General features: G+C 52.4%; 8 protein-coding genes and 2 pseudogenes across 8 annotated transcripts; 5 read left to right on the top strand and 5 right to left on the bottom strand.

The window, feature by feature from the left end:
• Nucleotides 1-27,139: 27,139 nt before the first annotated feature.
• Nucleotides 27,140-27,492, bottom strand: LOC141047960 (histone H4-like; annotated as a pseudogene).
• A 3,019-nt stretch (nucleotides 27,493-30,511) lies between these two features.
• LOC141047932 (histone H1.5-like) lies at nucleotides 30,512-31,223 on the top strand. Its single transcript, XM_073543263.1, has one exon. It carries the CDS (start codon nucleotides 30,539-30,541, stop codon nucleotides 31,172-31,174), a length of 636 nt encoding a protein of 211 aa, XP_073399364.1. The 5' UTR covers nucleotides 30,512-30,538; the 3' UTR covers nucleotides 31,175-31,223.
• A 2,798-nt stretch (nucleotides 31,224-34,021) lies between these two features.
• LOC141047934 (histone H3) lies at nucleotides 34,022-34,501 on the top strand. Its single transcript, XM_073543265.1, has one exon. It carries the CDS (start codon nucleotides 34,040-34,042, stop codon nucleotides 34,448-34,450), a length of 411 nt encoding a protein of 136 aa, XP_073399366.1. The 5' UTR covers nucleotides 34,022-34,039; the 3' UTR covers nucleotides 34,451-34,501.
• Nucleotides 34,502-35,614: 1,113 nt separating this feature from the next.
• LOC141047933 (histone H2B 1.1) lies at nucleotides 35,615-36,086 on the bottom strand. Its single transcript, XM_073543264.1, has one exon. The coding sequence runs from the start codon at nucleotides 36,036-36,038 to the stop codon at nucleotides 35,658-35,660; it is 381 nt and encodes a 126-aa protein (XP_073399365.1). The 5' UTR covers nucleotides 36,039-36,086; the 3' UTR covers nucleotides 35,615-35,657.
• Nucleotides 36,087-36,310: 224 nt separating this feature from the next.
• On the top strand, nucleotides 36,311-36,816 carry LOC141047959 (histone H2A type 1-like). Its single transcript, XM_073543335.1, has one exon. It carries the CDS (start codon nucleotides 36,371-36,373, stop codon nucleotides 36,761-36,763), a length of 393 nt encoding a protein of 130 aa, XP_073399436.1. The 5' UTR covers nucleotides 36,311-36,370; the 3' UTR covers nucleotides 36,764-36,816.
• A 25,593-nt stretch (nucleotides 36,817-62,409) lies between these two features.
• LOC141047958 (histone H4-like) lies at nucleotides 62,410-62,771 on the bottom strand (annotated as a pseudogene).
• Nucleotides 62,772-69,232: 6,461 nt separating this feature from the next.
• Nucleotides 69,233-69,724, top strand: LOC141047957 (histone H3). Its single transcript, XM_073543334.1, has one exon. It carries the CDS (start codon nucleotides 69,263-69,265, stop codon nucleotides 69,671-69,673), a length of 411 nt encoding a protein of 136 aa, XP_073399435.1. The 5' UTR covers nucleotides 69,233-69,262; the 3' UTR covers nucleotides 69,674-69,724.
• A 1,519-nt stretch (nucleotides 69,725-71,243) lies between these two features.
• Nucleotides 71,244-71,613, bottom strand: LOC141047956 (histone H4-like). The gene has a single exon (XM_073543333.1). The coding sequence runs from the start codon at nucleotides 71,607-71,609 to the stop codon at nucleotides 71,295-71,297; it is 315 nt and encodes a 104-aa protein (XP_073399434.1). The 5' UTR covers nucleotides 71,610-71,613; the 3' UTR covers nucleotides 71,244-71,294.
• A 14,064-nt stretch (nucleotides 71,614-85,677) lies between these two features.
• LOC141047955 (histone H4) lies at nucleotides 85,678-86,317 on the bottom strand. The gene has a single exon (XM_073543331.1). The coding sequence runs from the start codon at nucleotides 86,305-86,307 to the stop codon at nucleotides 85,996-85,998; it is 312 nt and encodes a 103-aa protein (XP_073399432.1). The 5' UTR covers nucleotides 86,308-86,317; the 3' UTR covers nucleotides 85,678-85,995.
• A 2,169-nt stretch (nucleotides 86,318-88,486) lies between these two features.
• LOC141047931 (histone H1-like) lies at nucleotides 88,487-89,280 on the top strand. Its single transcript, XM_073543262.1, has one exon. The coding sequence runs from the start codon at nucleotides 88,596-88,598 to the stop codon at nucleotides 89,229-89,231; it is 636 nt and encodes a 211-aa protein (XP_073399363.1). The 5' UTR covers nucleotides 88,487-88,595; the 3' UTR covers nucleotides 89,232-89,280.
• The last annotated feature ends 53,975 nt before the right edge of the window (nucleotides 89,281-143,255 follow it).

The raw sequence follows: 143,255 nt of genomic DNA, 5'->3' as shown, positions 1-143,255 counted from the left end.
CCGAGTGAAGGGGTTTCATAATGCGTCAGTCACCAGTTCACACATCCGTCACCATACACACACAGCATAATATGCTACACTAGCGCACTGCCGAGCCGCCTTGCGGGCTTTTTATAGAGATGCGCTTCCAGGACCTTCCATTAGCTTGGGAAGGACCAATCAGATCCGACGTAGGACCTGAGCATGTGACCCCTGCTCTCCAGTGAGAGGTAAGTTGCGGGCATGCCCAGTAGCACGGCATGAAAGTTAGGCGTCGGATTCCTGGCACTGCACAGCACAGCAGGAATCCAGAGCCAGACATCCTGCGGTCTCCCATTCTCCTCCGACCGCTCGGACTCCTGCTCAGCAATCTCGGCGAACCAGGCATTCCCCGCAGACTCGTTCTGTGAGCCTGGATGTTGCTACCACCTCTGGTGCAGCAATGATAACGCAACCTGCTTTGCAGGGAACTGCTCTAGAGGCTAAGTCCTCGCGCCGTGCGACTGGGCATGCCCGCAACTTGTCCTCTCAGTGGAGAGCAGGGGTCACATGTGAAGGTCCTATGTCGGATCTGATTGGTCCTTCCTATAGTACTGGAAGGTCCCGGAAGCGCATGGCTATAAAAAGCCTGCATGGCGGCTCGGCCATGCGCTAGTGTAGCATATTATGCTGTGTGTGTGTATGGTGATGGATGCATGGACTGGTGTCTGACTTATTATGAAACCCCTTCACTCGGATATTACGAATGGTGACAGTATGTTGGGTTAGTCAGCTCCAGATTGTGGCAGGCTACACGCCACTGAGCCTTCCTCACCTACACTAGCGTCCGTCGGTGCCCGGCTCCTCCGGCATCGTCGCTTAGCGGCTTCAGTTACGGCCGCGCTGCAGTAGTAGCAGCTTTTGGTGTTCGCAGCTGCGACGCCACACGCCGGCTGACCTGTGCAGCTAACAGGTTCAGCCTTTACGTCTAGTTCATACTTTGGCGTCTCTGTGACTAAACAGAGTCCGCTCTCAGGCTCTCGGGTGACGTTAACCCGAGCGCTGTTTCGCACTTCTAGCGTATCTGCCATTGTCCAGCAGCGGTCTTGTCATCTACCGCACGGTGGACCCCGGGCGGCGAACGCGCCTTCCATTATTTATATCTGGTGCGTTCCGCCGACCCTAACATTACACTAGCGCCAGGGTCTGGCTGGCAATGGCAGACGTGCAGCAGCTGCAGCGCTACATTCGGCAGCTGGAGAGCAGGTTGGCGGCTATTGAGAGCACCAACTCAGCTGCGAATGCTGCGCTAGCTGCTGCTCAGACAGTCGCTGAGGCTGTCTCACGTGCGCCCACACTTTTGCCCCTGCCGACAATGTCTCGCCTCCCGCTCCCCGATAAGTTTTCGGGTGATAGTGCCTCCTGTAGGGGATTCGTTAGTCAGTGCTCCATCCAGCTGGAGTTGCTGGCTGCACGGTTCCCTACGGAGCGTGCTAAGGTGGGATTTATTGTCTCTCTGTTGTCTGGCCGGGCATTACAGTGGGCCACGCCATTGTGGGTGATCCCGTGGTACAGGGGGCTGCTCAGTTCCTCGCGGCTCTGAAGCAAGTCTTCTTGGGACCACGGGTCACCCACGATACGGCTCTCCAACTGTTATCTTTAACACAAGGGTCACTTTCGGTTAGCCATCATGCTGTCCAGTTTCGGACACTGGCTTCCGAGTTAGAGTGGCCGGACAAAGTGTTGGTCCCGGTGTTTTGGAGAGGCCTGGCTGAGCACGTAAAAGATGCTCTAGCTACTAGGGAGATTCCCACCAGTTTGGAGGAGTTGATCGCCGTTTCCACCCGCATTGATCTCCGCTACACGGAGCGCGGGTTGGAACGAGCGCAATCCAAACGTAGGGTTAATTTGGCTCCCACCTTTTCTGAGCCGCTGAAATTTCCCGCACAGGAGCACCTCTCCTCTGAGCCTATGGAGGTGTCTCGCACCGGCACTAAGTTGCGTCCGATGCGAACCTCTGTGCGCTGTTATCAGTGCCGACAGTTGGGCCACTCGGCTGGCACATGCCCTCAGCGGCCGAAAAGACGACCACGTTCAGTGGCCGTAGGTGGTGGTCAATCCAAGGTGGGACCCTTTTCACCCAAACCGGTGTTCCGGGGTACATTAGATAGTGGGTCCTCCTCCTGGGAGGCAGAGGTCACCCTGGATTCCGGGGCCGAGGGGAACTTTATGTCCTCGACTTTTGCCCAGAGACACGCTATCCCTCTGGTGATACTCCCCCAACCTCTGACCATCAGGGTGGTAAATGGGGCACCGTTACCATCTCAGGTGACCCATCAGACAGCCCCACTCGGACTCTCTATTTCACCCTCACATCGGGAGACTCTGTCCCTGCTAATTATGCCCAATGGCATCGATCAGGTGCTCCTCGGAGTTCCCTGGCTTCGTTGCCACTCCCCGCATATTGACTGGGCTTCAGGGAGGATACTGGGCTGGGGCAAGGACTGTGAGGGAAGGTGCCTGAGGGGCAGCGTTCAGGTGGCTTCCACAGAAGTGCCTGCGGATCTCTCCTCGCTCCCCAAACCCTACCACCATTACGCGGACGTCTTCTCTAAGAAGTCTGCGGAGACGCTCCCACCGCACCGTTCCTATGATTGCCCGATTGATCTCCTGCCAGGCACAGAGCCTCCCCGAGGCTGTGTTTACCCTTTATCACTCCCTGAGACGGAGGCTATGTCCCAGTATATCCGGGAGAACCTGGCTAGGGGTTTCATCAGAAAATCGGTGTCACCGGCTGGTGCCGGGTTCTTCTTCGTACAGAAGAAGAACGGAGAGCTACGCCCCTGCATCGACTACCGAGGTCTCAATGCTATCACAGTTAAAAACAAATACACCCTACCGTTGATCTCGGAGTTATTTGACAGGTTGCGGGGGGCCCGGATCTTTACTAAACTAGATCTGCAGGGTGCATACAACCTGATCCGCATTCGCGAAGGAGACGAATGGAAGACAGCTTTTAATACCAGGGATGGCCATTACGAATACCTGGTTATGCCCTTTGGCCTTTGTAATGCCCCAGCTGTCTTCCAAGATTTTGTCAACGACGTCTTCCGCGACATGCTCTCTACCTCGGTGGTGGTCTATCTGGATGACATACTCATCTTTTCGCCAGATTTTACCACCCACCGGATAGACGTCTGCAGGGTCTTTGACCGTCTGCGGGCGAACTCGTTATTTGCCAAGCTGGAGAAGTGCCAGTTTGAGCAGGAGTCCTTGCCGTTCCTGGGCTATATCATCTCAGCCCAGGGGCTGGCCATGGATCCGGCCAAACTACAAGCGGTTATGGACTGGCAGGAACCCCATTCCCTCAAAGCGGTGCAGCGCTTTTTGGGGTTCGTGAATTACTACCGCCAGTTCATACCACACTTTTCCACACTGGTGGCTCCTTTGGTTGCTCTCACCAAGAAAGGAGCTAACCCCAATGCTTGGTCAGAACATGTCTCCAAGGCCTTCTCGGCTATAAAATCACATTTTGCTGGCGCTCCCATATTACATCGTCCCGATGTGGATAAGCCGTTTATCCTTGAGGTAGACGCTTCTTCCGTCGGTGCAGGAGCAGTCCTTTATCAAAAGGATGCTCAAGGTCAGAAGCACCCCTGCTTCTTCTATTCCAAGACCTTCTCACCGGCGGAGAAAAATTACTCCATCGGCGACAGGGAGCTGCTAGCCATGAAGTTGGCTTTTTCTGAATGGAGACATCTCCTGGAGGGAGCCCGGTTTCCCTTTCTGGTATATACGGACCATAAAAACCTGGTCTATCTATAGACGGCCCAACGCCTGAATTCCCATCAGGCCAGGTGGTCGCTCTTCTTCTCACGATTCCGCTTCACCCTCCACTACCTCTCTGGAGAGAAGAACGTCCGTGCGGATGCTCTCTCACGTTCAGTGGTCTCAGCGGAGGAAGGAGAAGCTGAGCCTCGGTTAATTCTCCCGCCGGAGAGTTTTACGACCGTGGCTCCAGTTGCGCTCGAGTCGGTACCACCGAGCAAGACCTTGGTGCCTCCTCAGCTACGGCCGGAGGTCCTCGCCTGGGCACATGCCTCCAGAGTGGGTGGCCATTTTGGTAAAAAACGGACCGCCGAACTCCTGGCAAGGTCATATTGGTGGCCACATATGGCTCGAGATGTCAAGGAGTACGTGCAGGCATGTGTTTCGTGTGCTCGGAACAGACCCTCTAGACAGAGGCCGGCGGGGCTGTTGTTTCCCCTGCCAGTAGCGGATAGACCATGGGAGATGGTTGGCATGGACTTCATAGTTGGCCTGCCCAAGTCTGGTGGCAGTACGGTCATCTGGGTGGTCACCGACCATTTTTCCAAAATGGTGCATCTGGTGCCACTCGCACGCCTGCCTTCCGCTCGAGGTCTGGCCACCTTGTTCATTAAACACGTATTCCGTCTACATGGCATGCCGGACAAAATCGTGAGTGACCGTGGTCCCCAGTTTGCGTCTCGGTTTTGGAGGGAGCTCTGCAGTTTACTCAGCATCGAGCTAAATCTATCCTCCGCTTACCATCCCGAGACGAATGGCTTGGTCGAGAGAGCCAATCAGACCTTGGTCACCTATTTACGACATTTTGTCTCTGCCAGGCAGGATGACTGGGCATCCTTGCTACCTTGGGCAGAATTTGCCCTAAACAATGCGGTGGCTGATTCCACTGGTCAGACGCCCTTTCTCCTAAACTATGGCCAACATCCACGTGTCCCTGTCCCGATGCCAGTGTCCTCCACTGACTCCAGGGTGGCAGACTGGGCAGTGGAGGCCCGGGACATTTGGGATCGCACTCAGGATGCTATCCGGGCATCTAAAGAAAGGATGAGGGCGTCCGCCGACATGCATCGGCGGCCTGCGCCAAGCTTCTCCCCTGGCGACATGGTATGGCTCTCCACCCGAAACATTAAACTGCGGGTTGAGTCTCCCAAGTTCGCACCGCGATACATTGGACCATTCAAGGTCCTCGAGCGACTTAGCTCGGTGGTCTACCGCCTGGCTCTACCTCCACATTTGGCCATTTCGGACGTGTTCCATGTGTCCCTCCTCAAACCAGTTCACATGGTCCGGTTTTCTGAGTCATCTGCTGGGTCATCAGACTTATCGTCTGATGAGTTTGAGGTTAATGCCATCGTGGGGCGCAGGTTTGTCCGTGGCAAAAAATTTTATTTGGTGGACTGGAAGGGTCATGGGCCCGAGGCTCGGACCTGGGAGCCGGTGGAAAATATTCACGCACCGCTCCTGATCGCGGCCTTCGAGCGCAGTGAGGCTCAGCAGGGGGGGGCCCTGGGAGGTGGGGGTAATGTTAGGCGTCGGATTCCTGGCACTGCACAGCAGGAATCCAGAGCCAGACATCCTGCGGTCTCCCATTCTCCTCCGACCGCTCGGACTCCTGCTCAGCAATCTCGGCGAACCAGGCATTCCCCGCAGACTCGTTCTGTGAGCCTGGATGTTGCTGCCACCTCTGGTGCAGCAATGATAACGCAACCTGCTTTGCAGGGAACTGCTCTAGAGGCTAAGTCCTCGCGCCGTGCGACTGGGCATGCCCGCAACTTGTCCTCTCAGTGGAGAGCAGGGGTCACATGTGAAGGTCCTATGTCGGATCTGATTGGTCCTTCCTATAGTACTGGAAGGTCCCGGAAGCGCATGGCTATAAAAAGCCTGCATGGCGGCTCGGCCATGCGCTAGTGTAGCATATTATGCTGTGTATGTATGGTGATGGATGCATGGACTGGTGTCTGACTTATTATGAAACCCCTTCCCTCGGATATTACGAATGGTGACAGTATGTTGGGTTAGTCAGCTCCAGATTGTGGCAGGCTACACGCCACTGAGCCTTCCTCACCTACACTAGCGTCCGTCGGTGCCCGGCTCCTCCGGCATCGTCGCTTAGCGGCTTCCGTTACGGCCGCGCTGCAGTAGTAGCAGCTTTTGGTGTTCGCAGCTGCGACGCCACACGCCGGCTGACCTGTGCAGCTAACAGGTTCAGCCTTTACGTCTAGTTCATACTTTGGCGTCTCTGTGACTAAACAGAGTCCGCTCTCAGGCTCTCGGGTGACGTTAACCCGAGCGCTGTTTCGCACTTCTAGCGTATCTGCCATTGTCCAGCAGCGGTCTTGTCATCTACCGCACGGTGGACCCCGGGCGGCGAACGCGCCTTCCATTATTTATATCTGGTGCGTTCCGCCGACCCTAATACTAGGGCCCCCTCCTCTCTGAGCCTCGCTCCGCTCAAACTCTGCAATGAGAAGAGGAGCGTGGATATTCTCCACCGGCTCCCAGGTCCGGGCCTCTGGACCATGACCCTTCCAATCCACCAAGTAAAACTTTTTGCCCCGCATCACCTTGCATCCCACGATGGCATTGACCTCAAACTCGTCAGACGACAGATCTGATGTTCTGGTAGCTGGCTCAGAAAACCGGGACATGTGAACTGGCTTGAGGAGAGACACATGAAACGTGTCCGAGATAGCCAAGTGTGGTGGAAGGGCTAGATGGTAGACCACAGGATTAATCTGCTCGAGGACCTTGAAAGGACCGATGTAGCGTGGTGTGAACTTAGCGGATTCCACCCGCAGCCTGATGTTACGGGCAGAGAGCCACACTAAGTCGCCAGGGGCAAAGGTCAGAGCAGGGCGCCGGCGGGTATCAGCGGAGGACCTCATTCTCTCCTTGGAGGCCCGGATAGCATCCTGCGTGCGGTCCCAAATGTCACGTGCCTCCACCGCCCAGTCTGCCACCCTAGAGTCGGTGGATGACACGGGCATGGGCACGGGGACGCGCAGATGCTGACCGTAATTTAAGAGAAATGGGGTCTGACCGGTGGAATCGGCTACCGCGTTGTTCAAGGCGAACTCCGCCCACGGCAGTAAGGACGCCCAATCATCCTGCCTAGCCGAGACAAAATGTCTCAGATATGTCACCAGGGTCTGGTTGGCTCTCTCCACCAACCCATTCGTCTCGGGATGATAGGCCGAAGAGAGATTTAGCTCAATGCTGAGCAGAGAACAGAGCTCTCTCCAGAACCGAGAAGCAAACTGGGGACCCCGGTCGCTGACAATCTTATCCGGCATGCCGTGTAGGCGGAAAACATATTTAATGAACAATGCCGCTAGGCCTCGTGCCGACGGTAGCCGAGAGAGTGGTACTAGGTGCACCATCTTGGAGAAATGATCGGTGATCACCCAGAAGACGGTGCTGCCACTGGACTTGGGCAGACCCACCACAAAGGCCATACCAACCATCTCCCAGGGCCTGTCCGCAACCGCCTGAATATAGTCCTTGACGTCACGGGCCATATGCGGCCACCAGTACGTCCTCGCCAGTAGTTCAGTGGTCCGTTTGATCCCGAAATGACCTCCCACTCTGGACGAATGAGCCCACGAGAGAACCTCCGGTCGCAGATGGACAGCGGCAAAAGTCTTGCCCGGAGGTACAGACTCAAGAGCAACCGGAGCCACGGTCCTCAGGCTCTCCGATGGGACTATCAGTCGAGGCTCCTCCTCCTCCTCTGATGACACCACAGAGCGAGAAAGAGCATCGGCTCGGACGTTCTTCTCCCCGGAGAGAAAATGTAGTGTGAAATGGAACCGGGAGAAGAACAAGGACCATCTGGCCTGACGAGAATTCAGCCGCTGAGCCGTCTGCAAATAGACCAAATTTTTGTGATCGGTGAACACCTGGAAAGGATGGCAAGCCCCCTCCAGGAGATGTCTCCATTCTGAGAAGGCCAGCTTCATTGCTAGCAACTTTCTGTCCCCGATGGAATAATTCCTCTCCGCCGGTGTGAAGGTCTTGGAGAAGAAGAAGCATGGGTGCTTCCAACCTTGCGAGTCCTTCTGGAAAAGGACCGCCCCAGCACCGACGGAGGAGGCATCCACTTCTAGAATGAATGGCTTATCTACATCAGGGCGATGTAGAATGGGAGCGCTAGCAAAATGGGACTTAATGGAGGCGAAAGCCTTGGAGACAGTCTCCGACCACAGTTTGGGGTTCGCACACTTCTTGGTGAGGGCTACCACGGGTGCAACCAAAGTTGAGAAATGGGGAATGAATTGGCGATAGTAATTTATGAACCCCATAAAGCGCTGCACCGCTTTGAGAGAATGGGGTTCCTGCCAATCCATCACCGCCTGTAGCTTGGCAGGATCCATGGCCAAACCCTGGGCTGAGATGATGTAACCCAGGAAAGGCAAGGACTCCTGCTCAAACACACATTTCTCCAATTTGGCATAGAGGGAGTTGGCCCGCAGGAGATCGAAAACTTTGCGAACATCTCTCCGGTGGGAGTCAATATCTGGAGAAAAAATAAGAATATCATCCAGATAGACTACTACCGAGGTGGCAAGCATATCCCGGAAGATATCGTTCACTAAATCTTGGAAGACGGCTGGGGCGTTACATAGCCCGAAGGGCATCACCAGATATTCATAGTGCCCATCTCTGGTGTTAAATGCCGTCTTCCATTCGTCCCCATCACGGATGCGAATCAGGTTATAGGCTCCCCGCAGATCAAGCTTAGTAAACACTCTCGCTCCCCGTAGCCTATCAAATAGTTCCGATATCAGGGGCAGAGGATACTTGTTCTTAACGGTTATGGCGTTAAGTCCCCTGTAATCGATGCACGGACGTAATTCCCCATTCTTCTTTTGGACAAAGAAGAATTCCGCTCCCGCCGGGGACACCGACTTCCTAATGAATCCCCTTGCCAGATTCTCCCTGATATACTGCGACATGGCCTCTGTCTCTGGGAGAGATAGGGGGTATACTCGACCCCGAGGAGGCTCAGCGCCGGGCAAGAGGTCAATAGGACAGTCGTAAGGGCGGTGCGGCGGATGGATCTCCGCCGCCTTCTTGGAGAAAACGTCTGCATACTGCCGATATGGCTTGGGAAGCGAGGAGAGATCTGCAGGAACCTCAGAAGTAGCGACCTGAATGCAGTCCCTCAGACACCTACCCTCGCAGGACTTACTCCAAGCGAGGATTTTCCCCGAGGACCAGTCTATGTGGGGAGAGTGGGCCCGTAACCAGGGAAGCCCTAGGAGGACCTGGTCGATACCTTCTGGCATCACAAGGAGAGACAGCATCTCCTGATGAGACGGAGACAGTGAGAGTCTCAGTGGAGCCGTTTGGTGGGTGATTAGGGACGGGAGTGTCGCCCCATTCACCACCCTAATGGTGACTGGCTGAGGTAGCAAGACCAGAGGGACTGCGTGTTGTTGAGCGAAGGCAGATGACATAAAGTTGCCCTCCGCTCCAGAGTCCACGCAAACCTCCACCATCAGAGTGGAAGACTCAAACTCTAACGCCCCTTTAAACAGGAGCTTGGAGGAGAAATTAGCTGTGTCTAGTAGACCCCCTCCGATAACCACTAGACGGGGGCGTTTCCCGGCCGCTGTGGGCACAGGTTAGCGTGGTGCCCAGTCTGCCGACAACGGAAGCAGACTGGGGGTACCCGCACGGACCAGACCCTGGACCCAGAGCGGGACACCTCCATGGCCTCTGGAGGCTCAGGCGGTGGGCCGAGGGGTTCCAGCGGTCTGGCAAAATTTGGAGCCAACTTATAGCGTTGGCGGGACCTGGAGCGCTCCAACCCTCGCTCAGTGAAGCGAACGTCAATCCGGGTGGAGACTGTAATGAGCTCCTCTAGGGTGGTAGGCACCTCCCTGGTGGCCAGGGCGTCCTTGACATGATCAGCCAGGCCTCTCCAGAATATGGGTATGAGCACCTTATCTGGCCACTCCAGCTCAGAGACCAGAGTTCTGAAGAGGATGGCATACTGGCTGACCAAAGACGAACCCTGGGTTAGCGCCAGTAACTGGAGTGCCGTGTCATGTGTGACCTGAGGTCCCAGGAACACCTGTTTCAGAGCGACCAAGAAGTGGGTGCCACTCTGTACCAGGGGATCCCCATGCTCCCACAGTGGAGTGGCCCATTCCAAGGCCCTGCCCGACAGGAGGGAGATGATAAATCCCACCTTGGCCCGCTCAGAGGGAAATCGTGTAGCCAGCAGCTCTAGGTGAATGGAGCACTGACTCACGAAACCCCTACACGAAGCACTATCCCCTGAGAACTTCTCGGGAGGCGGGACAAGGTCGGGGCAGGACTGGCCGTGGAGACATGAGCGACAGCCTCTGTAGCTGCCTGAACGGCGACCGAGGTAACATCCGCAGCTGAGGTGGAACGCTCTAGCGCTGCCAACCTACCCTCCAGCTGCTGGATGTACCTATGCAGTCGTTGTTCATGCGCCATTATCGGCCAGACCCTGGCGCTAAGATAATGTTAAGGGCTGGCGGAACACACCAAATAATAAGATGGTGTTTAGGTGCGTTCGCAGCCCTAGGTCCACCGTGCAGAGGTGTTAACTGCTGCTCGGTAATGGCGGACGCGATATGGCGGTGCAATAACGGCACACACGGGATTAACCTCACCCAAGGTGTACCGAGGCGAACTCTTATGACTTAGAGCCGCACCACCGCAAATAATAGACGCCGTAGCCTGTTTTCGCTCACAGAGCTCGGCAGAGTAAGTGCTAGCGTAACGTCACAGGACTCAGCCCTTAGACAGCAGGACTGAAGTCCCTCTAGACCGCTAGCGCCCGGCACCGCGACTGCGATACCAACAGGGATCAAATAAATGGCGTGTGCAAGTGTGCAGACGGCCGGTATGCACTGTGGCCTACAGGCTAGCCACTAGCAGGCGCTGACTCAGACTCTAAACCCTAATAACAGACGTATCAAAGGGTAGGGGTTTCATAATGAGTCAGACACCAGATACATGCATCCATCATCATACACACCAAACTATTTGAGTCTATCTTAGCACATGGCCGAGCGGCCATGCGAACCTTTTATAGCCGCAGGCGTCCGTGATCCTCCTTGCTTCTCGGATGGGCCAATCCGAACACGAGCAGGACCTGAGCACATGACCTTTGATCTCCAATGGGAGATCACTCCACAGGCATGCTCAGTGGCCCGACATGAGGACTTAGTCCCTGGAGGATCTTGCTGCTGAGCAGCATGCATTGCCAAAGCTGAACCATGGGTGGCAGCAGCAAGCAAACCCACGGAGCTGGTCTGGACAGGGTGCCGGGACCGATGAGTTTGCTGAGCAAGCTCCTCTGCGGCTGGGGAGGAATGGGAGACCGTCAGAGGCAAGGCTCGGGATTCCCGCTGTGCAGCGCCAGAAATCCGACGCCTAACAGAAACAGCCTCTGGAGACCAATTCAGCACATCAGCACCCTTCTTAGTCAAATCAGTCAATGGTTTGGCAATACCAGAAAAATTAGCTATGAATTTAAGATAAAAATTAGCAAAACCCAAAAACTTCTGGAGGGCCTTCAAAGAAGTGGGCTGAACCCAATCATAAATGGCCTGTACCTTGGCCGGGTCCATTTCAATAGTTGACAGAGACAAAATAAATCCCAAAAATGAAATCCTCTGTACTCCAAAAAGGCATTTTGATCCCTTAACATACAGGGAATTCTCCCTCAAAATCTGGAACATAGTCTGAACATGTTCCACATGAGAATCCCAATCCCTGGAAAAGATCAAAATATCATCCAGATAGATGATCAAAAATTTATCCACAAAGTCTCGGAATATATCGTTCATGAAGCACTGGAAGACAGAAGGGGCATTAGTGAGCCCAAAAGGCATCACCAGGTACTCAAAATGTCCCTCTGGAGTATTAAACGCCGTCTTCCATTCATCCCCCTGCTTAATGCGAATAAGATTATACGCCCCCTGAGGTCAAGCTTGGTAAACCAGCAAGCACCTTTAACTTTGGAGAATAGATCAGAAATCAGGGGTAACGGATACTGATATTTAATAGTAATTTTGTTGAGGGAACGATAATCAATACAAGGCCTTATTGAACCATCTTTCTTGACCACGAAAAAAAACCCAGCACCCAAGGGGGAAGAGAATGGTCTAATATGACCCTTCTCCAATGCCTCCTTAATATAAGATCGCATAGCCTCGTGCTCGGGTACGGATAAAATGAAAAGCCGACCCGTGGGAAATTTACACCCAGGGCTCAGCTCAATTGCACATTGTCATAACTCCTATGAGGAGGCAAAGACGCAGACTCATTCTCACTAAATACATCATAATAATCAGCCAAATAGTCAGGAACATCATGCAACTGGGGAGAGGTGGAGAAAACAGGAGCGTCACCAAGAGCACACCGACAACCCCAACTCACCACAGACACAGATTTCCAATCCAAAACTGGATTACGGATTTGCAACCAGGGAAATCCCAGAACAATGGTATCATGCAAATTATGCAACACCAAAAATCTGCAATTTTCTTGATGGTCTGGGGCGACCCGCATTACCACCTGGGTCCAAAACTGAGGTTTATTCTTCGCCAAAGGAGTAGCATCAATCCCCCTCAAAGGGATAGGCGTCCGCAGAGGTGTCATAGGAAACCCACAACGTTTAGCAAAATCCAAGTCCATCAGGTTCAGAGCCGCTCCTGAATCCACAAAAGCCTTAGCGGAAAATGTGGACAGGGAGCAGATCTGAGTAATTGCCAGAAGAAATTTAAGTTGTACACCACCCACAGCAAATGTGTTAAGCGTCGGATTCCTGGCACTGCACAGCAGGAATCCAGAGCCTGATATCCTGCGGTCTCCCATTCTTCCTCAACCGCTCCAGGTGTTGCTCAGCAAACACAGCGAGCCAGGCCTGCTGCTCAGACTCGCTCTGGCAGCCTGGATGTTGCTGCCACCTCTGGTGCAGCAATGGCAGCACAACCTGCTTTGCAGGGAACCGCTCCTGAGGCTAAGTCCTCATGCCGTGCTACTGGGCATGCCCGCAACTTGACCTCTCACTGGAGAGCAGGGGTCACATGCTCAGGTCCTGCGTCGGATCTGATTGGTCCTTCCCAAGCTAATGGAAGGTTCTGGAAGCGCATCGCTATAAAAAGCCCGCAGGGCGGCTCGGCGATGCGCTAGTGTAGACTTATCTTGCTATGTGTGTGAATGGTGACGGATGCATGGACTGTTGGCTGACTCATTATGAAACCCCTTCCCTCGGATAATACGATTGGTGACAGAGAGTGTTCTTAGGTCAGCACCAGGTAGAGGCAAGCTACGCCACAGTGCTCCTTCGCCTACATTAGCGTCCGTCGGTGCCCGGTCCTCGGCGCCGACGCTTGCGGCTATAGTTGCCGCTGCGCTGCATTAACAGCAGCTATTGGTGTTCGCGGCTGCGACGCCACACGCTGACTCCTGTGACGATAACAGGGCCAGCACCTTTGTATTTATTTCTGGCAAGCGACTCTGTGTCTGAACAGAGCCGCTCCTAGCGTTCGGGTGACATTAACCCGTGCGCACTACTTCACCTTCTGGTGCATCTGCCATTGCCCAGCAGCGGTCTTACCAACTACCGCACGGTGGACCCCGGGCGGCGAACGCACCTCTTATTATTTTATATCTGGTGCGTTCCGCCGACCATAACATTACACTAGCGCCAGGGTCTGGCTGGCAATGGCAGACGTGCAGCAGCTGCAGCGCTACATTCGGCAGCTGGAGAGCAGGTTGGCGGCTATCGAGAGCACCAACTCAGCTGCGAATGCTGCGCTAGCTGCCGCCCAGACGGTCGCTGAGGCCGTCTCACGTGTACCCACACTCTTGCCCTCGCCGACAATCTCTTCCCTCCCGCTCCCCGATAAGTTTTCGGGTGAAAGCGCCACCTGTAGGGGATTCGTCAGTCAGTGCTCCATTCACCTGGAGTTGCTGGCTGCACGGTTTCCTACAGAGCGGGCTAAGGTGGGCTTCATTGTCTCCTTATTGTCTGGCCGGGCATTGCAGTGGGCCACGCCATTGTGGGAACGTGATGATCCTGTGGTTCAGGGGCCTGCTCAGTTCCTCGCGGCTCTGAAGCAGGTCTTCTTAGGACCACGGGTCACGCACGATACGGCTCTCGACCTGTTGTCCTTAACACAAGGGTCACTCTCGGTTAGCCATTATGCTGTCCGGTTTCGGACATTGGCTTCCGAACTGGAGTGGCCGGACAACGTATTAGTCCCAGTGTTCTGGAGAAGCCTAGCTGAGCACGTCAAGGATGCTCTAGCTACCCGAGATATTCCCACAACTCTGGAGGAATTGATCGCCGTCTCCACCCGTATTGATCTCCGGTTCACGGAGCGCGGGTTGGAGAGGACTCAATCCCGACGTAAAATTAACCTGGCTCCCACCTTTACCGAACCGCTGAGCCATTCCGCACAGGAGTCTCCCTCCACCGAGCCCATGGAGGTATCTCGCACCGGCACTAAGCCACGTCAGGTGCGGGGCTCCGTGCGCTGTTACCACTGCCAACACTTTGGCCACACAGCTGGCACATGTCCTCAGCGGCCGAAGGGACGACCCCGTTCCATGGTTGTAGGTGGTGGCCAGTCCCAGATGGAGTCCTTTTCGCCTAAGCCGGTATTCCGGGGTACCCTAGATAATGGTTCCTCCACCTGGGAGGCAGAGGTCACTCTGGATTCTGGGGCCGAGGGGAACTTTATGTCCTCGAGTTTTGCCCAGAGTCACACTATCCCTCTGGTATAACTCCCACAACCTCTGACCATCAGGGTGGTGGATGGGGCACCATTGCCGTCTCGAGTGACCCATCAGACGGTCCCACTCGGTCTCGCCATGTCCCCCTCACATCCGGAGACCCTGTCCTTGCTTATTATGCCTCATGGCATCGATCAGGTACTCCTTGGGGTTCCCTGGCTTCGATGTCACTCCCCTCACATTGATTGGGCTTCGGGGAGAATATTGGGCTGGAGCAAGGACTGCGAGGGTAGGTGTCTCAGGGACAGTGTTCAGGTAGCATCTACGGAGCTGCCTACAAACCTCTCCACGCTCCCTGAACCTTACCATCAATATGCGGACGTCTTCTCTAAGAAGTCCGCGGAGACACTCCCGCCGCACCGTCCCTATGACTGCCCGATTGACCTCCTGCCAGGCACAGAACCTCCTCGAGGTTGTGTTTACCCATTATCTCTCCCGGAGACGGAAGCAATGTCCCAATACATCTGGGAGAACCTGGCACGGAGCTTTATCAGGAAGTCGGTGTCACCGGCCGGGGCAGGCTTCTTCTTCGTTCAGAAGAAGAGCAGAGAGTTACGCCCTTGCATCGACTACCGGGGTCTCAATGCCATCACGGTAAAGAATAAGTACCCTCTCCCGTTGATCTCCGAGTTGTTCGACAGGTTGCGTGGGGCGCGACTCTTTACTAAGCTAGATCTACGAGGGGCATACAACCTGATCCGTATTTGTGAGGGAGACGAGTGGAAGACAGCTTTTAATACTTGGGATGGCCATTATGAATATCTGGTCATGCCCTTCGGCCTTTGTAATGCGCCCACTGTCTTCCAGGATTTCGTCAACGACGTCTTCCGTGACATGCTTTCTACCTCGGTGGTGGTCTGTCTGGATGACATCCTCATCTTTTCGCCAGATTTGCCCACCCACCGGAAAGATGTCTGCAGGGTATTTGACCGCCTACGGGCGAATTTCCTGTTCGCCAAGCTGGAGAAGTGTCAGTTCGAGCAGGAGTCCTTGCCATTTCTGGGCTACGTCATCTCGGCCCAGGGGTTGACTATGGATCCGGCCAAACTGCAAGTGGTTATGGACTGGCAGGAACCCCATTCTCTTAAAGCGGTGCAGCGCTTTTTAGGGTTCGTTAACTATTATCGCCAGTTTATACCCCACTTTTCCACCCTGTTAGCTCCTTAGGTTGCTCTCACGAAAAAAGGAGCTAATCCTAAGGCGTGGACCGAACAGGTTTCTAAGGCCTTTTCCTCCGTAAAGTCCCACTTTGCAGGCGCTCCCATTTTACACCGTCCCGATGTGGATAAGCCGTTTATCCTTGAGGTAGACGCTTCTTCCGTCTGTGCAGGAGCAGTCCTTTACCAAAAGGATGCTCAAGGTCGGAAGCATCCCTGCTTCTTCTAAGACCTTCTCACCGGCGGAGAAAAATTACTCCATCGGCGACAGGGAGCTGCTGGCCATGAAATTGGCTTTTTCCGAGTGGAGACATCTCCTGGAGGGAGCCCGGTTCCCCTTTCAGGTCTTCACGGACCATAAAAACCTGGTCTATCTTCAGACGGCCCAACGCCTGAATTCCCGTCAGGCCAGGTGGTCGCTCTTCTTTTCTCGCTTCCGCTTTACCCTACACTACCTCGCCGGGGAGAAGAACGTCCGAGCAGATGCCCTCTCACGCTCGGTGGTCTCAGCGGAGGAGGGAGAAGCGTAGCCTCGGTTAATTCTCCCTCCAGAGAGTTTTATGACCGTGGCTCCTATCGCTCTCGAGTCGGTACCGCCAGGCAAAACCTTAGTGCCCCCTCGGCTACGGCCAGAGGTTCTTGCCTGGGCACATGCCTCCAGGCTAGGTGGCCATTTTGGTAAAAAACGGACCACCGAACTCCTGGCAAGGTCATATTGGTGGCCGCATATGGCTCGAGACGTCAAGGCATACGTGAAAGCATGCGTCTCGTGTGCCCGGAACAGGCCCTCTAGACCAGGGGTACCCAACCGCCGGTCCGCGGCCCAGCACCGGGCCGTTGCAGTGCTCTTGCCGGTCCGCGGACACAAGGGGAGCCGGGGGGGCGGTGCAGCAGCTGATACTCACCCTGCATCCCGCGGCGGCTTCATCCAGCGGCGGCTTCATCCAGCGCTGAGCGGTCACGTGCTACCGCTCATATAAGGTCATGAATATGGACGCCACTCATCTCCCATAGGCGTGGCGTCCATATTCATGGACCTTAATGAGCGGTAGCACGTGACCGCTCCGCACAGGAAGAAGCTGAAGAGCCGCGAGATGCAGGGACGTGCAGCGACGGGAAGGAAGTTCAGCGACTTGAGGGTAAGTATGATGGGGAGGATGGGGGAGCCAAGCGGAGCCATAAATATAAGGGAGAGAGAGTGGGAGCGGAGCCATATACACAGGGGAGGGAGAGTGGGAGCGGAGCCATATACACAGGGGAGGGAGAGTGGGAGCGGAGCCATATACACAGGGGAGGGAGAATGGGAGCGGAGCCATATACACAGGGGAGGGAGACTTGGAGCGGAGCCATATACACAGGGGAGGGAGACTGGGAGCGGAGCCATATACACAGGGGAGGGAGAGTGGGAGCGGAGCCATATATACAAGGGAGGGAGGGTGGGAGCGGAGCCATATACACAGGAGGGAGAATGGGAGCGGAGCCATATACACAGGGGAGGGAGACTGGGAGCGGAGCCATATATACAAGAGAGGGAGACTGGGAGCGGAGCGATATACACAGGGGAGGGAGACTGGGAGCGGAGCCATATATACAAGGGAGGGAGAATGGGAGCGGAGCCATATACACAGGGGAGGGAGACTGGGAGCGGAGCCATATATACAAGGGAGGGAGAATGGGAGCGGAGCCATATACAACAGGAGGGAGAATGGGAGCGGAGCCATATATACAAGGGAGGGAGACTGGGAGCAGAGCCATATACACAGGGCAGGGAGACTGGGAGCGGAGCCATATATACAAGGGAGGGAGAATGGGAGCGGAGCCATATACACAGGTGAGGGAGAGTGGGAGTGGAGCCATATACACAGGAGGGAGAATGGGAGCGGAGCCATATACACAGGGGAGGGAGAATGGGAGCGGAGCCATATACACAGGAGGGAGAATGGGAGCGGAGCCATACATACAAGGGAGGGAGACTGGGAGCGGAGCCATATACACAGGGGAGGGAGACTGGGAGCGGAGCCATATATACAAGGGAGGGAGAATGGGAGCGGAGCCATATACACAGGGGAGGGAGAATGGGAGCGGAGCCATATACACAGGGGAGGGAGAATGGGAGCGGAGCCATATACACAGGGGAGGGAGAGTGGGAGCGGAGCCATATACACAGGGGAGGGAGAATGGGAGCGGAGCCATATACACAGGAAGGAGAATGGGAGCGGAGCCATATACACAGGAGGGAGAATGGGAGCGGAGCAATATACACAGGGGAGGGAGAATGGGAGCGGAGCCATATACACAGGGGAGGGAGAATGGGAGCGGAGCCATATATACAAGGGAGGGAGAATGGGAGCGGAGCCATATACACAGGGGAGGGAGAGTGGGAGCGGAGCCATATACACAGGAGGGAGAATGGGAGCGTAGCCATATACACAGGGGAGGGAGAATGGGAGCGGAGCCATATACACAGGGGAGGGAGAATGAGAGCGGAGCCATATACACAGGGGAGAGAGAATGAGAGCGGAGCCATATACACAGGGGAGAGAGAATGGGAGCGGAGCCATATACACAGGGGAGGGAGAATGGGAGCGGAGCCATATACACAGGGGAGGGAGAATGGGAGCGGAGCCATATATACAAGGGAGGGAGAGTGGGAGCGGAGCCATATATACAATGGAGGGAGAGTGGGAGCGGAGCCATATATACAAGGGAGGCCGGGAGAGTGGGAGCGGAGCCATATATACAAGGGAGTGAGAGTGGGAGCGGAGCCATGCATACAGGATGGGACAGGGGAGCCATGTATACAGGATAGAAGAGTGGGAGCAGAGCCATGTATACAGGATGGGAGAGTGGGAGCAGAGCCATGTATACAGGATGGGAGGATGGGAGCGGAGCCATGTATACAGGATGGGAGAGTGGGAGCAGAGCCATTTATACAGGATGGGAGGATGGGAGCGGAGCCATGTATACAGGATGGGAGAGTGGGAGCAGAGCCATGTATACAGGATGGGACAGGGGAGCCACACAGAGCTGGACGGGGGGGACCACACATACATTTTCTGATGATTAGAAAATAATCAGCATGTACAGTACTCCAGTACAATTGTTCTTAAGTGCTCAATGCTCCATTTCCTTGTAGGTTCCAATCATCATTAGCAGTGACGGTCATCAGTAGAAGTAGCCCAGTGCTCCCACTGAAACAGAAACAAGTCAGGTGCTCCCACTCATTCAAAACCTATGGTGAGTTGAGTCACATTAAAAATGTTATAATTAAATGATAAATATGCACTGCTAAACTACAACCGCGTCCATAGCCCCGCCCCCTTATGACCAAAGCCCCGCCCCTGTCACACCTCCATCCCCGCCCTGCCGGGCCATGGAAGAATGGTCTTGGTTCAAGCCGGTCCCTGGTGCAAAAAAGGTTGGGGACCACTGCTCTAGACAGAGGCCGGCGGGGCTCTTGTTTCCCCTGCCAGTAGCGGATAGACCATGGGAAATGGTGGGCATTGACTTTATAGTTGGCCTGCCCAAGTCCAGTGGCAGTACGGTCATCTGGGTGGTTACCGACCATTTTTCCAAAATGGCACATCTGGTGCCACTCGCACGCCTACCCTCCGCCCGAGGTCTGGCCGTCCTGTTCATTAAGCATGTATTCCGTTTACATGGTATGCCGGACAAAATCGTAAGTTACCGAGGTCCGCAGTTTGCGTCTTGGTTTTGGAGGGAGCTCTGCAGCTTACTCAGCATCGAGCTAAATCTGTCTTCCGCCTACCATCCCGAGACGAATGGCTTTGTCGAAAGGGCCAATCAGACCTTGGTCACCTATCTACGACATTTTGTCTCTGCCAGGCAGGATGACTGGGCATCCTTGGGCTGAGTTTGCCCTAAACAATGCGGTGGCCGATTCCACTGGTCAGACGCCTTTTTTCCTAAGTTATGGTCAACACCCACGCATTCCTGTCCCAATGCCGGTGTCCTCCACTGACTCCAGGGTGGCAGACTGGGCAGTGGAGGCCCGGGACATTTGGGATCACACGCAGGATGCTATCCGGGCATCTAAAGAAAGGATGAGGGCGTCCGCCGACACGCAGCGGCGACCCGCGCCAAGCTTCTCCCCTGGCGACATGGTGTGGCTCTCCACCCGGAACATTAAATTGCGGGTCGAGTCTCCCAAATTCGCACCACGATACATTGGACCGTTCAAAGTCCTCGAGCGACTCAGCTCAGTGGTCTACCGCCTGGCTCTTCCTCCACATTTGGCCATATCGGACGTGTTTCATGTGTCCCTCCTCAAACCAGTTCACATGGTCCGGTTTTCTGAGCCATCCACCGGTTCATCAGACTTATCGTCTGACGAGTATGAGGTTAACGCCATAGTGGGGCGTAGGTTTGTCCGTGGCAAAAAGATGTATATGGTGGACTGGAAGGGTAATGGTCCCAAGGCTCAGACCTGGGAGCCGGTGGAGAACATTCATGCACCGCTCCCGGTCGTGGCTTTTGAGCGCAGTGAGGCAACCCTGGGGGGGGGGGGTAATGTTAGGCGTCAGATTCCTGGCACTGCACAGCGGGAGTCCAGGGCCAGACATCCTGTGGTCTCCCATTCTTCCCCAACCGCTCCAGGTGTTGCTCAGCAAACACGGAGAGCCAGACTTGCTGCTCAGACTCGCTCTGACAGCCTGGATGTTGCTGCCACCACTGGTGCAGTAATAGCAGCGCAACCTGCTCTGCAGTGAACTGCTCCTGAGGCTAAGTCCTCATGCCGTGCTACTGGGCATGCCCGAGACTTGACCTCTCACTGGAGAGCAGGGGTCACATGCTCAGGTCCTACGTCGGATCTGATTGGTCCTTCCCAAGCTAATGGAAGGTCCTGGAAGCGCATCGCTATAAAAAGCCCGCATAGCGGCTCGGCGATGCGCTAGTGTAGCATATTATGCTGTGTGTGTATGGTGATGGATGTGTGGACTGGTGACTGACGCATTATGAAACCACTTCCCTCGGATATTACGAATGGTGACAGAGAGTTGGATAGTCAGTCTCAGCCTGTGTCAAGCTACACGCCACGTGATCCTCGCCTACAATAGCGTCCGTCGGCGCTTATATCTCAGCGCCGACGTCTGCGGCTTTACCTGCCACTGCGCCGCACTAACCGCAGCTACTCTTGGTCGCTGTCGCGACGCCACACGCAGGCCTCTGTGACATTAACAGAGCCGCGTCTTGGCATCACATTGTTCCTTGCGACTCTGTGCCAGAACAGAACCGTCCTTAGCGTTCGGGTTACGTTAACCCGAGCGCAGTACCTCATAGATTAGGTGCATCTGCCATTGTTCAGCAGCGGTCTTGTCACCTACCGCACGGTGGACTCCGGGCGTCGAACGCACCTCCTGTTATTTTATATTTGGTGCGTTCCGCCGTCCTAACAGTTTGCGCCTGATGCAGCTGGTACTCCATGACTGCTGCCTGCTGCTCACACAACCGCTCCAACATATGTAACGTTGAATTCCACCTGGTGGGGAGGTCACATATGATGCGATGTTCCGGAAGGCGTAATCGGCACTGCAGAGCAGCAAGGCGCGATCTTGCCATGCTGGAACGCTGAAAGTGAGCGCACTCTATGCGGACCTTGTGCAGCAGTGCATCAAGATCCGGATAGTCCCTCAGAAAGCTCTGCACGACCAAGTTGAGCACATGTGCCAGACATGGGATGTGAGTGAGGTTGTCTAGGCCCAGAGCTGCCACCAGATTTCGGCCATTGTCACAAACTACCAAACCTGGCTGGAGATTCGCTGGCAGTAACCACACGTCGCTCTCCTGCTTGATGGCATTCCAGAGCTCCTGCCCTGTGCGGCTTCGATTCCCCAAAGAAATTAATTTCAGTACGGCGTGTTGACGTTTGGCCACGGCTGTTCTCATATCGGTCGTAACAGGCTCCTGCTGCGCTGTTTCAGAGGAACTGGAGTAGGAGGAGGAGTCAATGTGTACAGACTGGATTCCTGCAATCCGTGGAGTTGGCAGAACACGTACAGAGCCACTCTCCAGATCTGTCCCAGGCTCCACAACATTGACCCAATGGGCAGTGAGGGAAAGGTATCGTCCCTGTCCATGGTTATTGGTCCACGCATCAGTGGTCAGGTGGACCTTGCTACTGACGGCGTTTAGTAGCGCATGTTTTATTTTTCCCTCCACATGTTTTTGCAGGGCAGGGACGGCTCGCCTGCTGAAATAAAAGCGGCTGGGCACAGTGTATTGTGGGACTGCCAATGCCATGAAGTTCCGGAAGGTGTCAGTCTCCACCAGCCTGAATGAGAGCATTTCAAGGGCCAGTAGTTTGGCAATGCCGGCATTCAGAGCCTGTGCTCGGGGATGGTTTGCCGAGTATGGCCGCCTTTTCTCCCATGCCTGTGCGACCGATGGCTGTAGAGTGGCCTGGGAGTGTGAGGATGACAGGGAACGTGGTGCTGTGGGTGGAATGTCACAGGGTCTCCGGACAACAGTGCCAGAGGTTCTTCCATGGCGATCCTGTGAGGAAGCCGAACCAGCTGTGTGTGAGCTGGAGGAAGAGGCCCCAACAAAAGCTTAACAAATTATTAAACAACATGTATGTCAGTACCTGGATAAGAATGAAGTGATTAAACAGAGTCAGCATGGGTTTGTAACTAATAAGTCATGTCAGACTAACTTAATTTCCTTTTATGACGGTATCACTGATTGGGTGGATCAAGGAAATGCTGTAGATATAGTATATCTTGACTTCAGCAAAGCTTTTGACAAAGTCTCTCATACAATCCTTATTGAAAAAATGACTAAGTATGGAATGGACAAGGCAACTGTTAGGTGGATTCATAACTGGCTTAGTGATCGGACCCAAAGAGTGGTCGTAAATGGCTGCACATCCAGTTGGAAGAATGTCTCAAGTGGGGTACCACAGGGCTCTGTCCTGGGCCCTGTATTGTTCAACATCTTTATCAATGATTTAGATGAAGGAATTGAGGGTAAACTGATTAAATTTGCTGATGACACAAAGCTAGGAGGGATAGCTAATACTAGAGAAGAGAGAGAGAGGATTCAAAAAGATTTAAATAAACTGGAGAAGTGGGCAGCAACTAACAGAATGGTTTTTAACAGGGAGAAATGCAAAGTACTACATCTGGGCAATAAAAATGAAAAAAGCATATATAGAATGGGAGGAATAGGCCTAAGCAACAGCACATGTGAAAAAGATTTGGGTATACTAATAGATCACAGACTGAATATGAGTCAACAGTGTGATGCAGCAGCAAAAAAGGCAAATGCAATTCTAGGATGTATTAACAGAAGCATACAGTCTAGATCACGTGAAGTAATTATTTCCCTCTACTCCTCTTTGGTCAGACCTCATCTGGAATATTGTGTCCAGTTTTGGGCACCACATTTTAAAAAAGACATCAACAAACTGGAGCAAGTTCAGAAAAGAGCGACCAGAATGGTGACCTATCTGCAAACCCTGTCTTATGAGGAAAGGTTGCAGGATTTGGGAATGTTTAGTTTGCAAAAGAGAAGACTGAGAGGAGACTTAATAGCTGTCTACAAATATCTAAAGGGCTGTCACATTGTAGAAGGATCAACTTTATTCTCATTTGCACAAGGAAAGACTAGAAGCAATGGGATGAAACTGAATGGGAGAAGACACAGATTAGATATTAGAAAAAACTTTTTGAAAGTTAGAGTGATCAATGAGTGGAACAGGCTGCCACGAGAAGTGGTGAGTTCTCCTTCAATGGAATTCTTCAAACAGAGGATGGACAGGCATCTGACTGGGATGATTTAGCGAATCCTGCTTTGAGCAGGGGGTTGGACCAGATGGCCCAGGAGGTCCCTTCCAACTCTACGATTCTATGATTCTAAGCTGAAGAGGTGGTAGGTGGTGCTGTACGTTGGCCTACGTCTTCAGTGTGTCTGTGTAACTCCACCTCGTGCTTGGTCCGCATATGTTTCCACATATTAGTGGTATTGAGGTTGCTGACACTTTTCCCTCTTTTGACTTTCTGATGACACAGCTTGCATTTGACAAAGCAAATGTCATCTGCAACTGTGTCAAAAAAGGACCACGCACTGCAAGTCCTGGGAGCGCCCGTTTTGGGTTTTGGAAGAGGAATGCTCCTAACGGGTGCCGAAGTGGAGGCTACAGGCAACCAAGTCTGCCCCCGCCCTCTCCCTCCTGTCTTGGCCGTTCGGGGAATCTCTTCCTCAGAGCTGCTCCCACCACCTTCCTGTTCCTCACACCATGATGGGTCAAGGACCTCATCATCTACACTCCCCTCTTCAAACACCTGCTTCTCCTGGGTAGTCTCGGCAGCACCGTACGCACCAGAAAGTGGCATCTGAGTCTCATCATGTGAGGCGTACAGAGGTGTGCTGATCATAGGCACTGGCCCACCCGCCTCTTCAGATTCAGAGGGACAAAGAAGTTGCGCATCACTGCATACTCCCTCTTCTTCACATTCTAGAATGCTGCTTGGCTGGCCCCCTCTTTCCAAGCCAACAGATTCTGAGAACAGAAGTAAAGATTGAGATGGCTCCTGTCCAGGGCTCTCTGACTGCCTGGGCAATTTGGCAGGTGGTGAAGAGACAGATGGTTGCTCTTCGGTGCTCTGGCCCTGAGAGGATGTGGAAGTCATTGAAGTGGATGCGTTAGCTGCCATCCATCTGACAACGGCTTCAATTTGTTCGTCACGCAGCAGTGGGGTACGGCGAGGTCCTACAAAGCTGCGCATGAAGGACTGTTGCCTGGTAAAAGTGGGTGATGCCGGGTCACTGGTGCCCGCAGCAGGCACAGATTCCCCATGTCCTCTCCCTGCTGAATCCCCCCGTCCTCTCCCTGCTGAAACTCCACGGCCACGACCACGTGCCTTACTCCCTGCCTTCTTCATCTTGGTAGACAGATAAAGATAGGCAGAAAAGGACAAAGGGGGGCCTTAGTGTGCTTATTCCTGAACTGCTGCTAACAGGTATAAGAAACACTAATTTTATGAAGTGTGTGGACTACACTTTAATATGAGCTAATGTGGCCTACACAACTGTCAAGTGGAGTGTTTGGTGAACTTTATTTACGTGTTTTTTTTAAAAAACCCAAAAAGGATGTGACCAAAGATTTGAAAGTTATAGTATCTCTAACTTTTTGGAGCTATTACAATGCAGGAAGGTAACCTACAATGCAATAGATGAGGCTCCAAAAAATAGGCTAATACTAATCTGGCTGCAGCTGCAGGGCACAAGCCAGAAAAAAGGCTCCTCTATCTACTTCTATATAGTGTTTGCAACCAACCAATGTAGATGGATACGGATGGAAGCACACTAATAGGAGAAAAAAATCAGGAAAAATGAGCTGCAATAAAACAAAAAAAGGACTATGTATGAGGCATTGACACACGCTGAGCGGACTACAACCAGAGGTGGCTGCAGAACACACTACAACGTGAGCTGCACTCACACACAGAGACCTCACAGACAGCCGTGAACAGTGCAGAGAACTGGGCACTAGCACTGACAGGCTGCAGAAAGGCTCCGCTGTCTACTCCTATAGTGTTTGCAACCAATGTAGATGGATACGGATGGATGCACACTAATAGGAGAAATCAGGAAAAATGAGCAGCAATAAAAAAAAACAAAACATATACAGTATGAGGCAGTGACGCACACTGAGCGGCCTACAACCAGAGGTGGGTGCAGAACACACTACACCGTGAGCTGCACTCACACAGACCTTGCAGACAGCTGTGAACAGCGCTGCAAGGCAAAAGAAAGCTACAGTGATTGATAATGTAGCCTGGATAAAGCACAATATTATATAGCAAATCGCTATCTCTAACTGTCCCTCAGAGTCTTGATCAGCAGCCTGTCCCTAACTGAATTCACAGCAGAGTGAACCCTAAATGGGGGCGGCTTTTATAGTGCATCATGACATCATTTCAGCAGCCAATCACAGCCATGCCATTAGTTAACATGCCTACATGCCTAACAGGATGTGTCCACACTTCTGAGGATTCCTCATTGGCTGAATCAAATCAAACTGGCTCATAGCATTATGGGAACTTCCGATTCCAGTACTCGATATGCTAAAAGTATCGGTACTCAGTATTGGAATTACGATACTGCGAATATCGGCCGATACCCGATACTTGCGGTATCGGAATGCTAAACACTAGTCTCTGTACAATCACCGGGCCGGATCCTCTGTGTGGGCGCCGATCCCACCACAGAGCCGATAATCCCAGCCTTGCTTGGTCACTTGAAGCATTATGCGCCTTGTGCCGGGGTTAGGGTTAGTGCTTGGCACAGTGGGTAAAATCCTCTATTAGTGATTGTATTGATTGGCATAATCCTCTATTAGTGCTTGGCACAGTGGGTATAATCCTCTATTAGTGCCTGGCATTGTGAATATAATGCTCTATTAGTGCTTGGCACAGTGGGTATAATCATCTATTAGTGCTTGGCACAGTAAGTAAAATCCTCTATTAGTACCTGGCAGAGTGAGTATAATCCTCTATTAGTGCTTGGCACAGTAGGTAAAAATCCTCTGCTATTAGTGCTTGGTTCAATGGGTATAATCCTCTATTAGTGCTTGAGACAGTGGGTACAATCTGCTATTAGTACTTGGCACAGTGGGTATAACCCTCTATTAGTGCCTGGCACAGTGGTTAAAATACTCTGCTATTAGTGCTCGGCACAGTGGGTATAATCCTCAATTAGTGCTTTGCATTATTATAATCCTCTATTAGTGTCTGGCACAGTGAATATAATCCTCTGTATATCTCTCTAGTGGGTGACTAAGCGGATATAATTCCTGCTATAGCAGTTGGCACAGTGGGTATATTCCTGTATATGATAATTTGCTCCGGGATTTAGATCCGGTGATTGGCGCAAAGTGTGATGTGGGCAGATGTTCTCCTGATCACAGGCAGAGCGACCCTGTATTCCTGCACCGTCCCTCCCTGCCCATGTGGTGGCGCAGAAACACAGACAGCCCCTCTCATCGCATGTAGGTATCCTGTTGATACCCCAATCCTGAGCCGCTGCTCAGGAGCGTTCACACCGGCGTCCATTCATCAGTGCAGCTGCATTCCACTCCTCGCAGCCATCCTACAACCCACAGGATCTCAGCAGCAGGAGACGTGGCACAACCACATTTATTACCAGCACTCGGATTTCTGCTCTGTAGTAACTGCAGCATCATAGGAGGTGACTGTGCGGCCGATCGATTCCCCCATACACCCGGATCATCTGTGCCCCACCTCACACTGAGACTACTCACTGGATCAGCTCCAGAAGAGAGAACGTCTCCCCCCAATGCTCAACGTCACAAGCCGGTCCCGGCGATCACACCAGCAGCGACCGCTAGACCCCAGCGGGAATTGCAGCCTCTCACGTGAGATGTGGGCGGCTCTGAGAAGAGCCTTTGGGTTGTCAGGACAGAGACGAGAATACAATTAACCTCCGAAGCCGTAGAGAGTGCGGCCCTGGCGCTTGAGCGCGTACACCACGTCCATGGCGGTGACGGTCTTCCTCTTGGCGTGCTCGGTGTAGGTGACGGCGTCACGGATCACGTTCTCCAGGAAGACTTTCAAGACGCCGCGAGTCTCCTCATAGATGAGGCCGGAGATGCGCTTCACTCCTCCCCTGCGAGCCAGACGGCGGAAGGCAGGCTTGGAGATGCCCTGGATGTTATCACGGAGCACGTTCCTGTGCCACCCTTCCCGAGAACTTTCCCTCCTTTACCGTGCCCAAACATGGTTCAGGAAATCTTCAGACGACTGTAAAGGGTCAGCGCTGAGTCCTGCTTTATATGGAGGCTAGGCGGACCGGAGTGAGAACTGCACAGTGATGACGCGTAACGGAGATGTTTGTTTTCCTGAAATGGCATTTTCAGCCCCTCCCCTTTCTCGCTGATTGGCTGAGCACAGGACAGTTGGGTGATGTGAATTTCCCGCTTCTCTGTATTATGCTAACAAGAAAATTCCGCAAACCTCGTCCTGTCAGCGCCGCTGGAGGAACGAGAAATTACTGACAATGTGAGATTCCGGCCTGGAAATAATTCAATCTCTGGGAGATCATCATCAGTCAGACGCCTCCACCTGACCGGAGAGCTATGAGTGCCTGGCACAGTGGGTATAATCCTCTATTAGTGCTTGGCACAGTGGGTATAATCCTCTATTAGTGCCTGGCACAGTGGGTATAATCCTCTATTAGTGCTTGTCACAGTGAGTATAATCATCTATTAGTGCTTGGCACAGTGGATATAATCCTCTATTAGTGCTTGGCACAGTCGGTATAATCCTCTATTAGTGCTTGGCACAGTGGGTATAATCCTCTATTAGTGCCTGGCACAGTGGGTATAATCATCTATTAGTGCTTGTCACAGTGAGTATAATCATCTATTAGTGCTTGGCACAGTGGATATAATCCTCTATTAGTGCTTGGCACAGTCGGTATAATCCCCTATTAGTGCTTGGCACAGTGGGTATAATCCTCTATTAGTGCCTGGCACAGTGGGTATAATCCTCTATTAGTGCTTGTCACAGTGAGTATAATCATCTATTAGTGCTTGGCACAGTGGATATAATCCTCTATTAGTGCTTGGCACAGTCGGTATAATCCCCTATTAGTGCTTGGCACAGCGGGTATAATCCTCTATTAGTGCTTGGCACAGTGGGTATAATCCCCTATTAGTGCTTGGCACAGTGGGTATAATCCTCTATTTGTGCTTGTCACAGTGAGTATAATCATCTATTAGTGCTTGGCACAGTGGATATAATCCTCTATTAGTGCCTGGCACAGTGGGTATAATCCTCTATTAGTGCCTGGCACAGTGGGTATAACCCTCTATTAGTGCCTGGCACAGTGGGTATAATCCCCTATTAGTGCTTGGCACAGTGGGTATAATCCTCTATTAGTGCCTGGCACAGTGGGTATAATCCTCTATTAGTGCTTGGCACAGCGGGTATAATCCTCTATTAGTGCTTGGCACAGTCGGTATAATCCCCTATTAGTGCTTGGCACAGTGGGTATAATCCCCTATTAGTGCTTGGCACAGTGGGTATAATCCTCTATTAGTGCTTGTCACAGTGAGTATAATCATCTATTAGTGCTTGGCACAGTGGATATAATCCTCTATTAGTGCTTGGCACAGTGGGTATAATCCCCTATTAGTGCCTGGCACAGTGGGTATAATCCCCTATTAGTGCTTGGCACAGTGGGTATAATCCTCTATTAGTGCCTGGCACAGTGGGTATAATCCCCTATTAGTGCTTGGCACAGCGGGTATAATCCTCTATTAGTGCCTGTCACAGTGGGTATAATCCCCTATTAGTGCTTGACACAGTGGGTATAATCCTCTATTAGTGCTTGGAGGCACAGTGGGTATAATCCTCTATTAGTGCTTGGCACAGTGGGTATAATCCTCTATTAGTGCTTGGCACAGTGGGTATAACCATCTATTAGTGCTTGGCACAGTGGGTATAATCCTCTATTAGTGCCTGGCACAGTGGGTATAACCGTCTATTAGTGCCTGGCACAGTGGGTATAATCCTCTATTAGTGCAGGTTCATGGTCGGTGTTACTGGATGTATTCTCAGTGACTCCAGGCGGCGTACATATTGGGAGATCCCAGCGCCGATTGTCTCCAGTGGCCGCAGCACCAGGGAGTGTGGAATTCCCGTTTATCCTCAGCTGACTCCATACTGGGCGGTATACAGCACTACAGAGGCCACATATGCTGTATACTGCCATCTAGTGCTGAATGCTCATATAATGCTGCAGGGATTCCAGAAAAATCTGTCTAATCTATAGATAAGGTTGAATACCCTCACTATAATGCCGTTTACCTCCATATAGTCATGTATATCTCCATAAAGTGCCGTAAGCGCCCTCTATACTGCTATACAGCCCCGAATAGTGAAGAATCCAACATAGTGCTGACACCTCCATATAGGGCTGTATATACTGCTGTTTACACATCATACACTGCTATATATCACCATACGGGACTGCATACCTCCATATAGTGCTGTAAAATCAATATCATGCAGTATACCGCCCTATCTGGCTGTAAATGCTGGAGATCTCCATATACTTCTGTAACACCGTGCTGTATACAGCCAATTACCGATCCATACACATGTTTTGGTATATACCCTTCAAGAAGTACTGTATACCTCCATATAGCGCTAATAGCCCTCCATATAGTCTCTATTCCTGGATAGACTGCTGCATATACCCCCATACAGTGCTGTCTCCGTCCAGATGGTGCTGTTAGCATCGAACAAGGCGGAATACACTCCGGATCTTGCAGCAAACCCGACCTCCATATAGTGCGGTCTTCTGCCATATAGCGCTGATCACTCTGCAATGCTCCCGATGGCGCTGGATACAGAGATCTGGACACACTGGGATTGATGGGCGCCTGTGTCTCCTTCTGGCCTCTCAGCAGCTCCAGGACTACGGGCAGATCCCGGGGCTCCTCCCGGCTCCTTCCTGCCTCCTCCGCCAGTGACCTCTATAGACATGTGGAGGAGATGTCAGGTAGGAGGAGGACACGGAGACAGCGGCTCTGCTGCCCGGTCCTGGCCGGTAATGGGCGCTTATCCCGGGCAAGGAAGCAAAAGGGGAGAGCGGAGCTTCACCCGTCTCAGACAGGGGGTGTGGCCTGTGTCCAGTGTCAGCCAATAGAAGCTCGGCAGCCAATCAGTGCGCAGTGTGACTGTATATATGAGGCTGCTCCCGCTCAGTCCTCAGTGTTTTCCTTGCAGAAGATTATTCTGGCAGTTCCTCGTTACACAATGGCAGAGACCGCGCCAGCCGCCGCTCCTCCTCCTCCCGCCGAACCGGCTGCCAAGTCCAAGAAGCAGGTAAAGAAATCCGCTGCAGGGAGCGCCAAGAAGAGCAAGAAGCCCTCCGGCCCCAGCGTGTCCGAGCTGATAGTCAAAGCCGTGTCCGCCTCCAAGGAGCGCAGCGGGGTGTCTCTGGCCGCCCTGAAGAAGGCTCTGGCTGCCGGAGGGTACGATGTGGAGAAGAATAACAGCCGCCTGAAGCTGGCCGTCAGGGGTCTGGTCACCAAGGGCGCCCTGCTCCAGATAAAGGGCAGCGGCGCCTCCGGGTCATTCAAGCTGAACAAGAAGCAGGAGACCAAGGACAAGAAAAAGCCGGCGGCTGCGGCCAAGAAACCCGCAGCCAAGAAAGCGGCCAAATCCCCGAAGAAGCCCAAGAAGGCTCCGACCGCGGCCAAGAAGAGCCCGAAAAAGGCCAAGAAGCCCGCTGCAGCCAAAAAAGCAGCCAAGAGCCCTAAGAAGCCGAAGGCCGCTCCGAAGCCCAAGAAGGTGACAAAGAGCCCCGCTAAGAAGGCGGCAAAACCCAAAGCTGCCAGGACTCCGGCTAAGAAGGTGGCTAAATCCAAGAAGCCCGCGGCCAAGAAATAAGCGGAGCCGCCCTGTCCTCATCCCACAAAGGCTCTTATCAGAGCCACCACCTCCTCCCTGCAGAGCTGTATGATCAGTGGCACCACCTCCTCCCTGCAGAGCTGTATGATCAGTGCCACCACTTCCTCCCTGCAGAGCTGTATGATCAGTGCCACCACCTCCTCCCTGCAGAGCTGTATGATCAGTGCCACCACCTCCTCCTTGCAGAGCTGTATGATCAATGCCACCACCTCCTCCCTGCAGAGCTGTATGATCAGTGCCACCACCTCCTCCCTGCAGAGCTGTATGATCAGTGCCACCATCTCCTCCCTGCAGAGCTGTATGATCAGTGCCACCACCTCCCTGCAGAGCTGTATGATCAGTGCCACAACCTCCTCCCTGCAGAGCTGTATGATCAGTGCCACAACCTCCTCCCTGCAGAGCTGTATGATCAGTGCCACCACCTCCTCTCTGCAGAGCTGTATGATCAGTGCCACCTCCTCCCTGCAGAGCTGTATGATCAGTGCCACCTCCTCCCTGCAGAGCTGTGTGATCAGTGCCTCCTCCTCCCTGCAGAGCTGTGTGATCAGTGCCTCCTCCTCCTCCCTGCAGAGCTGTGTGATCAGTGCCTCCTCCTCCCTGCAGAGCTGTGTGATCAGTGCCTCCTCCTCCTCCCTGCAGAGCTGTATGATCAGTGCCACAACCTCCTCCCTGCAGAGCTGTATGATCAGTGCCACCTCCTCCCTGCAGAGCTGTGTGATAAGTGCCTCCTCCTCCCTGCAGAGCTGTATGATCAGTGCCACCACCCCCTCCCTGCAGAGCTGTATGATCAGTGCCACCACCTCCTCCCTGCAGAGCTGTATGATCAGTGCCACCACCTCCTCCCTGCAGAGCTGTATGATCAGTGCCACCTCCTCCCTGCAGAGCTGTGTGATCAGTGCCACCACCTCCTCCCTGCAGAGCTGTATGATCAGTGCCACCACCTCCTTCCTGCAGAGCTGTGTGATCAGTGCCACCTCCTCTCTGTAGAGCTGTATTATCAGTGCCACCTCCTCCCTACAGAGCTGTATGATCAGTGCCACCACCTCCCTGCAGAGCTGTATGATCAGTGCCACCTCCTCCCTTCAGAGCTGTATGATCAGTGCCACCTCCTCCCTTCAGAGCTGTATGATCAGTGCCACCTCCTCCCTTCAGAGCTGTATGATCAGTGCCACCTCCTCCCTGCAGAGCTGTATGATCAGTGCCACCACCTCCCTGCAGAGCTGTATTATCAGTGCCACCTCCTCCCTGCAGAGCTGTATTATCAGTGCCACCTCCTCCCTGCAGAGCTGTATTATCAGTGCCACCACCTCCCTGCAGAGCTGTATGATCAGTGCCACCTCCTCCCTGCAGAGCTGTATTATCAGTGCCACCTCCTCTCTGCAGAGCTGTATTATCAGTGCCACCTCCTCCCTGCAGAGCTGTGTGATCAGTGCCACCTCCTCTCTGCAGAGCTGTATTATCATGGCCACCACCTCCCTGCAGAGCTGTATGATCAGTGCCACCTCCTCCCTGCAGAGCTGTATGATCAGTGCCACCTCCTCTCTGCAGAGCTGTATGATCAGTGCCACCACCTCCTCCCTGCAGAGCTGTATGATCAGTGCCACCACCTCCTCCCTGCAGAACTGTATGATCACTGCTACCTCCTCCCTGCAGAGCTGTATGATCAGTGCCACCACCTCCTCCCTGCAGAGCTGTATGATCAGTGCCACCTCCTCCCTGCAGAGCTGTATGATCAGTGCCACCACCTCCTCCCTGCAGAGCTGTATGATCAGTGCCACCTCCTCCCTGCAGAACTGTATGATCACTGCTACCTCCTCCCTGCAGAGCTGTATGATCAGTGCCACCTCCTCCCTGCAGAGCTGTATGATCAGTGCCACCACCTCCCTGCAGAGCTGTATTATCAGTGCCACCTCCTCCCTGCAGAGCTGTATTATCAGTGCCACCTCCTCCCTGCAGAGCTGTATTATCAGTGCCACCACCTCCCTGCAGAGCTGTATGATCAGTGCCACCTCCTCCCTGCAGAGCTGTATTATCAGTGCCACCTCCTCTCTGCAGAGCTGTATGATCAGTGCCACCTCCTCCCTGCAGAGCTGTATGATCAGTGCCACCTCCTCTCTGCAGAGCTGTATGATCAGTGCCACCACCTCCTCCCTGCAGAGCTGTATGATCAGTGCCACCACCTCCTCCCTGCAGAACTGTATGATCACTGCTACCTCCTCCCTGCAGAGCTGTATGATCAGTGCCACCACCTCCTCCCTGCAGAGCTGTATGATCAGTGCCACCTCCTCCCTGCAGAGCTGTATGATCAGTGCCACCACCTCCTCCCTGCAGAGCTGTATGATCAGTGCCACCTCCTCCCTGCAGAGCTGTATGATCAGTGCCACCTCCTCACTGCAGAGCTGTATGATCAGTGCCTCCTCTGCAGTTTATGAGCTGCTGATAATCCGGGCGCAGTGTCAGGATGGGTGTGATCTGGTGATAATGGGGAGCTGCACTGTACAGCGCTGTGTACACGGGGTCATGGCAGTGCGGTGGCGGCTGCTCCAGGTCTCCTCCTGTGCTGGAGATGACGTCACCGGATTTCTCTATTCTGTACAGCGGGAGATGAGCGCGATCTGCTGAGAGCCGCATCATGGAGGAGGCGGGGTTACAGGGCGGGAGGCCGCGGTTTGCTTCACGATAATTGGTCAAACAAATCAGGTTTTTATTGGCTTCTATTTAATGTAATCACCAATGGCGTGCAGGGGGCGTGTTTCCTATAGACCAATGAGGACGCGCACTAGGGGATAAATACCCTGCTCCCGCCGCTCCTTACATCACATTTGTGTACATCTATTCAGAGCTATGGCCAGAACCAAGCAGACCGCCCGTAAATCCACCGGAGGGAAAGCTCCCCGCAAGCAGCTGGCCACTAAGGCAGCCAGGAAGAGCGCTCCTGCAACTGGCGGAGTGAAGAAGCCGCATCGTTACCGCCCAGGAACAGTCGCTCTCCGTGAGATCCGCCGCTACCAGAAGTCCACCGAGCTGCTGATCCGTAAGCTTCCCTTCCAGCGCCTGGTGAGGGAGATCGCCCAGGACTTCAAGACCGATCTGCGCTTCCAGAGCTCGGCGGTGATGGCCCTGCAGGAGGCCAGCGAGGCTTACCTGGTGGGGCTGTTCGAGGACACCAACCTCTGCGCCATCCACGCCAAGAGGGTAACAATCATGCCCAAAGACATCCAGCTGGCCCGCAGGATCCGTGGGGAGAGAGCTTAGATCTTTCCGAGCACCAACCACAACACAAAGGCTCTTCTCAGAGCCACCAAATCCTCCCACAGATGAGCTCCTTCCTGCCATTTCTCCTTCCTCCTCGGTTCGGTAATATCTGGGCTGCTTAGTCCACAGTTGTCTGAGGGCCGTTATTCTGGCCGGTTCCGTTATCGGTAGATCCAGCGGTTCTGTTCCTGCTTCCATGCAGCTTTATATACAGAAGGGGGAAATGAGCAGCTCACAGTCACTAAGGAGTTAACCGGAGGAGTCCATACCTGGCTCTGGGATTAGTCGCGCCTGCGTACTTCTCATTGGCTCATCACAGACCCGTTGATAGTTTTGAATTCCCCGCTCAATCCCTTTCCTGTCCTTCGGATTATTCCCCTCTGCTTAGTAGCGGAGATCGCTGTGACGTGAGCCGTCCGGTCTGGGGCAGCTGCACCCGCAGAGCTCAGAGTCCTGCTCCCCGGAGCTGCTGATCGCTCCCCTGATCGGCCGCCGCCGTTACCTTCCCTTCATCTCACAGCAGCACTCCGAGCTCTGTACTGTGCACAGAGGGGTCTGTGTCCGGATATAGCGCCCATACACCCTGTTACAAGGCTCAACCCCAGAATAGATCGCAAAGTGCAAACAGCGGTGCGAGCTCCAGGGGCTGAAGACAGGGGCAGCACCGAGAGAGGAGGCCGCAGCCAGGACCGCAGTGTGTCCGGAGGAAGAGAGCCGCCCGGGCTGCGACATCGAGTCCCGAGATCACAGGGACCCACTGAGCCCGGGGCAGCTCCATAGAGAGCAGCGACCTCCTCCTGGTCTCTGTTGGAGGCGCCGACACTGTGTCCCTGACTGATCGCAGCCGCGAATCTCTCCCTGTCTCCGGCAGATGTGACCGCAGCGCTCGGCGCTTCCCCACTGATCTCATCGCCCTCTGCTTTAGGCTAATGGCGTCGGATTATTATGGAGTCACAATTGTCATCGGAACACAAAGCAACAACCTCAGAAATGAGAAGATCAGAAACCAGCCCCGAATCTCTGCCCATCGCCCTCCTCAGCATCTATTCATCCTGTCACCAGAGACCCGGGCGGTGCCGGACACCTCAGGAAGGAGAGGACACAGGAGCAGCTGTGAGGAGGACACGGCCCTACACGGAGGAGCAGCTCTATAGTGAGTGGGTGGGCGGCTCTTAGAAGAGCCTTTGGCGTGATGGCGGAGCAGATCTCACTTGGCGCTGGTGTACTTGGTGACGGCCTTGGTGCCCTCGGACACGGCGTGCTTGGCCAGCTCTCCGGGCAGCAGCAGGCGCACAGCGGTCTGGATCTCCCGGGAAGTGATGGTGGAGCGCTTGTTGTAGTGAGCCAGGCGGGAGGCTTCCCCTGCGATGCGCTCGAAGATGTCATTGACGAAGGAGTTCATGATGCCCATGGCCTTGGAGGAGATGCCGGTGTCGGGGTGGACCTGCTTCAGCACCTTGTACACGTAGATGGCGTAGCTCTCCTTCCTGCTCTTCCTCCGCTTCTTGCCGTCCTTCTTCTGAGTCTTGGTCACGGCTTTCTTGGAGCCCTTCTTGGGAGCTGGAGCAGACTTGGCGGGATCAGGCATGATGGGACAGAGAAACGTCTCAGCACAAGAGAGAAGAATAACGATCTGCTCCTCCCAGAGGCGTTTATAGCCCGGCCATGCAAATGAGCTCTGCTGTCAGACTGTCGTGCTATTGGGTGACAAAGTCATGTGACCAACGTACCCGTCAGTCGCTCCGCCCACTGTAGCTCATTGGTGGCTCCACAAGTCTGATTTACATTGGTAACTTAAGATCCATCCAATGACAGGAGAGGAGGGCGGGGCAGATGATGATAAAAGCGACAGCCGCGCAGCTATTGCCTCATATCACCCAGATTCTTCTCGCTTTCTGCTTGTTATCAGCGGTCACCACCATGTCTGGACGCGGCAAACAAGGAGGGAAGGTCCGCGCTAAAGCCAAGACCCGCTCATCCCGGGCAGGACTGCAGTTCCCGGTCGGCCGTGTGCACAGGCTTCTCCGCAAGGGTAACTACGCCGAGAGGGTTGGCGCCGGCGCTCCGGTCTATCTGGCCGCTGTGCTGGAGTATCTGACCGCTGAGATCCTGGAATTGGCCGGTAATGCGGCCCGGGACAACAAGAAGACCCGCATCATCCCCCGACACCTGCAGCTGGCGGTGCGCAATGACGAGGAGCTGAACAGGCTGCTGGGTGGGGTGACCATCGCCCAGGGGGGCGTCCTGCCCAACATCCAGGCCGTGCTGCTGCCCAAGAAGACCGAGAGCAGCAAGTCCGGCAAGAGCAAGTGAGCGCTACCGCCCATCCCATCTACACAACCAAAGGCTCTTGTAAGAGCCACCCACCCCTTCACCACCAGAGCTGACGCCGCTGATCTCGGAGGATGGGTCACACTGGGGTCTGCACCGGGCGGTATATAGAGATCATTCTGTAGGATCCAGGCTCTTCTAAGATCCCCCACATCTTCTCATCAGAGCTGATCTCGGCCGGTGGTCCCCACTGGTGTCTGCGCCGGGGGCGGTATAGAGAGCTCTGTACCCACGATCTTGGCTCTTGTGCTGCGGGCACCAGAGACTGCAGTCTGCTCCTGATGATACCGCAGCAGCTCTTGCCGCAGTGTCTGTATGGGCCGCAGAGTGTGCAGCGAATACAGGAGGTGACTGGAAACTTTCTCCCGGGAGCGGAGGAGGCGCCGAGCTGTCCCACGCATCAGTGAGAAGCCGCTTCACCATAAAACACTGCGGCTACTGACGACCTCTGTCCTGACAGTCCCAGGAAGGGCGACACGTCCTGATGGATCTGTGGTGAGTCCGACAAGAAGATCGCGCTTCTCACAGACCGCCAATGACCGCGACGCACAGTGAATATAATCCTCTATTAGTGCCTGGCACAGTGGGTAAAAATCCTCTGCTATTAGTGCTTGGCACAATGGGTATAATCCTCTATTATTGTTCGTCACAGTGGGTATAATCCTCTATTAGTAAATTATTACAAATTATTATAAAGAAATTAGTTTGAGTACGGCCTGTTGACGTTTGGCCACGGCTGTGCTCATATCGGGTTATCTAGGTTTAAACTGGAGAAGCCACCTTCATAGAGGTATTCTTTGATGACAACCAAACCATATCACCCACCTTAAACCGGGGACCAATGGTCCTATGCCGGTTGGAAAACCGCTGGGCCTTTTCCTGGGAGAGAGACAACTTATCCACCACTTGGTCCCAGATCTGGTGCATTCTCTCCACCACAGTGTCATCACCTGGGCAGGCAGAAGGCTCCACCTGCCCTGAAGAGAATCGAGGATGAAACCCAAAGTTACAAAAAAAAAAGGTGACATCAAAGTGGCAGAACTAGCTCTATTATTTAAAGCAAATTCGGCCAAGGGCAAAAATGAGACCCAATCATCCTGATCGGCAGATATAAAACATCTCAAATACGACTCCAAAGTCTGGTTTGTTCTCTCCGTCTACCCATTGGTCTGAAGGTGAAACGCAGAGGAGAAGGACAACTGAATTCCCAGCTTGGAACAAAAAGTCCTCCAAAATCTAGAGACAAACTGAACTCCTGTCAGATACAATGTTCTCAGGAATCCCATGCAAGCGAACCACCTGTTGCAAAAAAAAGGGCACCAACTCTGAGGAAGATGGCAACTTAGGGAGTGGTACAAGATGGACCATCTTAGAGAATCTATCACAAATCACCCAAATAACAGTCATTCTCTGACAGACAGGCATATCCGAGATAAAATCCATTGAAATATGGGTCCATGGCCTCCTGGGCATCGGCAAAGGCATCAACAACCCACTAGAGCGAGAACAAGGTTTAGACCGGGAGCAAGTCCCACAGGACTGCACAAAATTCCTGACATCACGAGATAAGGTGGGCCTCCAAAATGACCGACTCACCAAATCTCTAGTACCAAAAATACCTGGATGACCAGCCAATGCGGAGCATTGAACTTCAGACATCACTCTCTTCCTGCACTGGTCAGAAACATACAATTTTCCAATGGGACAACCCTCAGGTTTGTCCTCCTGAAACTCTTCCAGAGCACGTCTCAAATCGGGCGAGATGGCAGAAAGAACTACCCCCTCGCCTAAGATGGTAACAGGCTTGGTCACAATAGGAGAATCAGCAAAGAAACTCCTAGAGAGGGCGTCTGCCTTGACATTCTTAGTGCCCGGAAGAAAAGAGACCACAAAATCAAAACGTGTGAAAAACAAGGCCCATCTAGCCTGTCTAGGATTCAAGCGTTTGGCCGACTCAAGGAAAAACAAATTCTTGTGGTCAGTGAGGACCACGACTTGATGTCTAGCTCCCTCCAACCAATGTCTCCACTCCTCAAATGCCCATTTCATGGCTAACAGTTCCCGATTCCCCACATCATAGTTGCGTTCAGATGGGGAGAACTTTCGGGAAAAGAAAGCACATTTTAGATGTTACCGGATCTTTTTGGGACAACACAGCTCCTGCACCAATCTCAGAAGCGTCCACCTCTACCTGAAACGGGAGTGAGACATCAGGTTTCCGTAAAACCGGAGCAGAAGTGAACCTCTGCTTCAGCTCCTGAAAGGAAGAAACTGTTAAGGGCTGGCGGAACACACCAAATAATAAGATGGTGTTTAGGTGCGCTCGCAGCCCGAGGTCCACCGTGCAGAGGTGTTAACTGCTGGTGCAATAACGGCACACACGGGGTTAACCTCACCCAAGGTGTACCGAGGCGAACTCTTATGACTTAGAGCCGCACCACCGCAAATAATAGATGCCGTAGCCTGTTTTCGCTCACAGAGCTCGGCAGAGTAAGTGCTAGCGTAACGTCACAGGACTCAGCCCTTAGACAGCAGGACTGAAGTCCCTCTAGACCGCTAGCGCCCGGCACCGCGACTGCGATACCAACAGGGATCAAATAAATGGCGTGTGCAAGTGTGCAGACGGCCGGTATGCACTGTGGCCTACAGGCTAGCCACTAGCAGGCGCTGACTCAGACTCTAAACCCTAACAACAGACGTATCAAAGGGTAGGGGTTTCATAATGAGTCAGACACCAGATACATGCATCCATCATCATACACACCAAACTATTTGAGTCTATCTTAGCGCATGGCCGAGCGGCCATGCGAACCTTTTATAGCCGCAGGCGTCCGTGATCCTCCTTGCTTCTCGGATGGGCCAATCCGAAAACGAGCAGGACCTGAGCACATGACCTTTGATCTCCAATGGGAGATCACTCCACAGGCATGCTCAGTGGCCCGACATGAGGACTTAGTCCCTGGAGGATCTTGCTGCTGAGCAGCATGCATTACCAAAGCTGAACCAGGGGTGGCAGCAGCAAGCAAACCCACGGAGCTGGTCTGGACAGGGCGCCGGGACCGACGAGTTTGCTGAGCAAGCTCCCCTGCGGCTGGGGAGGAATGGGAGACCCTCGGAGGCAAGGCTCGGGATTCCCGCTGTGCAGCGCCGGGAATCCGACGCCTAACAGAAACAGCCTCTGGAGACCAATTCAGCACCCTTCTTAGTCAAATCAGTCAATGGTTTGGCAATACCAGAAAAATTAGCTATGAATTTAAGATAAAAATTAGCAAAACCCAAAAACTTCTGGAGGGCCTTCAAAGAAGTGGGCTGAACCCAATCATAAATGGCCTGTACCTTGGCTGGGTCCATTTCAATAGTTGACAGAGACAAAATAAATCCCAAAAATGAAATCCTCTGTACACCAAAAAGGCATTTCGATCCCTTAACATACAGGGAATTCTCCCTCAAAATCTGGAACATAGTCTGAACATGTTCCACATGAGAATCCCAATCCTTGGAAAAGATCAAAATATCATCCAGATAGATGATCAAAAATTTATCCACAAAGTCTTGGAATATATCGTTCATGAAGCACTGGAAGACAGAAGGGGCATTAATGAGCCCAAAAGGCATCACCAGGTACTCAAAATGTCCCTCCGGAGTATTAAACGCCGTCTTCCATTCATCCCCCTGCTTAATGCGAATAAGATTATACACCCCCCTGAGGTCAAGCTTGGTAAACCAGCAAGCACCTTTAACTTTGGAGAATAGATCAGAAATCAGGGGTAACGGATACTGATATTTAATAGTAATTTTGTTGAGGGCACGATAATCAATACAAGGCCTTAATGAACCATCTTTCTTGGCCACGAAAAAAATCCAGCACCCAAGGGTGAAGAGGATGGTCTGATATGACCCTTCCCCAACGACTCCTTAATATAAGATCGCATAGCCTCGTGCTCTGGTACGGATAAAATGAAAAGTCGACCCTTGGGAAATTTACACCCAGGGCTCAGCTCAATTGCACAGTCATAACTCCTATGAGGAGGCAAAGACGCAGACTCATTCTCACTAAATACATCATAATAATCAGCCAAATAGTCAGGAACATCATGCGACTGGGGAGAGGTGGAGAAAACAGGAGCGTCACCAAGAGCACACCGACAACCCCAACTCACCACAGACACAGATTTCCAATCCAAAACTGGATTATGGATTTGCAACCAGGGAAATCCCAGAACAATGGTATCATGCAAATTATGCAACACCAAAAATCTGCAATTTTCTTGATGGTCTGGGGCGACCCGCATTACCACCTGGGTCCAAAACTGAGGTTTATTCTTCGCCAAAGGAGTAGCATCAATCCCCCTCAAAGGGATAGGCGTCCGCAGAGGTGTCATAGGAAACCCACAACGTTTAGCAAAATCCAAGTCCATCAGGTCCAGAGCCGCTCCTGAATCCACAAAAACCTTAGCGGAAAATGTGGACAGGGAGCAGATCAGAGTAATTGCCAGAAGAAATTTAAGTTGTACACCATCCACAGCAAATGTGTTAAGCGTCGGATTCCTGGCACTGCACAGCAGGAATCCAGAGCCAGACATCCTGCGGTCTCCCATTCTTCCTCAACCGCTCCGGGTGTTGCTCAGCAAACACGGCGAGCCAGGCCTGCTGCTCAGACTCGCTCTGGCAGCCTGGATGTTGCTGCCACCTCTGGTGCAGCAATGGCAGCGCAACCTGCTTTGCAGGGAACCGCTCCTGAGGCTAAGTCCTCATGCCGTGCTACTGGGCATGCCCGCAACTTGACCTCTCACTGGAGAGCAGGGGTCACATGCTCAGGTCCTGCGTCGGATCTGATTGGTACTTCCCAAGCTAATGGAAGGTTCCGGAAGTGCATCGCTATAAAAAGCCCGCAGGGCGGCTCGGCGATGCGCTAGTGTAGACTTATCTTGCTATGTGTGTGAATGGTGACGGATGCATGGACTGTTGGCTGACTCATTATGAAACCCCTTCCCTCGGATAATACGATTGGTGACAGAGAGTGTTCTTAGGTCAGCACCAATTAGAGGCAAGCTACGCCACAGTGCTGCTTCGCCTACACTAGCGTCCGTCGGTGCCCGGTCCTCGGCGCCGACGCTTGCGGCTATAGTTGCCGCTGCGCTGCATTAACAGCAGCTATTGGTGTTCGCGGCTGCGACGCCACACGCTGACTCCTGTGACGATAACAGGGCCAGCACCTTTGTATTTATTTCTGGCAAGCGACTCTGTGTCTGAACAGAGCCGCTCCTAGCGTTCGGGTGACATTAACCCGTGCGCACTACTTCACCTTCTGGTGCATCTGCCATTGCCCAGCAGCGGTCCTACCAACTACCGCACGGTGGACCCCGGGCGGCGAACGCACCTCTTATTATTTTATATCTGGTGCGTTCCGCCGACCATAACATTACACTAGCGCCAGGGTCTGGCTGACAATGGCAGACGTGCAGCAGCTGCAGCGCTACATTCGGCAGCTGGAGAGCAGGTTGGCGGCTATCGAGAGCACCAACTCAGCTGCGAATGCTGCTCTAGCTGCCGCCCAGACGGTCGCTGAGGCCGTCTCACGTGTACCCACACTCTTGCCCTCGCCGACAATCTCTTCCCTCCCGCTCCCCGATAAGTTTTCGGGTGAAAGCTCCACCTGTAGGGGATTCGTCAGTCAGTGCTCCATTCACCTGGAGTTGCTGGCTGCACGGTTTCCTACAGAGCGGGCTAAGGTGGGCTTCATTGTCTCCTTATTGTCTGGCCGGGCATTGCAGTGGGCCACGCCATTGTGGGAACGTGATGATCCTCTGGTTCAGGGGCCTGCTCAGTTCCTCGCGGCTCTGAAGCAGGTCTTCTTAGGACCACAGGTCACGCACGATACGGCTCTCGACCTGTTGTCCTTAACGCAAGGGTCACTCTCGGTTAGTCATTATGCTGTCCGGTTTCGGACATTGGCTTCCGAACTGGAGTGGCCGGACAAAGTATTAGTCCCAGTGTTCTGGAGAAGCCTAGCTGAGCACGTCAAGGATGCTCTAGCTACCCGAGATATTCCCACAACTCTGGAGGAATTGATCACCGTCTCCACCCGTATTGATCTCCGGTTCAAGGAGCGCGGGTTGGAGAGGACTCAATCCCGGCGTAAAATTAACCTGGCTCCCACCTTTACCGAACCGCTGAGCCATTTCGCACAGGAGTCTCCCTCCACCGAGCCCATGGAGGTATCTCGCACCGGTACTAAGCCACGTCAGGTGCGGGGCTCCGTGCGCTGTTACCACTGCCAACACTTTGGCCACACGGCTGGCACATGTCCTCAGCGGCCGAAGGGACGACCCCGTTCCATGGTTGTAGGTGGTGGCCAGTCCCAGATGGAGTCCTTTTCGCCTAAGCCGGTATTCCGGGGTACCCTAGATAATGTTTCCTCCACCTGGGAGGCAGAGGTCACTCTGGATTCCGGGGCCGAGGGGAACTTTATGTCCTCGAGTTTTGCCCAGAGTCACACTATCCCTCTGGTATTACTCCCACAACCTCTGACCATCAGGGTGGTGGATGGGGCACCATTGCCGTCTCGAGTGACCCATCAGACGGTCCCACTCGGTCTCGCCATGTCCCCCTCACATCCGGAGACCCTGTCCTTGCTTATTATGCCTCATGGCATCGATCAGGTACTCCTTGGGGTTCCCTGGCTTCGATGTCACTCCCCTCACATTGATTGGGCTTCGGGGAGAATATTGGGCTGGAGCAAGGACTGCGAGGGTAGGTGTCTCAGGGACAGTCTTCAGGGAGCGTCTACGGAGCTGCCTACAAACCTCTCCACGCTCCCTGAACCTTACCATCAATATGCGGACGTCTTCTCTAAGAAGTCCGCGGAGACACTCCCACCGCACCGTCCCTATGACTGCCCGATTGACCTCCTGCCAGGCACAGAACCTCCTCGAGGTTGTGTTTACCCATTATCTCTCCCGGAGACGGAGGCAATGTCCCAATACATCAGGGAGAACCTGGCACGGGGCTTTATCAGGAAGTCGGTGTCACCGGCCGGGGCAGGCTTCTTCGTTCAGAAGAAGAGCAGAGAGTTACGCCCTTGCATCGACTACCGGGGTCTCAATGCCATCACGGTCAAGAATAAGTACCCTCTCCCGTTGATCTCCGAGTTGTTCGACAGGTTGCGTGGGGCGCGACTCTTTACTAAGCTAGATCTACGAGGGGCATACAACCTGATCCGTATTCGTGAGGGAGACGAGTGCAAGACAGCTTTTAATACTCGGGATGGCCATTATGAATATCTGGTCATGCCCTTTGGCCTTTGTAATGCGCCCACTGTCTTCCAGGATTTCGTCAACGACGTCTTCCGTGACATGCTTTCTACCTCGGTGGTAGTCTATCTGGATGACATCCTCATCTTTTCGCCAGATTTGCCCACCCACCGGAAAGATGTCTGCAGGGTATTTGACCGCCTACGGGCGAATTTCCTGTTCGCCAAGCTGGAGAAGTGTCTGTTCGAGCAGGAGTCCTTGCCATTTCTGGGCTACGTCATCTCGGCCCAGGGGTTGACTATGGATCTGGCCAAACTGCAAGCGGTTATGGACTGGCAGGAACCCCATTCTCTTAAAGCGGTGTAGCGCTTTTTAGGGTTCGTTAACTATTATCGCCAGTTTATACCCCACTTTTCCACCCTGGTAGCTCCTTTGGTTGCTCTCACGAAAAAAGGAGCTAATCCTAAGGCGTGGACCGAACAGGTTTCTAAGGCCTTTTCCTCCGTAAAGTCCCACTTTGCAGGCGCTCCCATTTTACACCGTCCCGATGTGGATAAGCCGTTTATCCTTGAGGTAGACGCTTCTTCCGTCTGTGCAGGAGCAGTCCTTTACCAAAAGGATGTTCAAGGTCGGAAGCATCCCTGCTTCTTCTAAGACCTTCTCACCGGCGGAGCAAAATTACTCCATCGGCGACAGGGAGCTGCTGGCCATGAAATTGGCTTTTTCCGAGTGGAGACATCTCCTGGAGGGAGCCCGGTTCCCCTTTCAGGTCTTCACGGACCATAAAAACCTGGTCTATCTTCAGACGGCCCAACGCCTGAATTCCCGTCAGGCCAGGTGGTCGCTCTTCTTTTCTCGCTTCCGCTTTACCCTACACTACCTCTCCGGGGAGAAGAACGTCCGAGCAGATGCCCTCTCACGCTCGGTGGTCTCAGCGGAGGAGGGATAAGCGTAGCCTCGGTTAATTCTCCCTCCAGAGAGTTTTACGACCGTGGCTCCTATCGATCTCGAGTCGGTACCGCCAGGCAAGACCTTAGTGCCCCCTCGGCTACGGCCAGAGGTTCTTGCCTGGGCACATGCCTCCAGGCTAGGTGGCCATTTTGGTAATAAACGGACCACCGAACTCCTGGCAAGGTCATATTGATGGCCGCATATGGCTCGAGACGTCAAGGCATACGTGAAAGCATGTGTCTCGTGTGCCCGGAACAGGCCCTCTAGACCAGGGGTCCCCAACCGCCGGTCCGCGGCCCAGCACCGGGCCGTTGCAGTGCCCTTGCCGGTCCGCGGACACAAGGGGAGCCGGGGGGCGGTGCAGCAGCTGATACTCACCCTGCATCCCGCGGCGGCTTCATCCAGCGGCGGCTTCATCCAGCGCTGAGCGGTCACGTGCTACCGCTCATTTAAGGTCATGAATATGGACGCCACTCATCTCCCATAGGCGTGGCGTCCATATTCATGGACCTTAATGAGCGGTAGCACGTGACCGCTCCGCACAGGAAGAAGCTGAAGCGTCGCGAGATGCAGGGACGTGCAGCGACGGGAAGGAAGTTCAGCGACGTGAGGGTAAGTATGATGGGGAGGATGGGGGAGCCAAGCGGAGCCATAAATATAAGGGAGAGAGAGTGGGAGCGGAGCCATATACACAGGGGAGGGAGAGTGGGAGCGGAGCCATATACACAGGGGAGGGAGAGTGGGAGCGGAGCCATATACACAGGGGAGGGAGAGTGGGAGCGGAGCCATATACACAGGGGAGGGAGAATGGGAGCGGAGCCATATACACAGGGGAGGGAGAATGGGAGCGGAGCCGTATACACAGGGGAGGGAGAATGGGAGCGGAGCCATATACACAGGGGAGGGAGAATGGGAGCGGAGCCGTATACACAGGGGAGGGAGAATGAGAGCGGAGCCATATACACAGGGGAGGGAGACTGGGAGCGGAGCCATATACACAGGGGAGGGAGACTGGGAGTGGAGCCATATACACAGGGGAGGGAGACTGGGAGCGGAGCCATATACACAGGGGAGGGAGACTGGGAGCGGAGCCATATACACAGGGGAGGGAGAGTGGGAGCGGAGCCATATATACAAGGGAGGGAGGGTGGGAGCGGAGCCATATACAAGGGAGGGAGACTGGGAGCGGGCCATATACACAGGGGAGGGAGACTGGGAGCGGAGCCATATATACAGGGGAGGGAGAATGGGAGCGGAGCCATATACACAGGAGGGAGAATGGGAGCGGAGCCATATACACAGGGGAGGGAGAATGGGAGCGGAGCCATATACACAGGGGAGGGAGAATGAGAGCGGAGCCATATACACAGGGGAGGGAGAGTGGGAGCAGAGCCATATATACAAGCGAGGGAGACTGGGAACGGAGCCATATATACAAGGGAGGGAGAGTGGGAGCGGAGCCATATACACAGGGGAGGGAGAATGGGAGCAGAGCCATATATACGAGGGAGGGAGACTGGGAGCTGAGCCATATATACAAGGGAGGCCGGGAGAGTGGGAGCGGAGCCATATATACAAGGGAGGGAGAGTGGGAGCGGAGCCATGCATACAGGATGGGACAGGGGAGCCATGTATACAGGATAGAAGAGTGGGAGCAGAGCCATGTATACAGGATGGGAGAGTGGGAGCAGAGCCATGTATACAGGATGGGAGGATGGGAGCGGAGCCATGTATACAGGATGGGAGCAGAGCCATGCATACAGGATGGGAGCAGAGCCATGTATACAGGATGGGAGAGTGGGAGCAGAGCCATGTATACAGGATGGGACAGGGGAGCAACACAGAGCTGGACGGGGGGGACCACACATACATTTTCTGATGATTAGAAAATAATCAGCATGTACAGTACTCCAGTACAATTGTTCTTAAGTGCTCAATGCTCCATTTCCTTGTAGGTTCCAATCATCATTAGCAGTGACGGTCATCAGTAGAAGTAGCCCGGTGCTCCCACTGAAACAGAAACAAGCCAGGTGCTCCCACTCATTCAAAACCTATGGTGAGTTGAGTCACATTAAAAATGTTATAATTAAATGATAAATATGCACGGCTAAACTACAACCGCGTCCATAGCCCCGCCCCCTTATGACCAAAGCCCCGCCCCTGTCAAACCTCCATCCCCGCCCTGCCGGGCCATGGAAGAATGGTCTTGGTTCAAGCCGGTCCCTGGTGCAAAAAGGGTTGGGGACCACTGCTCTAGACAGAGGCTGGCGGGGCTCTTGTTTCCCCTGCCAGTAGCGGATAGACCATGGGAAATGGTGGGCATTGACTTTATAGTTGGCCTGCCCAAGTCCAGTGGCAGTACGGTCATCTGGGTGGTTACCGACCATTTTTCCAAAATGGCACATCTGGTGCCACTCGCACGCCTACCCTCCGCCCGAGGTCTGGCCGTCCTGTTCATTAAGCATGTATTCCGTTTACATGGTATGCCGGACAAAATCGTAAGTGACCGAGGTCCGCAGTTTGCGTCTCGGTTTTGGAGGGAGCTCTGCAGCTTACTCAGCATCGAGCTAAATCTGTCTTCCGCCTACCATCCCGAGACGAATGGCTTTGTCGAAAGGGCCAATCAGACCTTGGTCACCTATCTACGACATTTTGTCTCTGCCAGGCAGGATGACTGGGCATCCTTGCTGCCTTGGGCTGAGTTTGCCCTAAACAATGCGGTGGCCGATTCCACTGGTCAGACGCCTTTTCTCCTAAATTATGGTCAACACCCTCGCGTCCCTGTCCCAATGCCGGTGTCCTCCGCTGACTCCAGGGTGGCAGACTGGGCAGTGGAGGGCCGGGACATTTGGGATCGCACGCAGGATGCTATCCGGGCATCTAAAGAAAGGATGAGGGCGTCCGCCGACACGCACCAAGCTTCTCCCCTGGTGACATGGTGTGGCTCTCCACCCGGAATATCAAACTGCGGGTCGAGTCTCCCAAATTCGCACCACGTTACATTGGACTGTTCAAGGTCCTCGAGCGACTTAGCTCAGTGGTCTACCGCCTGGCTCTTCCTCCACATTTGGCCATATCGGACATGTTTCATGTGTCCCTCCTCAAACCAGTTCACATAGTCTGGTTTTCTGAACCATCCACCGGGTCATCAGACTTATCGTCTGACGGGTTTGAGGTTAATGCCATCGTGGGGCGCAGGCTTGTCCGTGGCAAATAGTTTTATTTGGTGGACTGGAGGGGTCAAGGTCCTGAGGCTCGGACCTGGGAGCCGGTGGAGAACATTCATGCACCGCTCCTGATCGCTGCTTTTGGGCGCGGTGGGGCTCAGGGGGAGGGGGGCCCTGGGGGGGGGGGGGGGGGTGATGTTGGGCGTCGGATTCCTGGCACTGCACAGCAGGAATCCAGAGCCAGACATGCTGCGGTCTCCCATTCTTCTTCAACCGCTCCGGGTGTTGCTCAGCAAACACAGCGAGCCAGGCCTGCTGCTCAGACTCGCTCTGGCAGCCTCGATGTTGCTGCCACCTCTGGTGCAGCAATGGCAGCGCAACCTGCTTTGCAGGGAACCGCTCCTGAGGCTAAGTCCTCATGCCGTGCTACTGGGCATGCCCGCAACTTGACCTCTCACTGGAGAGCAGGGGTCACATGCTCAGGTCCTGCGTCGGATCTGATTGGTCCTTCCCAAGCTAATGGAAGGTTCCGGAAGCGCATCGCTATAAAAAGCCCGCAGGGCGGCTCGACGATGCGCTAGTGTAGACTTTTCTTGCTATGTGTGTGAATGGTGATGGATGCATGGACTGGTGGCTGACTCATTATGAAACCCCTTCCCTTGGATAATACGATTGGTGACAGAGAGTGTTCTTAGGTCAGCACCAGGTAGAGGCAAGCTACGCCACAGTGCTGCTTCGCCTACACTAGCGTCCGTCGGTGCCCGGTCCTCGGCGCCGACGCTTGCGGCTATAGTTGCCGCTGCGCTGCATTAACAGCAGCTATTGGTGTTCGCGGCTGCGACGCCACACGCTGACTCCTGTGACGATAACAGGGCCAGCACCTTTGTATATATTTCTGGCAAGCGACTCTGTGTCTGAACAGAGACGCTCCTAGCGTTCAGGTGACGTTAACCCGTGCGCACTACTTCACCTTCTGGTGCATCTGCCATTGCCCAGCAGCGGTCTTATCAACTACCGCACGGTGGACCCCGGGCGGCGAACGCACCTCTTATTATTTTATATCTGTTGCGTTCCGCCGACCATAACAAAATGTGTGTGCAAAGCGTTTCTCTCGTTTATGGCAGACAGAAATATTATGAGAGGCGTCTCCACAGAAAAAACACAGCTTATTACGCCTTCTGAACTCCTGACGCTGCGCCCCAGGCAAAACTCTATCACATTGCATAGGTTCAGACATTTGTTCAACAGGTGGCAACACCTCTCGTGTAATTTTACGTTCACATAAACGCCGATCCACCTGAATGGCTAATGACATAGAATCGTCAAGACCAGAGGGAACAGGAAATCCCACCATAGTATCTTTTATGGTTTCTGACAAACCCTTCTGAAAGAGAGCTGCCAATGCATTATCATTCCAGGTAGTAAGGACCGCCCACTTTCGGAATTTTTGACAGTACAACTCTGCAGAATCCTGACCCTGGCTCAATGCCAACAGGGCTTTTTCAGCTTGATCAATAGCATTAGGTTCATCATACAACAACCCCAAGGCTTGAAAAAATGCGTCCACATTAGTTAGAATAGAATCATCAGGTGTCAAAGAAAACGCCCAATCCTGGGGATCGCCGCGCAGCAAAGAGATGACAATTTTAACCTGCTGTGCAGAGCTCCCCGATGAGTTAGGCTGCAAGGCAAGAAATAATTTACAATTATTCTTAAAATTCAAAAATTTAGACCGATCCCCAAAAAACACATCAGGAGTAGGGATCTTTGGTTCAGCAGCGTGTGAATGAGCGAGATTGGAGGAAATTCCCCGCACTTCAGCAGCGAACTGCTCCATACAATCAGACAATTGCTTAATCTCCATCAAGAAAAAATTCCTCCTACGGCCCCAGAGAAAAAGAGGAAAAAATATACAAAAGAAAAAAAAAAAATTCTGACACTTTTTGTTTTTTTTTTACAATTCCTTTCTGCTATTGAGTACCCTAGAATCTGCGGTATGGCTGGTGATTCTGTTATGAATGAATCACCGGAGGAGGAAAAAACAAAAATGCAAGTCAAGTCCATAAAACCGGAGAGGTTGGTAGCTAACGGATTGCAGACCCCTGATCCTATTCACACAACAGTAGCCGTGGGGGGTTCCTACGGTGATCCTAGACACCTCGTCACAGCCAGAGAGCTAAATAAGCCTAAAGAAAGAAAAGGGAAATCTAAACTGCCCCAGAGCAGACCCCAAAGCAATAGACAGCCCCCATCATGTATTGTCGGTGAAAACAGATGAAAACACTAACACAGACAGAAAGACAGACAGAGCAAACGATGGGGTCCAACTAACTAGATAGGAAAGGACAGAAAAGATGCTGGCTGCAATCTGCAAAAACCCTACCAAAAATTTCCCAACACGTCTGATAGGAAAAACGGCCCTGAAGTCACTAGACTTCAAAATCCCTATATCAGCACTCCGATATATTCTGAAGACAGAGCAAAAGAGATTTAACCGATCAGGGACAAAAATGGAAATTCAGCAGAGCCCCAGCTGGGGCTGTCAGAACAAAAAACTAAGCAAATCAGACAAAATCTCATGGAACGATAACAGAGCAAAACTTAGCTTTAGAAGACAGGAACTGAACTGGAGGCCAGAGCTCAGAGCAGAGAAATCACCAGCAACCCTACAGGGTGTCGGCTGCCTTATATCCACTCAGAGATTCCGGATGTCCAATCGCAATCCACCTGTTCAGGTGACAGGTTTCTCCCATCCAAATCAGTTTCACCACCTCCTTTCACCAGCAGAGGGAGTTCATCGGACATCAAAGGTGAACGAGAAAATGAGCTCACAACAGAGCAGGAGATGTTGCCGGACACACAGCAGGGGAGCAGCTGGCGTTATTGAACCCCACTAACACAGGAGCTAGTGTTTTTCTCTGTGCAGATGGCACTTCTGAGCAGCAACTGGCAGTGTTGGAGCCCAGGGTCAATCATGGAGTAGGCTGAGGCCTACTTGGAGCAAGTGTAAAATCTGATTGTTAGGACGGCGGAACGCACCAAATATAAAATAACAGGAGGTGCGTTCGCCGCCCGGAGTCCACCGTGCGGTAGGTGAGAAGACCGCTGCTGAACAATGGCAGATGCACCTAATCAATGAGGTGCTGCGCTCGGGTTAACGTCACCCGAACGCTAAGGACGGCTCTGTTCTGGCACAGAGTCGCAAGGAACAATGTGATGCCGAGACTCGGCTCAGTTAATGTCACAGAGGCCTGCGTGTGGCGTCGCGACAGCGACCAAGAGTAGCTGCGGTTAGTGCAGCGCAGCGGCAGGTAAAGCCGTAGACGTCGGCGCTGAGACACAGGCGAACAAGATAATGAGCTCACAACAGAGCATGAGATATTGCCGGACACACAGCAGGGGAGCAGCTGGCGTTACTGAACCCCAATAACACAGGAGCTAGTGTTTTTCTCTGTGCAGACGGCACTTCTGAGCAACAACTGGCTGCGTTGGAGCCCAGGGATTACAGTTCAGGTGGTAGAAACATGAACACAACAGGAGACCCGGATACTGTTGCCAACTAATTATTTATTCTGGAAGAGGACTGGCAAATTCCGGTGAGATCCAGGCCTTGTTCATTTTCAGAAAAGTAAGCCGGCCAACGTTATCGAAGGATAGTCACGTGCGACGATCTGTTAGTACACCACCTGCTGCACTAAAGACGCGTTTCGATAATACTCTAGCAGCAGGGCAAGCCAGCACCTCCAATGCATACTGGCTAAGCTCTGGCCATGTATCCAGCTTAGAGACCCAAAAATTGACGGGGGAAGAGCCGTCTGGGAGTACACTGACAGGGCAAGACATGTAGTCTGTCACCATCTGACGAAAACGTTGCCTCCTGCTGACTGGAGCCGTCTGTGATGGTGTAGACATTTGTGGCGGGCACTCAAAACTTTGCCACATTTGGGCCATACTGGTCTTGCCTTGTGCTGAGGCGCTGCCTCTGCTCCCTCTGTGTAGAGCTTCCTCCACTGCCTCGATGCACAGAGCTGCTTTGTAAAGCACTAGCACCACTGCTGTCGGGTGGAATGGAGAACACGATGGACTGCACCAGTGTGTCTTGGTACGCCCGCATTTTACGCTCCCGGTTCAACGGTGCTATGAGGCTTTGTAAGTTGTCCCGGTAGCGAGGATCTAGGAGGGTGTACACCCAATAATCAGCCGAGTAGAGAATGTGGGCGATGCGGCGGTCATTTCTCAGGCATTGCAGCATGAAATCAACCATGTGCTGCAGACTCCCAACTGCCCAAGAACCTCTGTCCCCTGCTTGAGTCGTCATCTGTGCCTGCTCTGCATCACCCCACCCTCGCTGTACATACTGACTAGAGCTTTGTGTACCTCCCTCCTCTGGAGAGATGTCTTCCTCCTCCATCGACTCCTCCTCATCCTCCTCACACTGTGTCCCCTGCCTAGGCCTTTGTGAGGAAGCACGTAGTGCAGACTGTCCAGAAGCAGATGGCATTTGGGACTCCTCATCCTCCACCTCTTCCAAAACCTCCTCCCTTAGTGCTTGCGGTGTTTTTTGAAGCATGCAGATAAGGGGGACAGTCATGCTGATTAGTGCATCATCTGCACTGGCCATCCGCGTGGAGTCAGCGAAGGCACGCAAAATGGGGCAGATGTCCTTCATAGAGGCCCACTCAGTGGTGCTGAAGTGTGACCGGCGCACAGTGCGACTTGTTTGCGGCTGATGCAGCTGGTACTCCATGACTGCTGCCTGCTGCTCACACAACCGCTCCAACATATGTAACGTTGAATTCCACCTGGTGGGTAGGTCACATATGATGCGATGTTCCGGAAGGCGTAATCGGCGCTGCAGAGCAGCAAGGCGCGATCTTGCCATGCTGGAACGACGCAAGTGAGCGCACTGCACTCTTTGCGGACCTAGTGCAGCAGTGCATCAAGATCCGGATAGTCCCTCAGAAAGCTCTGCACGACCAAGTTCAGCACATGTGCCAGACATGGGATGTGAGTGAGGTTGCCTAGGCCCAGAGCTGCCACCAGATTTCGGCCATTGTCACACACTACCAAGTCTGGCTGGAGATTCGCTGGCACAAACCACACGTCGCTCTCCTGCTTGATGGCATTCCAGAGCTCCTGCGCTGTGTGGCTTCGATTCCCCAAAGAGATTAATTTCAGTACGGCCTGTTGACGTTTGGCCACGGCTGTTCTCATATCGGTCGTAACAGGCTCCTGCTGCGCTGTTTCTGAGGAACTAGAGTAGGAGGAGGAGTCAATGTGTACAGACTGGAGTCCTGCAATCCGTGGAGTTGGCAAAATACGTAGAGCGCCACTCTCCAGATCTGTACCTGGCTCCACAACATTGACCCAATGGGCAGTGAGGGAAAGGTATCGTCCCTGTCCATGGCTACTGGTCCACGCATCGGTGGTCAGGTGGACCTTGCTACTGACGGCGTTTAGTATCGCATGTTTTATGTTTGCCTCCACATGCTTTTGCAGGGCAGGGACGGCTTGCCTGCTGAAATAAAAGCGGCTGGGCACGGTGTATTGTGGGACTGCCAATGCCATGAAGTCCCGGAAGGTGTCAGTCTCCACTAGCCTGAATGAGAGCATTTCAAGGGCCAGTAGTTTGGCAATGCCAGCATTCAGAGCCTGTGCTCAGGGATGGTTTGCCGAGTATGGCCACCTTTTCTCCCATGCTTGTGCGACCGATGGCTGTAGAGTGGCCTGGGAGTGTGAGGATGACAGGGAACGTGGTGCTGTGGATGGAATGTCACAGGGTCTCCGGACAACAGTGCCAGAGGTTCTTCCTTGGCGATCCTGTGAGGAAGCTGAACCAGCTGTGTGTGAGCTGGAGGAAGAGGCCCCAACACGAGCTGAAGAGGTGGTAGGTGGTGCTGTACGTTGGCCTACGTCTTCAGTGTGTCTGTGTAACTCCACCTCGTGCTTGGTCCGCACATGTTTCCACATTTTTGTGGTATTGAGGTTGCTGACACTTTTCCCTCTTTTGACTTTCTGATGACACAGCTTGCATTTGACAAAGCAAATGTCATCTACAACTGTGTCAAAAAAGGACCACGCACTGCAATTCCTGGGAGTGCACGTTTTGGGTTTTGGAAGAGGAATGCTCCTAACGGGTGCCGAAGTGGAGGCTACAGGCAACCAAGTCTGCCCCTGCCCTCCTGTCTTGGCCGTTCGGGGAATCTCTTCCTCAGAGCTGCTCCCACCACCTTCCTGTTCCTCACGCCATGATGGGTCAAGGACCTCATTATCTACACTCCCCTTTTCAAACACCTGCTTCTCCTGGGTAGTCTCGCCAGCACCGTATGCAACAGAAAGTGGCACCTGAGTCTCATCATGTGAGGCGTACAGAGGTGTGCTGACCATAGGCACTGGCCCACCCGCCTCTTCAGATTCTGAGGGACAAAGCAGTTGCGCATCACTGCATACTCCCTCTTCTTCACATTCTTGAATGCTGCTTGGCTGGCCCCCTCTTTCCAAGCCAACAGATTCTGAGAACAGAAGTAAAGATTGAGATGGCTCCTGTCCAGGGCTCTCTGACTGCCTGGGCACTTTGGCAGGTGGTGAAGAGACAGATGGTTGCTCTTCGGTGCTCTGGCCCTGAGAGGATGTGGAAGTCATTGAATTCGATGCGTTAGTTGCCATCCATCCAACAACTGCTTCAATTTGTTCCTCCCGCAGCAGTGGGGCACGGCGAGGTCCTACAAAGCTGCGCATAAAGGACTGTTGACTGCTAAAACTGGGGGATGCTGACTCACTGGTGCCAACAGCAGGCACAGAATCCCTACGTCCTCTCCCTGCAGAATCCCCACGTCCTCTCCCTGCTGAAACTCCACGCCCACGACCACGTGCCTTACTCCCTGCCTTCTTCATCTTGATAGACTGATAAAGACAGGCAGAAAAGTACAAAGGGGGGGGCTTAGTGTGCTTATTCCTGAACAGCTGGTTACAGGTATAAGAAACACTAATTTTATAAAGTGTGTGGACTACACTTTAATGGGAGCTAATGTGGCCTACACAACTGTCAAGTGGAGTGTTGGGTGAACTTTATTTACGTGGTTTTTTTTTTAAAAAAAACAAAAAGGATGTGACCAAAGATTTGAAAGTGATAGTATCTCTAACTTTTTGGAGCTATTACAATGCAGGAAGGTAACCTACAATGCAATAGATGAGGCTCCAAAAAATAGGCTAATACTAATCTGGCTGCGGCTGCAGGGCACAAGCCAACAGAAAGGCTCCTCTATCTACTCCTATATAGTGTTTGCAACCAACCAATGTACATGGATACGGATGGAAGCACACTAATATAGGAGAAAAAAATCAGGAAAAATGAGCTGCAATAAAACAAAGAAAGGACTATGTATGAGGCAATGACACACGCTGAGCGGACTACAACCAGAGGTAGCTGCAGAACACACTACAACGTGAGCTGCACTCACACAGAGACCTCACAGACAGCCGTGAACAGTGCAGAGAACTGGGCACTAGCACTGACAGGCTGCAGAAAGGCTCCGCTGTCTACTACTATAGTGTTTGCAACCAATGTATATGGATACGGATGGATGCACACTAATAGGAGAAATCAGGAAAAATGAGCAGCAATAAAAAAAAAAAAACATATACAGTATGAGGCAGTGACGCACGCTGAGCGGCCTACAACCAGAGGTGGCTGCAGAACACACTACACCGTGAGCTGCAGACCTTGCAGACAGCTGTGAACAGCGCTGCAAGGCAAAAGAAAGCTCAGGTGATTGCAAAAGTAGCCTGGGTAAAGCACAATATAGCAAATCGCTATTTCTAACTGTCCCTCAGAGTCAGAAGAGCAGCCTGTCCCTAACTGAATTCACAGCAGAGTGAACCCTAAATGGGGGCGGCTTTTATAGTGCATCATGACACCATTTCAACAGCCAATCACAGCCATGCCATTAGTTAACATGCCTACATGCCTAACAGGATGTGCCCACACTTCTGAGGATTCCCATTGGCTGAATCAAAGCGAGCGGGCTGATAGCATTATGGGAACTTCCGATTCCGGTATTCGATATGCTAAAAGTATCGGTACTCAGTATCGGAATTACGATACCGCGAATATCGGCCGATACCCGATACTTGCGGTATCGGAATGCTCAACATTAGTCTCTGTACAATCACCGGGCCGGATCCACTGTGTGGGCGACGATCCAACCACAGAGCCGATAATCCCAGCCTTGCTTGGTTACCTGAAGCATTATGGGCACAGTGGGTAAAATCCTCTCCTGTTAGTTTGGCACAGGGGGTATAATCCTCTATTAGTGCTTGGCACAGTGGGTAAGATCCTCTATTAGTGTTTGGCACAGTGGGTATAATCCTGTATTAGTACTTGAGACAGTGGGTATAATCTGCTATTAGTACTTGACACAGTGGGTATAATCCTCTTTTAGTGCTTGGCACAATGGGCATAATCCCCTGGTATTAGTGCTAGGCACAGTGGGTATAATCTTCTATTAAGGCTTGAGACAGTGGGTATAATCCCCTATTAGTGCCTGGCACAGTGAATATAATGCTCTATTAGCTCTTAGCATAGTGGGTATAATCATCTATTAGTGCTTGGAATAGTGAGTAAAATCCTCTGGTATCAGTGCTTGAGACAGTGGTTATAATCTGCCATTAGTACTTTGCACAGTGGGTAAAATCCTCTGGTATTAGAATCATAGAATCATAGAATCGTAGAGTTGGAAGGGACCTCCTGGGCCATCTGGTCCAACCCCCTGCTCAAAGCAGGATTCGCTAAATCATCCCAGTCAGATGTCTGTCCAGCCTCTGTTTGAAGACTTCCATTGAAGGAGAACTCACCACTTCTCGTGGCAGCCTGTTCCACTCATTGATCACTCTAACTGTCAAAAAGTTTTTTCTAATATCTAATCTGTGTCTCCTCCCATTCAGTTTCATCCCATTGCTTCTAGTCTTTCCTTGTGCAAATGAGAATAAAGTTGAGCCTTCTACAATGTGACAGCCCTTTAGATATTTGTAGACAGCTATTAAGTCTCCTCTCAGTCTTCTCTTTTGCAAACTAAACATTCCCAAATCCTGCAACCTTTCCTCATAAGACAGGGTTTGCAGACCGGTCACCATTCTGGTCGCTCTTTTCTGAATTTGCTCCAGTTTGTTGATGTCTTTTTTGAAATGTGGTGCCCAAAACTGGACACAATATTCCAGATGAGGTCTGACCAAAGAGGAGTAGAGGGAAATAATGACTTCACGTGATCTAGACTGTATGCTTCTGTTAATACATCCTAGAATTGCATTTGCCTTTTTTGCTGCTGCATCACACTGTTGACTCATATTCAGTCTGTGATCTATTAGTATACCCAAGTCTTTTTCACATGTGCTGTCACTTAGCCCTATTCCTCCCATTCTATATATCTTTTTTCGTTTTTATTGCCCAGATGTAGTACTTTGCATTTCTCCCTGTTAAAAACCATTCTGTTAGTTGCTGCCCACTGCTCCAGTTTATTTATATCTTTTTGAATCCTCTCTCTCTCTTCTCTAGTATTAGCTATCCCTCCTAGCTTTGTGTCATCAGCAAATTTAATCAGTTTACCCTCAATTCCTTCATCTAAATCGTTGATAAAGATGTTGAACAATACAGGGCCCAGGACAGAGCCCTGTGGTACCCCACTTGAGACATTCTTCCAACTGGATGTGCAGCCATTTACGACCACTCTTTGGGTCCGATCAGTAAGCCAGTTATGAATCCACCTAACAGTTGCCTTGTCCATTCCATACTTAGTCATTTTTTCAATAAGGATTGTATGAGAGACTTTGTCAAATGCTTTGCTGAAGTCAAGATATACTATATCTACAGCATTTCCTTGATCCACCCAATCAGTGATTCTATCATAGAAGGAAATTAAGTTAGTCTGACATGACTTATTAGTTACAAACCCATGCTGACTCTGTTTAATCACTTCATTCTTATCCAGGTATTGACATACATGTTGTGTAATAATTTGTTCAAAGATCTTTCCTGGTATAGAAGTCAGACTCACCGGCCTATAGTTGCCTGGGTCCACCTTCTTCCCCTTTTTGAAGATAGGAACAACATTTGCTCTTCTCCAGTCTTCTGGCACTTCTCCTGTTCTCCAAGAATTTTCAAAGATTATGGAGAGGGGTTCAAAAATTTCTTCTGCTATCTCCTTGCTTGGCACAGTGTGTAAAATCATCTTCTGTTAGTTCTTGGCACAATGGGTATAATCCTCTTTTAGTGCTTGGCAAAGTGGGTAAAAATCCTCTGCTATTACTGCTTGGCTCAATGGGTATAATCCTCTATTAGTGCTTGACACAGTGGGCATATATCTCTATTAGTGCATGGCACAGTGGGTATAATCCTCTATCAGTGATTGGCACAGTGGGTATAATCCTGCATCTGGAGACAGTGGGTATAATCTGCTGTTAGTACTTGGCACAGTGGGTATAATCCTCTATTAGTGCCTCGCACAATGGGCATAATCCTCTGGTATTAGTGCTTGGCACAGTGGGTATAATCTTCTATTAATGCTTGAGACAGTGGGTATAATCTGCTATTAGTACTTTTCACAGTAGGTATAATCCTCTATTGGTGCCTCCTAGCACAGTGGGTAAAATACTCTATTATTTCTTGGCACAGTGAATATAACCCTGAATTAGTGCTTGGCACAGTGGGTACTATCCTCTGGTATTAGTCCTTGGCACAGTGAATATAATCCTCTGGAATTAGTGCTTGACACAGTGGGTGTAATCCCCTATTATTGCCTGGCACAGTGAATATATTGCTCTATTAGTTCTTGGCATAGTGGGTATAATCATCTATTAGTGCTTGGAACAGTGAATAAAATCCTCTGGTATTAGTGCTTGAGACAGTGGTTATAATCTGCCATTAGTACTTTGCACAGTGGGTAAAATCCTCTGGAATTAGTGCTTGGCACAGTGAATATAATCCTCTGGTATTAGTGCCTGGAACAGTGGGTAAAATAATCTGCTGTTAGTGCTTGGCACAGGGGGTATAATCCTCTATTATTGTTCGTCACAGTGAGTAAAATCCTCTGGTAATAGTGCTTGGCACAGGGGGTATAATCCTCTGTTAGTGCCTGGCACAGTGAATATAATCCTCTATTAGTGCTTGGCACAGTGGGTATAATTCCCTGTTAGTGCTTGGCACAGTGGGTAAAAATCCTCTATTACTGCTTCGATCAATGGATATAATCCTCTATTAGTGCTTGTACAGTGGGTATAATCCTCTATTAGTGCTTGGCACAGTGGGTATAATCCTCTTTTAGTGCATGACACAATGGGTATAATCCTCTTTTAGTGCTAGGCACAGTGGGCAGAATCCTGTATTAGTGCTTGAGACAGTGTATATAATCCTCTATTGGTGCCTGGAATAGTGAATATAATGCTCTATTAGTGCATGGCATAGTGGGTAAAATCCTCTACTAGTGCTTGGCACAGTGGGAAAATCATCTGCTGTTAGTGCTTGGCACAATGGGTATAAGTCTCTATTAGTACCAGACACAGTGGGTAAAATCCTCTATTAGTGCTTGGCACAGAGGGTATAATCCTCTGGTAGTGCTTGGAACAGTGAATGTAATCGTCTGGAATCAGTGCTTGAGACAGTGGGTATAATCTGCTATTAGTACTTGGCACAGTGGGTATAATCCTGTATTAGTGCTTTTTCACAGTGGGTACTATCCTCTGGTATTAGTCCTTGGCACAGTGGGTATATTCCCCTATTATTGCCTGGCACAGTGAATATAATGCTCTATTAGTAATTGGCATAGTGGGTATAATCCTCTATTACTGCTTTGAACAGTGAGTAAAATCCTCTGGTATTAGTGCTTGGCACAGTGAAATTAATCCTCTGGTATTAGTGATTGGCACAGTGGGTAAAATCCTCTATTAGTGCATGATATAGTGGGTATAATCCTCTGTTAGTGCCTGGCACAATCCTCTATTAGTGCTTGGCACAGTGGGTATAATCCTCTATTAGTGCTTGGCACAGTGGGTATAATTCCCTATTAGTGCTTGGCACAGTGGGTATAATTCCCTATTAGTGCTAGGCACAGTGGGTATAATTCCCTATTAGTGCTTGGCACAGTGGGTATAATCCTCTATTAGTGCTTGGCACAGTGGGTATAATCCCCTATTAGTGCTTGGCACAGTGGGTATAATCCTCTATTAGTGCTTGGCACAGTGGGTATAATCCCCTATTAGTGCTTGGCACAGTGGGTATAATCCCCTATTAGTGCTAGGCACAGTGGGTATAATCCCCTATTAGTGCTTGGCACAGTGGGTATAATTCCCTATTAGTGCTTGGCACAGTGGGTATGATCCTCTATTAGTGTTTGGCACAGTGGGTATAATCCTCTATTAGTGCTTGGCACAGTGGGTATAATCCTCTATTAGTGCTTGGCACAGTGGGTATAATTCCCTATTAGTGCTTGGCACAGTGGGTATAATTCCCTATTAGTGCTTGGCACAGTGGGTATAATTCCCTATTAGTGCTAGGCACAGTGGGTATAATTCCCTATTAGTGCTTGGCACAGTGGGTATAATTCCCTATTAGTGCTTGGCACAGTGGGTATAATTCCCTATTAGTGCTAGGCACAGTGGGTATGATCCAGCGGTTCTGTTCCTGCTTCCCTCCCTGCAGTCTCTGTACAATCACCGAGCCGGATCCTCTGTTGGCGCCGATCCCACTACAGAGCCGGTAATCCCGGCCTTGCTTGGTTACCAGAAGCACAGGGCGCGGCCATTACAAGGCGATGTCTGCGTCTCTTCACCCTGGGGTTCTGTGCAGCACCGGCCGCAGAACAGACCAGGAAGCGCGAGCAGCATCTCCCGGGATCCGAGGGGAGAGCAGAGAAGGGGGAAATGAGCAGCGCACGGTCACTAAGGAGTTAACCGGAGGAGTCCATACCTGGCTCTGGGATTGGTCGCGCCTGCGGACTTCTCTCATTGGCTGATCACAGACCCGTTGATAGTTTTGAATTTCCCGCTCAATCCCTTTCCTGTCCTTCGGATTATTCCCGGCCCCTCTGCTTAGTAGCGGAGATCGCTGTGACGTGAGCCGTCCGGTCTGGGGCAGCTGCACCCGCAGAGCTCAGAGTCCTGCTCCCCGGAGCTGCTGATCGCTCCCCTGATCGGCCGCCGCCGTTACCTTCCCTTCATCTCACAGCAGCACTCCGAGCTCTGTACTGTGCACAGAGGGGTCTGTGTCCGGATATAGCGCCCATACACCCTGTTACAAGGCTCAACCCCAGAATAGATCGGAAAGTGCAAACAGCGGTGCGAGCTCCAGGGGCTGAAGACAGGGGCAGCACCGAGAGAGGAGGCCGCAGCCGGGACCGCAGTGTGTCCGGAGGAAGAGAGCCGCCCGGGCTGCGACATCGAGTCCCGAGATCACAGGGACCCACTGAGCCCGGGGCAGCTCCATAGAGAGCAGCGACCTCCTCCTGGTCTCTGTTGGAGGCGCCGGCACTAGGGGCAGAGCTGTGGTTCCATAGTTGGGGTCATTGATTCCTTTCCACACATCTCGGATGACGTTACTGTAGAGTTGGGACCTGGTGACAGAGCAGTGGGTATAATCCTCTATATATCTCTCTAGTGGGTGACTCAGTGGATATAATTCCTGCTATTAGCAGTTGGCACAGTGGGTATATTCCTGTATATGATAATTTGCTCCGGGATTTAGATCCGGTGATTGGCGCAAAGTGTGATGTGGGCAGATGTTCTCCTGATCACAGGCAGAGCGACCCTGTATTCCTGCACCGTCCCTCCCTGCCCATGTGGTGGCGCAGAAACACAGACAGCCCCTCTCATCGCATGTAGGTATCCTGTTGATACCCCAATCCTGAGCCGCTGCTCAGTAGCGTTCACACCGGCGTCCATTCATCAGTGCAGCTGCATTCCACTCCTCGCAGCCATCCTACAACCCACAGGATCTCAGCAGCAGGAGACGTGGCACAACCACATTTATTACCAGCACTCGGATTTCTGCTCTGTAGTAACTGCAGCATCATAGGAGGTGACTGTGCGGCCGATCGATTCCCCCATACACCCGGATCATCTGTGCCCCACCTCACACTGAGACTACTCACTGGATCAGCTCCAGAAGAGAGAACGTCTCCCCCCAATGCTCAACGTCACAAGCCGGTCCCGGCGATCACACCAGCAGCGACCGCTAGACCCCAGCGGGAATTGCAGCCTCTCACGTGAGATGTGGGCGGCTCTGAGAAGAGCCTTTGGGTTGTCAGGACAGAGACGAGAATACAATTAACCTCCGAAGCCGTAGAGAGTGCGGCCCTGGCGCTTGAGCGCGTACACCACGTCCATGGCGGTGACGGTCTTCCTCTTGGCGTGACGGCGTCACGGATCACGTTCTCCAGGAAGACTTTCAGGACGCCGCGAGTCTCCTCATAGATGAGGCCGGAGATGCGCTTCACTCCTCCCCTGCGAGCCAGACGGCGGATGGCAGGCTTGGTGATGCCCTGGATGTTATCACGGAGCACCTTCCTGTGCCGCTTTGCGCCTCCCTTCCCGAGACCTTTCCCTCCTTTACCGCGACCAGACATCGTTCAGAAAATCTTCAGACGACTGTGAAGGGTCAGAGCTGAGTCCTCCTTTATATGGAGGCTAAGCGGACCGGAGTGAGAACTGCACAGTGATGACGCGATACCGGAGATATTTGTTTTCCTGAATTGCCATTTTCAGCCCCTCCCCTTTCTCGCTGATTGGCTGAGCACAGGACAGTTGGTGATTTGAATTTCCCGCTTCTCTGTATTATGCTAACAAGAAAATTCTGCAAACCTCGTCCTGTCAGCGTCGCTGGAGGAACGAGAAATTACTGACAATGTGAGATTCCGGCCTGGAAACAATTCAATCTCTGGGAGATCATCAACAGTCAGACGCCTCCACATGACCGGAGAGCTATGAGTGCCTGGCACAGTGGGTATAATCCTCTATTAGTGCCTGGCACAGTGGGTATAATCCTCTATTAGTGCCTGGCACAGTGGGTATAATCCTCTATTAGTGATTCACAGTGGGTATAATCCTCTATTAGTGCATGGCACAGGGGATATAATCCTCTTAATGCCTGGCACAGGGGGTATAATCCTCTATTAGTGCCTGGCACAGTGGGTAAAGTCTTCTATTAGTGATTCACAGTGGGTATAATCCTCTATTTGTGCTTGGAGGCACAGTAGGTATAATCCTCTATTAGTGTTTTGCACAGTAGGTATAATCCTCTATTAGTGCTTGGCACAGTGGGTATAATCCTCTATTAGTGCTTGGCACAGTGGGTATAATCCTCTATTAGTGCTTGGCACAGTGGGTATAACCGTCTATTAGTGCCTGGCACAGTGGGTATAATCCTCTATTAGTGCAGGTTCACGGTCGGTGTAACTGGATGTATTCTCAGTGACTCCAGGCGGCGTACATATTGGGAGATCCCAGCGCTGATTGTCTCCAGTGGCCGCAGCACCAGGGAGTGTGGAATTCCCGTTTATCCTCAGCTGACTCCATACTGGGCGGTATACAGCACTACAGAGGCCACATATGCTGTATACTGCCATCTAGTGCTGAATACTCATATATACTGCAGCAAGGATTCCGGAAAAATCTGTCTAATCTATAGATAAGGTTGAATACCCTCACTATAATGCCGTTTACCTCCATATAGTCATGTATATCTCCATAAAGTGCCGTAAGCGCCCTCTATACTGCTATACAGCCCCGAATAGTGAAGAATCCAACATAGTGCTGACACCTCCATATAGGGCTGTATATACTGCTGTTTACACATCATACACTGCTATATATCACCATACGGGACTGCATACCTCCATATAGTGCTGTAAAATCAATATCATGCAGTATACCGCCCTATCTGGCTGTAAATGCTGGAGATCTCCATATACTTCTGTAACACCGTGCTGTATACAGCCAATTACCGATCCATACACATGTTTTGGTATATACCCTTCAAGAAGTACTGTATACCTCCATATAGCGCTAATAGCCCTCCATATAGTCTCTATTCCTGGATAGACTGCTGCATATACCCCCATACAGTGCTGTCTCCGTCCAGATGGTGCTGTTAGCATCGAACAAGGCGGAATACACTCCGGATCTTGCAGCAAACCCGACCTCCATATAGTGCGGTCTTCTGCCATATAGCGCTGATCACTCTGCAATGCTCCCGATGGCGCTGGATACAGAGATCTGGACACACTGGGATTGATGGGCGCCTGTGTATCCTTCTGGCCTCTCAGCAGCTCCAGGACTACGGGCAGATCCCGGGGCTCCTCCCGGCTCCTTCCTGCCTCCTCCGCCAGTGACCTCTATAGACATGTGGGGGAGATGTCAGGGAGGAGGAGGACACGGAGACAGCGGCTCTGCTGCCCGGTCCTGGCGGGTAATGGGCGCTTATCCCGGGCAAGGAAGCACAAGGGGAGAGCGGAGCTTCACCCGTCTCAGACAGGAGGGGCGGGGCCTGTGTCCAGTGTCAGCCAATAGAAGCTCAGGAGGACGCAGCTCGGCAGCCAATCAGTGCGCAGTGTGACTGTATATATGAGGCTGCTCCCGCTCAGTCCTCAGTGTTTTCCTTGCAGGAAATTATTCTGGAAGTTCCTCATCACATAATGGCAGAGACCGCGCCAGCCGCCGCGCCTCCTCCTCCCGCCGAACCGGCTGCCAAGTCCAAGAAGCAGCCAAAGAAATCCGCTGCAGGGAGCGCCAAGAAGAGTAAGAAGCCCTCCGGCCCCAGCGTGTCCGAGCTGATAGTCAGAGCCACCACCTCCTCACTGCAGAGCTGTATGATTAGTGCCACCACCTCCTCCCTGCAGGGCTGTATGATCAGTGCCACCACCTCCTCACTGCAGAGCTGTATGATTAGTGCCACCACCTCCTCGCTGCAGGGCTGTGTGATCAATGCCAACACCTCCTCCCTGCAGGGCTGTATGATCAGTGCCACCACCTCCTCCCTGCAGAGCTGTATGATCAGTGCCACCTCCTCCCTGCAGAGCTGTATGATCAGTGCCACCACCTCCTCCATGCATAGCTGTATGATCAGTGCCACCACCTCCTCCATGCAGAGCTGTATGATCAGTGCCACCACCTCCTCCCTGCAGAGCTGTATGATCACTGCCATCACCTCATCCCTGCAGAGCTGTATGATCAGTGCCACCACCTCCTCCCTGCAGAGCTGTATGATCAGTGCCAACACCTCCCTGCAGAGCTGTATAATCACTGCCACCTCCTCGCTGCAGGGCTGTATGATCAGTGCCAACACCTCCCTGCAGAGCTGTATGATCAGTGCCATCACCTCGCTGCAGGGCTGTATGATCAGTGCCAACACCTCCCTGCAGGGCTGTATGATCAGTGCCTCCACCTCCTCCCTGCAGAGCTGTATGATCAGTGCCATCACCTCCCTGCAGAGCTGTATAATCACTGCCACCTCCTCGCTGCAGAGCTGTATGATCAGTGCCATCACCTCCTCGCTGCAGGGCTGTATGATCAGTGCCAACACCTCCTCCCTGCAGGGCTGTATGATCAGTGCCTCCACCTCCTCCCTGCAGGGCTGTATGATCAGTGCCACCACCTCCTCCCTGCAGAGCTGTATAATCACTGCCACCTCCTCGCTGCAGGGCTGTATGATCAGTGCCATCACCTCCTCGCTGCAGGGCTGTATGATCAGTGCCATCACCTCCTCGCTGCAGAGCTGTATGATCAGTGCCATCACCTCCTCGCTGCAGAGCTGTATGATCAGTGCCACCACCTCCTCCCTGCAGGGCTGTATGATCAGTGCCTCCACCTCCTCCCTGCAGGACTGTATGATCAGTGCCACCACCTCCTCCCTGCAGAGCTGTATAATCACTGCCACCTCCTCGCTGCAGGGCTGTATGATCAGTGCCAACACCTCCCTGCAGAGCTGTATAATCACTGCCACCTCCTCGCTGCAGAGCTGTATGATCAGTGCCATCACCTCCTCGCTGCAGGGCTGTATGATCAATGCCAACACCTCCTCCCTGCAGGGCTGTATGATCAGTGCCTCCACCTCCTCCCTGCAGAGCTGTATGATCAGTGCCATCACCTCCTCGCTGCAGAGCTGTATGATCAGTGCCATCACCTCCTCGCTGCAGAGCTGTATGATCAGTGCCACCACCTCCTCCCTGCAGGGCTGTATGATCAGTGCCTCCACCTCCTCCCTGCAGGGCTGTATGATCAGTGCCACCACCTCCTCCATGTAGAGCTGTATGATCAGTGCCTCCACCTCCTCCCTGCAGAGCTGTATGATCAGTGCCACCTCCTCCCTGCAGAGCTGTATGATCAGTGCCACCACCTCCTCCATGCAGAGCTGTATGATCAGTGCCACCACCTCCTCCCTGCAGAGCTGTATGATCAGTGCCACCACCTCCTCCCTGCAGAGCTGTATGATCACTGCCATCACCTCATCCCTGCAGAGCTGTATGATCAGTTCCACCACCTCCTCCCTGCAGAGCTGTATGATCAGTGCCAACACCTCCCTGCAGAGCTGTATAATCACTGCCACCTCCTCGCTGCAGGGCTGTATGATCAGTGCCAACACCTCCCTGCAGAGCTGTATGATCAGTGCCATCACCTCCTCGCTGCAGGGCTGTATGATCAGTGCCAACACCTCCCTGCAGGGCTGTATGATCAGTGCCACCACCTCCTCCCTGCAGGGCTGTATGATCAGTGCCTCCACCTCCTCCCTGCAGGACTGTATGATCAGTGCCACCACCTCCTCCATGCAGAGCTGTATGATCAGTGCCACCACCTCCTCCCTGCAGAGCTGTATGATCAGTGCCACCTCCTCCCTGCAGAGCTGTATGATCAGTGCCACCACCTCCTCCATGCAGAGCTGTATGATCAGTGCCACCACCTCCTCCCTGCAGAGCTGTATGATCAGTGCCACCACCTCCTCCCTGCAGAGCTGTATGATCAGTGCCACCACCTCCTCCCTGCAGAGCTGTATGATCACTGCCATCACCTCATCCCTGCAGAGCTGTATGATCAGTGCCACCACCTCCTCCCTGCAGAGCTGTATGATCAGTGCCACCACCTCCTTCCTGCAGAGCTGTATGATCACAGCCACCACCTCCTCCCTGCAGAGCTGTATGATCAGTGCCAACACCTCCTCCCTGCAGGGCTGTATGATCAGTGCCTCCACCTCCTCCCTGCAGGGCTGTATGATCAGTGCCACCACCTCCTCCCTGCAGAGCTGTATAATCACTGCCACCTCCTCGCTGCAGGGCTGTATGATCAGTGCCATCACCTCCTCGCTGCAGGGCTGTATGATCAGTGCCATCACCTCCTCGCTGCAGAGCTGTATGATCAGTGCCATCACCTCCTCGCTGCAGAGCTGTATGATCAGTGCCACCACCTCCTCCCTGCAGGGCTGTATGATCAGTGCCTCCACCTCCTCCCTGCAGGACTGTATGATCAGTGCCACCACCTCCTCCATGCAGAGCTGTATGATTAGTGCCACCACCTCCTCCCTGCAGAGCTGTATGATCAGTGCCACCTCCTCCCTGCAGAGCTGTATGATCAGTGCCACCACCTCCTCCATGCAGAGCTGTATGATCAGTGCCACCACCTCCTCCCTGCAGAGCTGTATGATCAGTGCCACCACCTCCTCCCTGCAGAGCTGTATGATCACTGCCATCACCTCATCCCTGCAGAGCTGTATGATCAGTGCCACCACCTCCTCCCTGCAGAGCTGTATGATCAGTGCCACCACCTCCTTTCTGCAGAGCTGTATGATCACTGCCACCACCTCCTCCCTGCAGAGCTGTATGATCAGTGCCAACACCTCCTCCCTGCAGGGCTGTATGATCAGTGCCACCACCTCCTCCCTGCAGGGCTGTATGATCAGTGCCACCACCTCCTCCCTGCAGAGCTGTATAATCACTGCCACCTCCTCGCTGCAGGGCTGTATGATCAGTGCCATCACCTCCTTCCTGCAGGGCTGTATGATCAGTGCCATCACCTCCTCGCTGCAGAGCTGTATGATAAGTGCCACCACCTCCTTCCTGCAGAGCTGTATGATCAGTGCCACAACCTCCTCCCTGCAGAGCTGTATGATCAGTGCCACCACCTCCTCCCTGCAGAGCTGTATGATCAGTGCCACCACCTCCTCCCTGCAGGGCTGTATGATCAGTGCCTCCACCTCCTCCCTGCAGGGCTGTATGATCAGTGCCTCCACCTCCTCCCTGCAGAGCTGTATAATCACTGCCACCTCCTCGCTGCAGGGCTGTATGATCAGTGCCATCACCTCCTCGCTGCAGGGCTGTATGATCAGTGCCATCACCTCCTCGCTGCATAGCTGTATGATCAGTGCCACCACCTCCTTCCTGCAGAGCTGTATGATCAGTGCCACCACCTCCTTCCTGCAGAGTTGTATGATCAGTGCCACCACCTCCTCCCTGCAGAGCTGTATGATCAGTGTCACCTCCTCCCTGCAGAGCTGTATGATCAGTGCCACCACCTCCTCCCTGCAGAGCTGTATGATCACTGCCACCACCTCCTCCCTGCAGAGCTGTATGATCACTGCCACCACCTCCTCCCTGCAGAGCTGTATGATCAGTGCCACCACCTCCTCCCTGCAGAGCTGTATGATCAGTGCCTCCTCTGTAGTTTATGAGCTGCTGATAATCCGGGCGCAGTGTCAGGATGGGTGTGATCTGGTGATAATGGGGAGCTGCACTGTACAGCGCTGTGTACACGGGGTCATGGCAGTGCGGTGGCGGCTGCTCCAGGTCTCCTCCTGCGCTGGAGATGACGTCACCGGATTTCTCTATTCTGTACAGCGGGAGATGAGCGCGATCTGCTGAGAGCCGCATCATGGAGGAGGCGGGGTTACAGGGCGGGAGGCCGCGGTTTGCTTCACGGTAATTGGTCAAACAATTCAGGTTTTTATTGGCTTCTATTTAATGTAAGAACCATTGGTGTGCAGGGGGCGTGTTTCCTATAGACCAATGAGGACGCGCACTAGGGGATAAATACCCTGCTCCCGCCGCTCCTCACATCACATTTGTGTACATCTATTCAGAGCTATGGCCAGAACCAAGCAGACCGCCCGTAAATCCACCGGAGGGAAAGCTCCCCGCAAGCAGCTGGCCACTAAGGCAGCCAGGAAGAGCGCTCCTGCTACTGGCGGAGTGAAGAAGCCGCATCGTTATCGCCCAGGAACAGTCGCTCTCCGTGAGATCCGTCGCTACCAGAAGTCCACCGAGCTGCTGATCCGTAAGCTTCCCTTCCAGCGCCTGGTGAGGGAGATCGCCCAGGACTTCAAGACCGATCTGCGCTTCCAGAGCTCGGCGGTGATGGCCCTGCAGGAGGCCAGCGAGGCCTATCTGGTGGGGCTGTTCGAGGACACCAACCTCTGCGCCATCCACGCCAAGAGGGTCACCATCATGCCCAAAGACATCCAGCTGGCCCGCAGGATCCGGGGGGAGAGAGCTTAAATCTTCCCGAGCACCAACCACAACACAAAGGCTCTTCTCAGAGCCACCAAATCCTCCCACAGATGAGCTCCTTCCTGCCATTTCTCCTTCCTTCCTCCTGGTTCGGTAATATCTGGGCTGCTTAGTCCACAGTTGTCTGTGGGCTGTTATTCTGGCTGGTGCCGTTATCGGTAGATCCAGCGGTTCTGTTCCTGCTTCCATGCATCCTTATACAGAAGGGGGAATTGAGCAGCGCACGGTCACTAAGGAGTTAACCGGAGGAGTCCATACCTGGCTCTGGGATTGGTCGCGCCTGCGGTCTTCTCTCATTGGCTGATCACAGACCCGTTGATAGTTTTGAATTCCCCGCTCAATCCCTTTCCTGTCCTTCGGATTATTCCCGGCCCCTCTGCTTATTAGCGGAGATCGCTGTGACGTGAGCCGTCCGGTCTGGGGCAGCTGCACCCGCAGAGCACATAGTCCTGCTCTCCGGAGCTGCTGATCGCTCCCCTGATCGGCCGCCGCCGTTACCTTCCCTTCATCTCACAGCAGCACTCCGAGCTTTGTACTGTGCACAGAGGGGTCTGTGTCCGGATATAGCGCCCATACACCCTGTTACAAGGCTCAACCCCAGAATAGATCATAAAGTGCAAACAGCGGTGCGAGCTCCAGGGGCAGCACCGAGAGAGGAGGCCGCAGCCGGGACCGCAGTGTGTCCGGAGGAAGAGAGCCGCCCGGGCTGCGACATCGAGTCCCGAGATCACAGGGACCCACTGAGCCCGGGGCAGCTCCATAGAGAGCAGCGACCTCCTCCTGGTCTCTGTTGGAGGCGCCGGCACTAGGGGCAGAGCTGTGGTTCCATAGTTGGGGTCATTGATTCCTTTCCACACATCTCGGATGACGTTATTGTAGAGTTGGGACCTGGTGACAGAGCAGTGGGTATAATCCTCTATATATCTCTCTAGTGGGTGACTCAGTGGATATAATTCCTGCTATTAGCAGTTGGCACAGTGGGTATATTCCTGTATATGATAATTTGTTAATTTGCTCCGGGATTTAGATCCGGTGATTGGTGCGAAGCGCAAAGTGTGATGTGGGCAGATGTTCTCCTGATCACAGGCAGAGCGACCCTGTATTCCTGCACCGTCCCTCCCTGCCCATGTGGTGGCGCAGAAACAGCCCCTCTCATCGCATGTAGGTATCCTGTTGATACCCCAATCCTGAGCCGCTGCTCAGGAGCGTTCACACCGGCGTCCATTCATCAGTGCAGCCGCATTCCACTCCTCGCAGCCATCCTACAACCCACAGGATCTCAGCAGCAGGAGACGTGGCACAACCACATTTATTACCAGCACTCGGATTTCTGCTCTGTAGTAACTGCAGCATCATAGGAGGTGACTGTGCGGCCGATCGATTCCCCCATACACCCGGATCATCTGTGCCCCACCTCACACTGAGACTACTCACTGGATCAGCTCCAGAAGAGAGAACGTCTCCCCCCAATGCTCAACGTCACAAGCCGGTCCCGGCGATCACACCAGCAGCGACCGCCAGACCCCAGCGGGAATTGCAGCCTCTCACGTGAGATGTGGGCGGCTCTGAGAAGAGCCTTTGGGTTGTCAGGACAGAGACGAGAATACAATTAACCTCCGAAGCCGTAGAGAGTGCGGCCCTGGCGCTTGAGCGCGTACACCACGTCCATGGCGGTGACGGTCTTCCTCTTGGCGTGCTCGGTGTAGGTGACGGCGTCACGGATCACGTTCTCCAGGAAGACTTTCAGGACGCCGCGAGTCTCCTCATAGATGAGGCCGGAGATGCGCTTCACTCCTCCCCTGCGAGCCAGACGGCGGATGGCAGGCTTGGTGATGCCCTGGATGTTATCACGGAGCACCTTCCTGTGCCGCTTGGCGCCGCCCTTCCCGAGACCTTTCCCTCCTTTACCGCGACCAGACATCATTCAGGAAATCTTCAGACGACTGTGAGGGGTCAGCGCTGAGTCCTGCTTTATATGGAGGCTAGGCGGACCGGAGTGAGAACTGCACAGTGATGACGCGATACCGGAGATGTTTGTTTTCATGAATTGCCATTTTCAGCCCCTCCCCTTTCTCGCTGATTGGCTGAGCACAGGACAGTTGGTGATTTGAATTTCCCGCTTCTCTGTATTATGCTAACAAGAAAATTCCGCAAACCTCGTCCTGTCAGCGCCGCTGGAGGAACGAGAAATTACTGACAATGTGAGATTCCGGCCTGGAAATAATCCAATCTCTGGGAGATCATCATCAGTCAGACGCCTCCACCTGACCGGAGAGCTATGAGTGCCTGGCATAGTGGGTATAATCCTCTATTAGTGCTTGGCACAGTGAATATTACCCTGAATTAGTGCTTGGAACAGCGGGTTTTATCCGCTGGTATTAGTCCTTGGCACAGTGTATATAATTCTCTAGAATTAGTGCTTGAGACAGTGGGTATAATCTGCCATTAATACTTGGCACAGTGGGTATAATCTTCACTTAGTGCCTGGCACAGTGGGTATAATCTGCTATTAGTGCTTGGCACAATGGGTAAAAATCCTCTGCTGTTAGTGCTTGGCTCAATGGGTATAATCCTCTATTAGTGCTTGGCACTGAATATAATCCTCTGGAATTAGCAGATTGTTCCCACTGTCTCAAGCACTATTAGTACATGGCACAGTCGTTATAATCCTCTATTAGTGCCTGTCACAGTGGGCATAATCCTCTATTAGTGCTTGGCACAGTGTGTATAATCCTGTATTAGTGCTTGAGACAATGGGTATAATTTGCTATTAGTACTTGGCACAGTGGGTATAATCCTCTATTAGTGCCTGGCACAATGGGCATAATCATCTGGTATTAGTGCTTGGCACAGTGGGTATAATCTGCTAATACCAGAGGATTATGCCCATTGTGCCAGGCACTAATAGAGGATTATACCCACTGTGCCAAGCACTAATAGAGGATTATACCCACTGTGCCAAGTTCTAATAGCAGATTATACCCACTGTGCCAAGCACTATTAGAACTTGGCACAGTGGGTATAATCCTCTAATAGCAGATTATACCCACTGTGCCAAGCACTAATACCAGAGGATTATTCCCATTGTGCCAGGCACTAATAGAGGATTATACCCACTGTGCCAAGCACTAATAGAGGATTATAACGACTGTGCCAAGCACTAATAGCAGATTGTTCCCACTGTCTCAAGCACTAATACCAGAGGATTATACCCACTGTGCCAAGTTCTATTAGTGCCTCCTAGCACAGTGGGTAAAATACTCTATTAGTGCCTGGCACAGTGAATATAATGCTCTATTAGTTCATGACATAGTGGGTATAATCCTCTATTAGTGCTTGGAACAGTGAGTAAATTCCTCTGGTATATCTGCACAGAGATCCAAGCTTCAGAGACTGGGAGTTCTGTGGAAACTGTTTGGGTAAGAATACAAGGACAGAACAATGGAAAGGACACCATTGTAGGCATTTACTACAGGCCGCCTGTGCAAGCTGAAGATATGGATGAACTCTTTATGCATCAAATGGCCAAGTTCTCCAAAAAATATGACATAGTTGTCATGGGAGATTTCAACTATCCAGACATTTGTTGGGAATCTCTCTCAGGCAAAACTAACAGGTCAAGGAAATTCTTATCCTCTCTTGCTGACAACTTTATCTTCCAAAAGGTAAAGGAGAAAACAAGGGGAACTGCTACCTTGGATCTAATCCTTATAAACAGGGAGGAAATGGTTGAGGAGGTAAAAGTGGCTGGGACCCTAGGAGGTAGCGACCATGCTATTTTAGAATTTTGGATAACTAGAGGCGGAAGACCTGTGAAGACTCAGACGTCAAGGTTAGATTTCAGATAGGCAGATTTTAAGGGATTCAGAAAGAGAATTGGAGGGATCCAATGGCTGGATATCCTTAAAGACAAAAATGTCCAGGAAGGATGGGAAATCTTGAAAAATGAAATTCTCAAAGCACAATTGTTAACAATTCCGAAAAGAGGGAAGAATAGGAAACATTTAAGGAAACCAGGATGGATGAACACAGAACTTAAGCACATGCTAAAAAGGAAGAAAAAAATGTTTATAAAATGGAAAGGGGGAGGCATATCTAAAGAAGAATATAATGCTGTCTGCAGAACCTGCAGGGCACAAATCAGATTATCTAAAGCTGACAATGAATTGAGGCTTTCAAGAGACGTCAAAAGCAATAATAAAGAATTTTGGTGATATGTCAAAAGTAAAAGAATAGCCAAAGATGCTATAGGATTTTTACAGGATGAAAATGATGAAATGGTAAGACAGGATGTTGAGAAGGCCGAACTTTTAAATTCCTATTTTGCATCTGTTTTCTCTCAGGAAATGTAACATCAACGGTTCTTCACTGTCCTATTAAGGGAATAGAAGAATCCGGGATATCTATAAACAGAGAGATAGTGAGGAAACACTTAGCTAACCTAAATGAATTCAAGTCTCCAGGTCCAGATGAATTACACCCTAGAGTACTGAAGGAGATAGCAGGAGAAATTTTTGAACCCCTCTCCATAATCTTTGAAAATTCTTGGAGAACAGGAGAAGACTGGAGAAGAGCAAATGTTGTTCCTATCTTCAAAAAGGGGAAGAAGGTGGACCCAGGCAACTATAGGCCGGTGAGTCTGACTTCTATACCAGGAAAGATCTTTGAACAAATTATTAAACAACATGTATGTCAGTACCTGGATAAGAATGAAGTGATTAAACAGAGTCAGTGTTAGGAATCTGGGTCAGTCTATGCTTATGCAGCAACCCAGATTCTCACATTTGTCTCCAGAGGCTAAGTCCTTTTTCCCTGCTACTGAGCATGCTCTCGGGACGAGCTCTCACTGGAGTTCAGGAGTCAGGTGCTCAGGTCCTGCTCCTGATTTGATTGGTTATGCTCGGGGCTCTGGAGATTTCCGGCAGGTCCCGTACGCTATAAAAAGTGCGCATGGCCGCTATGCCATGCGCTAGTATTTTCTATACTTGCTGCTGTGTGCTTGGTGATGGATGCTTGGTCTGGTGAATGACTTATTATGAAACCCCTTCCCTCGGATATTACGTTTGTGTGAGTGATTGGGACAGCCAGTATTGCGCTAGCGCCAGTGCGCTCAAGCATCATTCGTTACAGCAGCCAGCGTTCTGCATTGCGCCTGATAAATTCGCGCTTGCAGTCGCTTTTGGCGTCCGCAGTTGCGACGCCGTGCACACGGTCTGCCACGGTAAATCTATCCGGTTGTAGTGTTGTCTTGAACTACTCCGATCCCTGACTACCGCACGTGTGCCGCTGATGGTCTGTGAAGCTGATACAGACTCGGCGTTCTTTGTATTTTTGTTTTGTTTGCAGCTCTGTCTGTGAAACAGCCTGCTTCTGCATTACTTTTCATGTGCAGCTCTGTGACCTCAACAGAGCTACTTTTGTGCACCAGGTGCAGTTAAACCTTGTGCACATTATCGTCCCTGTGTTCTGCCATTTTAGCAGCGGTTATTTCACCTGCCGCACGGTGGACCCCGGGCGGCGAACACGTTTATTTATATTTTTTTAAGCGTGTTCCGCCGTCGTAACAGTCAGCATGGGTTTGTAACTAATAAGTCATGTCAGACTAACTTAATTTCCTTCTATGACGGAATCACTGATTGCGTGGATCAAGGAAATGCTGTAGATATAGTATATCTTGACTTCAGCAAAGCATTTGACAAAGTATCTCATACAATCCTTATTGAAAAAATAACTAAGTATGGAATGGACAAGGCAACTGTTAGGTGGATTCATAACTGGCTTAGTGATCGGACCCAAAGAGTGGTCGTAAATGGCTGCACATCCAGTTGGAAGAATGTCTCAAGTGGGGTACCACAGGGCTCTGTCCTGGGCCCTGTATTTTTCAACATCTTTATCAACGATTTACATGGAGGAATTGAGGGTAAACTGATTAAATTTGCTGATGACACAAAGCTAGGAGGGATAGCTAATACTAGAGAAGAGAGAGAGAGGATTCAAAAAGATATAAATAAACTGGAGAAGTGGGCAGCAACTAACAGAATGGTTTTTAACAGGGAGAAATGCAAAGTACTACATCTGGGCAATAAAAATGAAAAAAGCATATACAGAATGGGAGGAATAGGGCTAAGCAACAGCACATGTGAAAAAGACTTGGGTATACTAATAGATCACAGACTGAATGTGAGTCAACAGTGTGATGCAGCAGCAAAAAAGGCAAATGCAATTCTAGGATGTATTAACAGAAGCATACAGTCTAGATCACGTGAAGTCATTATTTCCCTCTACTCCTCTTTGGTCAGACCTCATCTGGAATATTGTGTCCAGTTTTGGGCACCACATTTTAAAAAAGACATCAACAAACTGGAGCAAGTTCAGAAAAGAGCGACCAGAATGGTGACCGGTAGAGTTGAGCGAAACGGGTCGAAAAAATTCAAAAGTCGCCGACTTTTGGCAAAGTCGGGTTTCATGAAACGAAACCCGACCCTAGGATGAGGTCGGCCACGAGGTCGGCGACTTACGCGCCAAAGTCGCGTTTCAAAAGTTTGTTTTGCGCTCTTTTTCAGCCAATGGAGGGTAAACTGATTAAATTTGCTGATGACACAAAGCTAGGAGGGATAGCTAATACTAGAGAAGAGAGAGAGAGGATTCAAAAAGATTTAAATAAACTGGAGAAGTGGGCAGTAACTAACAGAATGGTTTTTAACAGGGAGAAATGCAAAGTACTACATCTGGGCAATAAAAATGAAAAAATCATATATAGAATGGGAGGAATAGGGCTAAGTGACAGCACATGTGAAAAAGACTTGGGTATACTAATAGATCACAGACTGAATATGAGTCAACAGTGTGATGCAGCAGCAAAAAAGGCAAATGCAGTTCTAGGATGTATTAACAGAAGCATACAGTCTAGATCACGTGAAGTCATTATTTCCCTCTACTCCTCTTTGGTCAGACCTCATCTGGAATATTGTGTCCAGTTTTGGGCACCACATTTTAAAAAAGACATCAACAAACTGGAGCAAGTTCAGAAAAGAGCGACCAGAATGGTGACCGGTCTGCAAACCCTGTCTTATGAGGAAAGGTTGCAGGATTTGGGAATGTTTAGTTTGCAAAAGAGAAGACTGAGAGGAGACTTAATTGCTGTCTACAAATATCTAAAGGGCTGTCACATTGTAGAAGGATCAACTTTATTCTCATTTGCACAAGGAAAGACTAGAAGCAATGGGATGAAACTGAATGGGAGGAGACACAGATTAGATATTAGAAAAAACTTTTTGACAGTTAGAGTGATCAATGAGTGGAACAGGCTGCCACGAGAAGTGGTGAGTTCTCCTTCAATGGAAGTCTTCAAACAGAGGCTGGACAGACATCTGACTGGGATGATTTAGCGAATCCTGCTTTGAGCAGGGGGTTGGACCAGATGGCCCAGGAGGTCCCTTCCAACTCTACGATTCTATGATTCAATCAGGATCCACGGACACTGTGGGCAACGTGATGACATAGGCACGGGTCACCACCATCTTTCAGAAGGGCATGCAAGTGATTGGCTTGCTTTGGTGGGCGTCACAGGGGGTATAAAAGGGCGTGCAGGCCGACCTCCATCTTACTTCTGCCGATCTTAGTATAGGGAGAGGTTGCTGCTGATTCTGTAGGGAGAGCGTTAGGCAGGGAAGAAGACAAAAAACTGCTTCTGCTGCTAGCGATTTGGCCTGCAAAACACACCAGTCACTGTGTGTGCAGTGCAAGGGGAGGCTATATAGTGGTGTTGGTTGTTGGGCTGCCTTCTAAGGCTTCCTGACATTCCTGCATTGCTGTTTACCCACTGCTCCGCAAACTGCTTTTTTAAAAGCAATCCAATCTCCCTTATCCTCTAGTCACTTTTGTCACAGCTGTGCCATCGAGCGTGTCACATAGCGCTCAGATATCAGTGGGCCTCACACAATCCAAAAGTGTCCATCCAGTGTCCAAAAGTGTGTGCAGAGATTCAAAATCTCCCTTATCCTCTAGTCACTTTGGTCACAGCTGTGCCATCGAGCCTGTCACATAGCGCTCAGATATTCATTGGGCCTCACACAATCCAAAAGTGTCCAGTGTCCAAAAGTGTGTGCAGAGATTCAAAATCTCCCTTATCCTCTAGTCACTTTGGTCACAGCTGTGCCATCGAGCCTGTCACATAGCGCTCAGATATCAGTGGGCCTCACACAATCCAAAAGTGTCCATCCAGTGTCCAAAAGTGTGTGCAGAGATTCAAAATCTCCCTTATCCTCTAGTCACTTTGGTCACAGCTGTGCCATCGAGCCTGTCACATAGCGCTCAGATATCAGTGGGCCTCACACAATCCAAAAGTGTCCAGTGTCCACAAGTGTCTGCAGAAATTCAAAATCTCCCCTGTCCTATAGACACCTTGTACCTTGTTTTACATTACTATATAGTTTGTTGGATTTTGTCTACATTTCTACCAAAAATGAGGAAGGCTGGTGGAAGAGGCCGTGGAATTGGGCGGGGGTTGGCAGCTGGTAATGATGGTGTTGGTGGTGGATCTGATGGTAGTGGCAAGAGCAAAATAGGACCGAATGCAGGAGGTGCTGACCCTGCGTCATCGTCTGGCTACATAAGGCCTCGAACGCTTAGTTTTCTAGGAGTTGGCAAACCGCTTTTAAAGGCAGAGCATCAGGAAAAAGTTTTGTCTTACATTGCTGACTCAGCCTCCAGCTCTATCGCCTCCTCTTCTTCAGTTGTAAAAAGTAAAAGCACTGAGTCGTCATTGGAGGCTCATGTTCATGAACCACACCTTTCCTTGTGTCCTTCACCCCAACCAAGATAGAAGGATGACGCAGGCCATACTACTGATTACTCCATGGAGCTGTTTTCACATACCATGCCTGGATTATCAAGTGAAATGGTGAATTACCCAGGCCAAGATGAATCTGACATGGAGTGCACTGATGCACAGCCGCTGATGGATGATTCTGCTGGTACATTCACTCAGAGCACTACATTGTCCTCGCAGTGTACAGAGCCAGATTCTGACCCTGATGAGACTCAGGTGCCCCTTCCCGCACACTATACCACCATACACGGTGACACAGAGGAAGGTGCACATGACATAGAAGAGGAGGTGATGGATGACCCAGTTGTTGACCCAGATTGGCATCCATTGGGGGAAGAGGGTGCTGCTTCCAATAGCTCAGATGAGGAGCATCCACAGCAGACATCGACATCGCAACAGCTGTTATCTGGCAGGCCCGGAGCACTCCAAAGACAGGTTCCAAACATCAAAAGAGTTGCTGGACAGCTTGTCCAGAGGGTCAAAAGATCACAGCGTGCTAGGCCGCAAAATGTCTGCCAAAGTAGGAAGAGTGCAGTGTGGCACTTTTTTGACCAAAATCCTCATGATCAGGCCAAGGTTATCTGTAAGAAGTGCGCAAAGACCTTTAGCCGAGGGAAAAATCTGAAAAATTTGAATACCAGTTGCATGCTTAGACATTTAACCAGCATGCACTTGCAAGCGTGGACACAACACCAAACCTCAAGTACCACATGTGCAACTGATCACAAAGAAGGTAGTCAGCAACGCTACATTGTTTCCCCCACTGTAAGCCCACCGGTTAGCACAGCAGCAAATGTTGAGGTGTCGTTGCAAGGCCACAGCAGTCAGGGAATCCCACTGTTATATCAACGAAAGACTGAATCTAGGCCATCAGAAAGAACACCAACTCCATCACCATCATCAACCCTCTCTCAGTCCGCCCTGTCCATCGCTAGTTCCACCATATGCAGCTCTCAAGTCCAGCTCACCCTCCCAGACACTATGAGTAGGTCAAGAAAGTACTCAGTCTCTCATTCGCGTACACTGGGTTTGAACGCCCACATTTCCAAACTAATCTCGTTAGAGATGATGCCCTATCGGTTGGTGGAAAGCGCAGCTTTCCGCGAACTCATGGCCTATGCAGTACCACGCTATGACCTACCCAGTCGCCACTTCTTCTCTCGCAAAGCCATCCCAGCCCTCCACCATCATGTGAAAGACCGCATTGTCCATGCACTCAAGCAGTCAGTGAGCGGAAAGGTGCACCTCACAACTGATGCATGGTCCAGTCGGCATGGCCAGGGCCGTTACGTGTCCATCACTGCGCACTGGGTTAATGTGGTGGATGCAGGGTCCACAGGGGACAGCTGTGGTGGGACAGTGCTGCCTAGCCCACGATATAGGAAACAGTTGGCTGTAGGCGCTCGACCCTCCTCCTCCTCCAGAAGCGAAAGCTCGTCCACAGAGCGCAGTCGTACGAGCACTCCATCTGCAGCTGCCACTGTTGCACACGATGTGTCCCCCTATCGAGCAGCTAGTGGAAAGCGTCAGCAGGCTGTGTTGCAGATGATGTGTTTGGGCGACAGACACACCGCCGAGGTGCTGGCCGAGTAATAATAATAATAATCTTTATTTTTATATAGCGCTAACATATTCCGCAGCGCTTTACAGTTTTTGCACACATTATCACTTGAAGCGACAAACTGAGTCATGGCTGGGCAGTGTACATCTTGAGGCAGGCAAGGTAGTTAGTGATAACGGCCGTAATTTTGTGGCAGCCATAGCCCTTTCAAAACTCAGCCACATACCTTGCTTGGCTCACACCTTGAACCTGGTGGTGCAGTGCTTCCTCAAAAATTATCCGGAGTTAACAGCCCTGCTCCAGAAGGTGCGAAGACTGTGCGCGCACATCCGCCGGTCGCCTGTACACTCCGTTCGTATGCAGAAGCTGCAGCGATTGCTCCACCTTCCCAACCACCGCCTCATTATCGACATTGCAACAAGGTGGAACTCCACCCTGCACATGGTGGAGCGGCTGTGCGAGCAGAGGCAGGCCATTATGCATTTGTGGGAGGATACACGGCCAGGCACTTTGAGAGCAGACATGGAGTTGACAGGTGTGCAGTGGTCGAAGCTGAAAGACCTTTGTAAAGTCCTTCAGTGTTTTGAGGAATGCACACGGCTGGTAAGCGCAGACGACGCCATCCTAAGCATGAGCATCCCACTTATGCGTCTGCTCATGCAAACTTTGACGCACCTTAAGGAGCAGGCGTCTGCAGCCAATGTTGATGAGGAGGAAGAGGAGGAGGGAATCCTTGATGACATTCAGCCATTGTCTGCTCAGGGACCTCTCCTGGACGAGGTGGAGGAAGAAGAGGAGGAGGAGGATGATGATGGGGATGATTACTTAGGGGAGGAGGATGCATCTCGTGGGGCAAGTGAAAATGTTGGCGTGGCAAGGTCTGGTACAGGGTTTGTGCGTGACTGGAGGGATGTGGATTTGCCAGAAAGTGCTCCTCCACCCAGCACTCGCAGTGCATCATTGACACCGGGAACATTGGCCCACATGTCAGATTATGCCTTGCGGATCCTAAAAAGGGACCCCCGCATTGCCAAAATGATGAACGATGACGACTACTGGTTGGCCAGCATCCTGGATCCACGCTATAAAGGCAAATTACAAAACATCATGCCACAGGAGAACCTTGACCTAATATTGGCTAATAAACAAGCAACTCTGGTAAATCGGTTGCTTGAGGCATTCCCAGCACACAGCAGTGGTGATGGTTCTCACACGAGCCGTACGGGCCGGGGGCAGCTTGGCAGAGGTGTTCGTGGTGCACACAGCAGAAGTGGCGTTGGAGACAGGGGTTTCATGACAATGTTGTGGACTGATTTTTCAAGTACCGCTCACACAACTGGTAATACTGCATCGATGGAAAGTGACAGGAGACAGCAGTTGTCAACTATGGTTACAAACTACTTTTCCTCCCATATCGATGTTCTCCCACACAGGTCATTCCCCTTTGACTATTGGGCCGCTAAACTGGACACCTGGCCTGAATTGGCACAATATGCCTTACAGGAGCTCGCTTGCCCAGCTGCAAGTGTGCTATCGGAAAGAGTCTTCAGTGCAGCTGGATCAATCCTGACAGAAAAAAGGACCCGTCTGTCAACCCAAAATGTGGATGATCTAACCTTCATTAAAATGAACCACGCATGGGTTTCCAAGGATTTTGTCCCACCTTCCCCTGATGACACATAGGGTGACAGAAAAATGGCTTGCTTTGGTCCACCTCTTCCTGGTACTTCACCTATTTCGCCTTTTGCATCAGCTGAATGTCCAACATCAACATATGCCACTTTCTAAAACTCCCTAACTATGCTGCCTCCCCCCCCCATGGCCGGGGTCACCACCTAGCGCACGACACCGTGCGAGTGCGGTTGCCCTGGACAGGTGGGTAGGCCGACTCTTGGGCGCGGGCACTGGCACAGGGTCCCTCATAGTGCAATCAAGTGTCTCTGACGGCGGTGGTGCACACCCGCCGTCAGACACACCGCTGTACTATGAGGGGCCCAGTGCCAGTACCGACGCCCACGAGTGGGCCCCCCCTTGCTTGGGCAGGGCCCCAGTATTTGCAATCTTTACCTCTCCCTGCTCCTCCGCTGTGTAATCTGGGCCGTCAAATCCATACTGTGCCTGACACCGTCTGATCCTGCCTCCTGATGTATAGACATATATTTTGAATGTGTACGCTATCCATACATGTTATCCGGGGAAACGGTACCCTTTCTAACCTTTGTGCAATCACGTGCAATCCATACTGGGCCTAACACCGTCTGAGCCTGCCTCCTGATGTATAGACATATATTTTGAATGTGTACGCTATCCATACATGTTATCCGGGGATACGGCACCCTTTCTAACCTTTGTGCAATCACGTGCAATCCATACTGGGCCTAACACCGTCTGAGCCTGCCTCCTGAGACATATATTTTGAATGTGTACGCTATCCATACATGTTATCCGGGGATACGGTACCCTTTCTAACCTTTGTGCAATCACGTGCAATCCATACTGGGCCTAACACCGTCTGAGCCTGCCTCCTGAGACATATATTTTGAATGTGTACGCTATCCATACATGTTATCTGGGGATACGATACCCTTTCTAACCTTTGTGCAATCACGTGCAATCCATACTGGGCCTAACACCATCTGAGCCTGCCTCCTGCTGTATAGACGTATATTTTGAATGTGTACGCTATCCATACATGTTATCTGGGGATACTGTACCCTTTCTAACCTTTGTGCAATGACGTGCAATCCATACTGGGCCTAACACCGTCTGAGCCTGCCTCCTGATGTGTTGACATATATTTTGAATGTGTACGCTATCCATACATGTTATCCGGGGATACGGTACCCTTTCTCACCTTTGTGCAATCACGTGTAATCCATACTGGGCGTGAGAACGGCTGGCGAGCTGTTAAGCAAGCTACAGCACCTGTGGTTTGCACACGTAAGTTTTTCATTTTTTCAGGAATGACGGTTAGGCCTAATTCCGGAACTGCGGTTGACCTGCACTTACTGGGAAATCATTGTTCGCGGGTAATAATTGTAATCAGTGATCCCCATCACTAACGTTGTTCAGCGGGTTATCTGCACCTGTAAGCGACAAACGCTGGCCTTTTCAGTGTAGCGCACATGCAGCCACGGACATGTAAGGGCATGACACACCAGTTATTGGCCAATCTCATGTGCCAGAGCCTCACGTGTCCCTCTAGTAAGCCGGACACGGACCGCGGGGCATGACGGAGTCTCGTTCGTTAACGGAATTAAGCTTGCAATGTGTGCATCTGTTCTGTAGCTGGCATGGTTGAGGTTTCCCAGGTGGAGTCGAATTTAACCGTAGGCTCCACTCCTGGTGGTGCCCTTCTGGACATTCCTTTAAGGTTCAGCTTTGCAACCATACTGCCCACGTAAAACAAACACTTTGCCTTCATGAACGCTGTTTGGAGGGTCATGACTCGTGGGAATAACGCCGCCCAATCAGTTAACCTGCTAGAGAGATCCTTCGTTGCTCCCAAGCATGACATCACACTCCCTAGGAGGAAGGTAATGCCACTGTGGTGACCGTACTCCTGGGGGCGACACAAGTGCACTGATGCCCAGCCACTGCTCGATGAATCTGCTGGTACATTGACCCAGACCACTACATTCCCCTTGCACGCTACACAGCCTGAATCTGACCCTGATGAAACTGAGGTTACCCTTCCCATATACAGTTCCATCTTACACGGTGACAAAGAGGAAGCTGCAGATGAAAGTGCAGGTTCGGCCCAGCCGCCATCAGACACACCACCGTACTATCAGGGGCCCTGTGCCAGTGCCGTCGCCAACGAGTGGGCACCCCCTGCTTGCTCAGGATCACAGCACTTGCAAGGTTGAAATACTGTGCAGTGAGATGGAAGATGGGGACGACGAGGAGTCCAGACTAGTACAGGGATTCCCTAGCGAGGAGACTTATTTGATTGTTTTCAATGTTGGGACAGCAATTTTTGGGGAGCACTATACTCTGGAGAATGATAGATGGGGCCCACCATACACTGGAACATTCCAAAGGTGGACATCAGACACTGGAGCAGCATTTACAGGGCCCATTATACACTAGAGCATTAGAAATGGGGCCCATTATGTTTGGAGCTTTATTTGGGCCCATAAGACAGTGGAGCTTCATCCATGGGGACCAACATATACTGTAGCATTATGTGGAGCTCATCATATACTGTTTCAAACATTATATGGGACCAATGATTCTGTATGGAGAAATAGATGGGCCTCGTCATGAGATGTAAAAAGTGAAGTATTTTTCATTGTACTATACCGCTATTTCTCTGCCGTATCGGAGCATGATGAGTTGTGGTATGTGTTAAAGGGGAGCTCTTTCGCCCAGGGCACATGAAAACCTGTAGCCAGCCCTACCCCCCCACAACTTTAGCCAAATAACCCCCATTTTTCAGTGCGTAACTTGTATTATGAAGTTAATTAAGGTTGACAAGCTTAAGTAAGAAGAATTGATGCTTTTGGCATTCAAATGGGCACTGTAGGTGTGTTTCCTGTCCTCCTCTCACTGCCGACTTTTATTCCCCATTGACTTACATTGGGTTTCGTGTTTCGGGACGACCCCGACTTTTCCCTATAATCGGACGATCTTGCTCGACCCGACTTTTGGAAAAGTCGGGTTTCACGAAACGAAACGCGACCCTAAAAAACCAAAAGTCGCTCAACTCTAGTGACCGGTCTGCAAACCCTGTCTTATGAGGAAAGGTTGCAGGATTCGGGAATGTTTAGTTTGCAAAAGAGAAGACTGAGAGGAGACTTAATAGCTGTCTACAAATATCTAAAGGGCTGTCACATTGTAGAAGGATCAACTTTATTCTCATTTGCACAAGGAAAGACTAGAAGCAATGGGATGAAACTGAATGGGAGGAGACACAGATTAGATATTAGAAAAAACTTTTTGACAGTTAGAGTGATCAATGAGTGGAACAGGCTGCCACGATAAGTGGTGAGTTCTCCTTCAATGGAAGTCGTCAAACAGAGGCTGGACAGACATCTGACTAGGATGATTTAGCGAATCCTGCTTTGAGCAGGGGGTTGGACCAGATGGCCCAGGAGGTCCCTTCCAACTCTACGATTCTATGATTAGTGCTTGGCACAGTGGGTAAAAATTATCTATTACTGCTTGGATCAATGGGTATAATGCTCTATTAGTTCTTGGCACAGTGGGTATAATCCTCTATATATCTCTCTAGTGGGTGACTCAGTGGATATAATTCCTGCTATTAGCAGTTGGCACAGTGGGTATATTCCTGTATATGATAATTTGTTAATTTGCTCCGGGATTTAGATCCGGTGATTGGTGCGAAGCGCAAAGTGTGATGTGGGCAGATGTTCTCCTGATCACAGGCAGAGCGACCCTGTATTCCTGCACCGTCCCTCCCTGCCCATGTGGTGGCGCAGAAACACAGACGGCACCTCTCATCGCATGTAGGTATCCTGTCGATACCCCAATCCTGAGCCGCTGCTCAGGAGCGTTCACACCGGCGTCCATTCATCAGTGCAGCCGCATTCTACTCCTCGCAGCCATCCTACAACCCACAGGATCTCAGCAGCAGGAGACGTGGCACAACCACATTTATTACCAGCACTCGGATTTCTGCTCTGTAGTAACTGCAGCATCATAGGAGGTGACTGTGCGGCCGATCGATTCCCCCATACACCCGGATCATCTGTGCCCCACCTCACACTGAGACTACTCACTGGATCAGCTCCAGAAGAGAGAACGTCTCCCCCCAATGCGCAACGTCACAAGCCGGTCCCGGCGATCACACCAGCAGCGACCGCTAGACCCCAGCGGGAATTGCAGCCTCTCACGTGAGATGTGGGCGTCTCTGAGAAGAGCCTTTGGGTTGTCAGGACAGAGACGAGAATACAATTAACCTCCGAAGCCGTAGAGAGTGCGGCCCTGGCGCTTGAGCGCGTACACCACGTCCATGGCGGTGACGGTCTTCCTCTTGGCGTGCTCGGTGTAGGTGACGGCGTCACGGATCACGTTCTCCAGGAAGACTTTCAGGACGCCGCGGGTCTCCTCATAGATGAGGCCGGAGATGCGCTTCACTCCTCCCCTGCGAGCCAGACGGCGGATAGCAGGCTTTGTGATGCCCTGGATGTTATCACGGAGCACCTTCCTGTGCCGCTTGGCGCCGCCCTTCCCGAGACCTTTCCCTCCTTTACCGCGACCAGACATCGTTCAGAAAATCTTCAGACGACTGTGAAGGGTCAGCGCTGAGTCCTCCTTTATATGGAGGCTAGGCGGACCGGAGTGAGAACTGCACAGTGATGACGCGTACCGGAGATGTTTGTTTTCCTGAATTGCCATTTTCAGCCCCTCCCCTTTCTCGCTGATTGGCTGAGCACAGGACAGTTGGTGATTTGAATTTCCCGCTTCTCTGTATTATGCTAACAAGAAAATTCTGCAAACCTCGTCCTGTCAGCGTCGCTGGAGGAACGAGAAATTACTGAAAATGTGAGGTTCCGGCCTGGAAATAATTCAATCTCTGGGAGATCATCAACAGTCAGACGCCTCCACATGACCGGAGAGCTATGAGTGCCTGGCATAGTGGGTATAATCCTCTATTAGTGCCTGGCACAGTGGGTATAATCCTCTATTAGTGCTTGGCACAGTGGGTATAATCCTCTATTAGTGCTTGGCACAGTGGGTATAATCCTCTATTAGTGCCTGGCACAGTGGGTATAATCCTCTATTAGTGCTTGGCACAGGGGATATAATCCTCTATTAGTGCCTGGCACAGTGGGTATAATCCTCTATTAGTGACTGGCACAGTGGGTAAAGTCTTCTATTAGTGATTCACAGTGGGTATAATCCTCTATTAGTGCATGGCACAGGGGATATAATCCTCTTAATGCCTGGCACAGGGGGTATAATCCTCTATTAGTGCCTGGCACAGTGGGTAAAGTCTTCTATTAGTGATTCACAGTGGGTATAATCCTCTATTAGTGCTTGGAGGCACAGTGGGTATAATCCCCTATTAGTGCTTGGCACAGTGGGTATAATCCTCTATTAGTGTTTGGCACAGTAGGTATAATCCTCTATTAGTGCTTGGCACAGTGGGTATAATCCTCTATTAGTGCTTGGCACAGTGGGTATAATCCTCTATTAGTGCTTGGCACAGTGGGTATAATCCTCTATTAGTGCCTGGCACAGTGGGTATAACCGTCTATTAGTGCTTGGCACAGTGGGTATAATCCTCTATTAGTGCAGGTTCATGGTCGGTGTTACTGGATGTATTCTCAGTGACTCCAGGCGGCGTACATATTGGGAGATCCCAGCGCTGATTGTCTCCAGTGGCCGCAGCACCAGGGAGTGTGGAATTCCCGTTTATCCTCAGCTGACTCCATACTGGGCGGTATACAGCATTACAGAGGCCACATATGCTGTATACTGCCATCTAGTGCTGAATACTCATATATACTGCAGCAAGGATTCCGGAAAAATCTGTCTAATCTATAGATAAGGTTGAATACCCTCACTATAATGCCGATTACCTCCATATAGTCATGTATATCTCCATAAAGTGCCGTAAGCGCCCTCTATACTGCTATACAGCCCCGAATAGTGAAGAATCCAACATAGTGCTGACACCTCCATATAGGGCTGTATATACTGCTGTTTACACATCATACACTGCTATATATCACCATACGGGACTGCATACCTCCATATAGTGCTGTAAAATCAATATCATGCAGTATACCGCCCTATCTGGCTGTAAATGCTGGAGATCTCCATATACTTCTGTAACACCGTGCTGTATACAGCCAATTACCGATCCATACACATGTTTTGGTATATACCCTTCAAGAAGTACTGTATACCTCCATATAGCGCTAATAGCCCTCCATATAGTCTCTATTCCTGGATAGACTGCTGCATATACCCCCATACAGTGCTGTCTCCGTCCAGATGGTGCTGTTAGCATCGAACAAGGCGGAATACACTCCGGATCTTGCAGCAAACCCGACCTCCATATAGTGCGGTCTTCTGCCATATAGCGCTGATCACTCTGCAATGCTCCCGATGGCGCTGGATACAGAGATCTGGACACACTGGGATTGATGGGCGCCTGTGTGTCCTTCTGGCCTCTCAGCAGCTCCAGGACTACGGGCAGATCCCGGGGCTCCTCCCGGCTCCTTCCTGCCTCCTCCGCCAGTGACCTCTATAGACATGTGGGGGAGATGTCAGGCAGGAGGAGGACACGGAGACAGCGGCTCTGCTGCCCGGTCCTGGCCGGTAATGGGCGCTTATCCCGGGCAAGGAAGCACAAGGGGAGAGCGGAGCTTCACCCGTCTCAGACAGGGGGCGGGGCCTGTGTCCAGTGTCAGCCAATAGAAGCTTAGGAGGACGCAGCTCGGCAGCCAATCAGTGCGCAGTGTGACTGTATATATGAGGCTGCTCCCGCTCAGTCCTCAGTGTTTTCCTTGCAGGAGATTATTCTGTCAGTTTTTCGTTACACAATGGCAGAGACCGCACCAGCCGCCGCGCCTCCTCCTCCCGCCGAACCGGCCGCCAAGTCCAAGAAGCAGCCAAAGAAATCCGCTGCAGGGAGCGCCAAGAAGAGCAAGAAGCCCTCCGGCCCCAGCGTGTCCGAGCTGATCGTCAAAGCCGTGTCCGCCTCCAAGGAGCGCAGCGGGGTGTCTCTAGCCGCCCTGAAGAAGGCTCTGGCTGCCGGAGGGTACGATGTGGAGAAGAATAACAGCCGCCTGAAGCTGGCCGTCAGGGGTCTGGTCACTAAGGGCGCCCTGCTCCAGATAAAGGGCAGCGGCGCCTCCGGGTCATTCAAGCTGAACAAGAAGCAGGAGACCAAGGACAAGAAAAAGCCGGCGGCTGCGGCCAAGAAACCCGCAGCCAAGAAAGCGGCCAAATCCCCGAAAAAGCCTAAGAAGGCTCCGATCGCGGCCAAGAAGAGCCCGAAAAAAGCCAAGAAGCCCGCAGCAGCCAAAAAAGCAGACAAGAGCCCCAAGAAGCCAAAGGCCGCTCCGAAGCCCAAGAAGGTGACGAAGGGCCCCGCTAAGAAGGCGGCGAAACCCAAAGCTGCCAAGAGTCCGGCTAAGAAAGCGGCTAAAGCAAAGAAGCCCGCGGCCAAGAAATAAGTGGAGCCGCCTTGTCCTCATCCCACAAAGGCTCTTATCAGAGCCACCACCTCCTCACTGCAGAGCTGTATGATCAGTGCCACCACCTCCTCCCTGCAGAGCTGTATGATCAGTGCCACCACCTCCTCCCTGCAGAGCTGTATGATCAGTGCCACCACCTCCTCCCTGCAGAGCTGTATGATCAGTGCCACCACCTCCTCCCTGCAGAGCTGTATGATCAGTGCCACCACCTCCTCCCTGCAGAGCTGTATGATCACTACCATCACCTCCCTGCAGAGCTGTATGATCAGTGCCACCACCTCCTCCCTGCAGAGCTGTATGATCAGTGCCATCACCTCCCTGCAGAGCTGTATGATCAGTGCCACCACCTCCTCCCTGCAGAGCTGTATGATCACTACCATCACCTCCCTGCAGAGCTGTATGATCAGTGCCACCACCTCCACCCTGCAGAGCTGTATGATCAGTGCCACCACCTCCTCCCTGCAGAGCTGTATGATCAGTGCCACCACCTCCTCCCTGCAGAGCTGTATGATCACTACCATCACCTCCCTGCAGAGCTGTATGATGAGTCCCACCACCTCCTTCATGCAGAGCTGTATGATCACTGCCACCACCTCCTCCCTGCAGAGCTGAATGATGAGTGCCTCCACCTCCTCCCTGCAGAGCTGTATGATCAGTGCCTCCACCTCCTCCCTGCAGAGCTGTATGATCAGTGCCACCACCTCCTCCCTGCAGAGCTGTATGATCAGTGCCAACTCCTCCCTGCAGAGCTTTATGATCAGTGGCCCCACCTCCTTCCTGCAGAGCTGTATGATGAGTGCCACCTCCTCCCTGCAGAGCTGTATGAATTGTGCCATCACCTCCTCACTCCAGAGCTGTATGATCAGTGGCACCACCTCCTCCCTGCAGAGCTGTATGATCAGTGCCACCACCTCCTCCCTGCAGAGCTGTATTATCAGTGCCACCACCTTCTCCCTGCAGAACTGTATGATCAGAGCCATCACCTCCTCCCTGCAGAGCTGTATGATGAGTGCCACCTCCTCCCTGCAGAGCTGTATGATCAGTGCCACCACCTCCTTCCTGCAGAGCTGTATGATCATAGAATCATAGAATCGTAGAGTTGGAAGGGACCTCCTGGGCCATCTGGTCCAACCCCCTGCTCAAAGCAGGATTCGCTAAATCATCCCAGTTAGATGTCTGTCCAGCCTTTGTTTGAAGACTTCCATTGAAGGAGAACTCACCACTTCTCGTGGCAGCCTGTTCCACTCATTGATCACTCTAACTGTCAAAAAGTTTTTTCTAATATCTAATCTGTGTCTCCTCCCATTCAGCTTCATCCCATTGCTTCTAGTCTTTCCTTGTGCAAATGAGAATAAAGTTGATCCTTCTACAATGTGACAGCCCTTTAGATATTTGTAGACAGCTATTAAGTCTCCTCTCAGTCTTCTCTTTTGCAAACTAAACATTCCCAAATCCTGCAACCTTTCCTCATAAGACAGGGTTTGCAGACCGGTCACCATTCTGGTCGCTCTTTTCTGAACTTGCTCCAGTTTGTTGATGTCTTTTTTAAAATGTGGTGCCCAAAATTGGACACAATATTCCAGATGAGGTCTGACCAAAGAGGAGTAGAGGGAAATAATTACTTCACGTGATCTAGACTGTATGCTTCTGTTAATACATCCTAGAATTGCATTTGCCTTTTTTGCTGCTGCATCACACTGTTGACTCATATTCAGTCTGTGATCTATTAGTATACCCAAGTCTTTTTCACATGTGCTGTCACTTAGCCCTATTCCTCCCATTCTATATATGCTTTTTTCATTTTTATTGCCCAGATGTAGTACTTTGCATTTCTCCCTGTTAAAAACCATTCTGTTAGTTGCTGCCCACTTCTCCAGTTTATTTAAATCTTTTTGAATCCTCTCTCTCTCTTCTCTAGTATTAGCTATCCCTCCTAGCTTTGTGTCATCAGCAAATTTAATCAGTTTACCCTCAATTCCTTCATCTAAATCGTTGATAAAGATGTTGAACAATACAGGGCCCAGGACAGAGCCCTGTGGTACCCCACTTGAGACATTCTTCCAACTGGATGTGCAGCCATTTACGACCACTCTTTGGGTCCGATCACTAAGCCAGTTATGAATCCACCTAACAGTTGCCTTGTCCATTCCATACTTAGTCATTTTTTCAATAAGGATTGTATGAGAGACTTTGTCAAATGCTTTGCTGAAGTCAAGATATACTATATCTACAGCATTTCCTTGATCCACCCAATCAGTAATACCATCATAGAACGAAATTAAATTAGTCTGACATGACTTATTAGTTACAAACCCATGCTGACTCTGTTTAATCACTTCATTCTTATCCAGGTATTGACATACATGTTGTTTAATAATTTGTTCAAAGATCTTTCCTGGTATAGAAGTCAGACTCACCGGCCTATAGTTGCCTGGGTCCACCTTCTTCCCCTTTTTGAAGATAGGAACAACATTTGCTCTTCTCCAGTCTTCTGGCACTTCTCCTGTTCTCCAAGAATTTTCAAAGATTATGGAGAGGGGTTCAAAAATTTCTTCTGCTATCTCCTTCAGTACTCTGGGGTGTAATTCATCTGGACCTGGAGACTTGAATACATTTAGGTTAGCTAAGTGTTTCCTCACTATCTTTCTGTTTATAGTGCCATCACCTCCTCCCTCCATAGCTGTATGATCAGTGCCACCACCTCCTCACTGCAGAGCTGTATGATCAGTGCCATTGCCTCCTTCCTGCAGAGACTTATGATCAGTGCAATCACCTTCTCCCTGCAGAGCTGTATGATCAGTGCCACCACCTCCTCCCTGCAGAGCTGTATGATCAGTGCCACCACCTCCTCCTTGCAGAGCTGTATGATCAGTGCCACCACCTCCTCCCTGCAGAGCTGTTTGATCAGTGTCACCACCTCCTCCTTGCAGAGCTGTATGATCACTACCATCACCTCCCTGCAGAGCTTTATGATTAGTTCCACCACCTCCTCCCTGCAGAGCTGTATGATCAGTGCTATTGCCTCCTCCCTGCAGAGCTGCAGGATCAGTCCCACCACTTCCTCCCTGCAGAGCTGTATGATCAGTGCCACCACCTCCTCCCTGCAAAGCTGTATGATCAGTGTCACCACCTCCTCCCTGCAGAGCAGTATGATCGGTGCCATTGCTTCCTCCATTCAGAGCTGTATGATTAGTTCCACCACCTTCTCCCTACAGAGCTGTATGATCAGTGCCTCCACCTCCTCCCTGCAGAGCTGTATGATCAGTGCCAACACCACCTCCCTGCAGAGTTGTATGACCACTGCCACCACCTCATCCCTGCAGAGCTGTATGATCAGTGCCACCACCTCCAACCTGCAGAGCTGTATGATCAGTGCCACCACCTCCTCCCTGCAGAGCTGTATGATCAGTGCCACCACCTCCTCCCAGCAGAGCTGTATGGTCAGTGTCACCACTTCCTCCCTGCAGAGCTATATGATCACTGCCACTACTTCCTCCCTGCAGAGCTGTATGATCAGTGCCATTGCCTCCTCCCTGCAGAGCTGCATGATCAGTCCCACCACCTCCTTCATGCAGAGCTGTATGATCAGTGCCATAACCTCATCCCTGCAGAGCTGTATGATCAGTGCCACCAACTCCTCACTGCAGAGCTGTATGATCAGAGTCACCACCTCCTCCCTGCAGAGCTGTATGATCAGTGCCACCACCTCCTCCCTGCAGAGCTGTATGATGAGTGCCTCCACCTCCTCCCTGCAGAGCTGAATGATGAGTGCCTCCACCTCCTCCCTGCAGGGAGTAGGTGGTGACACTGATCATGCAGCTCTGCAGGGAGTATGGTAGTGATCATACAGCTCTGCAAGGAGGAGGTGGTGACACTGATCAAACAGCTCTGCAGGGAGGAGGTGGAGGCACTGATCATACAGCTCTGTAGGGAGAAGGTGGTGGAGCTAATCATACAGCTCTGAAGGGAGGAGGCAATGGCACTGATCATACAGCTCTGCAGGGAGGAGGTGGTGGCACTGATCATACAGCTCTGCAGGGAGGAGGTGGTGGCACTGATCATAAAGCTCTGCAGGGAGGAGGTGATGGCACTAATCATACAGCTCTGCAGGGAGGAGGTGGTGTCACTGATCCTACAGCTCTGCAGGGAGGAGGTGGTGGCACTGATCATACAGCTCTGCAGGGAGGAGGTGGTGGCACAGATCATACAGCACTGCAGGGAGGAGGTAGAGGCACTGATCATACACCTCTGCAGGGAGGAGGTAATGGCATTGGTCACACAGCTCTGCAGGGAGGAGGTGGTGGCAGTGATCATACACCTCTGCAGGGAGGAGGTGGTGGCTCTGAACATACAGCTCTGCAGGGAGGAGGTGGCAGTGATCATACATCTATGCAGGGAGGAGGTGGTGGCACTGATAATACAGCTCTGCAGGGAGGAGGTGATGGCAGTGATCATACAGCTCAGCAGGGAGGAGGTGGTGGCACTGATCATACAGCTCTACAGGGAGGAGGTGGTGGCAGTGATCATACAGCTCTGCAGGGAGGAGGTGATGGCACTGATCATGCAGCTCTGCATGGAGGAGGTGGTGGGACTGATCATACAGCTCAGCAGGGAGGAGGTGGTGGCACTGATCATACAGCTCTGCAGGGAGGAGGTGGTGGCACTGATCATACAACTTTACAGGGAGGAGGTGGCAATGATCATTCAGCTCTGCAGGGAGTAGGTGGTGGCACTGATCATGCAGCTCTGCAGGGAGGAGGTGGTGGCAGTGATCATACAGCTCTGCAGGGAGGAGGTGATGGCACTGATCATGCAGCTCTGCAGGGAGGAGGTGGTGGCAGTGATCATGCAGCTCAGCAGGAAGGAGGTGGTGGCACTGATCATTCAACTCTACAGGGAGGAGGTGGCAATGATCATTCAGCTCTGCAGGGAGTAGGTGGTGGCACTGATCATGCAGCTCTGCAGGGAGGAGGTGGTGGCAGTGATCATACAGCTCTGCAGGGAGGAGGTGGTGGAACTAATCATACAGCTCTGCAGGGAGGAAGTGGTGGCACTGATCATATATCTCTGCAGGGAGGAGGTGGTGCCACTGATCATACAGCTCTGGAGGGAGGAGGTGATGGCACTGATCATACAGTTCTGCAGGAAGGAGGTGGTGGCAGTGATCATACAGCTCTGCAGGGAGGAGGTGGTGGAACTAATCATACAGCTCTGCAGGAAGGAAGTGGTGGCACTGATCATATATCTCTGCAGGGAGGAGGTGGTGGCACTGACCATACAGCTCTGCAGGGAGGAGTTGGTGGCACTGATCATACAGCTCTGCCTGGGAAGAGGTGATGGCACTGATCATACAGCTCTGCAGGGAGGAGGTGGTGACACTGATCATACTGCTCTGCAGGGAGGAGGTGGCACTGATCATTCAGCTCTGCAGGGAGTAGGTGGTGGCACTGATCATACAGCTCGGCAGGGAGGAGGTGGTGGCACTGATCATACAGCTCTGCAGGGAGGAGGTGGTGGAACTAATCATACAGCTCTGCAGGAAGGAAGTGGTGGCACTGATCATATATCTCTGCAGGGAGGAGGTGGTGGCACTGACCATACAGCTCTGCAGGGAGGAGTTGGTGGCACTGATCATACAGCTCTGCCTGGGAAGAGGTGATGGCACTGATCATACAGCTCTGCAGGGAGGAGGTGGTGACACTGATCATACTGCTCTGCAGGGAGGAGGTGGCACTGATCATTCAGCTCTGCAGGGAGTAGGTGGTGGCACTGATCATACAGCTCGGCAGGGAGGAGGTGGTGGCACTGATCATACAGCTCTGCCTGGGAAGAGGTGATGGCACTGATCATACACCTCTGCAGGGAGGAGGTGGTGGCACTGATCTTACAGCTCTACCTGGGAAGAGGTGATGGCACTGATCATACAGCTCTGCAGGGAGGAGTTGGTGGCACTGATCATACAGCTCTGCCTGGGAAGAGGTGATGACACTGATCATACAGCTCTGCAGGGAGGAGGTGGTGACACTGATCATACTGCTCTGCAGGGAGGAGGTGGCACTGATCATTCAGCTCTGCAGGGAGGAGGTGGTGGCACTGATCATACAGCTCTGCCTGGGAAGAGGTGATGGCACTGATCATACAGCTCTGCAGGGAGGAGGTGGTGACACTGATCATACTGCTCTGCAGGGAGGAGGTGGCACTGATCATTCAGCTCTGCAGGGAGTAGGTGGTGGCACTGATCATACAGCTCGGCAGGGAGGAGGTGGTGGCACTGATCATACAGCTCTGCCTGGGAAGAGGTGATGGCACTGATCATACAGCTCTGCAGGGAGGAGGTGGTGACACTGATCATACTGCTCTGCAGGGAGGAGGTGGCACTGATCATACAGCTCGGCAGGGAGGAGGTGGTGGCAGTGATCATACAGCTCTGTAGGGAGGAGGTGGAGGCACTGATCATACAGATCTGCAGTGAGGAGGTGGAGGAACTGATCATACACCTCTGCAGGGAGGAGGTGGAGGCACTGATCATACAGCTCTGCAGGGAGGAGGTAATGGCCTTGGTCACAAAGCTCTGCAGGGAGCAGGTGGTGGCAGTGATCATACAGCTCTGCAGGGAGGAGGTGATGGCACTGATCATACAGCTCTGGAGGGAGGAGGTGATGGCACTGATCATACAGCTCTGCAGGAAGGAGGTGGTGGCACTGATCATACAGCTCTGCGGGGAGGAGGTGGCACTGATCATACAGCTCTGCAGGAAGGAGGTGATGGCTCTGATCATTCAGTTCTGCAGGGAGAAGGTGGTGGCTCTGATAATACAGCTCTGCAGGGAGGAGGTGGTGGCACTGATCATACTGCTCTGCAGGGAGGAGGTGGTGGCACTGATCATGCAGCTCTGCAGGGAGGAGGTGGTGGCACTGATCATACAACTCTGGAGTGAGGAGGTGATGGCACTGATCATACAGCTCTGCAGGGAGGAGGAGGTGGCACTGATCATACAACTCTGCAGGGAGGAGGTGGTGGCACTGATCATACAACTCTGCAGGGAAGAGGTAGTAGTGATCATACAGCTTTGCAGGGAAGAGGTGGCACTGATCATTCAGCTCTGAAGGGAGGAGGTGATGGCACTGATCATACAGCTCTGCAAGGAGGAGGTGATGGCACTGATCATACAGCTCTGCAGGGAGGAGGTGGTGACACTGATCATACTGCTCTGCAGGGAGGAGGTGGCACTGATCATTCAGCTCTGCAGGGAGTAGGTGGTGGCACTGATCATACAGCTCGGCAGGGAGGAGGTGGTGGCAGTGATCATACAGCTCTGCAGTGAGGAGGTGGTGGCACTGATCATACAGCTCTGCAGGGAGGAGGTGGAGGCACTGATCATACACCTCTGCAGGGAGGAGGTGGAGGCACTGATCATACAGCTCTGCAGGAAGGAGGTAATGGCATTGGTCACACAGCTCTGCAGGGAGGAGGTGGTGGCAGTGATCATACACCTCTGCAGGGAGAAGGTGGTGGCTCTGAACATACAGCTCTGCAGGGAGGAGGTGGCAGTGATCATACAGCTCTGCAGGCAGGAGTTGATGGCACTGATAATACAGCTCTGCAGGGAGGAGGTGGTGACACTGATCATTCAGCTCTGCAAGGAGTAGGTGGTGGCACTGATCATACAGCTCGGCAGGGAGGAGTTGGTGGCAGTGATCATACAGCTCTGCAGGGAGGAGGTAGAGGCACTGATCATACACCTCTGCAGGGAGGAGGTGGTGGCAGTGATCATACATCTCTGCATTGAGGAGGTGGTGGTTCTGAACATACAGCTCTGCAGGGAGGAGGTGGCAGTGATCATACAGCTATGCAGGAAGGAGGAGGTGGCACTGATAATACAGCTCTGCAGGGAGGAGGTGATGGCAGTGATCATACAGCTCAGCAGGGAGGAGGTGGTGGCACTGATCATACAGCTCTACAGGGAGGAGGTGGTGGCAGTGATCATGCAGCTCTGCATGGAGGAGGTGGTGGGACTGATCATACAGCTCAGCAGGGAGGAGGTGGTGGCACTGATCATACAGCTCTGCAGGGAGGAGGTGGTGGCACTGATCATACAACTCTACAGGGAGGAGGTGGCAATGATCATTCAGCTCTGCAGGGAGTAGGTGGTGGCACTGATCATGCAGCTCTGCAGGGAGGAGGTGGTGGCAGTGATCATACAGCTCTGCAGGGAGGAGGTGATGGCACTGATCATGCAGCTCTGCAGGGAGGAGGTGGTGGCAGTGATCATGCAGCTCAGCAGGAAGGAGGTGGTGGCACTGATCATTCAACTCTACAGGGAGGAGGTGGCAATGATCATTCAGCTCTGCAGGGAGTAGGTGGTGGCACTGATCATGCAGCTCTGCAGGGAGGAGGTGGTGGCACTGATCATACAGCTCTGCAGGGAGGAGGTGGTGGCACTGATCATACAGCTCTGCCTGGGAAGAGGTGATGGCACTGATCATACACCTCTGCAGGGAGGAGGTGGTGGCACTGATCATACAGCTCTGCCTGGGAAGAGGTGATGGCACTGATCATACAGCTCTGCAGGGAGGAGGTGGTGACACTGATCATACTGCTCTGCAGGGAGGAGGTGGCACTGATCATTCAGCTCTGCAGGGAGGAGGTGGTGGCAGTGATCTTACAGCTCTGTTGGGAGGAGGTGGTGGCACTGATCATACAGCTCGGCAGGGAGGAGGTGGTGGCAGTGATCATACAGCTCTGTAGGGAGGAGGTGGTGGCACTGATCATACAGCTCTGCAGTGAGGAGGTGGAGGCACTGATCATACACCTCTGCAGGGAGGAGGTGGAGGCACTGATCATACAGCTCTGCAGGGAGGAGGTAATGGCCTTGGTCACAAAGCTCTGCAGGGAGCAGGTGGTGGCAGTGATCATACAGCTCTGCAGGGAGGAGGTGATGGCACTGATCATACAGCTCTGGAGGGAGGAGGTGATGGCACTGATCATACAGCTCTGCAGGAAGGAGGTAGTGGCACTGATCATACAGCTCTGCAGGGAGGAGGTGGCACTGATCATACAGCTCTGCAGGGAGGAGGTGATGGCTCTGATCATTCAGTTCTGCAGGGAGGAGGTGATGGCACTGATCATACAGCTCTGCAGGAAGGAGGTAGTGGCACTGATCATACAGCTCTGCAGGGAGGAGGTGGCACTGATCATACAGCTCTGCAGGGAGGAGGTGGTGGCACTGATCATACTGCTCTGCAGGGAGGAGGTGGTGACATTGATCATGCAGCTCTGCAGGGAGGAGGTGGTGGCACTGATCATACAACTCTGGAGTGAGGAGGTGATGGCACTGATCATACAGCTCTGCAGGGAGTAGGTGGTGGCACTGATCATACAGCTCTGGAGGGAGGAGGTGATGGCACTGATCATACAGCTCTGCAGGAAGGAGGTAGTGGCACTGATCATACAGCTCTGCAGGGAGGAGGTGGCACTGATCATACAGCTCTGCAGGGAGGAGGTGGTGGCACTGATCATACTGCTCTGCAGGGAGGAGGTGGTGACATTGATCATGCAGCTCTGCAGGGAGGAGGTGGTGGCACTGATCATACAGCTCTGCAGGGAGGAGGTGGTGGCACTGATCATACAACTCTGCAGGGAAGAAGTAGTAGTGATCATACAGCTTTGCAGGGAAGAGGTGGAACTGATCATTCAGCTCTGAAGGGAGGAGGTGATGGCACTGATCATACAGCTCTGCAAGGAGGAGGTGATGGCACTGATCATACAGCTCTGCAGGGAGGAGGAGGTGGCACTGATCATACAGCTCTGCAGTGAGGAGGTGGTGGCACTGATCATACAACTCTGCAGGGAGGAGGTGGCACGTGGCAGTGATCATACAGCTCTGCAGAGAGGAAGTGGTAGTGATCATTCAGCTCTGTAGGGAGGAGGAGGTGGCAGTGATCAAACAGCTCTGCAGTGAGGAGGTGGTGGCACTGATCATACAACTCTGCAGGGAGGAGGTGGTAGTGATCATACAGCTCTGCAGGAAGGAGGTGGCACTGATCAAACAGCTCTGAAGGGAGGAGGCAATGGCACTGATAATACAGCTCTGCAGGGATGAAGTAGCAGTGATCATACAGCTCTGCAGTGAGGAGGTGGTGGCACTGATCATACAACTCTGCAGGGAGGAGGTGGCACGTGGCAGTGATCATACAGCACTGCAGGGAGGAGGTGGTGGCACTGATCATACAGCTTTGCAGGGAGGAGGTGGTGGCACTGATCATACAGCTCTGCAGGGAGGAGGTGGTTGCACTGATCATACATCTCTGCAGGGAGGAGGTGATGGCATTGATCATACAGCTCTGCAGGGAGGAGGTGTTGGCACTGATCATATATCTCTGCAGGGAATAGGTGGAGGCTCTGACCATACAGCTCTGCAGTGAGGAGGTGGTGGCAGTGATCATACAGCTCTGCAGGGAGGAGTTGGTGGCACTGATCTTACAGCTCTGCCTGGGAAGAGGTGATGGCACTGATCATACAGCTCTGCAAAGGAGGAGTTGGTGGCACTGATCATACAGCTCTGCCTAGGATGAGGTGATGGCACTGATCATACAGCTCTGCAGGGAGGAGGTGGTGACACTGATCATACAGCTCTGCAGGGAGGAGGTGGCACTGATCATTCAGCTCTGCAGGGAGTAGGAGGTGGCACTGATCATAAAGCTCGGCAGGGAGGAGGTGATGGCATTGGTCATACAGCTCTGCAGGGAGGAGGTGGTGGCACTGATCATACAGCTCTGCAGGGAGGAGGTGGTGACACTGATCATACTGCTCTGCAGGGAGGAGATGGCACTGATCATTCAGCTCTGCAGGGAGTAGGTGGTGGCACTGATCATACAGCTTGGCAGGGAGGAGGTGGTGGCAGTGATCATACAGCTCTGCAGTGAGGAGGTGGTGGCACTGATCATACATCTCTGCAGGGAGGAGGTGGAGGCACTGATCATACACCTCTGCAGGGAGGAAGTGGAGGCACTGATCATACAGCTCTGCAGGGAGGAGGTAATGGCATTGGTCACACAGCTCTGCAGGGAGGAGGTGGTGGCAGTGATCATACACCTCTGCAGGGAGAAGGTGGTGGCTCTGAACATACAGCTCTACAGGGAGGAGGTGGCAGTGATCATACAGCTCTGCAGGCAGGAGTTGATGGCACTGATAATACAGCTCTGCAGGGAGGAGGTGGTGGCACTGATCATACAGCTCTGCAGGGAGGAGGTGGTGACACTGATCATACAGCTCTGCAGGGAGGAGGTGGCACTGATCATTCAGCTCTGCAAGGAGTAGGTGGTGGCACTGATCATACAGCTCGGCAGGGAGGAGTTGGTGGCAGTGATCATACAGCTCTGCAGGGAGGAGGTGGTGGAACTGATCATACAGCTCTGCAGGGAGGAGGTAGAGGCACTGATCATACACCTCTGCAGGGAGGAGGTAATGGCATTGGTCACACAGCTCTGCAGGGAGGAGGTGGTGGCAGTGATCATACACCTCTGCAGGGAGGAGGTGGTGGTTCTGAACATACAACTCTACAGGGAGGAGGTGGCAATGATCATTCAGCTCTGCAGGGAGTAGGAGGTGGCACTGATCATGCAGCTCTGCAGGGAGGAGGTGGTGGCAGTGATCATACAGCTCTGCATGGAGGAGGTGATGGCACTGATCATGCAGCTCTGCAGGGAGGAGGTGGTGACACTGATCATACAACTCTACAGGGAGGAGGTGGCAGTGATCATACAGCTCTGCAGGGAGGAGGTGATGGCAATGATCATGCAGCTCTGCATGGAGGAGGTGGTGGGACTGATCATACAGCTCAGCAGGGAGGAGGTGGATTCACTGATCATACAGCTCTGCAGGGAGGAGGTGGTGGCACTGATCATACAACTCTACAGGGAGGAGGTGGCAATGATCATTCAGCTCTGCAGGGAGTAGGAGGTGGCACTGATCATGCAGCTCTGCAGGGAGGAGGTGGTGGCAGTGATCATACAGCTCTGCAGGGAGGAGGTGATGGCACTGATCATGCAGCTCTGCAGGGAGGAGGTGGTGGCAGTGATCATGCAGCTCAGCAGGAAGGAGGTGGTGGCACTGATCATTCAACTCTACAGGGAGGAGGTGTCAATGATCATTCAGCTCTGCAGGGAGTAGGTGGTGGCACTGATCATGCAGCTCTGCAGGGAGGAGGTGGTGGCAGTTATCATACAGCTCTGCAGGGAGGAGGTGGTGGAACTAATCATACAGCTCTGCAGGGAGGAAGTGGTGGCACTGATCATATATCTCTGCAGGGAGGAGGTGGTGCCACTGATCATACAGCTCTGGAAGGAGGAGGTGATGGCACTGATCATACAGCTCTGCAGGGAGGAGGTGCCACTGATCATACAGCTCTGCAGGGAGGAGGTGATGGCTCTGATCATACAGTTCTGCAGGGAGAAGGTGGTGGCTCTGATAATACAGCTCTGCAGTGAGGAGGTGGTGGCACTGACCATACAGCTCTGCAGGGAGGAGTTTGTGGCACTGATCATACAGCTCTGCCTGGGAAGAGGTGATGGCACTGATCATACAGCTCTGCAGGGAGGAGGTGGTGACACTGATCATACTGCTCTGCAGGGAGGAGGTGGCACTGATCATTCAGCTCTGCAGGGAGTAGGTGGTGGCGCTGATCATACAGCACTGCAGGGAGGAGGTGGTGGCACTGATCATACAGCTCTGCCTGGGAAGAGGTGATGGCACTGATCATACACCTCTGCAGGGAGGAGGTGGTGGCACTGATCTTACAGCTCTACCTGGGAAGAGGTGATGGCACTGATCATACAGCTCTGCAGGGAGGAGTTGGTGGCACTGATCATACAGCTCTGCATGGGAAGAGGTGATGGCACTGATCATACAGCTCTGCAGGGAGGAGGTGGTGACACTGATCATACTGCTCTGCAGGGAGGAGGTGGTGACACTGATCATACTGCTCTGCAGGGAGGAGGTGGCACTGATCATTCAGCTCTGCAGGGAGTAGGTGGTGGCACTGATCATACAGCTCGGCAGGGAGGAGGTGGTGGCAGTGATCATACAGCTCTGTAGGGAGGAGGTGGTGGCACTGATCATACAGCTCTGCAGTGAGGAGGTGGAGGCACTGATCATACACCTCTGCAGGGAGGAGGTGGAGGCACTGATCATACAGCTCTGCAGGGAGGAGGTAATGGCCTTGGTCACAAAGCTCTGCAGGGAGCAGGTGGTGGCAGTGATCATACAGCTCTGCAGGGAGGAGGTGATGGCACTGATCATACTGCTCTGGAGGGAGGAGGTGATGGCACTGATCATACAGCTCTGCAGGAAGGAGGTGGTGACACTGATCATACAGCTCTGCAGGGAGGAGGTGGCACTGATCATACAGCTCTGCAGGGAGGAGGTGATGGCTCTGATCATTCAGTTCTGCAGGGAGAAGGTGGTGGCTCTGATAATACAGCTCTGCAGGGAGGAGGTGGTGGCACTGATCATACTGCTCTGCAGGGAGGAGGTGGTGACATTGATCATGCAGCTCTGCAGGGAGGAGGTGGTGGCACTGATCATACAACTCTGGAGTGAGGAGGTGATGGCACTGATCATACAGCTCTGCAGGGAGTAGGTGGTGGCACTGATCATACAGCTCTGCAGGGAGGAGGAGGTGGCACTGATCATACAACTCTGCAGGGAAGAGGTGGCACTGATCATTCAGCTCTGAAGGGAGGAGGTGATGGCACTGATCATACAGCTCTGCAAGGAGGAGGTTATGGCACTGATCATACAGCTCTGCAGGGAGGAGGAGGTGGCACTGATCATACAGCTCTGCAGTGAGGAGGTGGTGGCACTGATCATACAACTCTGCAGGGAGGAGGTGGCACGTGGCAGTGATCATACAGCTCTGCAGGGAGGAGGTGGTGGCACTGATCATACAACTCTGCAGGGAAGAAGTGGTAGTGATCATACAGCTCTGTAGAGAGGAGGAGGTGGCAGTGATCAAACAGCTCTGCAGTGAGGAGGTGGTGGCACTGATCATACAACTCTGCAGGGAGGAGTTGGTAGTGATCATACAGCTCTGCAGGAAGGAGGTGGCACTGATCATACAGCTCTGCAGGGATGAAGTAGCAGTGATCATACAGCACTGCAGGGAGGAGGTGGTGGCACTGATCATACAGCTTTGCAGGGAGGAGGTGGTGGCACTGATCATACAGCTCTGCAGGGAGGAGGTGGTTGCACTGATCATACATCTCTGCAGGGAGGAGGTGATGGCATTGATCATACAGCTCTGCAGGGAGGAGGTGTTGGCACTGATCATATATCTCTGCAGGGAATAGGTGGAGGCTCTGACCATACAGCTCTGCAGTGAGGAGGTGGTGGCACTGATCATACAGCTCTGCAGGGAGAAGTTGGTGGCACTGATCATACAGCTCTGCCTAGGATGAGGTGATGGCACTGATCATACAGCTCTGCAGGGAGGAGGTGTTGACACTGATCATACAGCTCTGCAGGGAGGAGGTGGCACTGATCATTCAGCTCTGCAGGGAGTAGGTGGTGGCACTGATCATACAGCTCGGCAGGGAGGAGGTGATGGCATTGGTCAAACAGCTCTGCAGGGAGGAGGTGGTGACACTGATCATACAGCTCTGCAGGGAGGAGGTGGTGGCACTGATCATACAGCTCTGCAGGGAGGAGGTGGTGGCACTAATCATACAGCTCTGCAGGGAGAAGGTGGTGGCACTAATAATACAGCTCTGAAGGGAGGAGGCAATGGCACTGATCATACAGCTCTGCAGGGAGGAGGTGATTGCACTGATCATAAGGCTCTGCAGGGAGGAGGTGGTGGAACTAATCATACAGCTCTGAAGGGAGGACGTGGTGGCACTGATCATATATGTCTGCAGGGAGGAGGTGATGGCACTGATCATACAGCTCTGCAGGAAAGAGGTGGTGGCACTGATCATACAGCTCTGCAGGGAGGAGGTGGTGGCACTGATCATACAGCTCTGGAGGGAGGAGGTGATGGCACTGATCATACAGCTCTGCAGGAAAGAGGTGGTGGCACTGATCATACAGCTCTGCAGGGAGGAGGTGGCACTGATCATACAGCTCTGCAGGGAGGAGTTGATGGCTCTGATCATACAGATCTGCAGGGGGAAGGTGGTGGCACTGATAATACAGCTCTGCAGGGTGGAGGTGGTGGCACTGATCATACAGCTCTGGAGGGAGGAGGTGATGGCACTGATCATACAGCTGTGCAGTAAAGAGGTGGTGGCACTGATCATACAGCTCTGCAGGGAGGAGGTGGCACTGATCATACAGCTCTGCAGGGAGGAGGTGATGGCTCTGATCATACAGATCTGCAGAGAGAAGGTGGTGGCACTGATAATACAGCTCTGCAGGGTGGAGGTGGTGGCACTGATCATACAGCTCTGCAGGGAGGAGGTGGTGGCACTGATCATACAGCTCTGCAGGGAGGAGGTGGTGGCACTGATCATACAGCTCTGCAGGGAGGAGGTGGTGCCACTGATCATACAGCTCTGGAGGGAGGAGGTGATGGCACTGATCATACAGCTGTGCAGGAAAGAGGTGGTGGCACTGATCATACAGCTCTGCAGGGAGGAGGTGGCACTGATCATACAGCTCTGCAGGGAGGAGGTGATGGCTCTGATCATACAGATCTGCAGGGAGAAGGTGGTGGCACTGATAATACAGCTCTGCAGGGTGGAGGTGGTGACACTGATCATACAGCTCTGCAGGGAGGAGGTTGTGGCACTGATCATACAGCTCTGCAGGGAGGAGGTGGTGGCACTGATCATACAGCTCTGCAGGGAGGAGGTGGTGCCACTGATCATACAGCTCTGCAGGAAGGAGGTGGGGGCACTGATCATAAAGCTCTGCAGGGAGGAGGTGGTGGCACTGATCATACAGCTCTGCAAGGAGCAGGTAGCAGTGATCATACAGCTTTGCAGGGAGGAGGTGGGGGCACTGATCATACAGCTCTGCAGGGAGGAGGTGGTGGCACTGATCATACAACTCTGCAGGGAGAAGGTGGTGGCACTGATCAAACAGCTGTGAAGGAAGGAGGCAATGGCACTGATCATACTGCTCTGCAGGGAGGAGGTGGTGGCACTGATCATACTGCTCTGCAGGGAGGAGTTGGTGGCACTGATCATACAGCTTTGCAGGGAGGAGGTGGTGGCAGTGGTCATACAACTCTGCAGGGAGGAGGTGTTGGCACTGATCATACAGCTCTGCAGGGAGTAGGTGGTGGCACTAATCATACAGCTCTGCATGAAGGAGGTGGTGGGACTCATCATACAGCTCTGCAGGGAGGAGGCAATAGCAATGATCATACAGCTCTGCAGGGAGGAGGTGGTGGAACTAATCATACAGCTCTGCAGGGAGGAGGTGATGGCACTGTTCATACAGCTCTGCAGGGAGCAGGTGGTGGCACTGATCTTACAGCTCTGCAGGGAGTAGGTGGTGGCTCTGACCATACAGCTCTGCAGTGAGCTCCTTCCTGCAGAGCTGTATGATCAGTGCCATCACCTCCTCCCTCCCGAGCTGAATGATCAGTGGCACCACCTCCTCCCTGCAGAGCTGCATGATCAGTGCCACCACCTACTCCCTGCAGAGCTGAATGATCATTGCCACCTCCTCCCTGTAGAGTTGAATGATCAGTGCCACCACCTCATCCCTGCAGAGCTGCATGATCAGTCCCACCACCTCCTTCATGCAGAGCTGTATGATCAGTGCCATAACCTCATCCCTACAGAGCTGTATGATCAGTGCCACCACCTCCTCCCTGCAGAGCTGTATGATCAGTGCCACCACCTCCTCCCTGCAGAGCTGTATGATCAGTGACACCACCTCCTCCCTGCAGAGCTGTATGATCAGTGCCATCACCTCCTCCCTGCAGAGCTGTATGATCAGTGCCACCACCTCCTCCCTGCAGAGCTGTATGATCAGTGCCACCACCTCCTCCCTGCAGAGCTGTATGATCAGTGCCATCACCTCCTCCCTGCAGAGCTGTATGATCAGTGTCACCACCTCCTCCCTACAGAGCTGTATGATCAGTGCCACCACCTCCTCCCTGCAGAGCTGTATGATCAGTGCCACCACCTACTCCCTGCAGAGATGAAAGATCAGTGCCACCTCCTCCCTGCAGAGCTGTATGATCAGTGTCACCACCTCCTCCCTGCAGAGCTGTATGATCAGTGCCACCTCCTCCCTGCAGAGCTGTATGATCAGTGCCACCACCTCCTCCCTGCAGAGCTGTATGATCATTGCTACCACCTCCTTCCTGCAGAGCTGTATGATCAGTGCCATCACCTCCTCCCTCCCGAGCTGAATGATCAGTGGCACCACCTCCTCCCTGCAGAGCTGCATGATCAGTGCCACCACCTACTCCCTGCAGAGCTGAATGATCATTGCCACCTCCTCCCTGTAGAGTTGAATGATCAGTGCCACCACCTCCTCCCTGCTGAGCTGCATGATCACTGCCACCACCTCCTCCCTGCAGAGCTGTATGATCACTGCCACCACCTCCTCCCTGCAGAGCTGCATGATCAGTGCCACCACCTCCTCCCTGCAGAGCTGTATGATCACTGCCACCACCTCCTCCCTGCAGAGTTGTATGATCAGTGCCACCACCTCCTCCCTGCAGAGCTGTATGATCAGTGCCACCACCTCCTCCCTGCTGAGCTGTATGATCAGTCCCACCACCTCCTCCCTGCAGAGCTGCATGATCAGTGCCATCACCTACTCCCTGCAGAGCTGTATGATCACTGACACCACCTCCTCCCTGTAGAGCTGTATGATCAGTGCCACCACCTCCTCCCTGCAGAGCTGTATGATCAGTGCCACCACCTCCTCCCTGCTGAGCTGTATGATCAGTCCCACCACCTCCCCCCTGCAGAGCTGCATGATCAGTGCCATCACCTCCTCCCTGCAGAGCTGTATGATCACTGACACCACCTCCTCCCTGCAGAGCTGTATGATCACTGACACCACCTCCTCCCTGTAGAGCTGTATGATCAGTGCCATCACCTCCTCCTTGCAGAGCTGTATTATCAGTGCCACCACCTCCTCCCTGCATAACTGTATGATAACTGCCACCTCCTCCCTGCAGAGCTGAATGTTCAGAGCCACCACCTCCTCCCTGCAGAGGTGTATGATCAGTGCCTCCACCTCCTCCCTGCAGAGCTGTATGTTCAGAGCCACCACCTTCTCCCTGCAGAGGTGTATGATCACTGCCACCACCTCCTCCCTGCAGAGCTGTGTGACCAATGCCATTACCTCCTCCCTGCAGAGCTGTATGATCAGTGCCTCCACCTCCTCCCTGCAGAGGTGTATGATCAGTGCCTCCACCTCCTCCCTGCAGAGCTGTATGATCAGTGCCACCACCTCCTCCCTGCAGAGCTGTATGACCACTGCCACCACCTCCTCCCTGCCGAGCTGTATGATCAGTGCCAACACCTACTCCCTGCAGAGCTGAATGATCAGTGTCACCACCTCCTCCCTGCAGAGCTGTATGATCAGTGTCACCACCTCCTCCCTGCAGAGCTGTATGATCAGTGCCACCACCTCCTTCCTGCAGAGCTGTATGATCACTACCATCACCTCCTCCCTGCAGAGCTGTATGATCAGTGCCACCACCTACTCCCTGCAGAGCTGTATGATCAGTGTCACCACCTCCTTCCTGCAGAGCTGTATGATCACTACCATCACCTCCTCCCTGCAGAGCTGTATGATCAGTGCCACCACCTCCTTCCTGCAGAGCTGTATGATCACTACCATCACCTCCTCCCTGCAGAGCAGTATGATCAGTGTCACCACCTCCTCCCTGCAGAGCTGTATGATCAGTGTCACCACCTCCTCCCTGCAGAGCTGTATGATCAGTGCCACCACCTCCTTCCTGCAGAGCTGTATGATCACTACCATCACCTCCTCCCTGCAGAGCTGTATGATCAGTGCCACCACCTACTCCCTGCAGAGATGAAAGATCAGTGTCACCACCTCCTCCCTGCAGAGCTGTATGATCAGTGTCACCACCTCCTCCCTGCAGAGCTGTTTGATCAGTGCCATCACCTCTTCCCAGGCAGAGCTGTATGATCAGTGCCACCAACTCCTCCCTGCAGAGCTGTATGATCAGTGCCACCACCTACTTCCTGCAGAGCTGTATGATCAGTGCCATCACCTCCTCCCTGCAGAGCTGTATGATCAGTGCCACCACCTCCTTCCTGCAGAGCTGTATGATCACTACCATCACCTCCTCCCTGCAGAGCAGTATGATCAGTGTCACCACCTCCTCCCTGCAGAGCTGTATGATCAGTGTCACCACCTCCTCCCTGCAGAGCTGTATGATCAGTGCCACCACCTCCTTCCTGCAGAGCTGTATGATCACTACCATCACCTCCTCCCTGCAGAGCTGTATGATCAGTGCCACCACCTACTCCCTGCAGAGATGAAAGATCAGTGTCACCACCTCCTCCCTGCAGAGCTGTATGATCAGTGTCACCACCTCCTCCCTGCAGAGCTGTTTGATCAGTGCCATCACCTCTTCCCAGGCAGAGCTGTATGATCAGTGCCACCAACTCCTCCCTGCAGAGCTGTATGATCAGTGCCACCACCTACTTCCTGCAGAGCTGTATGATCAGTGCCATCACCTCCTCCCTCCAGAGCTGTATGATCAGTGGCACCACCTCCTCCCTGCAGAGATATATGATCAGTGCCACCACTTTCTCCCTGCAGAGCTGTATGATTAGTTCCACCACCTCCTCCCTGCAGAGCTGTATGATCAGTGCCATTGCCTCCTCCCTGCAGAGCTGTATGATCACTGCCACCACCTCCTCCCTGCAGAGCTGTATGATCAGTGCCTCCACCTCCTCCCTGCAGAGCTGTATGATCAGTGCCAACACCTCCTCCCTGCAGAGTTGTATGATCAGTGCCACCACCTCCTCCCTGCAGAGCTGTATGATCAGTGCCACCACCTCCTCCCAGCAGAGCTGTGTGATCAGTGCCACCACCTCCTCCCTGCAGAGCTGTATGATCAGTGCCAACTCCTCCCTGCAGAGCTTTATGATCAGTGCCCCCACCTCCTTCCTGCAGAGCTGTATGAATAGTGCCATCACCTCCTCCCTGCAGAGCTGTATGATCAGTGCCACCACCTCCTCCCTGCAGAGCTGTATTATCAGTGCCACCACCTTCTCCCTGCAGAACTGTATGATCAGAGCCATCACCTCCTCCCTGCAGAGCTGTATGATCAGTGCCACCACCTCCTTCCTGCACAGCTGTATGATCAGTGCCATCACCTCCTCCCTCCATAGCTGTATGATCAGTGGCACCACTTCCTCCCTGCAGAGCTGTATGATCAGTGCCACCACTTCCTCCCTGCAGAGCTGTATGATCAGTGCCATTGCCTCCTCCCTGCAGAGCTGTATGATCAGTGCAAGCACCTTCTCCCTGCAGAGCTGTAAGATCAGCGTCACCACCTCCTCCTTGCAGAGCTGTATGATCACTACCATCACTTCCCTGCAGAGCTGTATTATTAGTTCCACCACCTACTCCCTGCAGAGCTGTATGATCAGTGCCATTGCCTCTTCCCTGCAGAGCTGTAGGATCAGTCCCACCACCTCCTCCCTGCAGAGCTGTTTGATCAGTGCCACCACCTCCTCCCTGCAAAGCTGTATGATCAGTGCCACCACCTCCTCCCTGCAGAGCTGTATGATCAGTGCCATTGCCTCCTCCCTTCAGAGCTGTATGATTAGTTCCACCACCTTCTCCCTACAGAGCTGTATGATCAGTGCCTCCACCTCCTCCCTGCAGAGCTGTATGATCAGTGCCAACACCACCTCCCTGCAGAGTTGTATGACCACTGCCACCACCTCATCCCTGCAGAGCTGTATGATCAGTGTCACCACTTCCTCCCTGCAGAGCTGTATGATCAGTGCCATTGCCTCCTCCCTGCAGAGTTGTATGATCAGTGCCACCTCCTCCTCCCTGCAGAGGTGTATGATCAGTGCCATTGCCTCCTCCATGCAGAGCTGTATGATCAGTGCCTCCACCTCCTCCCTGCAGAGGTGTATGATCAGTGCCTCCACCTCCTCCCTGCAGAGCTGTATGATCAGTGCCACCACCTCCTCCCTGCAGAGCTGTATGATCAGTGCCACCTCCTCCTTCCTGCAGAGCTGTATGATCACTACCATCACCTCCTCCCTGCAGAGCTGTATGATCAGTGCCACCTCCTCCCTGCAGAGCTGTATGATCAGTGTCACCACCTCCTCCCTGCAGAGCTGTTTGATCAGTGCCATCACCTCTTCCCAGGCAGAGCTGTATGATCAGTGCCACCAACTCCTCCCTGCAGAGCTGTATGGTCAGTGCCACCACCTCCTCCCTGCAGAGCTGTATTATCAGAGCCACCACCTTCTCCCTGCAGAACTGTATAATCAGAGCCATCACCTCCTCCCTGCAGAGCTGTGTGATCAGTGCCACCTCCTCCCTGCAAAGCTGTATGATCAGTGCCACCACCTCCTTCCTGCAGAGCTGTATGATCAGTGCCATCACCTCCTCCCTCCAGAGATATATGATCATTGCCACCACCTCCTCCCTGCAGAGCTGTATGATCAGTGCCATTGCCTCCTCCCTGCAGAGCTGTATGATCACTGCCACCACCTCCTCCCTGCAGAGCTGTATAATCAGTGCCTCCACCTCCTCCCTGCAGAGCTGTATGATCAGTGCCAACACCTCCTCCCTGCAGAGTTGTATGATAAGTGCAACCACCTCCTTCCTGCAGAGCTGTATGATCACTGCCACCACCTCCTCCCTGCAGAGCTGTATGATCAGTGCCACCACCTCCTCCCTGCAGAGCTGTATGATCAGTGCCACCACCTCCTTCCTGCAGAGCTGTATGATCAGTGCCATCACCTCCTCCCTGCAGAGCTGTATGATCAGTGCCACCACCTCCTCCCTGCACAGCTGTATGATCAGTGCCATCACCTCCTCCCTGCAGAGCTGTATGATCAGTGCCACCACCTCCTCCCTGCAGAGCTGTATGATCAGTGCCACCACCTCCTCCCTGCAGAGCTGTATGATCAGTGCCACCACCTCCTCCCTGCAGAGCTGTATGATCAGTGCCACCGCCTTTTCCCTGCAGAGCTGTATGATCAGTGCCATCACCTCCTCTCTGCAGAGCTGTATGATCAGTGCCACCACCTCCTCCCTGCAGAGCTGTATGATCAGTGCCACCTCCTCCTCCCTGCAGAGCTGTATGATCAGTGCCACCACCTCCTCCCTGCAGAGCTATATGATCAGTGCCACCACCTCCGTCCTGCAGAGTTGTATGATCAGTGCCACCACCTCCTCCCTGCAGAGCTGTATGATCACTACCATCACATCCCTGCAGACCTGTATGATCAGTGCCACCACCTCCTCCCTGCAGAGCTGTATGATCAGTGCCACCTCCTCCTCCCTGCAGAGCTGTATGATCAGTGCCACCACCTCCTTCCTGCAGAGCTGTATGATCAGTGCCATCACCTCCTCACTCCAGAGCTGTATGATCAGTGGCACCAACTCCTCCCTGCAGAGCTGTATGATCAGTGCCTCCACCTCCTCCCTGGAGAGCTGTATGATCAGTGCCACCACCTCCTCCCTGCAGAGCTGTATGATCAGTGCCACCACCTCCACCCTGCAGAGCTGTATTATCAGTGCCACCACCTTCTCCCTGCAGATCTGTATGATCAGAGCCATCACCTCCTCCCTGCAAAGCTGTATAATCACTGCCACCTCCTCCCTGCAGAGCTGTATGATCAGTGCCACCACCTCTTTCCTGCACAGCTGTATGATCAGTGCCATCACCTCCTCCCTCCAGAGCTGTATGATCAGTGGCACCACCTCCTCCCTGCAGAGATATATGATCAGTGCAATCACCTCCTCCCTGCAGAGCTGTATGATCAGTGCCACCACCTTCTCCCTGCAGAGCTGTATGATTATTGCCACCACCTCCTCCCTGCAGAGATATTTGATCAGTGCAATCACCTCCTCCCTTCAGAGGTGTATTATTAGTGCCACCACCTTCTCCCTGCAGAGCTGTATGATTATTGCCACCACCTTCTCCCTGCAGAGCTTTATGATCAGTGTCACCACCTCCTCCCTGCAGAGCTGTATGATCAGTGCCACCACCTCCTCCCTGCAGAGCTGTATGATCAGTGCCACCACCTCCTCCCTGCAGAGCTGTATGACCAATGCCATCACCTCCTCCCTGCCGAGCTGTATGATCAGTGCCACCACCTACTCCCTGCAGAGCTGAATGATCAGTGCCACCTCCTCCCTGCAGAGCTGTATGATCAGTGTCACCACCTCCTCCCTGCAGAGCTGTATGATCAGTGCCACCACCTCCTTCCTGCAGAGCTGTATTATCAGTGCCATCACCTCCTCCCTGCAGAGCTGTATGATCACTGCCACCACCTCCTCCCTGCAGAGCTGTATGATCAGTGCCTCCACCTCCTCCCTGCAGAGCTGTATGATCAGTGCCAACACCTCCTCCCTGCAGAGTTGTATGATCAGTGCAACCACCTCCTCCCTGCAGAGTTGTATGATCAGTGCAACCACCTCCTCCCTGCAGAGCTGTATGATCACTGCCACCACCTCCTCTCTGCAGAGCTGTATGATCAGTGCCATCACCTCCTCCCTGCAGAGCTGTATGATCAGTGCCACCACCTCCTCCCTGCAGAGCTGTATGATCAGTGCCACCACCTCCTCCCTGCAGAGCTGTATGATCAGTGCCACCACCTCCTCCCTGCAGAGCTGTATGATCAGTGCCACCACCTTTTCCCTGCAGAGCTGTATGATCAGTGCCATCACCTCCTCGCTGCAGAGCTGTATGATCAGTGCCACCACCTCCTCCCTGCAGAGCTGTATGATCAGTGCCACCTCCTCCTCCCTGCAGAGTTGTATGATCACTACCATCACCTCCCTGCAGAGCTGTATGATCAGTGCCACCACCTCCTCCCTGCAGAGCTGTATGATCAGTGCCACCTCCTCCTCCCTGCAGAGTTGTATGATCAGTGCCACCACCTCCTCCCTGCAGAGCTGTATGATCACTACCATCACCTCCCTGCAGAGCTGTATGATCAGTGCCACCACCTCCTCCCTGCAGAGCTGTATGATCAGTGCCACCTCCTCCTCCCTGCAGAGCTGTATGATCAGTGCCACCACCTCCTTCCTGCAGAGCTGTATGATCAGTGCCACCTCCTCCTCCCTGCAGAGCTGTATGATCAGTGCCACCACCTCCTCCCTGCAGAGCTGTATGATCAGTGCCATCACCTCCTCACTCCAGAGATGTATGATCAGTGCCACCACCTCCTTCCTGCAGAGCTGTATGATCAGTGCCACCACCTCCTCCCTGCAGAGCTGTATGATCAGTGCCACCTCCTCCTCCCTGCAGAGCTGTATGATCAGTGCCACCACCTCCTTCCTGCAGAGCTGTATGATCAGTGCCATCACCTCCTCACTCCAGAGCTGTATGATCAGTGCCTCCACCTCCTCCCTGCAGAGCTGTATGATCAGTGCCACCACCTCCTCCCTGCAGAGCTGTATGATCAGTGCCACCACCTCCACCCTGCAGAGCTGTATTATCAGTGCCACCACCTTTTCCCTGCAGAGCTGTATGATCAGTGCCATCACCTCCTCGCTGCAGAGCTGTATGATCAGTGCCACCACCTCCTCCCTGCAGAGCTGTATGATCAGTGCCACCACCTCCTCCCTGCAGAGCTGTATGATCACTACCATCACCTCCCTGCAGAGCTGTATGATCAGTGCCACCACCTCCTCCCTGCAGAGCTGTATGATCAGTGCCACCTCCTCCTCCCTGCAGAGTTGTATGATCAGTGCCACCACCTCCTCCCTGCAGAGCTGTATGATCACTACCATCACCTCCCTGCAGAGCTGTATGATCAGTGCCACCACCTCCTCCCTGCAGAGCTGTATGATCAGTGCCACCTCCTCCTCCCTGCAGAGCTGTATGATCAGTGCCACCACCTCCTTCCTGCAGAGCTGTATGATCAGTGCCACCTCCTCCTCCCTGCAGAGCTGTATGATCAGTGCCACCACCTCCTCCCTGCAGAGCTGTATGATCAGTGCCATCACCTCCTCACTCCAGAGATGTATGATCAGTGCCACCACCTCCTTCCTGCAGAGCTGTATGATCAGTGCCACCACCTCCTCCCTGCAGAGCTGTATGATCAGTGCCACCTCCACCTCCCTGCAGAGCTGTATGATCAGTGCCACCACCTCCTTCCTGCAGAGCTGTATGATCAGTGCCATCACCTCCTCACTCCAGAGCTGTATGATCAGTGCCTCCACCTCCTCCCTGCAGAGCTGTATGATCAGTGCCACCACCTCCTCCCTGCAGAGCTGTATGATCAGTGCCACCACCTCCACCCTGCAGAGCTGTATTATCAGTGCCACCACCTTCTCCCTGCAGATCTGTATGATCAGAGCCATCACCTCCTCCCTGCAAAGCTGTATAATCAGTGCCACCTCCTCCCTGCAGAGCTGTATGATCAGTGCCACCACCTCTTTCCTGCACAGCTGTATGATCTGTGCCATCACCTCCTCCCTCCAGAGCTGTATGATCAGTGGCACCACCTCCTCCCTGCAGAGATATATGATCAGTGCAATCACCTCCTCCCTGCAGAGCTGTATGATCAGTGCCATTGCCTCCTCCCTTCAGAGCTGTATTATTAGTGCCACCACCTTCTCCCTGCAGAGCTGTATGATTAGTGCCACCACCTTCTCCCTGCAGAGCTTTATGATCAGTGTCACCACCTCCTCCCTGCAGAGCTGTATGATCAGTGCCACCACCTCCTCCCTGCAGAGCTGTATGATCAGTGCCACCACCTCCTCCCTGCAGAGCTGTATGACCAATGCCATCACCTCCTCCCTGCCGAGCTGTATGATCAGTGCCACCACCTACTCCCTGCAGAGCTGAATGATCAGTGCCACCTCCTCCCTGCAGAGCTGTATGATCAGTGTCACCACCTCCTCCCTGCAGAGCTGTATGATCAGTGCCATCACCTCTTCCTAGGCAGAGCTTTATGATCAGTGCCACCAACTCCTCCCTGCAGAGCTGTATGATCAGTGCCATCACCTCTTCCCAGGCAGAGCTGTAAGATCAGTGCCACCAACTCCTCCCTGCAGAGCTGTATGATCAGTGCCATCACCTCCTCCCTGCAGAGATGTATGATCAGTGCAACCACCTCCTCCCTGCAGAGCTGTATGATCAGTGCCACCACCTCCTCCCTGCAGAGCTGTATGATCAGTGCCACCACCTCCTCATAGAATCATAGAATCATAGAATCATAGAATCGTAGAGTTGGAAGGGACCTCCTGGGCCATCTGGTCCAACCCCCTGCTCAAAGCAGGATTCGCTAAATCATCCCAGTTAGATGTCTGTCCAGCCTCTGTTTGAAGACTTCCATGGAAGGAGAACTCACCACTTCTCGTGGCAGCCTGTTCCACTCATTGATCACTCTAACTGTCAAAAAGTTTTTTCTAATATCTAATCTGTGTCTCCTCCCATTCAGCTTCATCCCATTGCTTCTAGTCTTTCCTTGTGCAAATGAGAATAAAGTTGATCCTTCTACAATGTGACAGCCCTTTAGATATTTGTAGACAGCTATTAAGTCTCCTCTCAGTCTTCTCTTTTGCAAACTAAACATTCCCAAATCCTGCAACCTTTCCTCATAAGACAGGGTTTGCAGACCGGTCACCATTCTGGTCGCTCTTTTCTGAACTTGCTCCAGTTTGTTGATGTCTTTTTTAAAATGTGGTGCCCAAAATTGGACACAATATTCCAGATGAGGTCTGACCAAAGAGGAGTAGAGGGAAATAATTACTTCACGTGATCTAGACTGTATGCTTCTGTTAATACATCCTAGAATTGCATTTGCCTTTTTTGCTGCTGCATCACACTGTTGACTCATATTCAGTCTGTGATCTATTAGTATACCCAAGTCTTTTTCACATGTGCTGTCACTTAGCCCTATTCCTCCCATTCTATATATGCTTTTTTCATTTTTATTGCCCAGATGTAGTACTTTGCATTTCTCCCTGTTAAAAACCATTCTGTTAGTTGCTGCCCACTTCTCCAGTTTATTTAAATCTTTTTGAATCCTCTCTCTCTCTTCTCTAGTATATGCTATCCCTCCTAGCTTTGTGTCATCAGCAAATTTAATCAGTTTACCCTCAATTCCTTCATCTAAATCGTTGATAAAGATGTTGAACAATACAGGGCCCAGGACAGAGCCCTGTGGTACCCCACTTGAGACATTCTTCCAACTGGATGTGCAGCCATTTACGACCACTCTTTGGGTCCGATCACTAAGCCAGTTATGAATCCACCTAACAGTTGCCTTGTCCATTCCATACTTAGTCATTTTTTCAATAAGGATTGTATGAGAGACTTTGTCAAACGCTTTGCTGAAGTCAAGATATACTATATCTACAGCATTTCCTTGATCCACCCAATCAGTAATACCGTCATAGAAGGAAATTAAATTAGTCTGACATGACTTATTAGTTACAAACCCATGCTGACTCTGTTTAATCACTTCATTCTTATCCAGGTATTGACATACATGTTGTTTAATATTTTGTTCAAAGATCTTTCCTGGTATAGAAGTCAGACTCACCGGCCTATAGTTGCCTGGGTCCACCTTCTTCCCCTTTTTGAAGATAGGAACAACATTTGCTCTTCTCCAGTCTTCTGGCACATCTACTGTTCTCCAAGAATTTTCAAAGATTATGGAGAGGGGTTCAAAAATTTCTTCTGCTATCTCCTTCAGTACTCTGGGGTGTAATTCATCTGGACCTGGAGACTTGAATTCATTTAGGTTAGCTAAGTGTTTCCTCACTATCTTTCTGTTTATAGATATCCTGGATTCTTCTATTCCCTTAATAGGACAGTGAATAACAGTTGATGTTACATTTCCTTTCTGAGAGAAAACAGATGCAAAATAGGAATTTAAAAGTTCAGCCTTCTCAACATCCTGTCTTACCATTTCATCATTTTCATCCTGTAAAAATCCTATAGCATCTTTGACTTTTCTTTTACTTTTGACATATCCCCAAAATCCTTTATTATTGCTTTTGACATCTCTTGCAAGCCTCAATTCATTTTCAGCTTTAGCTAATCTGATTTGTGCCCTGCAGGTTCTAGAGACAGCATTATATTCTTCTTTAGATATGCCTCCCTCTTTCCATTTTATAAAGATTTTTTTTTTCCTTTTTAGCATGTGCTTAAGTTCTGTGTTCATCCATCCTGGTTTCCTTAAATGCTTCCTATTCTTCCCTCTTTTCGGAATTGTTAACAACTGTCCTTTGAGAATTTCATTTTTCAAGATTTCCCATCCTTCCTGGACATTTTTGTCTTTAAGGATATCCAGCCATTGGATCCCTCCAATTCTCTTTCTGAATCCCTTAAAATCTGCCTTTCTGAAATCTAACCTTGACGTCTGAGTCTTCACAGGTCTTCCGCCTCTAGTTATCCAAAATTCTAAAATAGCATGGTCGCTACCTCCTAGGGTCCCAGCCACTTTTACCTCCTCAACCATTTCCCCCCTGTTTATAAGGATTAGATCAAAGGTAGCAGTTCCCCTTGTTTTCTCCTTTACCTTTTGGAAGATAAAGTTGTCAGCAAGAGAGGATAAGAATTTCCTTGACCTGTTAGTTTTGCCTGAGAGAGATTCCCAACAAATGTCTGGGTAGTTGAAATCTCCCATGACAACTATGTCATATTTTTTGGAGAACTTGGCCATTTGATGCATAAAGAGTTCATCCATATCTTCAGCTTGCACAGGCGGCCTGTAGTAAATGCCTACAATGGTGTCCTTTCCATTGTTCTGTCCTTGTATTCTTACCCAAACAGTTTCCACAGAACTCCCAGTCTCTGAAGCTTCAATCTCTGTGCAGATATACGCGTTTCTAACATACAATGCGACACCCCCTCCTCGTTTATCAAGTCTGTTTCTTGCAAATAAGTTGTATACTTCTAGTCTTGTATTCTTGTACTCCCTGCAGTGCTGTATGATCACTGCTACTTCATCCCTGCAGAGCTATATTATCAGTGCCATTGCCTCCTCCCTTCAGAGCTGTATGATCAGTGCCACCTCCTTCCTGCAGAGCTGTATGATCACTACCACTTCCTCCCTGCAGAGTTGTATGATCAGTGCCACCACCTCCTCACTGCAGAGCTGTATGATCACTGCCACCTCCTCCTCCCTACAGAGCTGTATGATCTGTGCCATCACCTCCTCCTTGCAGAGCTGTATGATCAATGCCATAACCTCCTCCCTTCAGAGCTGAATGATCAGTGCCACCTCTTCCCTGCAAAGCTGTATGATCACTACTACCTCTTCCCTGCAGAGTTGTATGATCAGTGCCACCACCTCCTCCCTGCAGAGTTGTATGATCAGTGCCACCTCCTCCTCCCTGCAGAGCTGTATGATCAGTGCCACCACCGACTCCCTGCAGAGCTGTATGATCAGTGCCATCACCTCCTCACTCCAGAGTTGTATGATCAGTGCCATCACCTCCTCCCTGCAGAGTTGTATGATCAGTGCCACTTCCTCCTCCCTGCAGAGCTGTATGATCAGTGCCACCACCTCCTCCCTGCAGAGCTGCATGATCAATGCCACCACCTCCTCCCTGCAGAGCAGTATGATCAGTGCCACCACCTCCTCCCTGCAGAGCTGTATTTTCAGAGCCACCACCTTCTCCCTGCAGAGCTGTATGATCAGTGCCACCACCGACTCCCTGCAGAGCTGTATGATCAGTGCCATCACCTCCTCACTCCAGAGTTGTATGATCAGTGCCACCACCTCCTCCCTGCAGAGTTGTATGATCAGTGCCACTTCTTCCTCCCTGCAGAGCTGTATGATCAGTGCCACCACCTCCTCCCTGCAGAGCTGCATGATCAATGCCACCACCTCCTCCCTGCAGAGCAGTATGATCAGTGCCACCACCTCCTCCCTGCAGAGCTGTATTTTCAGAGCCACCACCTTCTCCCTGCAGAACTGAATGATCAGAGCCATCACCTCCTCCCTGCAGAGCTGTATGATCAGTGCCACCTCCTCCCTGCAGAGCTGTATGATCATTGCCACCACCTCCTTCCTGCAGAGCTGTATGATCAGTGCCATCACCTCCTCCCTCCCGAGCTGAATGATCAGTGGCACCACCTTCTCACTGCAGAGCTGCATGATCAGTGCCACCACCTACTCCCTGCAGAGCTGAATGATCATTGCCACCTCCTCCATGTAGAGTTGAATGATCAGTGCCACCACCTCCTCCCTGCTGAGCTGCATGATCACTGTCACCACCTCCTCCCTGCAGAGCTGTATGATCATTGCCACCACCTCCTCCCTGCAGAGCTGCATGATCAGTGCCACCACCTACTCCCTGCAGAGCTGAATGATCATTGCCACCTCCTCCCTGTAGAGTTGTATGATCAGTGCCACCACCTCCTCCCTGCAGAGCTGTATGATCAGTGCCATCAACTCCTCCCTGCAGAGCTGTATGATCACTGACACCACCTCCTCCCTGTAGAGCTGTATGATTAGTGCCACCACCTCCTCCCTGCTGAGCTGTATGATCACTGCCATCACCTCCTCCCTGCAGAGCTGTATTATCAGCGCCACCACCTCCTCCCTGCAGAGCTGTATGATAACTGCCACCTCCTCCCTGCAGAGCTGTGTGACCAATGCCATTACCTCCTCCCTGCAGAGGTGTATGATCAGTGCCTCCACCTCCTCCCTGCAGAGCTGTATGATCAGTGCCACCACCTCCTCCCTGCAGAGCTGTATGATCACTGCCACCAACTCCTCCATGCCGAGCTGTATGATCAGTGCCACCACCTACTCCTTGCAGAGCTGAATGATCAGTGCCACCTCCTCCCTGCAGAGCTTTATGATCAGTGTCACCACCTCCTCCCTGCAGAGCTGTATGATCAGTGTCACCACATCCTCCCTGCAGAGCTGTATGATCAGTGCCACCACCTCCTCCCTGCAGAGCTGTATTATCAGTGCCATCACCTCCTCCCTGCAGAGCTGTATGATCACTGCCACCTCCTCCCTGCAGAGCTGTATGTTCAGAGCCACCACCTTCTCCCTGCAGAGGTGTATGATCACTGCCACCACCTCCTCCCTGCAGAGCTGTGTGACCAATGCCATTACCTCCTCCCTGCAGAGCTGTATGATCAGTGCCTCCACCTCCTCCCTGCAGAGGTGTATGATCAGTGCCTCCACGTCCTCCCTGCAGAGCTGTATGATCAGTGCCACCACCTCCTCCCTGCAGAGCTGTATGATCACTGCCACCACCTCCTCCCTGCCGAGCTGTATGATCAGTGTCACCACCTCCTCCCTGCAGAGCTGTATGATCAGTGTCACCACCTCCTCCCTGCAGAGCTGTATGATCAGTGCCACCACCTCCTTCCTGCAGAGCTGTATGATCACTACCATCACCTCCTCCCCGCAGAGCTGTATGATCAGTGCCACCACCTACTCCCTGCAGAGATGAAAGATCAGTGCCACCTCCTCCCTGCAGAGCTGTATGATCAGTGTCACCACCTCCTCCCTGCAGAGCTGTTTGATCAGTGCCATCACCTCTTCCCAGGCAGAGCTGTATGATCAGTGCCAACAACTCCTCCATGCAGAGCTGTATGATCAGTGCCACCACCTCCTTCCTGCAGAGCTGTATGATCAGTGCCATCACCTCCTCCCTCCAGAGCTGTATGATCAGTGGCACCACCTCCTCCCTGCAGAGATATATGATCAGTGCCACCACTTTCTCCCTGCAGAGCTGTATGATTAGTTCCACCACCTCCTCCCTGCAGAGCTGTATGATCAGTGCCATTGCCTAATCCCTGCAGAGCTGTATGATCACTGCCACCACCTCCTCCCTGCAGAGCTGTATGATCAGTGCCTCCACCTCCTCCCTGCAGAGCTGTATGATCAGTGCCAACACCTCCTCCATGAAGAGTTGTATGATCAGTGCCACCACCTCCTCCCTGCAGAGCTGTATGATCACTGCCACCACCTCCTCCCTGCAGAGCTGTATTATCAGTGCCACCACCTCCTCCCTGCAGAGCTGTATGATCAGTGCCACCACCTCCTCCCTGCAGAGCTGTATGATCAGTGCCACCACCTCCTCCCTGCAGAGCTGTATGAACAGTGCCACCACCTCCTCCCTGCAGAGCTGTATGACCACTGCCATCACCTCCTCCCTGCAGAGCTGTATGATCATTGCCATTGCCTCCTCCCTGCAGAGCTGTATGATCAGTGCCACCACCTCCTCCCTGCAGAGCTGTATGATCACTGCCACCACCTCCTCCCTGCAGAGCTGTATGATGAGTGCCTCCACCTCCTCCCTGCAGAACTGAATGATGAGTGCCTCCACCTCCTCCCTGCAGAGCTGTATGATCAGTGCCTCCACCTCCTCCCTGCAGAGCTGTATGATCAGTGCCACCACCTCCTCCCAGCAGAGGTGTGTGATCAGTGCCACCACCTCCTCCCTGCAGAGCTGTATGATCAGTGCCAACTCCTCCCTGCAGAGCTTTATGATCAGTGCCCCCACCTCCTTCCTGCAGAGCTGTATGAATAGTGCCATCACCTCCTCACTCCAGAGCTGTATGATCAGTGGCACCACCTCCTCCCTGCAGAGCTGTATGATCAGTGCCACCAACTCCTCCCTGCAGAGCTGTATTATCAGTGCCACCACCTTCTCCCTGCAGAACTGTATGATCAGAGCCATCACCTCCTCCCTGTAGAGCTGTATGATGAGTGCCACCTCCTCCCTGCAGAGCTGTATGATCAGTGCCACCACCTCCTTCCTGCAGAGCTGTATGATCAGTGCCATCACCTCCTCCCTCCATAGCTGTATGATCAGTGGCACCACCTCCTCCCTGCAGAGATATATGATCAGTGCCACCACTTCCTCCCTGCAGAGCTGTATGATCAGTGCCACCACTTCTTCCCTGCAGAGCCTTATGATCAGTGCAATCACCTTCTCCCTGCAGAGCTGTAAGATCAGTGTCACCACCTCCTCCTTGCAGAGCTGTATGATCACTACCATCACCTCCCTGCAGAGCTGTATGATCAGTGCCATTGCCTCTTCCCTGCAGAGCTGTAGGATCAGTCCTACCACCTCCTCCCTGCAGAGCTGTTTGATCAGTGCCACCACCTCCTCCCTGCAAAGCTGTATGATCAGTGCCACCACCTCCTCCCTGCAGAGCTGTATGATCAGTGCCATTGCCTCCTCCCTTCAGAGCTGTATGATTAGTTCCACCACCTCCTCCCTGCAGAGCTGTATGATCAGTGCCAACACCACCTCCCTGCAGAGTTGTATGACCACTGCCACCACCTCATCCCTGCAGAGCTGTATGATCAGTGTCACCACTTCCTCCCTGCAGAGATATATGATCACTACCACTACTTCCTCCCTGCAGAGCTGTATGATCAGTGCCATTGCCTCCTCCATGCAGAGCTGTATGATCAGTGCCTCCACCTCCTCCCTGCAGAGCTGTATGATCAGTGCCACCACCTCCTCCCTGCAGAGCTGTATGATCAGTGCCACCACCTCCTTCCTGCAGAGCTGTATGATCACTACCATCACCTCATCCCTGCAGAGCTGTATGATCAGTGTCACCACTTCCTCCCTGCAGAGATATATGATCACTACCACTACTTCCTCCCTGCAGAGCTGTATGATCAGTGCCATTGCCTCCTCCATGCAGAGCTGTATGATCAGTGCCACCACCTACTCCCTGCAGAGATGAAAGATCAGTGCCACCTCCTCCCTGCAGAGCTGTATGATCAGTGTCACCACCTCCTCCCTGCAGAGCTGTTTGATCAGTGCCATCACCTCTTCCCAGGCAGAGCTGTATGATCAGTGCCACCAACTCCTCCCTGCAGAGCTGTATGATCAGTGCCATCACCTCTTCCCAGGTAGAGCTGTAAGATCAGTGCCACCAACTCCTCCCTGCAGAGCTGTATTATCAGAGCCACCACCTTCTCCCTGCAGAACTGTATAATCAGAGCCATCACCTCCTCCATGCAGAGCTGTGTGATCAGTGCCACCTCCTCCCTGCAGAGCTGTATGATCAGTGCCACCACCTCCTTCCTGCAGAGCTGTATGATCAGTGCCATCACCTCTTCCCTCCAGAGCTGTATGATCAGTGGCACCACCTCCTCCCTGCAGAGATATATGATCAGTGCCACCACTTCCTCCCTGCAGAGCTGTATGATTAGTTCCACCACCTCCTCCCTGCAGAGCTGTATGATCAGTGCCATTGCCTCCTCCCTGCAGAGCTGTATGATCACTGCCACCACCTCCTCCCTGCAGAGCTGTATGATCAGTGCCTCCACCTCCTCCCTGCAGAGCTGTATGATCAGTGCCAACACCTCCTCCCTGCAGAGTTGTATGATCAGTGCAACCACCTCCTCCCTGCAGAGCTGTATGATCACTGCCACCACCTCCTCCCTGCAGAGCTGTATGATCAGTGCCACCACCTCCTCCCTGCAGAGCTGTATGATCAGTGCCACCACCTCCTTCCTGCAGAGCTGTATGATCAGTGCCATCACCTCCTCCCTGCAGAGCTGTATGATCAGTGCCACCACCTCCTCCCTGCACAGCTGTATGATCAGTGCCATCACCTCCTCCCTGCAGAGCTGTATGATCAGTGCCACCACCTCCTCCCTGCACAGCTGTATGATCAGTGCCATCACCTCCTCCCTGCAGAGCTGTATGATCAGTGCCACCACCTCCTCCCTGCAGAGCTGTATGATCAGTGCCACCACCTCCTCCCTGCAGAGCTGTATGATCAGTGCCACCACCTCCTCCCTGCAGAGCTGTATGATCAGTGCCACCTCCTCCTCCCTGCAGAGTTGTATGATCAGTGCCACCACCTCCTCCCTGCAGAGCTGTATGATCACTACCATCACCTCCCTGCAGAGCTGTATGATCAGTGCCACCACCTCCTCCCTGCAGAGCTGTATGATCTGTGCCACCTCCTTCTCCCTGCAGAGCTGTATGATCAGTGCCACCACCTCCTTCCTGCAGAGCTGTATGATCAGTGCCACCTCCTCCTCCCTGCAGAGCTGTATGATCAGTGCCATCACCTCCTCACTCCAGAGATGTATGATCAGTGCCACCACCTCCTTCCTGCAGAGCTCTATGATCAGTGCCACCACCTCCTCCCTGCAGAGCTGTATGATCAGTGCCACCTCCTCCTCCCTGCAGAGCTGTATGATCAGTGCCACCACCTCCTTCCTGCAGAGCTGTATGATCAGTGCCATCACCTCCTCACTCCAGAGCTGTATGATCAGTGCCTCCACCTCCTCCCTGCAGAGCTGTATGATCAGTGCCACCACCTCCTCCCTGCAGAGCTGTATGATCAGTGCCACCACCTCCACCCTGCAGAGCTGTATTATCAGTGCCACCACCTTCTCCCTGCAGATCTGTATGATCAGAGCCATCACCTCCTCCCTGCAAAGCTGTATAATCAGTGCCACCTCCTCCCTGCAGAGCTGTATGATCAGTGCCACCACCTCTTTCCTGCACAGCTGTATGATCAGTGCCATCACCTCCTCCCTCCAGAGCTGTATGATCAGTGGCACCACCTCCTCCCTGCAGAGATATATGATCAGTGCAATCACCTCCTCCCTGCAGAGCTGTATGATCAGTGCCATTGCCTCCTCCCTTCAGAGCTGTATTATTAGTGCCACCACCTTCTCCCTGCAGAGCTGTATGATTAGTGCCACCACCTTCTCCCTGCAGAGCTTTATGATCAGTGTCACCACCTCCTCCCTGCAGAGCTGTATGATCAGTGCCACCTCCTCCCTGCAGAGCTGTATGATCAGTGCCACCACCTCTTTCCTGCACAGCTGTATGATCAGTGCCATCACCTCCTCCCTCCAGAGCTGTATGATCAGTGGCACCACCTCCTCCCTGCAGAGATATATGATCAGTGCAATCACCTCCTCCCTGCAGAGCTGTATGATCAGTGCCATTGCCTCCTCCCTTCAGAGCTGTATTATTAGTGCCACCACCTTCTCCCTGCAGAGCTGTATGATTAGTGCCACCACCTTTTCCCTGCAGAGCTTTATGATCAGTGTCACCACCTCCTCCCTGCAGAGCTGTATGATCAGTGCCACCACCTCCTCCCTGCAGAGCTGTATGACCAATGCCATCACCTCCTCCCTGCCGAGCTGTATGATCAGTGCCACCACCTACTTCCTGCAGAGCTGAATGATCAGTGCCACCTCCTCCCTGCAGAGCTGTATGATCAGTGTCACCACCTCCTCCCTGCAGAGCTGTATGATCAGTGCCATCACCTCTTCCTAGGCAGAGCTTTATGATCAGTGCCACCAACTCCTCCCTGCAGAGCTGTATGATCAGTGCCATCACCTCTTCCCAGGCAGAGCTGTAAGATCAGTGCCACCAACTCCTCCCTGCAGAGCTGTATGATCACTGCCACCACCTCCTCACTGCAGAGCTGTATTATCAGTGCCACCACCTTCTCCCTGCAGATCTGTATGATCAGAGCCATCACCTCCTCCCTGCAAAGCTGTATAATCAGTGCCACCTCCTCCCTGCAGAGCTGTATGATCAGTGCCACCACCTCTTTCCTGCACAGCTGTATGATCAGTGCCATCACCTCCTCCCTCCAGAGCTGTATGATCAGTGGCACCACCTCCTCCCTGCAGAGATATATGATCAGTGCAATCACCTCCTCCCTGCAGAGCTGTATGATCAGTGCCATTGCCTCCTCCCTTCAGAGCTGTATTATTAGTGCCACCACCTTCTCCCTGCAGAGCTGTATGATTAGTGCCACCACCTTCTCCCTGCAGAGCTTTATGATCAGTGTCACCACCTCCTCCCTGCAGAGCTGTATGATCAGTGCCACCACCTCCTCCCTGCAGAGCTGTATGATCAGTGCCACCACCTCCTCCCTGCAGAGCTGTATGACCAATGCCATCACCTCCTTCCTGCCGAGCTGTATGATCAGTGCCACCACCTACTCCCTGCAGAGCTGAATGATCAGTGCCACCTCCTCCCTGCAGAGCTGTATGATCAGTGTCACCACCTCCTCCCTGCAGAGCTGTATGATCAGTGCCATCACCTCTTCCTAGGCAGAGCTTTATGATCAGTGCCACCAACTCCTCCCTGCAGAGCTGTATGATCAGTGCCATCACCTCTTCCCAGGCAGAGCTGTAAGATCAGTGCTACCAACTCCTCCCTGCAGAGCTGTATGATCACTGCCACCACCTCCTCACTGCAGAGCTGTATGATCAGTGCCATCACCTCCTCCCTGCAGAGATGTATGATCAGTGCAACCACCTCCTCCCTGCAGAGCTGTATGATCAGTGCCACCACCTCCTCCCTGCAGAGCTGTATGATCATTGCCTCCACCTCCTCATAGAATCATAGAATCGTAGAGTTGGAAGGGACCTCCTGGGCCATCTGGTCCAACCCCCTGCTCAAAGCAGGATTCGCTAAATCATCCCAGTTAGATGTCTGTCCAGCCTCTGTTTGAAGACTTCCATGGAAGGAGAACTCACCACTTCTCGTGGCAGCCTGTTCCACTCATTGATCACTCTAACTGTCAAAAAGTTTTTTCTAATATCTAATCTGTGTCTCCTCCCATTCAGCTTCATCCCATTGCTTCTAGTCTTTCCTTGTGCAAATGAGAATAAAGTTGATCCTTCTACAATGTGACAGCCCTTTAGATATTTGTAGACAGCTATTAAGTCTCCTCTCAGTCTTCTCTTTTGCAAACTAAACATTCCCAAATCCTGCAACCTTTCCTCATAAGACAGGGTTTGCAGACCGGTCACCATTCTGGTCGCTCTTTTCTGAACTTGCTCCAGTTTGTTGATGTCTTTTTTAAAATGTGGTGCCCAAAATTGGACACAATATTCCAGATGAGGTCTGACCAAAGAGGAGTAGAGGGAAATAATTACTTCACGTGATCTAGACTGTATGCTTCTGTTAATACATCCTAGAATTGCATTTGCCTTTTTTGCTGCTGCATCACACTGTTGACTCATATTCAGTCTGTGATCTATTAGTATACCCAAGTCTTTTTCACATGTGCTGTCACTTAGCCCTATTCCTCCCATTCTATATATGCTTTTTTCATTTTTATTGCCCAGATGTAGTACTTTGCATTTCTCCCTGTTAAAAACCATTCTGTTAGTTGCTGCCCACTTCTCCAGTTTATTTAAATCTTTTTGAATCCTCTCTCTCTCTTCTCTAGTATTAGCTATCCCTCCTAGCTTTGTGTCATCAGCAAATTTAATCAGTTTACTCTCAATTCCTTCATCTAAATCGTTGATAAAGATGTTGAACAATACAGGGCCCAGGACAGAGCCCTGTGGTACCCCACTTGAGACATTCTTCCAACTGGATGTGCAGCCATTTACGACCACTCTTTGGGTCCGATCACTAAGCCAGTTATGAATCCACCTAACAGTTGCCTTGTCCATTCCATACTTAGTCATTTTTTCAATAAGGATTGTATGAGAGACTTTGTCAAACGCTTTGCTGAAGTCAAGATATACTATATCTACAGCATTTCCTTGATCCACCCAATCAGTAATACCGTCATAGAAGGAAATTAAATTAGTCTGACATGACTTATTAGTTACAAACCCATGCTGACTCTGTTTAATCACTTCATTCTTATCCAGGTATTGACATACATGTTGTTTAATATTTTGTTCAAAGATCTTTCCTGGTATAGAAGTCAGACTCACCGGCCTATAGTTGCCTGGGTCCACCTTCTTCCCCTTTTTGAAGATAGGAACAACATTTGCTCTTCTCCAGTCTTCTGGCACATCTACTGTTCTCCAAGAATTTTCAAAGATTATGGAGAGGGGTTCAAAAATTTCTTCTGCTATCTCCTTCAGTACTCTGGGGTGTAATTCATCTGGACCTGGAGACTTGAATTCATTTAGGTTAGCTAAGTGTTTCCTCACTATCTTTCTGTTTATAAATATCCTGGATTCTTCTATTCCCTTAATAGGACAGTGAATAACAGTTGATGTTACATTTCCTTTCTGAGAGAAAACAGATGCAAAATAGGAATTTAAAAGTTCAGCCTTCTCAACATCCTGTCTTACCATTTCATCATTTTCATCCTGTAAAAATCCTATAGCATCTTTGACTTTTCTTTTACTTTTGACATATCCCCAAAATCCTTTATTATTGCTTTTGACATCTCTTGCAAGCCTCAATTCATTTTCAGCTTTAGCTAATCTGATTTGTGCCCTGCAGGTTCTGCAGACAGCATTATATTCTTCTTTAGATATGCCTCCCTCTTTCCATTTTATAAAGATTTTTTTTTTCCTTTTTAGCATGTGCTTAAGTTCTGTGTTCATCCATCCTGGTTTCCTTAAATGCTTCCTATTCTTCCCTCTTTTCGGAATTGTTAACAACTGTCCTTTGAGAATTTCATTTTTCAAGATTTCCCATCCTTCCTGGACATTTTTGTCTTTAAGGATATCCAGCCATTGGATCCCTCCAATTCTCTTTCTGAATCCCTTAAAATCTGCCTTTCTGAAATCTAACCTTGACGTCTGAGTCTTCACAGGTCTTCCGCCTCTAGTTATCCAAAATTCTAAAATAGCATGGTCGCTACCTCCTAGGGTCCCAGCCACTTTTACCTCCTCAACCATTTCCCCCCTGTTTATAAGGATTAGATCAAAGGTAGCAGTTCCCCTTGTTTTCTCCTTTACCTTTTGGAAGATAAAGTTGTCAGCAAGAGAGGATAAGAATTTCCTTGACCTGTTAGTTTTGCCTGAGAGAGATTCCCAACAAATGTCTGGATAGTTGAAATCTCCCATGACAACTAAGTCATATTTTTTGGAGAACTTGGCCATTTGATGCATAAAGAGTTCATCCATATCTTCAGCTTGCACAGGCGGCCTGTAGTAAATGCCTACAATGGTGTCCTTTCCATTGTTCTGTCCTTGTATTCTTACCCAAACAGTTTCCACAGAACTCCCAGTCTCTGAAGCTTCAATCTCTGTGCAGATATACGCGTTTCTAACATACAATGCGACACCCCCTCCTCGTTTATCAAGTCTGTTTCTTGCAAATAAGTTGTATCCTTCTAGTCTTGTATTCTTGTACTCCCTGCAGTGCTGTATGATCACTGCTACTTCATCCCTGCAGAGCTATATTATCAGTGCCATTGCCTCCTCCCTTCAGAGCTGTATGATCAGTGCCACCTTCTTCCTGCAGAGCTGTATGATCACTACCACTTCTTCCCTGCAGAGTTGTATGATCAGTGCCACCACTTCCTCCCTGCAGAGCTGTATGATCACTGCCACGTGCCACCTCCTCCCTGCAGAGTTGTATGATCAGTGCCACCACCTCCTCACTGCAGAGCTGTATGATCAGTGCCACCTCCTCCTCCCTAAAGAGCTGTATGATCAGTGCCATCACCTCCTCCTTGCAGAGCTGTATGATCAATGCCATAACCTCCTCCCTTCAGAGCTGAATGATCAGTGCCACATCTTCCCTGCAAAGCTGTATGATCACAACTACCTCTTCCCTGCAGAGTTGTATGATCAGTGCCACCACCTCCTCCCTGCAGAGTTGTATGATCAGTGCCACCTCCTCCTCCCTGCAGAGCTGTATGATCAGTGCCACCACCGACTCCCTGCAGAGCTGTATGATCAGAGCCATCACCTCCTCACTCCAGAGTTGTATGATCAGTGCTACCACCTCCTCCCTGCAGAGTTGTATGATCAGTGCCACCTCCTCCTCCCTGCAGAGCTGTATGATCAGTGCCACCACCTCCTCCCTGCAGAGCTGCATGATCAATGCCACCACCTCCTCCCTGCAGAGCAGTATGATCAGTGCCACCACCTCCTCCCTGCAGAGCTGTATTATCAGAGCCACCACCTTCTCCCTGCAGAACTGAATGATCAGAGCCATCACCTCCTCCCTGCAGAGCTGTATGATCAGTGCCACCTCCTCCCTGCAGAGCTGTATGATCATTGCCACCACCTCCTCACTGCAGAGCTGTATGATCAGTGCCACCTCCTCCTCCCTAAAGAGCTGTATGATCAGTGCCATCACCTCCTCCTTGCAGAGCTGTATGATCAATGCCATAACCTCCTCCCTTCAGAGCTGAATGATCAGTGCCACATCTTCCCTGCAAAGCTGTATGATCACTACTACCTCTTCCCTGCAGAGTTGTATGATCAGTGCCACCACCTCCTCCCTGCAGAGTTGTATGATCAGTGCCACCTCCTCCTCCCTGCAGAGCTGTATGATCAGTGCCACCACCGACTCCCTGCAGAGCTGTATGATCAGAGCCATCACCTCCTCACTCCAGAGTTGTATGATCAGTGCTACCACCTCCTCCCTGCAGAGTTGTATGATCAGTGCCACCTCCTCCTCCCTGCAGAGCTGTATGATCAGTGCCACCACCTCCTCCCTGCAGAGCTGCATGATCAATGCCATCACCTCCTCCCTGCAGAGCAGTATGATCAGTGCCACCACCTCCTCCCTGCAGAGCTGTATTATCAGAGCCACCACCTTCTCCCTGCAGAACTGAATGATCAGAGCCATCACCTCCTCCCTGCAGAGCTGTATGATCAGTGCCACCTCCTCCCTGCAGAGCTGTATGATCATTGCCACCACCTCCTTGCTGCAGAGCTGTATGATCAGTGCCATCACCTCCTCCCTCCCGAGCTGAATGATCAGTGGCACCACCTCCTCCCTGCAGAGCTGCATGATCAGTGCCACCACCTACTCCCTGCAGAGCTGAATGATCATTGCCACCTCCTCCCTGTAGAGTTGTATGATCAGTGCCACCACCTCCTCCCTGCAGAGCTGTATGATCAGTGCCATCACCTCCTCCCTGCAGAGCTGTATGATCACTGACACCACCTCCTCCCTGTAGAGCTGTATGATCAGTGCCACCACCTCCTCCCTGCTGAGCTGTATGATCACTGCCATCACCTCCTCCCTGCAGAGCTGTATTATCAGCGCCACCACCTCCTCCCTGCATAGCTGTATGATAACTGCCACCTCCTCCCTGCAGAGCTGTATGTTCAGAGCCACCACCTCCTCCCTGCAGAGGTGTATGATCACTGCCACCACCTCCTCCCTGCAGAGCTGTGTGACCAATGCCATTACCTCCTCCCTGCAGAGGTGTTTGATCAGTGCCTCCACCTCCTCCCTGCAGAGCTGTATGATCAGTGCCACCACCTCCTCCCTGCAGAGCTGTATGATCACTGCCACCAACTCCTCCCTGCCGAGCTGTATGATCAGTGCCACCACCTACTCCTTGCAGAGCTGAATGATCAGTGCCACCTCCTCCCTGCAGAGCTGTATGATCAGTGTCACCACCTCCTCCCTGCAGAGCTGTATGATCAGTGTCACCACATCCTCCCTGCAGAGCTGTATGATCAGTGCCACCACCTCCTCCCTGCAGAGCTGTATTATCAGTGCCATCACCTCCTCCCTGCAGAGCTGTATGATCTGTGCCACCAACTCCTCCCTGCAGAGCTGTATTATCAGTGCCATCACCTCCTCCCTGCAGAGCTGTATGATCACTGCCACCTCCTCCCTGCAGAGCTGTATGTTCAGAGCCACCACCTCCTCCCTGCAGAGGTGTATGATCACTGCCACCACCTCCTCCCTGCAGAGCTGTGTGACCAATGCCATTACCTCCTCCCTGCAGAGCTGTATGATCAGTGCCTCCACCTCCTCCCTGCAGAGGTGTATGATCAGTGCCTCCACCTCCTCCCTGCAGAGCTGTATGATCAGTGCCACCACCTCCTCCCTGCAGAGCTGTATGATCACTGCCACCACCTCCTCCCTGCCGAGCTGTATGATCAGTGCCAACACCTACTCCCTGCAGAGCTGAATGATCAGTGTCACCACCTCCTCCCTGCAGAGCTGTATGATCAGTGTCACCACCTCCTTCCTGCAGAGCTGTATGATCACTACCATCACCTCCTCCCTGCAGAGCTGTATGATCAGTGCCACCACCTACTCCCTGCAGAGATGAAAGATCAGTGTCACCACCTCCTCCCTGCAGAGCTGTATGATCACTACCATCACCTCCTCCCTGCAGAGCTGTATGATCAGTGCCACCACCTACTCCCTGCAGAGATGAAAGATCAGTGTCACCACCTCCTCCCTGCAGAGCTGTATGATCAGTGTCACCACCTCCTCCCTGCAGAACTGTTTGATCAGTGCCATAACCTCTTCCCAGGCAGAGCTGTATGATCAGTGCCACCAACTCCTCCCTGCAGAGCTGTATGATCAGTGCCACCACCTCCTTCCTGCAGAGCTGTATGATCAGTGCCATCACCTCCTCCCTCCAGAGCTGTATGATCAGTGGCACCACCTCCTCCCTGCAGAGATATATGATCAGTGCCACCACTTTCTCCCTGCAGAGCTGTATGATTAGTTCCACCACCTCCTCCCTGCAGAGCTGTATGATCAGTGCCATTGCCTCCTCCCTGCAGAGCTGTATGATCACTGCCACCACCTCCTCCCTGCAGAGCTGTATGATCAGTGCCTCCACCTCCTCCCTGCAGAGCTGTATGATCAGTGCCAACACCTCCTCCCTGCAGAGTTGTATGATCAGTGCCACCACCTCCTCCCTGCAGAGCTGTATGATCACTGCCACCACCTCCTCCCTGCAGAGCTGTATTATCAGTGCCACCACCTCCTCCCTGCAGAGCTGTATGATCAGTGCCACCACCTCCTCCCTGCAGAGCTGTATGATCAGTGCCACCACCTACTCCCTGCAGAGCTGATTGATCAGTGCCACCTCCTCCCTGCAGAGCTGTATGATCAGTGTCACCACCTCCTCCCTGCAGAGCTGTATGATCAGTGTCACCACCTCCTCCCTGCAGAGCTGTATGATCAGTGCCACCACCTCCTTCCTGCAGAGCTGTATGATCACTACCATCACCTCCTCCCTGCAGAGCTGTATGATCAGTGCCACCACCTACTCCCTGCAGAGATGAAAGATCAGTGTCACCTCCTCCCTGCAGAGCTGTTTGATCAGTGCCATCACCTCTTCCCAGGCAGAGCTGTATGATCAGTGCAACCAACTCCTCCCTGCAGAACTGTATGATCAGTGCCACCACCTCCTCCCTGCAGAGCTGTATGATCAGTGCCACCACCTCCTCCCTGCAGAGTTGTATGATCAGTGCCACCTACTCCTCCCTGCAGAGCTGTATGATCACTACCATCACCTCCCTGCAGAGTTGTATGATCAGTGGCACCACCTCCTCCCTGCAGAGCTGTATGATCAGTGCCACCACCTCCTCCCTGCAGAGCTGTATGATCAGTGCCACCACCTCCTCCTTGCAGAGCTGTATGATCAGTGCCACCACCTCCTCCCTGCAGAGCTGTTTGATCAGTGTCACCACCTCCTCCTTGCAGAGCTGTATGATCACTACCATCACCTCCCTGCAGAGCTGTATGATTAGTTCCACCACCTCCTCCCTGCAGAGCTGTATGATCAGTGCTATTTCCTCCTCCCTGCAGAGCTGCAGGATTAGTCCCACCACCTCCTCCCTGCAGAGCTGTATGATCAGTGCCACCACCTCCTCCCAGCAGAGCTGTATGGTCAGTGTCACCACTTCCTCCCTGCAGAGATATATGATCACTGCCACTACTTCCTCCCTGCAGAGTTGCATGATCAGTGCCATCACCTCCTCCCTCCCGAGCTGAATGATCAGTGGCACCACCTCCTCCCTGCAGAGCTGCATGATCAGTGCCACCACCTACTCCCTGCAGAGCTGAATGATCATTGCCACCTCCTCCCTGTAGAGTTGTATGATCAGTGCCACCACCTCCTCCCTGCAGAGCTGTATGATCAGTGCCATCACCTCCTCCCTGCAGAGCTGTATGATCACTGACACCACCTCCTCCCTGTAGAGCTGTATGATCAGTGCCACCACCTCCTCCCTGCTGAGCTGTATGATCACTGCCATCACCTCCTCCCTGCAGAGCTGTATTATCAGCGCCACCACCTCCTCCCTGCATAGCTGTATGATAACTGCCACCTCCTCTCTGCAGAGCTGTATGTTCAGAGCCACCACCTCCTCCCTGCAGAGGTGTATGATCACTGCCACCACCTCCTCCCTGCAGAGCTGTGTGACCAATGCCATTACCTCCTCCCTGCAGAGGTGTTTGATCAGTGCCTCCACCTCCTCCCTGCAGAGCTGTATGATCAGTGCCACCACCTCCTCCCTGCAGAGCTGTATGATCACTGCCACCAACTCCTCCCTGCCGAGCTGTATGATCAGTGCCACCACCTACTCCTTGCAGAGCTGAATGATCAGTGCCACCTCCTCCCTGCAGAGCTGTATGATCAGTGTCACCACCTCCTCCCTGCAGAGCTGTATGATCAGTGTCACCACATCCTCCCTGCAGAGCTGTATGATCAGTGCCACCACCTCCTCCCTGCAGAGCTGTATTATCAGTGCCATCACCTCCTCCCTGCAGAGCTGTATGATCTGTGCCACCAACTCCTCCCTGCAGAGCTGTATTATCAGTGCCATCACCTCCTCCCTGCAGAGCTGTATGATCACTGCCACCTCCTCCCTGCAGAGCTGTATGTTCAGAGCCACCACCTCCTCCCTGCAGAGGTGTATGATCACTGCCACCACCTCCTCCCTGCAGAGCTGTGTGACCAATGCCATTACCTCCTCCCTGCAGAGCTGTATGATCAGTGCCTCCACCTCCTCCCTGCAGAGGTGTATGATCAGTGCCACCACCTCCTCCCTGCTGAGCTGTATGATCACTGCCATCACCTCCTCCCTGCAGAGCTGTATTATCAGCGCCACCACCTCCTCCCTGCATAGCTGTATGATAACTGCCACCTCCTCTCTGCAGAGCTGTATGTTCAGAGCCACCACCTCCTCCCTGCAGAGGTGTATGATCACTGCCACCACCTCCTCCCTGCAGAGCTGTGTGACCAATGCCATTACCTCCTCCCTGCAGAGGTGTTTGATCAGTGCCTCCACCTCCTCCCTGCAGAGCTGTATGATCAGTGCCACCACCTCCTCCCTGCAGAGCTGTATGATCACTGCCACCAACTCCTCCCTGCCGAGCTGTATGATCAGTGCCACCACCTACTCCTTGCAGAGCTGAATGATCAGTGCCACCTCCTCCCTGCAGAGCTGTATGATCAGTGTCACCACCTCCTCCCTGCAGAGCTGTATGATCAGTGTCACCACATCCTCCCTGCAGAGCTGTATGATCAGTGCCACCACCTCCTCCCTGCAGAGCTGTATTATCAGTGCCATCACCTCCTCCCTGCAGAGCTGTATGATCTGTGCCACCAACTCCTCCCTGCAGAGCTGTATTATCAGTGCCATCACCTCCTCCCTGCAGAGCTGTATGATCACTGCCACCTCCTCCCTGCAGAGCTGTATGTTCAGAGCCACCACCTCCTCCCTGCAGAGGTGTATGATCACTGCCACCACCTCCTCCCTGCAGAGCTGTGTGACCAATGCCATTACCTCCTCCCTGCAGAGCTGTATGATCAGTGCCTCCACCTCCTCCCTGCAGAGGTGTATGATCAGTGCCTCCACCTCCTCCCTGCAGAGCTGTATGATCAGTGCCACCACCTCCTCCCTGCAGAGCTGTATGATCACTGCCACCACCTCCTCCCTGCCGAGCTGTATGATCAGTGCCAACACCTACTCCCTGCAGAGCTGAATGATCAGTGCCACCTCCTCCCTGCAGAGCAGTATGATCAGTGTCACCACCTCCTCCCTGCAGAGCTGTATGATCAGTGTCACCACCTCCTTCCTGCAGAGCTGTATGATCACTACCATCACCTCCTCCCTGCAGAGCTGTATGATCAGTGCCACCACCTACTCCCTGCAGAGATGAAAGATCAGTGTCACCACCTCCTCCCTGCAGAGCTGTATGATCAGTGTCACCACCTCCTCCCTGCAGAACTGTTTGATCAGTGCCATAACCTCTTCCCAGGCAGAGCTGTATGATCAGTGCCACCAACTCCTCCCTGCAGAGCTGTATGATCAGTGCCACCACCTCCTTCCTGCAGAGCTGTATGATCAGTGCCATCACCTCCTCCCTCCAGAGCTGTATGATCAGTGGCACCACCTCCTCCCTGCAGAGATATATGATCAGTGCCACCACTTTCTCCCTGCAGAGCTGTATGATTAGTTCCACCACCTCCTCCCTGCAGAGCTGTATGATCAGTGCCATTGCCTCCTCCCTGCAGAGCTGTATGATCACTGCCACCACCTCCTCCCTGCAGAGCTGTATGATCAGTGCCTCCACCTCCTCCCTGCAGAGCTGTATGATCAGTGCCAACACCTCCTCCCTGCAGAGTTGTATGATCAGTGCCACCACCTCCTCCCTGCAGAGCTGTATGATCACTGCCACCACCTCCTCCCTGCAGAGCTGTATTATCAGTGCCACCACCTCCTCCCTGCAGAGCTGTATGATCAGTGCCACCACCTCCTCCCTGCAGAGCTGTATGATCAGTGCCACCACCTACTCCCTGCAGAGCTGATTGATCAGTGCCACCTCCTCCCTGCAGAGCTGTATGATCAGTGTCACCACCTCCTCCCTGCAGAGCTGTATGATCAGTGTCACCACCTCCTCCCTGCAGAGCTGTATGATCAGTGCCACCACCTCCTTCCTGCAGAGCTGTATGATCACTACCATCACCTCCTCCCTGCAGAGCTGTATGATCAGTGCCACCACCTACTCCCTGCAGAGATGAAAGATCAGTGCCACCTCCTCCCTGCAGAGCTGTTTGATCAGTGCCATCACCTCTTCCCAGGCAGAGCTGTATGATCAGTGCAACCAACTCCTCCATGCAGAACTGTATGATCAGTGCCACCACCTCCTCCCTGCAGAGCTGTATGATCAGTGCCACCACCTCCTCCCTGCAGAGTTGTATGATCAGTGCCACCTACTCCTCCCTGCAGAGCTGTATGATCACTACCATCACCTCCCTGCAGAGTTGTATGATCAGTGGCACCACCTCCTCCCTGCAGAGCTGTATGATCAGTGCCACCACCTCCTCCCTGCAGAGCTGTATGATCAGTGCCACCACCTCCTCCTTGCAGAGCTGTATGATCAGTGCCACCACCTCCTCCCTGCAGAGCTGTTTGATCAGTGTCACCGCCTCCTCCTTGCAGAGCTGTATGATCACTACCATCACCTCCCTGCAGAGCTGTATGATTAGTTCCACCACCTCCTCCCTGCAGAGCTGTATGATCAGTGCTATTTCCTCCTCCCTGCAGAGCTGCAGGATTAGTCCCACCACCTCCTCCCTGCAGAGCTGTATGATCAGTGCCACCACCTCCTCCCAGCAGAGCTGTATGGTCAGTGTCACCACTTCCTCCCTGCAGAGATATATGATCACTGCCACTACTTCCTCCCTGCAGAGTTGCATGATCAGTGCCACCACCTCCTTCATGCAGAGCTGTATGATCAGTGCCATAACCTCATCCCTGCAGAGCTGTATGATCAGTGCCACCAACTCCTCACTGCAGAGCTGTATGATCAGAGCCACCACCTCCTCCCTGCAGAGCTGTATGATCAGTGCCACCACCTGCTCCCTGCAGAGCTGTATGAACAGTGCCATCACCTCCTCCCTGCAGAGCTGTATGATGAGTCCCACCACCTCCTTCATGCAGAGCTGTATGATTAGTGCCACCACCTACTCCCTGCAGAGCTGTATGATCAGTGCCAACACCTCCTCCCTGCAGAGTTGTATGACCACTGCCACCACCTCCTCCCTGCAAAGCTGTATGATCAGTGCCACCACCTCCTCCCTGCAGAGCAGTATGATCATTGCCACCACCTCCTCCCTGCAGAGCAGTATGATCAGTGCCATTGCCTCCTTCCTTCACAGCTGTATGATCAGTGCCACCACCTTCTCCCTGCAGAGTTGTATGATCAGTGCCACCACCTCCTCCCTGCAAAGCTGTATGATCACTGCTACCTGCTCCTTGCAGAGCTGTATGATCAGTGCCACCACCTCCTCCCTGCAGAGCTTTATGATCAGTGCCCCCACCTCCTCCCTGCAGAGCTGTATGATCAGTGCCACCACCTCCTCCCTGCAGAGCTGTATGATCAGTGCCACCACCTCCTCCCTGCAGAGCTGTATGATCAGTGCCACCACCTCCACCCTGCAGAGCTGTATTATCAGTGCCACCACCTTCTCCCTGCAGATCTGTATGATCAGAGCCATCACCTCCTCCCTGCAGAGCTGTATGATCAGTGCCACCTCCTCCCTGCAGAGCTGTATGATCAGTGCCACCACCTCTTTCCTGCACAGCTGTATGATCAGTGCCATCACCTCCTCCCTCCAGAGCTGTATGATCAGTGGCACCACCTCCTCCCTGCAGAGCTGTATGATCAGTGCCACCACCTCCTCCCTGCAGAGCTGTATGATCAGTCCCACCACCTCCTCCCTGCAGAGCTGTATGATCAGTGCCACCACCTCCACCCTGCAGAGCTGTATTATCAGTGCCACCACCTTCTCCCTGCAGATCTGTAAGATCAGAGCCATCACCTCCTCCCTGCAGAGCTGTATGATCAGTGCCACCTCCTCCCTGCAGAGCTGTATGATCAGTGCCACCACCTCTATCCTGCACAGCTGTATGATCAGTGCCATCACCTCCTCCCTCCAGAGCTGTATGATCAGTGCCACCACCTCCACTCTGCAGAGCTGTATTATCAGTGTCACCACCTTCCCCCTGCAGATCTGTATGATCAGAGCCATCAACTCCTCCCTGCAGAGCTGTATGATCAGTGCCACCTCCTCCCTGCAGAGCTGTATGATCAGTGCCACCACCTCTTTCCTGCAGAGCTGTATGATCAGTGCCATCACCTCCTCCCTCCAGAGCTGTATGATCAGTGGCACCACCTCCTCCCTGCAGAGATATATGATCAGTGCCACCACGTCCTACCTGCAGAGCTGTATGATTACTTCCACCACCTCCTCCCTGCAGAGCTGTATGATCAGTGCAATGACCTCCTCCCTGCAGAGCTGTATGATCAGTGCCATTGCCTCCTCCCTTCAGAGCTGTATTATTAGTGCCACCACCTTCTCCCTGCAGAGCTGTATGATTAGTGCCACCACATTCTCCCTGCAGAGCTGTATGATCAGTGCCACCTCCTCCCTTCAGAGCTGTATGATCAGTGCCACCACCTCCTCCCTGCAGAGCTGTATGACCAATGCCATCACCTCCTCCCTGCCGAGCTGTATGATCAGTGCCACCACCTACTCCCTGCAGAGCTGAATGATCAGTGCCACCTCCTCTCTGCAGAGCTGTATGATCAGTGTCACCAACTCCTCCCTGCAGAGCTGTATGATCAGTGCCATCACCTCTTCCCAGGCAGAGCTGTAAGATCAGTGCCACCAACTCTCCCTGCAGAGCTGTATGATCAGTGCCATCACCTCTTCCCAGGCAGAGCTGTAAGATCAGTGCCACCAACTCCTCCCTGCAGAGCTGTATGGTCAGAGCCTCCACCTATTCCCTGCAGAGATATATGATCAGTGCCAACACCTCCTCCCTGCAGAGCTGTATGATCAATGCCATCACCTCCTCCCTGCAGAGATGTATGATCAGTGCAACCACCTCCTCCCTGCAGAGCTGTATGATCACTGCCACCACCTCCTCACTGCAGAGCTGTATGGTCAGAGCCTCCACCTATTCCCTGCAGAGATATATGATCAGTGCCAACACCTCCTCCCTGCAGAGCTGTATGATCAATGCCATCACCTACTCCCTGCAGAGATGTATGATCAGTGCAACCACCTCCTCCCTGCAGAGCTGTATGATCAGTGCCACCACCTCCTCCCTGCAAAGCTGTATGATCAGTGCCACCACCTCCTCCCTGCAGTGCTGTATGATCACTGCTACTTCATCCCTGCAGAGCTGTATTATCAGTGCCATTGCCTCTTCCCTTCAGAGCTGTTTGATCAGTGCCACCTCCTTCCTGCTGACCTGTATGATCACTACCACCTCCTCCCTGCAGAGTTGTATGATCACTGCCACCTCCTCCTCCCTACAGAGCTGTATGATCACTACCACTTCTTCCCTGCAGAGTTTTATGATCAGTGCCACCACCTCCTCCCTGCAGAGCTGTATGATCACTGCCACGTGCCACCTCCTCCCTGCAGAGTTGTATGATCAGTGCCACCACCTCCTCACTGCAGAGCTGTATGATCAGTGTCACCACCTCCTTCCTGCAGAGCTGTATGATCACTACCATCACCTCCTCCCTGCAGAGCTGTATGATCAATGCCATCACCTCCTCCCTCCAGAGCTGTATGATCAGTGGCACCACCTCCTCCCTGCAGAGATATATGATCAGTGCCACCACATTCTCCCTGCAGAGCTGTATGATTAGTTCCACCACCTCCTCCCAGCAGAGCTGTATGATCAGTGCCATTGCCTCCTCCCTGCAGAGCTGTATGATCACTGCCACCACCTCCTCCCTGCAGAGCTGTATGATCAGTGCCTCCACCTCCTCCCTGCAGAGCTGTATGATCAGTGCCAACACCTCCTCCCTGCAGAGTTGTATGATCAGTGCCACCACCTCCTCCCTGCAGAGCTGTATGATCACTGCCACCACCTCCTCCCTGCAGAGCTGTATTATCAGTGCCACCACCACCTCCCTGCAGAGCTGTATGATCAGTGCCACCACCTCCTTCCTGAAGAGCTGTATGATCAGTGCCATCACCTCCTCCCTGCAGAGCTGTATGATCAGTGCCACCACCTCCTCCCTGCAGAGCTGTATGATCAGTGTCACCACCTCATCCCTGCAGAGCTGTATGATCAGTGCTACCACCTCCTTCCTGCAGAGCTGTATGATCACTACCATCACCTCCTCCCTGCAGAGCTGTATGATCAGTGCCACCACCTACTCCCTGCAGAGCTGATTGATCAGTGCCACCTCCTCCCTGCAGAGCAGTATGATCAGTGTCACCACCTCCTCCCTGCAGAGCTGTATGATCAGTGTCACCACCTCCTCCCTGCAGAGCTGTATGATCAGTGCCACCACCTCCTTCCTGCAGAGCTGTATGATCACTACCATCACCTCCTCCCTGCAGAGCTGTATGATCAGTGCCACCACCTACTCCCTGCAGAGATGAAAGATCAGTGCCACCTCCTCCCTGTAGAGCTGTATGATCAGTGTCACCACCTCCCCCCTGCAGAGCTGTTTGATCAGTGCCATCACCTCTTCCCAGGCAGAGCTGTATGATCAGTGCCACCAACTCCTCCCTGCAGAACTGTATGATCAGTGCCACCACCTCCTCCCTGCAGAGCTGTATGATCAGTGCCACCACCTCCTCCCTGCAGAGTTGTATGATCAGTGCCACCTACTCCTCCCTGCAGAGCTGTATGATCACTACCATCACCTCCCTGCAGAGTTGTATGATCAGTGGCACCACCTCCTCCCTGCAGAGCTGTATGATCAGTGCCACCACCTCCTCCCTGCAGAGCTGTATGATCAGTGCCACCACCTCCTCCTTGCAGAGCTGTATGATCAGTGCCACCACCTCCTCCCTGCAGAGCTGTTTGATCAGTGTCACCACCTCCTCCTTGCAGAGCTGTATGATCACTACCATCACCTCCCTGCAGAGCTGTATGATTAGTTCCACCACCTCCTCCCTGCAGAGCTGTATGATCAGTGCTATTTCCTCCTCCCTGCAGAGCTGCAGGATTAGTCCCACCACCTCCTCCCTGCAGAGTTGCATGATCAGTGCCACCACCTCCTTCATGCAGAGCTGTATGATCAGTGCCATAACCTCATCCCTGCAGAGCTGTATGATCAGTGCCACCAACTCCTCACTGCAGAGCTGTATGATCAGAGCCACCACCTCCTCCCTGCAGAGCTGTATGATCAGTGCCACCACCTGCTCCCTGCAGAGCTGTATGATGAGTCCCACCACCTCCTTCATGCAGAGCTGTATGATCAGTGCCATCACCTCCTCCCTGCAGAGCTGTATGATGAGTCCCACCACCTCCTTCATGCAGAGCTGTATGATCAGTGCCACCTCCTCCCTGCAGAGCTGTATGATCAGTGCCACCACCTGCTCCCTGCAGAGCTGTATGATCAGAGCCACCACCTCCTCCCTGCAGAGCTGTATGATCAGTGCCATCACCTCCTCCCTGCAGAGCTGTATGATGAGTCCCACCACCTCCTTCATGCAGAGCTGTATGATTAGTGCCACCACCTACTCCCTGCAGAGCTGTATGATCAGTGCCAACACCTCCTCCCTGCAGAGTTGTATGACCACTGCCACCACCTCCTCACTGCAAAGCTGTATGATCAGTGCCACCACCTCCTCCCTGCAGAGCAGTATGATCATTGCCACCACCTCCTCCCTGCAGAGCAGTATGATCAGTGCCATTGCCTCCTTCCTTCACAGCTGTATGATCAGTGCCACCACCTTCTCCCTGCAGAGTTGTATGATCAGTGCCACCACCTCCTCCCTGCAGAGCTGTATGATCAGTGCCCCCACCTCCTCCCTGCAAAGCTGTATGATCACTGCTACCTGCTCCTTGCAGAGCTGTATGATCAGTGCCACCACCTCCTCCCTGCAGAGCTTTATGATCAGTGCCCCCACCTCCTCCCTGCAGAGCTGTATGATCAGTGCCATCACCTCTTCCCAGGCAGAGCTGTATGATCAGTGCCACCAACTCCTCCCTGCAGAACTGTATGATCAGTGCCACCACCTCCTCCCTGCAGAGCTGTATGATCAGTGCCACCACCTCCTCCCTGCAGAGCTGTATGATCAGTGCCACCACCTCCTTCCTGCAGAGCTGTATGATCACTACCATCACCTCCTCCCTGCAGAGCTGTATGATCAGTGCCACCACCTACTCCCTGCAGAGATGAAAGATCAGTGCCACCTCCTCCCTGCAGAGCTGTATGATCAGTGTCACC

This window comes from Dendrobates tinctorius, unplaced genomic scaffold (genome assembly GCF_039654945.1).
Source record: "Dendrobates tinctorius isolate UK_male_01 unplaced genomic scaffold, ASM3965494v1 ptg000130l, whole genome shotgun sequence".
Lineage (NCBI taxonomy): Eukaryota > Metazoa > Chordata > Amphibia > Anura > Dendrobatidae > Dendrobates > Dendrobates tinctorius.
Note: the sequence above shows the minus strand (reverse complement) of the source record. Positions and strands in the feature narration are given on the sequence as shown.

Bases quoted from the DNA above. Each gene is read 5' to 3' on its own strand.
- LOC141047932 (XM_073543263.1), top strand. From the start codon at position 30,539: ATGGCAGAGACCGCGCCAGCCGCCGCTCCTCCTCCTCCCGCCGAACCG.
- LOC141047955 (XM_073543331.1), bottom strand. From the start codon at position 86,307: ATGTCTGGTCGCGGTAAAGGAGGGAAAGGTCTCGGGAAGGGCGGCGCC.
- LOC141047933 (XM_073543264.1), bottom strand. From the start codon at position 36,038: ATGCCTGATCCCGCCAAGTCTGCTCCAGCTCCCAAGAAGGGCTCCAAG.
- LOC141047956 (XM_073543333.1), bottom strand. From the start codon at position 71,609: ATGATGTCTGGTCGCGGTAAAGGAGGGAAAGGTCTCGGGAAGGGCGGC.
- LOC141047959 (XM_073543335.1), top strand. From the start codon at position 36,371: ATGTCTGGACGCGGCAAACAAGGAGGGAAGGTCCGCGCTAAAGCCAAG.
- LOC141047931 (XM_073543262.1), top strand. From the start codon at position 88,596: ATGGCAGAGACCGCACCAGCCGCCGCGCCTCCTCCTCCCGCCGAACCG.
- LOC141047934 (XM_073543265.1), top strand. From the start codon at position 34,040: ATGGCCAGAACCAAGCAGACCGCCCGTAAATCCACCGGAGGGAAAGCT.
- LOC141047957 (XM_073543334.1), top strand. From the start codon at position 69,263: ATGGCCAGAACCAAGCAGACCGCCCGTAAATCCACCGGAGGGAAAGCT.